At 43.7% G+C, this 121896-nt stretch overlaps 2 protein-coding genes across 2 annotated transcripts; both read left to right on the forward strand.

Annotated features, from left to right (window-relative positions):
• The first annotated feature begins 14094 nt into the window (after positions 1 to 14094).
• On the forward strand, positions 14095 to 59308 carry LOC120931562 (neuronal acetylcholine receptor subunit alpha-3-like). The gene is made up of 6 exons (XM_040343131.1): positions 14095 to 14364; positions 20084 to 20223; positions 27698 to 27742; positions 49580 to 49689; positions 52905 to 53910; positions 59054 to 59308. The coding sequence occupies exons 1-6, from the start codon at positions 14280 to 14282 to the stop codon at positions 59174 to 59176; spliced, it is 1509 nt and encodes a 502-aa protein (XP_040199065.1). The 5' UTR covers positions 14095 to 14279; the 3' UTR covers positions 59177 to 59308.
• A 16998-nt stretch (positions 59309 to 76306) lies between these two features.
• LOC120931563 (cathepsin S-like) lies at positions 76307 to 121636 on the forward strand. The gene is made up of 8 exons (XM_040343132.1): positions 76307 to 76410; positions 80003 to 80097; positions 81258 to 81400; positions 88153 to 88356; positions 93178 to 93360; positions 98855 to 99014; positions 114862 to 114961; positions 120848 to 121636. The coding sequence occupies exons 2-8, from the start codon at positions 80004 to 80006 to the stop codon at positions 120951 to 120953; spliced, it is 990 nt and encodes a 329-aa protein (XP_040199066.1). The 5' UTR covers positions 76307 to 76410; position 80003; the 3' UTR covers positions 120954 to 121636.
• Positions 121637 to 121896: the final 260 nt, after the last annotated feature.

Here is a 121896-nt window from a genome sequence, read left to right on the forward strand (position 1 = left end):
CCCCTTCCTACCACCCCTGCCTGTGTCTAACTCCCATACCCCCTCCCTAACACCCCTACCTGTGTCTAACCCCCTCCTTACCACCCCTGCCTCTGTCTAACACCCCTACCACCCCTGTCTGTCTCCAACCCCCTCCCTACCACCCCTGCCTGTGTCTAAACACCCATACCATCCCTTCCCGAGTCTAAACCCCCCAACCACCCCTGCCGCCTGTGTCTTACCCCCTCCCTACTGCCCCTGCCTTTGTCTAACCCCCATACCACCCCTGCCTGAGTCTAAACCCTTCACCACCCCTGCCTCTGTATAACCCCCTACCACCCCTGCCTGTGTCTAAACCCCCATACCACCCCTGCCTGTGTCTAAACTCCCCCCCCACCACCCCTGCCTGTGTCTAACCCCCCCTTACCACCATCGCTGCCTCTGTCTGAACCCCACCATCACTATTGCATGAAAATCTGATGTACTGATGAATTTAATTTTGGTTTTAATTGTCATGATATAAAATAATTGTGGGGGCCTTTTGGTCGGTAAGATTTTTTTTTTTTTAGAGGGAGGGGCAGCTCTTCATTCCTGGGCCCAGGCAGCACAATGTCTTGGGCCGGCCCTGCTGGCGCATGCATGTGCCTGGAGTCTCCCGCCCGCCTGTCACGAGAGAGTCAGCTCAGCCGCCGACATCTCTCCCGCGGAGGATCAAAGAGACTCAGCTCAGAACCGACTGTGGCCCTGCGACGTGGTGAGACTCAGACTGCAGCGCAGGTGAGGACCGGCATGTGTGGACTGGATTGGAAGTGTCTGGGACTGGGGGGGGGGGAGAGCAGCCTAGTCTGGGGCTGGGGCCGTGCTGGACATGTGGAGGTGGAATATGATATTGTACAGTATTGCATTTGCTGGGCATGTGGAGATGATGATGATGAATCACCTCCACATGCCCAGCAAATGCAATACTGTACAATATCATCATCATCACCTCCACATGCCCAGCAAATGTAATACTGTACAATATCATCATCATCACCTCCACATGCCCAGCAAATGCAATACTGTACAATATCATCATTGATGATATTGTACAGTATTGCATTTGCTGGGCATGTGGAGGTGATGATGATGATATTGTACACACAGTTACTTTGCTGAGTAACTAATTACTTTGCCAATGTAGTAACTGAGGCCCAGATTCACAAAGCAGATGCGCCGACTTAACTTGAGATGCGCGGCGTAATTGAAAAATGCGCCGCGCGTATCTTTGCGCCGTATCCACAAAACGAGATACGCCTGAAATTCTGTTTTTTCCGTCCTACCTAAAAGAATTACACAGGCGCTTCTTCGCGCGCAAAATACGCTAGACACGCCGCTGTTTTGCTAGGCAAAGATGCAAATGAGGAAGATAAGGCGATCCACAAAATTAAGTGTGTGCGGCGTAGATTACGCCCTGTGCGCTTCTGCTAGTTTCATTGTGTAAAATTACACTTTATAAAAGCAGCCCTAACTTTGCACCAGCCGTGTAAAGGTCAGCTAAAGCAACACCATTAAGGAAGAGCTGAGCACACACACTTGCAGGACAACAATCTGTATGCCAACATGCCAGGGGCATCCATGATCATAACTATACTAGTGACTTTAGTAACCGAGGGTACCCCCTCTTCTGAGGGAACAGCAGCCAGGAGACGCCTCGCAGAATGCATCTTTGCACAGTAAACACACACATTAATCATGGCACAATGAGAATGCATGCATGCACACCCACTGTGGTCCCTAGCACAGACACATCACATGCACATCTAATTGGATTAGATCCAAGTACCCCCAATGGTACTTGGGAGCACTAACGCCACGTCACGGCTCCAATTATGTCACTGTGCATTCATACACCATTCACATGGACCTGGGATCACTTCTCCCTGGTCCTGGGGATCCCTACTCCACCAAAACTGAGGGTGACACCCCTTATTTAATCAGGAATGCCACCCCCACATTCATACATCATTCACACACATAAGACAAATCATAAGTACAGTATAATAAAAAAAAAAAAAAAAAAAGTACCCCAAAAGTTAACGGCGGCGGCGAGAGCTACGCCTGGGCCGCCCACGGCCAACCAGGGGAGACTCCTGGGGGGGGGGGTCAGCAGGGGAAGGAGGAGACTCATGGGGGAGTGAGCAGGGGAAGGAGGAGCCTCCCCTGGTGACTGTCCTCCTGCTGGCCTGCCCTCCAAGGCCACTGCTATCCTGTTCAGACTGATTGTGAGGGCAGCCGTATTGGCCTGGACAGCCCGGGTATTGTCCTGGACAGCCTGGGTCAGGGCACTCACCTCCTGGGCCACGCCTGTTGTTGCGGTCTGCAGCTCACAAATGCATGTGATGACCGCCAAGGAGTTTGTGGCCACATCAGTGAGTGACTCCTTAATTGAGCCCAGGCTGTCCTCCATCTGCTGCCAGCCTCAGGGGTAGCCTCAGGGGGAAACACATCCGAGGCCAAAAGGACTTCCCTGGCAATGTCCATATATTCATCCTCAGCCTCCCCCCCTCATCCTCCTCCCCCTCAACCTCCTCATGAGGGGAGGTGTGGCCACTCCCCTCCCCTGGGGACTCCTGCCCTTCTTGGGGCTCTTCTGCAGCCTGTTGTCATGGGGATGGTGCAGCCTGGCCTGATGGCCCAGCAATCTCCTGGCCTGATGGCCCAGCAATCTCCTGGCCATCTGTGGAGGACACAAAACAATCACAGGTTGGAGGATCCACACACTTGGCACATCTTCCCTTCCCCCACCCACACATGCTAATCACCAGATAGAAAAACTACCAAAAATTACCTGTCCTCACAGGATCATCAGATTGAAAGCCAGGCAGGTCCACCACCTGCTGGCTATGGAAACACCGGGTCACTGCCCATTCCTCCTCAGTCAGCCTGACGGAGCAGGGTGGGCCTCCTCCAGTGCCCGTGGCATGGGCATTTATTTTGGCCATCTTTTCCCGGACCAGGCTCCTAAGATCGTTGATCTTCTTCTGAATACCATCAGGGGTCCTCGTCTTCCCCCCCCCCTGCCGCATTGATCTGATCAGTAATTTTTTTAATGATCTCCTTCCTCCTGGCTGGGGTGGTGTTCCGGCTCTCAGGGCCATGCAAATAACGCCCGTAACGGGTGATGGCCCTAGCAAGTATCTGCTTTTCTGTGTTGGTAAAATTAAGCTTCCTGCGCTTCGGTGCCATAACACCCTACACTCAGCACCAACAAAAAACAAACACAACAAACAAACACAAATACTCACACAACAAACAAACACAAAAATCAAACCACACAAGCAGACAGCTAATACAAATTCAAAAACAAACACCAAAAAAACAAACAGAAAATACACTCAGAAAAAAACAATCAGAAAAAACAAACAGAAAATACACTTAGAAAAAAAAACAGAAAAAACAAACAGAAAATACACTTAGAAAAAAAACACAGCTACTACACTCTACTACTCCTCCAAATCTTTTAACTAACACTAAACTCACCAACACACACCAACAGACGACAGAGCAGAAGCAACTTGCTCTAGGAAAGGGGAACACAGGGATGTACTTTTGCAAGGGAAGTGTGTTTGTCTGGGGCTATTTATACACAGGGCGATTCTCAAACTAAGTACTCTTGGCCTTTTACCTATCTCACTGATTGCGCCGAGCCGAGTTCTGCACATGCCCAGTGAGGTGCAGATTCGTGCGTGCATGCGCAGTACGGCCGGCCCTTCATTTGCATGGGGTCACGGCTCATTACAATGGAGCACGCCCACTTCCTTCCCACTTGCAATAACCCCGCCTTACGCCTCGGGATTTAAGTTACGCTTGCGCAATTTTGGGCGCAAATGCGCTGTGGATACGGCACTTACGACACAAAATTAAGGCGCCATAACTTAAATGACATACGTTTGGAGTAACTTAATTTGCGCCGCTCTACGTGAATCTGGGCCTGAGTCACTAACTCAATTACTTTTTCGGACAAGTAATTTGTAACTGTAACTAATTACCTTTTTTAAGGAAAGATGAGCAACACTGGCTAACAGTGTCATTTCCTAATCCCGGACTACATGCTCCATGATGCATTGCTCTGATCATTCTCACTGGAGGAAAATAACACACATAGGGCCAGATTCACGTAGATCAGCGGATCTTTAGATCCGCTCGATCTATCTGATTTAAGATCCGCTGCCGCAAGTTTGAGAGGCAAGTGGGTAATTCACAAACCACTTACCTCCAAACTTGCGGCGGCGGATCGTAAAACCCCCGGCGGAATTCAAATTCCGCGGCTAGGGGGTGTGTACTATTTAAATCAGGCGCGTTCCCGCGTGCATTGCTCCCACTGACGTCACTAGGACGTCAGTGGTTTCGACGTGAGCGTAACTTGCGACGCGCGGGTTTCTGAATCGGCGTACGCAAACGACGTAAAAAAATTCAAACTCGACGCGGGAACGACGGCTATACCTAACATTGGCTGCGCCTCATAGAAGCAGGGGTAAGTATACGCCGGGAAAACCGCTACGGAAACGTCGTAACAACACTGCGTCGGGTCCGCGTACGTTCGTGAATTCGCGTATCTCGCTGATTTACCTATTATTCAACGTAAATCAGCGGGAACGCCCCCCGCGCCATTTTCAAATTGAAAATAAGATCCGACGGTGTAACACAGTGTAACACTGTCGGATCTTAGCCATATCTATGCGTAACTGATTCTATGAATCAGGCGCATAGATACGACCAGTTTAAGTCAGAGATACGACGGCGTATCAGGAGATACACCGTCGTATCTCTTTGTGAATCTGGCCCATAGAGTCCAGCATGCACTAGAGCGAGCCGAACTCATACATAAAACAACAAACTGTTCCTCAATGATAACCACAGTAGCAAACCCTGGCTACAATAGCATTTAGCCAAGTTCTGCAACAGTTTAAGTGTGTTTTATCTGTAAATGTGGAACTATTTGATTTTTCAATGCTCCAAGAAATGCAAAATAAGTCTAGAGATCGTATTCTACTCTGTGAATTTGTTGTTGTTTGTTAATTACCACAGAGTTAATTGGTTATAGACAGGTACTCCCTGTCCTTGTTAGCTGGTTCAGAAACCCCAGTTGGAGGGCTGTGATATTCTACATAAATGGGAGTTTCCAGGAAAAAGACACAGAACTAAGCTACATCGACCTTACAGCTTCTAGGTTTTATTGTCAAAGCCTAATTGAATAAGCTAAAGTTAGAAGCTAATTGGTTACTATGCACAGCTGCACCAGATTTTTAAATCATAATCACAACAGAAACTACCCAAATGACCCTGATCAAGAATCAGGATATCCCCATAATATGAATGTCTCAAACACTAGATTAAGCTCTACTTACTTCTTAATCTCTCATCTCTCTCTGTATCTCCTAAACACAGACTATGCTGGCTGGACACTTACACAGCTATGGCTCCTAGGCTATTGGGGTTCAAGAGGTATCTCAATCTTTATGTTCCAAGGCTGGACAAAATCAACTTTTCTTGTGGGGGACAGTAGCAGCTTATTTCTTCTGTGCCAGAAACTCTTTAGTCTCCAGCACTTAACATCTTCAGGAATACCTCCCAGGAGGGGAGACCCATGCTTCTTTCCAACCCTAGACATTTTGACCTAGGGAGAAAGACAGATCTTTCAGGAGCAGGAAGAGTCCCAAATATTTAACAGATCTCCCAGAATGCATCACCACCCCCCCCCCCCCAAGCTGATTGGCTAGGTAAATAAACCTTCATAACACAGGACTCAAACAGCAATTCACTAGGATTCTTAGAAGCTGTGTGCTGAGGTAGAAAATCCCAGATGCGTTCTGGTACCTGGGGAGCCACGTGGTCTCCAATGAAATTGAAGGACTGTGCACTGATGGCTTCTACAACACTGTTTTACCCATGCATGTGCATACGATGCTTCTTTACGAACGCAAAGGTGTCATGTTCACGAAGAAGTGCCTTCATTGAATGTCCACAGTAAACGCTGATGCAGAAGCCATTGATGTTTACATGACCATGGAAGAATACAGCCATTCATTCTATGCTTAATGAATGATTACATAGGTACCGATTAGCTGAGAGCAGCCCATTGCAAACACAATGAGATAAAGAGCTCCTCCACAACCAACATTTTTTGTTCCCTATATGACATGCATCTTATGTAATTGTTTTGAATTTGGGAGGTTATGATTATAGTCGTTCCTGGGTTGGAGGAACTATGTCATATTTTGCTGTGGATAGCCTTTTTTTTCTTGTTCCTTTTTTAACATGACCAACTTAATTACTGGTTATCGCCTATCAAATAAATACATTTGTAATATATAAACTTAATATAAAAGTGCTTAATAAAAATTCAAAAAATCATGTGTCTTAAATATAAAAACATCCATAAATCAGTTCATTATGATGCAACAAATCATCCACAAATATATCAATTGTGAATGTGACATCCAAGTCCTGGATCTGCAAACAGTGGAAATTGGGCTCTGCGGATACAGGATTTGGATGTCACATTGTTTTTCACTCTTTATATGGTGGATGATTTAATGCACCTTAACAAACTGATTTATGGATGTTTTGGTATTTACTTATTACAATTTATTTATGGCACGTGATTTTTTTAAATTTTAATTAAGCACTTTTATATTAGCTTTATGTATTATACAATGTATTTATTTGGTAGGCGCTGCATATATTTTGTAATTTGTTTGAAATTGACATATGTTGTGTATTATATTGGTTGGTTCTTTGCTAGCTGCTATATATATATATATATATATATATATATATATATATATATATATATATATATATATATATATATATATATATATATATATATATATATATATATTTTTTTTTTATTATTATTATTATTATTATTATTACATATATGTATGTACTGATATCTTTTCCATTAGTGCAGACTGTGTTTTATTTGTTTTCTATGTTTGTGTTTTGATGATTCATTGAGAGATAATACACATCAAAATTCCAACACATTTCCATTGGCGAGGAACATATGTTGTTGTTTAATACTATCAGGATGTGGTGGTAAATTTCTTTTTTTTTTACCCCTGGAATTGAAGTATGCGTCCCTAGACTGTCAAATTAGACAGTTATTTCGGGGGTCAATTTGCTGTTGTTTAGCATGTAAAGCCTATAGCATGCATTACCACACCCAAAATTAGCTCCACCATGCTTCACATCCAGTGTTTTATATCCTCATTGGGACCCTCATTATGTTGATATGCCTCTACTAAGACCACCCAAAGATTTGCCTCTCAACTGAACGTAACAGATTACATTGTATGTAAGGATTTGGGGACTTCAACACTGACTGCAATTCCTAATTTAAACTGATAGATTCTGTAGCTCTATAATACATGCTATACATAAAAGCATAGATTATAAATTCCTGAAAACATGTGCTGCTTTTATAGTTATTCATTTGAGTTAGTGTCTGAGAGCATCCTGTGGGTTAGGCTTTACTTTATGTGTATGTGTTGTGTTTTTTCAAAGCAGTTGAGAATTGAGAAAGCAGCACTGTGTGCATTATGCAGCTATACATTACTAATGCTTTAAGGATTCACTTTTTAACTATCAATTATTGTATGTCTCTAATAGGTTGTAAGAGCAGTATTCTCACCACATACAGTATGTGTAATTATGAAATTATAACAGATTTAAAGTTGTTGTTTTGCTGACTCTGCAGTGTGTGTGTATGAGAGATCTGTAAGTGATTTTAATTGGTTTGTAGGTGATTTTAATTGCTTGAGTATTGCAATCATCAATTTAATGTCTACAGTATATTTACCTATGAGGTACAGGAAAACTATAAGTACGACTTCCTATTTTCCCAGAACATCTGATTAGCTTCATTAGTGAACATAAACTGCAGATGGGCACATGAAAAAAAAAACAGGTTGGACGCCTATTAGGACAATTGGATGGTCTCTTGCCAAAATGCCACCAAATATCGTGGTGTTGTATGGCATAGTTTTTAACATTGCTCGTTCTACCTGTCATGGTACGCATTGCACTTATGCAGTGGATGAACATTCTCTTTCACAGGCAGGGTCCCTTCTTGTACTACAAAATGCTCTTGTTCCACCAGAGCAGTTCACCTCTCTATATGGGGTATGGCATTTAGCCAATTTCTGCAGCAGTTTGAGTGTGTTTTAACTGCAAATGTGGGACTATTTGATTATCAATGCTCCAACAGAAATGCAAAATAAGTGTAGGGATCTTCTGTATTCTACTTTCTAAATTTGTCGTTGTTTGTTATTTACCACAGAGTAAATTGGTTATAGACAGATATTTCCTGTTACTGCTAACTAGGTCAGAAACCCCAATTGGAGGACTGTGATATCTTTTTAAAGGGGAGTTTCCAGGAAGTAGACATAGAACTGAGCCACATCGGCCTTGCACACACAGGAGCTGCAGCTACTGTATTTCACCCAGACCAGAAGCAGAGACAATTAGGCAAGCATTCTTATGTTTCTAATAGTATAACTGCAACTGCCCACAGCCTCTTGAAAGTGTGACAGACATACTTGGGGAGATTTGCTAAAACTGGTGCACATAGAATCTGGTGCAGCTGTACATAGTTACCAATCAGCTTCTATTTTTTTTTTGTCAAAGCCTAATTGAACAAGCTGAAGTTAAAATCAGATTGGTTACTATGCATAGCTGCACTGGATTCTGTGTGCACAAGTGTTAGTAAATATCCCCCACAGTATCTAAGTCCTATTGTTATTAATTCACATGATATGCACAGTGCCACATAGCTAGGTCTGTGCTACTGTATGTGTGTAGTAGAAACCTTTCAGTATATAAGGGGAACCTGTTAATTGCAATAGAGTTTATAGGCAACTCCTGATATTCTAGTTAACCCTGTCCCTTACTGTTGCTTTTGCTCCCTACTATAGCTCCAACTTTACAAGTAGTCCCTCTGCATTGCACTCTGTTTGATGCTTTTAGACGGTGGGTCAGCAAGCCTAGACTGAGATCTACCAGTCACCTGGCTGTGAATTACTAGTAGATCATGATCTACTGGTTGCTGACCCCCAGGTTAGAGGAAAAGTGGAGAGCTTACCCTTAAGCATAACTTCCCTTTCCCGTTAATACAGAAAAAGCCATCCTGCTAGCCTTTTTGATCCAAACTCCTCAAACAGTCTAAAGGAGCCAGCCACATGTTAAGATAAGTAATGGGCACCAACAATTGGCATTTACTGCAGATTTTGGAGCATGGTATAATGCTGATTGTTGGTGCAGTGAAGCATGCATCCATTGCTGTATAAGCTACTCTATCAGGTTGGCATCTCTGTGGGAAGTGTTATACAGCTGTAGCGCTATTTGTACTGATCTTCAATAAATGTTGACTTCCAGATGACGAAGAGCCATATTGGGAATGTCCTAAGAACTCTTACATGGAAACAGGATTCCAAGCACATTTAATATCAGGTGGGGTTCTTTACCTTGTAAATGGATGGTTTCCAGTTACTTTAGTGAGCTCAATACATGAACAGAACAAGTTTATTGCAGATTGCAATATGGGAAGGGTACAGAATCAGGATATCCCCGAAACATGCATAGTCGCAAACACCAGACGAGGCTCTAATTTCTTCTTAATCTCTCATCTCTCTCTGTATCTCCTACACACAGACTATGCTGGCTGGACACTTCCATAGCTATGACTCCTTGGCTATTGGTGTTCAAGAGTTATCTCAATCTTTATGTTCCAAGGCTGGACAAAATGTACTTTTCTTGTGGGGGACAGTAGCAGCTATTTTCTCTAGGCCAGAAACTCTTTAGACTCCAGAACATAGCATCTTCAGGAATCCCTTCCAGGAGGAGAGACTCGTGCTTCCTTTCAAACCCTAGGCGCCTGGACCTAGGGAGAAAGACAGATCTTTCAGGAACAGGAAGAGTCCCAAATATTTAACAGATCTCCCAGCATGCATCACCACTGATTGGCCTACTGATTGGCTAGGTAAATAAACATTCATAACACAGGAAAATAACTCTTTTGCACACCTTGCTTCTGTGTGCTGAGGTGTAAAATCCCAGATGCTTCCTGGTGTCCGGGGAGGCACACCATGAGTCTGCTGTCTACGAGGACCCTACAGAGAATGGGAAACATATGATACCTGAATTTGGGACTCTAGTTACAGCTACTGTGAGCTGTAAATTAGTTTTACCCCGAGGGCGGGGAGAGCTTTCTGGTGAGTGTGGTCAAGCAGGGGGATCGCAAATTGAGACACTGATACATTGCATGTCCTTTTAGAAACTCACAAGATATTGAAGCACTAACAGCACTTTATCATGGACTCATTATATTGTTTATTCATTAATATCAATTGGGTGTAGGGGTTGTCACATGCATATCACATTTTTATGTCATCGTGCACTTTCATATGAATCTATTCATTATATTGTTAGAATTGCGTATATACTAATTGCATGACACAAAATGTTATTGTGCACTTCTATATGAATTAAAAATTTAATTTATTTTCTGCATCGTTAAAACTGTATATGTATATTAATTGTATTAATTTTGCAGTTTATCACTTATGTAAACACTGGGTTGTTATTATAAAAATTGGCTAGTCTATAAGGGCTTCATTACCAGAAACATCTTTTTGGATTGACTACATTTGTTCACTTTTGGTACTACAAGGAGGAGCATTGCACTCTAACTCACTGAAGCAGCGTCACATCCACTCCACATTTCCTTTTCTAATTTAAAATACAAGCAATACCTAATCTATAATACATGCTATACATATAAGCATAGATTAGGAATTCCTGAACACATGTGCTGCTTTCATAGCCATTCATTTGAGTTAGTGCCTGAGAGCATCCGGTGGTTTAGGCTTTACTTTATGTGTATGTGTTGTGTATTTTTTAAAGCGAATTGGGTTAGCAGTGCTGTGTGCATTATGGAGCTTTACATACCTAATGCTTTAAGGATTCACTTTTTAACTATCAATTATTGTATGTCTCTAATAGGTTGTAAGAGCAGTATTCTCACCACATACAGTATGTGTAATTATGAAATTATAACAGATTTAAAGTTATGTTTTGCTGACTCTGCAGTGTGTGTGTGTATGAGAGATCTGTAAGTGATTTTAATTGGTTTGTAGGTGATTTTAATTGCTTGAGTATTGCAATCATCAATTTAATGTCTACAGTATATTTACCTATGAGGTACAGGAAAACTATAAGTACGACTTCCTATTTTCCCAGAACATCTGATTAGCTTCATTAGTGAACATAAACTGAAGATGGCCACATGAAAAAAAAAAAAAAAAACAGGTTGGACTCCTATTAGGACAATTGGATGGTCTCTTGCCAAAATGCCACCAAATATCGTGGTGTTGTATGGCATAGTTTTTTAACATTGCTTGTTCTCCCTGTCATGGTACACATTGCACTTATGCAGTGGATGAACATTCTCTTTCACAGGCTGGGTCCCTTCTTGTTCTAACAGATACAAAATGCTCTTGTTCCACCAGAGCAGTTCACCTCTCTATATGGGGTATGGCATTTAGCCAATTTCTGCAGCAGTTTGAGTGTGTTTTAACTGCAAATGTGGGACTATTTAATTATCAATGCTCCAACAGAAATGCAAAATAAGTGTAGGGATCTTCTGTATTCTACTTTCTAAATTTGTCGTTGTTTGTTATTTACCACAGAGTAAATTGGTTATAGACAGATAATTCCTGTTACTGCTAACTGGGTCAGAAACTCCAATTGCAGTATGTGTAATTATGAAATTATAACAGATTTAAAGTTATGTTTTGCTGACTCTGCAGTGTGTGTATGAGAGATCTGTAAATTAATTTGAATTGATTTGTAAGTGATTTTAATCGCTTGAGTATTGCAATCATCAATTTAAAGGGGTTGTAAAGGTACATTTGTTTTCCCTAAATAGCTTCCCTTACCTTAGTGCAGTCCTCCTTCACTTACCTCATCTTTCGATTTTGCTTTTAAATGTCCTTATTTCTTAGTTCTGAGAAATCCTCACTTCCTGTTCTTCTGTAACTACACACAGTAATGGGAGGCTTTCTCCCTGGTGTGGAGAAAGCCTCTTAAGGGGGAGGGGGCAAGCAGGAGTGTCAGGACGCCCACTAACACACAGCTCCTTTCTCTATCTGCAAAGTAGAGAGCGTCCTGACCCTCCTGCTCGCCCCCTCCCCCCTCAAGAGGCTTTCTCCACACCAGGGAGATAGCCTTGCATTACTGTGTGGAGTTACAGACAGAAGAACAGGAAGTGAGGATTTCTCAGAAGAAAAAAGGACATTTAAAAACAAAATCGAAGCATGAGGTAAGTGAAGGAGGACTGCACTAAGGTAAAGGAAGCTATTTAGGGAAATTTTATTTTACCTTTACAACCCCTTTAATGTCTACAATATACTTACCTATGAGGTATGAAGTACCGCTTCCTATTTTCCCAGAAAATTTGATTAGCTTTAATTGCAGATGATCACATGAAAAAAAAAAGTTTTGGGCCTCTAGTAAGACAATTGGATAGTCTCTTGCCAAAATGCCACCAAATATTGTGGTGTTGCATGGCATAGTTTTAAACATTGCTTGTTCTACCTGTCATGGTACACATTGCACTTATGCAGTGGATGAACATTCTTTTTCACTAGCTGGGTCCCTTCTTGTGCTAACAGATATGCTCTTGATCCACCAGAGCAGTTGACCACTCTACATGGTGTACGATTTTTTACAGTGCACTACAGAACATCATAGAATTAATTATCAGGCTTTTATATGGACAGTAACTACACCATGACATCACTAAAGGAGGGAATTTTCTAACACCTAATTAAAATGTTCCTCTTACCATAATACAATGGGAAAAGAGTCAGTGGTGGCTGGTGTTTTTTTGTTTCACGGGGCGGCAAACAACCACCCCGCTGCACCTCAACCCCCCCCTGCTGTCTGCCGGCCCACTGGCACTAACTTCATTGGCGACGGGATCGTCAGACACATCGTGGATCGGCGGGCACACAGCATCGTGGATCGGCTAGCACACAGCGGTGGGGATCATCAGGCACATCAGGCAGGGGATCAGGCTGCAGTGGGCATCTGGCAGTGTCTCCTGTATCCTCTTCTGAGATCACGGGCGTTTCCGCTGTGCGTCTCCTCCCCTCCTCCTAGAAATCCAATAGGATCACTGGACCTTGCAGCCAATCAGGAAACCAGTATTAGACCTGTGCTTCCTGATTGGCGGAGAGGCGATTCAGTGTTAGAAAAAAATATATTAATTTGCTTTTCTAACACACCTGGATGGGCTCTGAGCGCAATGCTCTGCGCTCCGAATCCACCCTATTTTGAAGCCTCTAGCTCTAATCGGGTTCTTCAAAAAAACACCCCCACCGCTGTAATTCATGCGCCTGGCGTCCTGAAAGGGGCCAGACGCATAAATAGGGGGTGGCCGCGGCGGCCTTGGATAGATTCTTCCAAGCATGAATCTATCCATTAACCATATAGGGCAGTGATATGCAATTAGCGGACCTCCAGCTGTTGCAAAACTACAAGTCCCATCATGCCTCTGGGTGTCATGCTTGTGGCTGTCAGAGTCTTGCTATGCCTCATGGGACTCGTAGTTCTGCAACAGCTGGAGGTCCGCTAATTGCATATCCCTGATATAGGGGGTGGCGTGGATAGAGGGGTCAATGCCCGTGCACCCTTAATGGATGGGCCACCTCTGAACAGCTAACTGCATCTGCCAATATGCTAGTGCTTCTAGCACTTCCATCTGCCCAGACTGGCAATGCTGCTCTCCAAAGGTGTTTGAGTATCTCCTCCAGTGGAGGGGTGACACCCTAAGACAGGAAGCGTGTTACTGGCCAAATCACCAGGTAAAAATAGAGAGAAAAAAAAAAGCTAAAAATAGAAATGCAGAAACCAGAAATCTAAGGAGTGGTAAACTGCAATACATTACATTTTGTTTTTTTTGTTTCATTGCATTCAAATTCTCACAAAAGCGACAATATATTTTTAAAATAATATGACAAAGGCTGTTATAAATATTGTTTTTTAAAAATAATTCAAACCTAATTGCGTTACACATTGCATATTTGAAGCCGTTGTTTGCTGGTAATTTGTGGTTTGTTCATGCTTATACAAGGGAGAGGTTGTGCTGGGGGAGGAGGACAAAGCTGCTTTATTGCTCATAAGTTTATCAGATAGTGTAGTGCAGACCCTTGTTTTACAGCATCTGCTAGTGTCAGTCTGACTACACCCCTATGGATCTGCATGTGTGTGTTTTCCGTATGTTGGAGACAATGAAGTGGCTGTATGTATGCACAATAATTCTGGCATTAAGTAAGGGTGAGTAGTATCCATAATTCTTTATAACAGGTTGTGACACATAGTGACCTGGGAAGGGGATATTTATGCATGTATAAAAATGTGTTGCACTGATTCAAGCATACATTAAAATCACCTTACATACAGTGTGATTTATTCTTTTTATACCTATATGCTAAATGTGATATTGAGAGGTAAAATACAGTCCAAGATGAAGTTAAATATTTGCGATATCTCCTTGTATAAAACTTTGCTTCATTTGTTCTCTCTTTTGTATATTATATTTATTCGTAATCTGATTGATTATTATGTGAATCCCTTTATATCGGCAAATGTTTATCAGTTCCCTTTGACATGTGGCAGTTTCAAATAACTAACCCTGAATTATGTCTATATACTACCATCGACACCTAAGTGATAGCATGCATTTAATCATTTTATATTTAATTACATCAAATTACAAATTTATTAATCAAGCTGCATGGCAGGCACATTTCTAAAAATTTAAAAACTAAAATTTTAGGGTTTATTTTAAATGTCAGAAATATGGCTAGGTGCATGCATACCTGAGAAATGCAGTACTAGATATTAGAGGGCTATTTGAATTGGCAGGTACAGTATAAGCACTTATTCACTGAACAAGAAATTGTTTCAATATACCTAAATAAAGTTGAAATATACCAAGAACTTTTTTTTTTAAATGCACATTTACAATCGTCAGTATATGATATTTGCAAGTTGTGCGTTGTAATATTTATTTAACATTTATTTAACATTAACTTCATGTAATACTACCTACAGCTATCTGGTTTTCATAAACTGGCCTATTCTGTAATGTTCAATAAATGATGAGATGAAACCATAAATGTTATGAACATGTATTCAAGTCAATATCATTATAGGAACAGTGTCCTTCATTTACTGGGTGTTGATCCTACATTTTCTACACGTAAAGACTTTTTCATTAGATAGAATGGAATTCATTAATTTCAACACACTTTACAAAAGGCAGTTCTTGTCTAATATGATTATGGATATTATTGACATCTTTTTTCCAAGCAGTGATGTCTCTTTGCTGTGGTTTCCAAAAAAATGCACCTTCATTAGGGATAGATAGAATAGCATGTAAAATACATCAAAATCTGCACCATACCTAACTTTTACTGCACCTCCCATACCGGGTTAATATATATAAACTTGATAAACCTCAAGGAGATAAAGGTTTTGATAGGTGATCTAAAATAGATGACCACACACCTCAGACAAGACATAGCTCTTGCACTTTTTTTCTATCTATAATTTTTACACATTGAATAGTGCCATCAACCACTCCTGAAGGACCAGGAGGTAAAATATGTATGGAAACAGTCATTATAAAGCACATAATTATTGCTTACCTGGGGCTTAAACCAAAAGAGCCACCCCTTGCCTGTACGGCCCTATAACAATGATTGGTATCCTGTTCAACTCAGTAAGGTTTAATACTTAGATTAAAAAGGGGGCCTTATTCTTATATATTTATATAATATTATATTGTGATGCTACATTATTTCTAAAATGTACTTGGTCCTGCATCTTGCTTTTGTAAAGTTCTATGAAATCTATGTTACTTAAAGGGGTTGTAAAGTCAGAAGGTTTTTTTATCCTAATACATTCTATGCATTAAGATAAAAAGCCTTCTGTGTGCAGCAGCCACCCTCAGATCCCCTAATACGTATCTGAGCCCCCTCTCTATCCAACAATGTCCATGAGTGTCTCAGCCGTCCAGGACTCTCCCTCTTGATTGGCTGGGACACAGCAGAGGCACCATTGGCTCCTGCTGCTGTCAATCAAAGTCAGTTAGCCAATTAGGAGAGAGAGGGGGCGTTGCGAAACCAGGACTCCATGTCTGAATGGCTACACAGAGCAGTAGCTCGGCTCAGGTGCCCCCATAGCAAGCTGCTTGCTGTGGGGGGCACTCAACAGGAGGGAGGGGCTAGGAACACCGAAGAGGGACCTGTTAAGTGGAGGATCTGGGTAGCTCTGTACAAAACCATATCACAGAGCAGGTAAATATGACATGTTTGTTATATTTTTTGGAGAAAAAATGAGGCTTTACAATCATTTTAAAATATAGGTAACAATATTATTATTAATAATATTATTATTATTATTATTATTATTATCAATAGGCACATAATACGTAAAGCAGGCCTTGCATGAAGATCCTGATTACAAGGCCAGTGGACCTGCACTGTATGTGATTATGTTGACAAGACATGGGGTGATAAGACTGGTTGGAGACCAGAAAGAAGAGTGACTTCAGGAATGAGTTTCCTCAATTGGGCTTGGCAGGGAGGAACCAAGTGGCCTTGGATAAAAGTGACATTAAAGTCTTGTTTTTTTCTGTTTAAAAATAACAAACGTGTCATACTTACCTGCTTTGTGCAGTGGTTTTGCACAAAGCAGCCTGGATCCTCCTCTTCTCAGGTCCAACGCCAGCACTCCTGGCCCCTCTGTCCTGCCAAGTGCTCCCACAGCAAGCAGCTCTCTCTCCTTATTGGCTCACTGACTTGACGCCCGCTGCTGTCCCAACCAAGCAGGAGGGAGAGTCCTGGACAGCCAATACTCTTGTGCAACATCACTGGATCAAGATGGGGCTCAGGTAAGTATTGGGGGGGGGGGGCTGGGGGGGCTGCTCCACCCAGAAGGTTTTTTATTTTAATGCATAGAATGCCTTTGGAACCACCTTAGTTATTTCAAAGTCACTTTAATTATTACTCTGTTATCTCATCTCCTTGAAAGAGTATTAGATCCTTTAACATCTGTGGAGGTTGGGGGCAATTTTACCGATTTTGTTACCACCCAAAGTTGGGCTTTAAAATAAGCCCTTACTGACCTCTGTAGCTGCATGTTTTGTGGAACAATTCATCCTCAAATATACAGCAGAAGCAATGGTGAAAGAGACAGTGAAAAAACAGGTTGGAGACTGGCCAGAAAAGTGACTTCCGGGGACCAGTTGCCCCAAATGGACTTGGCAGGGAGGAAGACCATGGGTCTGTGGATTAAGGTAGTCCCTGGAAAGAGCATTAGATTCTTTATCATCTGTGAGGAAGGGGGAGAATTTTAATGATTTTGTAACCACCCGGCGATACTGTAAGCTTTAAAATAATCCCTCATGTGAATCAATACATTTTCTAATTTTACAGGAGAAGCATTGAATTTGGTTTCCAGCAGTGACTTGACAGCCCTCCAGCCTTTACATCTCTAATATAAACAAAGAGCAGGTGCTCTGGGAAGGGGGGCAGGGTGAGCCAAGCTGCTGAGAGTTAAAGTTGTTGTAAACCTTTAAGGCTCAAGGCCTCAAGCCTCAAGGCATTCCATGCATTAAGGTGAAAAACCTTTTGTGCTGCAGCTCCCCCATACCCCCCTCTTTCTTACTTGAGCCCGATCCGATCCAGTGATGTGCATGAGTGCAGCGTCTCCAGCCCTGTCTCTCTCCTCATTGGACAGATTGATAGCAGCAAGAGACATTGGCCCCTGCGTCTGTCAATTAAATCCAGTGTCACAGGAGCAAGGGGGGGCCAAGTCCCACTGTCTGTGTCAATGGACGCAGCAGTGGGACTTGGGAAGGAGCCTGCACAGGTGCTCCCAGGGAAAGTGGCTTTCACCCAATGAAAAGGAGGGGCCTGAAGCACCAGCGGGGCACCCCAAAAGAAAAGGATCAGCTCTGTGCAAAATGAGCATGTAAGTATAGGCAAGGCCGAGGGTTTACAAGCCCTTTAAGGACTTCTGGCACTTCTGTTGTGAGCTCTAAGGATACATTTTAAGCAGCTATGAAGGTCAATGTAGGATATTTGCAAGCTTATTTACTGCTGGTTAAGAATATGTAAATACTTGTATGTCCACAGACAGGCCACAGTTTTACTTTAAGATATGTAGCACCCCCCTAGTGTATGATGTCAGGTAAATGTTGTTTTTGGTTCCTTCAACAATCAAGGGAGCAATGGTCATTTGTCCTGGTCTGTTCATGGCTTCACAGGCTAGGAGTTTGATTACTTTCCCTATCTATGAAAGAAGTTTCTAGAGCTGAAGCAGGAAGGATTCAAATGTCCAACCCCTGGAGAGGAGTGTCTAGAATGGGGCTGGAAAGGGGATAAATAGTCTGAAGCACTGGAGAGATGGGTCTCTTTCTCTCTCAGGAGAGTTCCAATCTACTCTGTGGATTGTGTTGTTGTACGGTGAGGTCTCAATGGTGGCAGAGCTGGGACCTGGAAGCGATCAGGAACTGACTGCAGGACTTCACCAAAGGCATCTGGGACCTGTCTTACTCACTGAATTGTGTCCAGAGGAAGCTGGAAGCTGTCCTGGGAACTTGTGAGTAATGACCTTGAAATGATTTTAGATGACTGCATGCTTTTTGGATATACTGCAAGTGCCAGAGGTAATGTAAGCTGAGACTACTCTGACAGGGTCTCTGGCCATTCCAGGTTCTTAGCAGCCTCCTGGACTGTGAACTTTAAAGGGGTTTTCCACCCATTTTTTAAGTTTATTAAAAGTCAGCAGCTACAAAAAGTGTAGCTGCTGGCTTTTAATAAACAGACACTTACCTGCTCCACGGCTCCAGCGCCGTGCCGGCCGGGGCTCCGCTCCTCCCCCCCCTCGCCGGCCGGCGTCTTCATTTCTAGTGTGGGCCCCCGGCAGTGACAGCTTTCGGCTTCACGGCCGGGCACCCACTGCGCATGCGCAAGCGGCACTGCGCATGTGCGAGCGGCACGGCGTCGTCCGATTGGACAGGCGCTCGCCTACAGGGAGGGGCTGTGAAAAGGCGATTAAGCTAATCGCCTTTCCAGCCCCTCGGCGGAAGGAGGAAGTCCCCTTCTCCTGAAGCCCCCACTCCCCCCCCGAGGAGTGGGTTAAGAGGAAGTTCCATTTTTAGGTGGAACTCCTCTTTAAGAAGAGTGTCTTTCTGTACTGTGCAGTGTTCCTGAGATTGCACTGGTACCAATAGTTGCATGGTGGTGCAGGGTAACCAGATACCAAAGAGACTTGCCTATGAGGCCTCTGACTGACCAATATTCACAGTTGCTCAAGGAGAAGACTGTCCTCTAATTGCTAAGTACTAACGTTTTGGGGTATCACATGCCTTAGCCCCTCTCCTGTTACTTACCAGAAATAAATCACAAAAAGACAGCCCCTTGACTAGAGGTCTCAAACTGGCGGCCCTTTAGCTGTTGCAAAACTACAAGTCCCATCATGCCTTGTCGTTTCGCAACAGCTGGAGGGCTGCCAGTTTGAGACCTCTGGCCTAGACTGTCTATTAGAGCTGGAGTGAATGGACCATTGCTTGGGTGGCTGGTAGCCTCTGTACTGTTTGTGTGAGAACCAGTTAAAACCAGTGGCGGAGATACTAACTAACCTGTGTAAGGAAAATGTCTATACTTACAGTATAACTATACTTATTGTCAGGCCGCCCTGGTCCGGTCAGGGGAGATGACGCTACCAGACCAGGGCAGTCTGAAAATAGGTAGGTATATGCATCTTTTTTTTTTACAGCTTAGTTAGTATAGGTGTTGGGGGGGGGGGGTGAAGCATTTTTTAGACTAGTTAGATAATGCCCAGATTTCTTCTACTTAGTGCTTTTAGCTAGTTGTAGGACAGGGCACATTGAAGTGTTCCTACCTGCTTCCTAGCTTATTTCCTCCTATTTATATTCTCTTACTGAACACTTTATAACTTTAACACTTTGTTTCAATTTCAGTGTGTGCTTGTTCTAATGCTGAGCACAAGTTATATACAACCTTGTTTGAAAACTACAACCCATACATTCGACCAGTGGAAAACGTATCCGATCCTGTAATCGTGCAGTTTGAGGTGTCAATGTCCCAGCTTGTCAAAGTGGTGAGGATTTGATTTGTTATGCTTTTTTTTTGTTATTTTTGTTGCTTTTGATTAAATAAGACTGAAATGTACCACCACACCTGCCTTTTGGATTGGCCACTGGTTGGTCACAAAGCAAATTCCTCACTAGTGTTGACTGAGCATAAATTTGTCGCGAACATCGCCTGTTGAGTGAACACCCGAATTTGTGGGGGCGTTAAGTAGGATGTTCGCCTGTCATGTGCACTGCACAGTGTATTCTAAGCCCAGATTGGCTGAAGCAATGCACCTGACAGCTGGTCAGGTGTAAGGCTTTGCCCTTTGAATAGCTGGTTGTTAAGAAGCGAGCCAAGAAGCCGGCCACCACATTCCTAAATAACAGATGATTCATCAGCTGTCAGCGGGCTTCCCCGCTGACAGCTGAATAAAAAAAAGAACATTGTTGACAATAAAAAAATGTGAAAAAATCGATAGCAGGCCCTTTGGGTCTGGCAAATATTTTAAGGGGAACTACACTTTTTTATTTTATTTTTTTAAACGACATGGGGGCCCCCCAAAATCTATTCCTTAAAAAAAGGGGCCCTACTCATTCACCCAAAAAAGTGCCAAAAATAAATAAATATCCTATTAAAAATAAAAAACAATGTCCCCCAATGTAGATCCATCGTCAATCTCGATGGCCGCCGCACCATCGGACCAAAAAAAAGAAGAAAAGCTATGCCCATGACGAAGGCTAACCATTGACGTCCTGCTCTGCCATTTGACAGTTCTTAAATAGGTAAGGGGCAGGGCCAACTGGTGACATCACCTGCTTGCACTGCCTCATATGACACCACCAACACAGCATGCAACGATTGGTGACATCACATGGGGACATTGCCACCAGGTGACGTCACCAGGTGGCCATGCCCCTTACCCATTTAAGAACTGGCAGATGGCGGTTAGCCTTCGTCGCAGGCAGTTCTTTTTTTGGGGGGGTCGGCATCATGATGTATCTACATCGAGGGACATTTGTTGTTTTTTACCCCATACTCATTCACATGGGGAGGCTAGAATCTGGGGACCCCCTTGTTAAAGGGAGTTTTCCAGATTCTGACAAGTGCCCTGCCTGCAGACCCCCACAACCACAGCCCATGGATGTCAGGAAGAGGCCCTTGATCCCATCAACAAGGAGCTTTGAAGCCTGCCCCAAAGCACAGGCTTCATGCTCAGATAATGGTCTAATATGGATTTTGGGGGGGGGCACGCCACTTTTTTTTTTGAGTGGGGTACCCCTTAAACTCATACCAGACCAAAAGGACCAGCAATGGCTTACAGCCGAAAAAAATCTATTTAAATGTCATATTTTTCTTTATATGTCAGTTTTTCTGCAACAGGTTCTATACATGGTACAGATGCACCACTTTACAGGCAGACTAAGGGACCCCCCCCCCTTATATTTAAAATAATTTTTCATTTTTATTGTTTTTAAGCATCACAGTGGTATAGTGAGTAGCATTCTTGCCTAGCAGTAAAAAGGTTTGCTGGTTCGAATCCTGACCACGACACTACCTGCCTGGAGTTTGCATGTTCTCCCTGTGCCTGCGTGGGTTTCCTCCGGGTACTCCGGTTTCCTCCCACACTCCAAAGACATGCTGCTAGGTTGATTGGCTTCTGTCTACATGGGCCCTAGTATATGAATGTGAGTTAAGGACCTTAGATTTTAAGCTCCTTGAGGGTAGAGACTGATGTGAATGTACATTGTATATGTAAAGCGCTGCGTAAATTGATAGTGCTATATAAGTACCTAAATAATAATAATAATCATTAAAATCACTTCTCCTGTAAAAAGTGTTGCATTCATACGTGTCCCCAGGGCAGTACCCAGGCCCCCATATCCTTTCTTTGGCCAATAACCTGCATATAAGTCTTCGAAATGGGGACCTTTGATTTTTCAAGTTCGGGTCCCATAGACTTTAACCACTTAAGCCCCGGACCAATACGCTGTCTAAAGACCCAAGGTGTTTTTACAATTTGTCACTGCGCTGCTTTAACTGGTAATTGCGCGGTCATGCAATGTTGTACCGAAACGAAATTTGCGTCCTTTTCTTCCCACAAATAGAGCTTTCTTTTGATGGTATTTGATTGCCTATGCGATTTTTATTTTTTGCAATATAAATGGAAAAAGACCGAAAATTTTGAAAAAAAAATAATTTTTCTTATAACAAAAAGTAAAAAATATCGAATAAACTAAATTTTAGTCAAACATTTAGGCCAAAATGTATTCAGCCACATGTCTTTTGTAAAAAAAATCGCAATAAGCGTATATTTATTGGTTTTCGCAAAAATTATAGCGTCTACAAACTAGGGTACATTTTCTGGAATTTACACAACTTTTATTTTATGACTGCCTATCTCATTTCTTGAGGTGCTAAAATGGCAAGGCAGTACAAAACCCCCCCAAATGACCCCATTTTGGAAAGTAGACACCCCAGGGAAACTGCTGAGAGGCATGTTGAGTCCATTGAATATTTTTTTTTTTTGTCCCAAGTGATTGAATAATGACAAAAAAAAGAAAAAAAAATTACAAAAAGTTGTCACTAAATGATATATTGCTCACACATGCCATGGTTATATGTGGAATTGCACCCCAAAATACATTCTGCTGCTTCTTCTGAGTACGGGGATACCACATGTGTGGGACTTTTTGGGAGCCTAGCCGCGTACGGGGCCCCGAAAACCAAGCACCGCCTTCAGCATTTCTAAGGGCACAAATTTTTTATTTCACTCCTCACTACCTACTCCAAAATGCCAAAATAGCACAAAACCCCCCCAAATGACCCCATTTTGGAAAGTAGACACCCCAAGCTATTTGCTGAGAAGCATGTCGAGTCCATGGAATATTTTATATTTTGACACAAGTTGCGGGAATATGACAAACTGATTTTTTTTGCACAAAGTTGTCACTAAATGATATATTTCTCACACATGCCATGGTTATATGTGGAATTGCACCCCAAAATACATTCTGCTGCTTCTCCTGAGTACAGGGATACCACATGTGTGGGACTTTTTGGGAGCCTAGCCGCGTACGGGACCCCAAAAACCAATCACCACCTTCAAGATTTCTAAGGACATAAATTTTTGATTTCACTCACACAAATCTTGAAGGCGGTGATTGGTTTTTGGGGTCCCGTACTTGGCTAGGCTCCCAAAAAGTCCCACACATGTGGTATCTCCGTACTCAGGAGAAGCAGCAGAATGTATTTTGGGGTGCAATTCCACATATAACCATGGCATGTGTGAGAAATATATTATTTAGTGACAACGTTTTGTAATTTTTTTTTTTTGGTCAATATTCAATCACTTGGGGCAAAAAAATTAAATATTCCATGGACTTAACATGCCTCTCAGCAAATAGCTTGGGGTGTCTTCTTTCCAAAATGGGGTCATTTGGGGGGGTTGTGTGCCATCTTGGCATTTTATGGCCTTCAAAACTATGATAGGTAGTGAGGAGTGAAATCAAAAATGTATGCCCTTAGAAATCTTGAAGGTGGTGATTGGTTTTCGGGGCCCGTACGCGGCTAGGCTCCCAAAAAGTCCCACACATGTGGTATCCCCGTACTCAGGAGAAGCAGCAAAATGTATTTTGGGGTGCAATTCCACATATAACCATGGCATGTGTGAGCAATATATCATTTAGTGACAACTTTGTGCAAAAAAAAATCAGTTTATCATATTCCCGCAACTTGTGTCAAAATATAAAATATTCCATGGACTCGACATCCCTCTCAGAAAATAGCTTGGGGTGTCTACTTTCCAAAATGGGGTCATTTGGGGGGTTTTTGTGCTATTTTGGCATTTTATGGCCTTCGAAACTGTGATAGGTAGTGAGGAGTGAAATAAAAAATTTACACCCTTAGAAAGCCTGAAGGCGGTGATTGGTTTTTGGGGTCCCGTACGCGGCTAGGCTCCCAAAAAGTCTCACACATGTGGTAGCCCCGTACTCAGGAGAAGCAGCAGAATGTATTTTGGGGTGTAATTCCACATATGGGGGGAGTATGCTTTGCGCGTGGGTGTAAGCGTTACTGGCACTAACTATTTACCTAGCGGCACCAGCGACACTAATACAGCGATCAGAAAAATGATCGCTTAGTGATGCTGGCAATAGGGGGGTGAAAGGGTTAACTCTAGGGGCAATCAGGGGTTAAAACCTTTATTAGAAAATGTATGGGGGTACCTAACGCTATAAAAACCTATCGGGCGAACCTCAAAAAATAACTAGCTACCTAGCGGCACTAATACAGCGATCAGAAAAACGATTGCTTAGTGACGCTGGTAATAGGGGGTAAAAGGGTTAACTCTAGGGGCAATCAGGGGTTAAAACCTTTATTAGAAAATGTATGGGGGTACCTAACGCTATAAAAACCTGGCGGGCGAACCTCAAAAAATAACTAGCTACCTAGCGGCACCAGCGACACTAATACAGCGATCAGAAAAACGATCGCTTAGTGACGCTGGCAATAGGGGGTGAAAGGGTTAACTCTAGGGGCAATCAGGGGTTAAAACCTTTATTAGAAAATGTATGGGGGTACCTAACGCTATAAAAACCTGGCGGGCGAACCTCAAAAAATAACTAGCTACCTAGCGGCACGAGCGACACTAATACAGCGATCAGAAAAACGATCGCTTAGTGACGCTGGCAAAAGGGGGGTTAAAGGGTTAACTAGGGGGTGATCAAGGGGTTAAAAGTGTTAGGTCCAGTGTAGCCCCCTACCCCCCCCAATAAAGGTTTTAACCCCTTGATCACCCCCTAGTTAACCCTTTCACCCCCCTTTTGCCAGCGTCACTAAGCGATCGTTTTTCTGATCGCTGTATTAGTGTCGCTCGTGCCACTAGGTAGCTAGTTTTTTTTTGAGGTTCGCAGCCATGTTTTTATAGCGTTAGGTACCCCCATAAATTTTCTAACGCTATAAAAACATGGCGACGAACCTCAAAAAAAAACTAGCTACCTAGTGGCACGAGCGACACTAATACAGCGATCAGAAAAACGATCGCTTAGTGACGCTGGCAAAAGGGGGGTGAAAGGGTTAACTAGGGGGTGATCAAGGGGTTAAAAGTGTTAGGTTCAGGGTAGCCCCCTACCCCCCAATAAAGGTTTTAACCCCTTGATCACCCCCTAGTTAACCCTTTCACCCCCCTTTTGCCAGCTTAACTAAGCGATCGTTTTTCTGATCGCTGTATTAGTGTCGCTCGTGCCACTAGGTAGCTAGTTTTTTTTTGAGGTTCGCCGCCATGTTTTTATAGCGTTAGGTACCCCCATAAATTTTCTAACGCTATAAAAACATGGCGGCGAACCTAAAAAAAAAACTAGCTACCTAGTGGCACGAGCGACACTAATACAGCGATCAGAAAAATGATCGCTTAGTGACGCTGGCAAAATGGGGGTGAAAGGGTTAACTAGGGGGTGATCAAGGGGTTAAAACCTTTATTGGGGGGGTAGGGGGCTATCCTGGACCTAACACTAACTGCCTGACACTAACTGCCTGTCACACTGACACTAAATGCAGTGATCAGTAAATGATGACTGTTATTTAGTGACAGTGTGACAGGGGGGGCTGGGGGTGGTGATCGGGGGGTGACCGGGGGGGGGGTGGGAATGTAAGCCTATGTGTCTGTGTGTCAGTGTAGTGCTTGTGTACTCACTGTGTGATGTCTCCGCTCCTCCGCCGGACGAATATACCGGCGGGAGGAGCGGTGTCATCACTTCCTCCTCTGCCTGTGTTTACAATGCAGGCAGAGGAGGGCGGGGTAGGAAGCTGATTGGCTGGGGAGCGATCCGGAGGGGGCGGACAAAAACGAACCGCCGCCCCCGCATCCCGGATCGCTCCTGAAGATTACCGTCCCGCGCCATGTACCGGGGGGGTCCCGATCGGACCCCCGTCAAGCAGGGCACGTACAGGTACGTTGATGTGCCTGTCCGTGCCATTCTGCTGACGTATATGTACATGAGCGGGTCGGGAACTGGTTAAGGATTCATTTCCATGGACGTTTTTACAGCCAGTTTTTTTAGCCTTTTTTACAGCTTAAAAACGCCTGTCCATGTGTTTTTTTATATTTTTTTGAGCTGGAGCTAAAAAACGCCACGGTATCGTTTTTTAGCGTTTTTTAACGTCTGGCGTTTTTTACAGCTCTAACGCTGGAGCTTCAGAATGCACTGGTCCTGGGTTTTTTTTGCAGCTTAAAAACGGCTCAGCCATCTACAGCTCAAAAACGTCATGGTGGGCATGAGGCCATAGACTAACATGGAGAGCCGTTTTTAAGCTGCAAAAAACATTTAGAAAAGTGGCTGTAAAAACGTCCATGGAAATGAAGCCTCATAGGTAGGTTCACGGCTCAGGTCCTGAACTCTTTCCATGTTCGGGAGTTCTGGTACATACCGAACCGGGGCGTGTTGGCTCATCACTTTTCCTCACCATTTGTCAACGTGATGTCTTCTGGAGGGGAGTATCAGAGTTAAATTGGCCATGGCATCTTGGAGCAGCTGTTTCTCTAACACAGATATATTTTTCAGGAATTCTGTAGGAATACTTCTATGGCTAAGGGATAGGAATTCTGGAAATGATTTTTAGAAACGCTCTTGATTATTAAAGAATATTTTTAATGTTGGCCATATTTGTGTGTGTCTTGGGATGGTTGTAACTATAAACTGAAAAATGAAAAACAGGATATTGTTCTTTTCATTGACCTTGTTTCTGTCATTAAGACACAACAGAAAGAGGAATAAAATATCCACATTAAGGGAGGGAAAATTCAAAATTTGACATGTGTCCCCATTGGAAATGTTCCCACCTTCTGTTCCAGTTATAGCTGTACATTTCGATTTCTTCTTACTTTCTGTCCTGTTGATAGTTACAGAAAATGATCCTCCCAATTGGGAACACAGTCAGAGAAAAAAAAACTGAAAAGGGTGCCCATACTTCCCTACTCTACATAAAAACAGAAAAACATTTTGCCTGTAGATCCACTTTAAAAATGAATTCCAGGCATTGTATGTTTTTATAAAGTTACATTGGTCCAGCTTGGTATGCTTGGCACGGGCACCATTCAGAGAATGCTTTGCATTTTCTGAATGAATGTAAAGCATTTTCTGATTGGACGAGGTGGAGAGCATGACGTCACTGCACACCTCTCCACCTGGTCCAATGCTTTACATTAATTCAGAAAATGAAAAGCAATCTGTGAATGGCATCCCACACAGAACAGGACCTGGAAGCAAATGGAGATCACTGGAGTAGTGTTTATTTTTAGTAGTGTTTACTTCAGTGACTTCCACATTTCAGGAGCATTGACGAGGTGTGGTATATACATAGTTACACTAATTAAAGTTGCACCAATATAACTATGTATAATATAGCCATGAATTCTTCTTTAACAATCTGTATTGTACATTAAAACTATTGAAACCCATTGCTGTTGTATAATAGTGTAACTGATTATTTGTGTATGCCCACAGGATGAAGTTAATCAGATCATGGAAACCAACCTTTGGCTGAAACACGTAAGTTCCATGTAAATTTCCTTAATAAAAATATTATTTCTGTCAATACAAATGCAGTGTACACAACCAGTTACAGGTGCAGACTATTATACTTGCTTCTGCCTAAGCTACAAAATTAAGACAAATGGCAGAGAGTAAAATACCTTCCTCTAACCAGAGATTCAGCTCAGTGTTGAGTCCGACTGGTATGAGGGACTTCAACCTATATATCTACAATTTTTCTGCCTAAGCTAGACTACCCCCTTGATTCTTAGTAAATAAATTGCTCACTTAGGTGCAAAGCATTTATATGTTAGGCACATGCTATACATATTGGCCCGGATTCTCGTACCTCGGCGCATAGTTATGCCAGCGTAGCGTATCGAATATACGCTACGCCGACGTCGCGCAGAGCGGCGAGCACAGTATTCACAAAGCACTTGCTCCCAACGTTGCGTCAGCGTAACGTAAATTCTTCGGCGTAAACCGGCCTAATTCAAAGTAGGTGGAAGTGGGCGTGATCCATTTAAATGATTCGTGACCCCATGCAAATGATGGGCCGAATGAACGGCGCATGCGCCGTCCCGTGGACGCATCCCAGTGCGCATGCTCAGAATCACGTAGGAAATACTCCCTAAGATACGTCGAATCACTGCCTACGACGTGAACGTAACCTACGCCCAGCCCTATTCACATACTACTACGTAAACAACGTAAAATACGACGGCTGTTCCCTGGTCCATACCTTAACATGACTTTCACCTGCTTTATGAGGCTTAACTTTACGCCGGACGTACGTCTTACGTAAACCGCGTATATTAATGAGCCGGGTGCAAGTACGTTCGTGAATCGGCGTATCTCACTCATTTGCATATTTAAATCGTAAATCAATGGGAGCGCCCCTTGCGGCCAGCGTAAATCTGCGCCCAGGATACGACGTCGTAGAAAACTTACGTCAGTCGTAGGAAGCCTATTTTCAGGCGTATCTATTTCTATGGGCACAGCGCACAGATACGACGGCGCACATTGACACTTACGCGGCGTATCTCGAGATACGCCGGTGTAAGTTCTACGAGAATCCGGGCCATTGTGTTCTGTTGGGGGGATTTGCTCAAGTTTAATGCTCACCAGGGAGTACAGTCCATAGCAGATATGCTGTTTTAGTGCTTGTTGGCCCACTTGTATTTAATTGGAAAGAAAAGTACAAGAAAACAAACAGTTGCCCTGGCAGGGGTTTCCACCATCACTTCAAAATATTGAAAATAAATAATTAAAATAAATGATTTTAGCCTCCTGGCTTTGTTTTGCAGCACCACTGCACAGGCCCTAACCTCAACCTTGTGTGGATGCAAGGTTAGGGCCTGTGCAGTGGTGCTGCAAAACAAAGCCAGGAGGCTGACAAAGGCACATAAACTGACCACTGTGTCAGGGCTCAGCAGCCATAATACACCGTGGTCATTTTACAAAGAGGAGGGCAGAAACTGGCAGGATCAGCCAGGTATTTCAGGTGTTACAGGGGGCCAAATGATACAGCACAAGCACTGTGCTGTATAATATGCTTTAAAGAAGCAGTATTAATTGTGTTTTTTGTTTTGGGTTAACAAATACTTTAATAAACAGTTGTGCAAATATCATATGAAACAAAAATTTGCAAGTACATTTTGTTGTACAGGGCCTCTGCTTTCATAAAATATATAATGTTCTGGGGGTTTAATTAATTTTATTGCCAAGATTTAAGATTTTTACATGTATGTAAAAAATATAACAAATTGCTCTGGAGCTGAACTGGTTAAGGAGCCACTTCTTTCCCCAAGCCTCCACCACTGTCTTTCTTACAACAGAATAGGAGGAAGTACAGTTCTGGACGGAGGGCAGGAGCTGCCGGAGTTAACTTTTCTTATTGACAGCAGGTGATTGGTTGCTAGGACCACTCTGAATCCTAGAAACCAATCACCTGCTGGTTAACTTAAAATATTAAAATATTAGCTCTCACTACCGCCCTCCATCCAGTTCTGCTGTGCCGCCTGACCCATGTCCTTGATAACTGTGCAAGGTAGAAAAGTGAAGGAGGGCAGAGTATATGGCTAAGGGGCGGGCGGGGAGGGGGTGATGTAAAGGTGAGCAGACGACCTGGCTAAAAGGGAAGGTGGGTGATGTGAAGGTCGGATAGGACACTGCTGTGGAGGGGGGGAGATGATGTGAAGGTGGCAGTGGACATGGCTATGAGGGGGGTGATGTGAAGGGGCAGAAGAAATTACTGTGAGGGGGTGATGTGAAGGGGGGCTAGGACACGGCTTTGGGGTGGATGTAAAGAAGAGCAGAAGATATGACTGTGAGTGGGGTATTGTGAAGGGGGGCAGAAGACATGACTGTGGGGGTGGTGATTTGAGGGAGGGGCAGTGGACATGACTGTATAGAGGGGCTAGGACATGGTTGCAAATGAAGGAGGGTTCAGAACACTACTTTGAAGGGGGTGGGGGTGATGTAAAGGGAAGCTGAGGACACTTGATTTAGATTTGTAATGATTCACTGGTATAATCTGTGGAAATAAGCAAAGACAAACGAACGCACACACACACACACACACACACACACACAGCTTCTTGTGGTCTGGAGCTGAAGTGCACAGCAGGAAGATGAGAGAAGAGCAGAACAGACAGATGCACACACAGAGAATGTAGTAAAAGAATGAAAAAGGAGAGAGGGAGGCGGCCTTCTCCTCTTAGATTTATTGACTTCATGATGTCACAAAATACACACCCATCAATCCCTCCCCATCACCCTTGTGAGTCTTTTATTGGTCAATTCATATAGAAGGGTGGTTTCTCCTCACAAGTCCATTTCATGTTCTTCCAAAAGTCATACAGGCTCCTTCTGGGGTCTGTAAAAGTCAGGATGTGGGGGATGGGCAAAGTCAGTTTCCTATAGAGAATCCACAATTGCTTATCCAAAGTGAAATTTCCAGGAATGCAGGGGGGAGGGAAATGGATTAGCTTCCTTTGAAAAGTCCTCTGCTTCTTAATTTGGAAAACAGTTCTGCTTTTCACAAAACATCAAATCCCTTTAAAACAATCTCTGATAGAACTTATCAAGGAAAATAAGCAATATACTAAATAAATATTAACCGAAATACACTTTAATATTTCTAATCATAACATAAAATTTTCATTTTAGTTTCACGTCTATCACAGCCCCCCCTTGAAATGAATATTTTATCAGTTTATTCTCTTTGTTATTTCTTAACAGACAAGGACGGTAATGGAGGACACGGTCCATATAACAAAACATTATCATAACCAATATAAACAGAATTGCTATACCTATTTGAGTACAAATGTGTTATCACCCAAAATATTGTCCGCAGGTGACATTCTAAATGCCCCCCCTTGTTCACCTAATATCCTGTATAAGGCCATAATTTTATACAAAGTCATTTGTGAAGTGGCCTCTAGGTGTTCAGTAATATACTGGAATGCATCCTTGTTTATAGTTAACAAACCTCTATTGACCATAGCAACCAGAATTTATCCAATCTACATTTACATTACTAAGTTAAATTTCATAAAAGCATCCGTTCCCACCAAATTACTATATTTCCCTTCATTAGCATTTTAATTTTATATTGGGCTCTGTCCTAAATATTTTATTTCCTAAAGAAACTTTATTACATTACACTAGTTTTCAGGACTGATCATGCAGCATGAATATTCTTGTCGCATGTCTGTTTAAACAAACATAGCAGCCTTCAGCATAAACGAACATACAGAAGTTTCATTGTTCCCCTACATGGATCCAAATATAAGAGATCAATTATTCTTCCATTAATACATTTGTCAATCTGAAGCCTAGAAAGTGACATTTTAATCCATAAATCATCATCATCTGCATCATCTATCCATATTGTATTTTTATTTTTAAACTATTTTAACTGACTTTCTTAAGCTATGCAGATTAACACCATTATCATTCTCTTTAAAATGACACCCTCAAAGTAAGGTATTCTTCAAACCAAATGGTGCAAAAAACCCACAGTTTAGTAACATATGAGAGAAAGAAAGAATGAGAGAGAAAGAAAGAAAGAAAGAGCAAAAGAAAGAGAGAGAGAGAAAAAGAAAGAAAGGAAAAGAAAGAGAAAAATAATACTTTATTAATAAGGGCTTTCTTTCAGATCTTCTAATGATTGTGTACAAATTACCTTTTATTATTAAAGAAAGATTTACCCTCATAATACGCTTCCATAGTTTACTTAACATAAACTCTGATATTTATTTATTTTTCCCTTCAAACTAGGCAAAGTTGAGGATGTTTACACTGGGAGTCGGATTTCAAGCTAGCACTCACTCCTGTAAACCACCACAGCCTGTAACCTGATTTGCTGTTAATGACCTCTAAGGGAAAACATCTGTCCCCCCCCATGCTTGGAGCAGATTGTACAAGTTTTAGACCATATACAATCCAATCGAATTGCATCGTTTTTCTCATTTTTAACTCTTTTTCAAAAATTTTAAAACATATTTGGTTTGTACATCTGCCAAAAATCATGTACACCACATTATAACATGACATTCCTTAACTTCCAATAGCGACAAAAGATCGCTTAGAGGACAAATCTCATGAAATCCACTGACCAGTCCCTGCGCATGAACCGACCATTGTTTTCTACTGATAAAGTCACTCATAATTACTCACAATCTATATTTTATCAGAAATGTCATTTTATAATAACTTTTAACACTTGTTTATTTTTTAATTTTATTTTTACAATTTTAATAATATTTTTTATAAAGTTTTTTAGATTGAACATAACTTTCATATTTTAATATTTTTCTCTGGGGAACCTTATAATAAACCAAACCCAAGTTTAGAATCTGTTGTAAACATTGCTCAAACCTCAACTTATTAATTCTTACAACCAGATCTGTAGGATTTCAGTTAAACATAAAATACCATGTTGTTTACCATTTACTGAATTGTATACAATTCTTCACACAATCTCAATCAACAATTTTCCCATTAAACCTTTGTTCTAATCCCATATTTATGCTTTGACATGTCATAATACATTTTCAGTTGTTGGGGTAAACATATTCATAAACATTTACAGGCAGAATTAAACTTATTAAAGAACTTCTTTACACTCTGACATTAATTAACTAATTACCCCATGTAACAAGGACCCCCCTTTGAGATATTCCAACCCACAAACCCCAGTGGTCACAATCCCATGTATTTGAAAAAAGATATATAATTTCATTCAGATTTGGGCGGCACAATCCATAATATCACTCATCTTCCAGAGAATATTTTCGAAGGAACCTCTTAATCATCACCCAGGGGATATTGGTAATTATCGGTACCTACATCAGAAATGTGAGAAAAACTCGTACACGAATATTAGTTACCTATTTTCAAAAGCGGTCACATAATCATAGCTCATAACAATCTAATCTAGAGACTGTCTCAAACAAGATTTCAGAAAGGGATAATGTATTGAATGCTCCCCCCTTGGGGCCACTTACCCACTTAACCCTGAGGATGGCATGGCACAGCATGTGGAATAAAACCATTTAAATGTACTATGTAAAATGTTCTACTGTTCCAATGTGATACCCAGAATCTCCTCATCCCTCATTTGTGACTTGTGAACACAGCTTCTGTAGTCATGAACGCCAGGATTTACACACTCTCTCTACCGCTTTTGGGCACCCCATGAGGTCAAGGCATTGAGGTCTGGGCACACATGACAGCATATGAGCGGATTCTACCTTCAGGTAGGTCTGCCACTCCCATCTACATCATTCTCATCCCAACGCGTCTGTCCAGCGAAGTGGCATTGTAGTTACCCCCCCCTGGACAGACTAAGGAGGGCATGAAGAAGAAGGCCCGTGGGCCGGAGGGCACAGAATCCAGTATGGGCAGCGGGCAGCGGGCAGGAGGCGACACCATATGCGTTCAGAACGAGGCAAAGCCTTCAGCAGGAAAGAGCATCCGGGCAGGCCCATGCTTCCTCCAGCCGGGCATACAGTTGGGCAGAACGTGAGGGGAAGGAAGGGGCACGGCCTCAAGCAGTCGGGCGGGGCCCATGCTTCCAGCAGGCATCGTGGGCAGAACATGAGGGAAACGAAAAGACAATAACAGGCCCTGGGTATCACATTATAAATTTCAAAACTGGCAAAAAGCCCTCTATGTATCAAGTCAAAATACAGTGCATGGCATAGTCAGTGTAAGTGGGCAACCCAGATGGGACAGGTCCCCACAGAACACGCATTCAATCTATCCGATTAAAAGGATAAAAAAAAAAAAAACGGGACGAAATAATTCACCTAAATTAATTCTCTGTAGAAGATTTTAACTGTAAAATAAAGACTTAACAATTGCTTATTATGTGCATCAAATGTCTGTTCCATATTTTTTAAACCTCAGGAGAAATATCCCATTATTTACTGATTACCGTTTATTAATTGCGACAAAGCAACTGAAATCGTAGACTCTAACGGACATAGACAGTGCAATATCCAAAGGCAACCTTTTGTTAAAAAAAACTCTGTGTTACAAAAAAAACTGTCTCCTAGGTTGTCGTCCCTGGGGGGGGGAGAGAGGGGCTATCCTCCAACTTGCAAATGTGGCAGAGCTCAGGGCGGGCAGGATGCAGGGGTCTGGACCTCCCACATTCCTCACACACCCAGTTCTATCCCCCCACCAGGGAGGGGGCAGGAGTATATATTATATCAGGGAGGCATCCCAGAAATATAAAAAAAAACAGCAAAAATAATAATAAGAAGAATTCATTCACCACTTGCCAACAAGGAATTGGGAAAAGGGATCAATGAATTTCAATGGGAAGAAGAAAAAAAGGGTTGAAGAAAGGAGAAAGAAATAAGAAAGAAAGAGTTCGATTCCAGCACAGAGTTGAGAACCCAAACGAAAAGTGCATGCAAAGAAAGACACCATAAGTTATATGTTACAGACACAATGTACCATTAGACGCAATCAAATCACTTCTAGCACAGTCAGTACAATCAGCATGCTACATAGAGGGAGGGGAAGATAGGGGGCTGTGTAGTAGGCAGCAAAGAAAGGGTTGGACGGGAGGATCTAAGAAGAAAATGGTGGAGAGGGGAGGAGCTATGAAAAAAGAGCGGCAAAGATTTGGAGAAGACGGGAGGATCTAAGAAGAAAATGGCGGAGGGGGGAGGAGCTATGAAAAAGAGCGGCAAAGATTTGGAGAAGACGGGAGGATCTAAGAAGAAAATGGCGGAGGGGGGGAATCAGGAGTTTAAGGAAAAAGTAAAAACAAAGCAAGGAGGAGAGAAAAAACTTCAAACTTCAGCCAGATATTAAAAACAGAAGTCAGCGACAACAGCAGTCGATTTATATATATATAAAAAAAAACAGATATTCTATTCAGTCAAACACAGTTATCCAGCATAATAAAAACACATACATACTGAGAAAGACAAAAGGATTATCCCAGCAAAAAAAATTAACTAGGAAAGGCACAGAAATGAAAAAGTTTCCTGTTCAGACTGCAAAGAGTTAAGACTGCTAGGCAGAAAACCCTTAATTGGTATCCAGCTGTGATGAAAGGCATAGGGTTTCAGGTCACAAATCAGCACAGTTAGCAGAGCAAGAAGCCAGAGACGAAGGAGTTAAGAATGCTGGTTAGAAAACCCTTAATTAGTATGCAGCTGTGACAAAAGGCAAAAGGTTTCAGGCACACATTAGCAGAAAGACAGAGAAGAAAGAGTTAAGTATGCTGGTTAGAAAACCCTTAATTAGTATGTAGCTGTTGACAAAAGGCAGAAGTGTAAGGGAAAAAACAATTTAAGACACAAAAATATAGACAGATAGCCAGCTAGCAGAAGCCACACAAAAACGACCTCCTCCAGCTCAGCCCCCACCTTTCCTAGCACAGGGAAGTTCAGTAAACAAAACCCCCGCGTTATTCAAAGCAAGGACAAAATGTGGAAAAGCTGACTCAATATCTCACCACAGACATACTCAAATAAACCCCAGAATCCCAGTTCCCCAATTAACCCAGGTTTGGAATATTTTTCACAAGCATAAAATAAAACAAACCCATATCTTCGCAGCTAACTTCCTTAGAGCTGAATCCCAGGCTCAACCCAGCCAGCATGCCCTCCCCGTGCACACCACCTTTATCACATCGGCTTAATCCGAGACGATGCACGACCAGTACCTAACTCAGGAGGCCGATTTCACACCACAAACAGACAGCAAACAACCCACAAGCTCACCCTTCTACTCACACCCTTACAGCGCACCCTTCTACTCACAGGCAGCAAGACACCAAAAAAAATTAATAGCAGTGAATCAGCACAAGCCGGGTTTGCCTTTGTTTAAAAAAGGTTTTGGACAAGGAGATACCGCCTTTGAAAGGCTGGGGATGTGCAGACAAACTGGATGAGGGAAAAATATGTCTTACATTGAGTACACAAAGTGAGGAGAAAAAAAAACTACACTCACCGTGATTTGGGGTTCATGACGTCCCAGTCAATGCTAGACAAAATCTCATCCCTCAGGCAGCTTCTTGTGGGTCCGCACTCCTGACCTTGAAGTCCAAAAAAACCACGTTGGCGCGTCAATTGATTTAGATTTGTAATGATTCACTGGTATAATCTGTGGAAATAAGCAAAGACAAACGAACGCACACACACACACACACACACACAGCTTCTTGTGGTCTGGAGCTGAAGTGCACAGCAGGAAGATGAGAGAAGAGCAGAACAGACAGATGCACACACAGAGAATGTAGTAAAAGAATGAAAAAGGAGAGAGGGAGGCGGCCTTCTCCTCTTAGATTTATTGACTTCATGATGTCACAAAATACACACCCATCAATCCCTCCCCATCACCCTTGTGAGTCTTTTATTGGTCAATTCATATAGAAGGGTGGTTTCTCCTCACAAGTCCATTTCATGTTCTTCCAAAAGTCATACAGGCTCCTTCTGGGGTCTGTAAAAGTCAGGATGTGGGGGATGGGCAAAGTCAGTTTCCTATAGAGAATCCACAATTGCTTATCCAAAGTGAAATTTCCAGGAATGCAGGGGGGAGGGAAATGGATTAGCTTCCTTTGAAAAGTCCTCTGCTTCTTAATTTGGAAAACAGTTCTGCTTTTCACAAAACATCAAATCCCTTTAAAACAATCTCTGATAGAACTTATCAAGGAAAATAAGCAATATACTAAAGAAATATTAACCGAAATACACTTTAATATTTCTAATCATAACATAAAATTTTCATTTTAGTTTCACGTCTATCACACACTTCTGTGAAGAGGTTGGGGGATGTGAAGGGGGCTGAGGACACGCCTGTGAAGATGTTGGGGGTCTGAAGGGGGCTGGGAACACTCCTGTGAAGAGGTTGGGGGATGTGATGCAGGCTGAGGACACTCCTGTGAAGATGTTGGGGGGTGTGAAGGGGGCTGAGGACACTCCTGTGAAGATGTTGGGGGGTGTGAAAGGGGCTGAGGACACTCGTGTGAAGAGGTTGGGGGGTGTGAAGGGGGCTGAGGACACTCCTGTGAAGAGGTTGGGGGGATGTGAAGGGGGCTGAGGACACTCCTGTGAAGAGGTTGGGGGGGATTTGAAGGGGGCTGAGGACACTCCTGTGAAGAGATTGGGGGGGGGGTTTGAAGGGGGCTAAGGACACTCCTGTGAAGAGGTTGGGGGGGATTTGAAGGGGGCTGAGGACGCTCCTGTGAAGAGGTTGGGGGGAGGGGGGTTTGAAGGGGACTGAGGACACTCCTGTGAAGAGGTTGGGGGGTTTGAAGGGGGCTGAGGACACTCCTGTGAAGAGGTTGGGGGGGATTTGAAGGGGGCTGAGGACACTCCTGTGAAGAGGTTGGAGGGGATTTGAAGGGGGGCTGAGGACACTCCTGTGAAGAGGTTGGGGGGGGGTTTGAAGGGGGCTGAGGACACTCCTGTGAAGAGGTTGGGGGGGATTTGAAGGGGGCTGAGGACACTCCTGTGAAGGGGAACCTGTTATGTGAAGTGAGGGACTATGATGTAAATGGGGGATTGTGATATGCAAGGGGTGACTGAAGACACTTATGTATAAACAGTATTGTGATATAAGAGAAGAGGGAGGCTGTGATTTGAAGGACCTCTCCTGGAAGAAAATTGTACTGATCGAACCTCTGTGAATTTTAATTCAGTATCCCTGCTATAGACAGTGGTCATAGCAGGGATCAGAACAGGGGGAAGTCAGCAGACGTTAACTGAAGTTTATTCACATCACCATTTGATGTAAGTATGCATTCATCGCAGGGTGTTTTTATGGGCAGTATTCTGCAAATCACTTGTTGTAAGGTGTGATCTATGCCATTCAGTTCAGTACACACTTTAGGCCCAGTGCTTGTAGGGTTCTCTGACAAACGGGGCTGAAAGGAGTTAGAACTACATACCAATGCCAATGAAATGACAGAACAAACGTAATGTGAATGAGCCCAATGTAAAAAAGGGGAAACATTTAAAGTATAATTAAGGGCAAACCTTTTTTAACTTTTTTTTTTTGATACCGTGGAGAGGAATTAGAACATCTGTCTGGTTTTTATTGCTACCTCTGCCCCCATTGGGGAGATTCACCCTCTCAATATGTTCTGTTTACCATTACTATCAAAAGTGAAAGTAAAAGAAAATCCCAAATTTTGTGTTGTCCCTTCAATAGTAATGGGGGGGGGGGGGGGGGTTTCCAATGGTGACATTAGTTCTGGTGACCTAGGTGGCCCCAATCAGCTAGATTCAGAGAGAGTTACGGCGGCGTATCAGTAGATACGCCGTCGTAACTCTGAATCTACGCCGTCGTAAATTTAAGCGTATTTTGGAAAACAGATATGCTTAAATTAGGCTAAGATACGAGCGGCGTAAGTCTCCTACGCCATCGTATCTTAGGGTGCATATTTACGCTGGCCGCTAGGTGGCGCTTCCGTTGTTTTCCCGCGTTGAATATGCAAATGAGCAAGATACGCCGATTCACGAACGTACGTGCGCCCGTCGCAATTAGTTATGCCGTTTACGTAAGAGATACGCCGGCGTAAAGGTAAAGCTGCTCCCTAGGTGGCGCAGCCCATGCAAGGTACGGACGTCGGAACAAGCCTATCTTTTTACGTTGTTTGCGAAAGTCGTACGCGAATTGGGCTGTGCGTAAGTTAAGTTCACGTCGTAGGCAGTGTTCGACGTATCTTAGGAATTCTATCCGACGCATGCGCACTGGGATACGTCCACGGACGGCGCATGCACCGTTCGTTGATAACGTCATTTACGTGGGGTCTTGCTTACGCCGGCACATTTACGCTACGCCGCCGTAACTTAGGACGCAAGTGCTTTGTGAATACAGCACTTGCTTCTCTAATGCCGGGTACAGACGAGAGGATTGATCCGCGGATACGGTCCGCCGGACCGTATCCGCGGATAAATCCTCTCGAGGATTTCCGTGGATTTGGATCCGATGGAGTGTACTCACCATCGGATCAAAATCCGCGCCGAAATCCCATCGCGATGACGTGTCGCGCTGTCGCCGCGATGATGACGTGGCGTCGTGCGCGATGCTGTCATATAAGGAATTCCACGCATGCGTCGAATCATTACGACGGATTGATCCGGTGAGTCTGTACAGACCAGCGGATCAATCCGTTGGGATGGATTCAAGCGGATAGATTTTAAAGCATGTCTTAAAATTTTTATCCGCTGGAAATCCATCCCAGGGGATAAAAATCGTCGGAAACAGATCCGCTGGATTGTACACACCAGGGGATCTATCCGCTGGAGCCGGTCCGCGGTTCAATTCCAGCGGATGGATCCTCTCGTGTGTACGGGGCCTAACTTGCGGCGGCGTAGCGTAAATACCATACGCTACGCCCGCACAAAGTTACGCTGCCCTACCTGAATCTGGCCAAATGAATTCCCTTAATTAGCAGGGATTTCCTCTCCCTTTCTACTTTGGCTATGGCTATGGGAGAGAAAGTAAAAAAAAAAAAAAACCTGACAGGGGTTATAATCCTCCCTTATTCTATCCAAAAATAAATGCCTATAGTTCCACTTTATTTTACAAAATAATACAGTGCATCTCCCGGAAATGAAGGGAAATTTCTCCAGCTATTCATGCGTTTTAAATATTTGCTTTCAAAATTGTTAAATGTTCTTATAGCTGCTTCCATTTATGTTATTATGTTATTATGACATTGTCAGCTTAATTTTTGGGAAAGCTGATATTTTAGAAAGATATACAATGGTTATTCGGTTCTAGAGCTCCCTCTACAGGAAGACAGCTGTCCAAAGAAATTTCCTTTCTGATGCTACAATCTTTTCGTGACAGCCAATCACAGTGTACTTGTATATTTTAGCAAAAGTAACAGTAGCTGTCTTATCTCCTCAGTTCCCTAACAGACAGCGATTTGTGAGATGAGATTGCTGTAGTTAACACATATAAGGGTTTATTGTGTGCACAGGGAATTTTAACACTTAATTAGCCTATACATGCTCTTGTTTAACCTTCATTTTACCATTTAACCTATTAATTTCAGTAAATCACTCTGTATAAGCCGTGTTTACCAGTTTTAAAAGAAACCTTGTTTTTTTTTTTTGTTTTTTTTCTTATATAACTTTAACATGCTTTGTACCAAAAAAATTTATTTTTGTGTTGCAGTAAATAGAACAAGCAGCTAAGTAAAATCGATACATTTTCTCCACAGTGGTACTTGTACTCAAAATATAGCCGATCAAACTTGAAAATGTTTTATCTTACTTTTTTTTACTAGTACTTCACTTTAAAATGCAAATAAATTCATAAAATTCACAAAATGATGTATGTATCAATTCTGTATCATAAGTAATTACAAAGTTATAGCCTCATGAATAGACACATAGCTGAAATGTAAAAATATGGCCTGGTCCATAGGGGATAAACAGGTGTGAGAGATGAAATGGTTAACAATTAACCACACGTCTGCTAAAGAACACCACATTTTGCTTGCAGGTTGGAAACAAGTGCAATTTTGTGAGCTTTCCTGGCTTGCAAAAGTGTGAACCTAACCTCATTCAGTGAGGGAAAAAGTATTTGATTTCCTGCTGATTTTGTACATCTGCCCACTGACCAAAAAATTATCAGTCTATAATTTTAATGGTAGGTTTTATTTAAACAGTGAGACACAGAATAACAACAAAAATATCCAGAAAAACATGATAAAGTACTTGGTGGCAAAACCCTTGTTGGCAATCAGAGGTCAGACGTTTTTTGTAGTTGGCCACCAGGTTTGCACACATCTCAGGAGGGATTTTGTCCGACTTCTCTTTGCAGATCCTCTCCAAGTCATTAGGATTTATGAGACTGACGCTTGGTAACATGAACCTTCAGCTCCCTCCCAGGGCCGTTTGAAGGAATTTGGGGGCCCCAAGCAAAATGGACATGGAGGCCCCCCAACCCCTGCCCCCCCGCACGCACACACACAAAGCCCCCCATGTTCTTTTTAATCTCCCCGGGCCCCCCCTCCATCCCTACCGGGTCCGTACTGCACGGAAGGAGATTCAGTTTCCTGTTCTCGGCCGGACTGAAAGGAAGTGAGCACTCAGTGTGCACTTCCTGTCAGTCTAGACGGGAATCGGAAACTGAATCTCCTGTACCGTGCGATACCTGGCCGGAGTCCGGACCACTCTACAGAGAAGGAGAAGTGATGACTCGAGGCAGCAGTGCTGCAGGCTCTCTATAGAGCGCTCAGGTGGCTGCAGCATATAGGAAGCGCGGCAAGGGCCCTGCTTGGGGCCCCAAGCCAGATCGGGGGCCCCAAGCAATTGCTTGGTTTGCCTGCCTTGTAGCAACGGGCCAGCTCCCTCCACATATTTTTTATAGGATTAAGGTCTGGAGCCTGGCTAGGCCACTCCAGGACCTTAATGTGCTTTTTTTTGAGCCACTCCTTTGTTGCCTTTGGCAGTGTGTTTTGAGTCATTGTCATGCTGGAATAATATAGAACCCACCCATCTACGACCCATTTTCAATGCCCTGGTTGGGGAAAGGAGGTTCTCACCCAAGATTTGATCCCTTTGATGCAGTGAAGTTGTTCTGTCCCCTTAGGAGAAAAACACCCCCAAAGCATAATGTTTCCCCCTCCATGTTTGATGGTGGGGATGGTGTTCTTGAGGACATAGGCAGCATTCCTTCTCCTCCAAACACAGCGAGTTGAGTTGTTGCCAAATAGCTAAATGTTGGTCTCATCTGACCACAACAATTTCAGCTAGTTCTCCTCTGAATCATTCAGATGTTCATTAGCAATCTTCAGATGGGCCTGCACATGTGTTTTCTTGAGCAGGCGGACCTTGCAGGCGCTGCAAGATTTTAGTCCTTTGCAGCATAGTGTGTTACCAATTGTTTTCTGGGTGACTATGGTCCCAGCTGCCTTGAGATCATTGACATGATTCTCCTGTGTCATTCTGGGCTGATTCCTCACCGTTCTCATGATCATTGAAACTCTATGAGGTGAGATCTTGCATGGAGCCCCAGACTGAGGGAGATTGACAGTTATTTTATGATTCTTCCATTTGTGAATAATTGCACCAACTGTTGTCACCCTCTCACCAAGCTGCTTAGCGATAGTCTTATAGCCCATTCCAGCCATGTGTAGGTCTACAATCTTGTCCCTGACATCCCTGTACAGCTCTTTGGTCTTGGCCGTGGTGGAGAGATTGAAATCTGATTGATTGATTGCTTCTGTGGACCGGTGTCTTTTATACAGGTAACAAGCTGAGATTAGGAACACTCCCTTTAACAACTTGACAACTGGGCACTTAAACACCCTTAATAACCAGACCAATTTTCAGCTTTCGGTGCTCTCACATTTTGAATGACAATAACTCAGTCATACAACACTGTAACCAAATGACATTTTTGTCCTTTTTTTCCCACAAATAGAGCTTTCTTTTGGTGGTATTTGATCACCTCTGCGGTTTTTATTTTTTTCGCTATAAATGAAAAAAGAACGAAAATTTTGTAAAAAAAAATGAATTTTTCTTCATTTCTATTATAAAATTTTGCAAAAAATGAATTTTTCTTCATAAATTTGGCCTAAAATGTATACTGCTACATATCTTTGGTTAAAAAATAAAAATAAAAATGTGGATATTCTTTAGTCTGGGTGAAAGTTATAAGGTCTACAAGCTATGGTACCAATTACTGAAAATGTATCAATTTGATCACATCTGATGTACTAACAGCCTCTCTCGTTTCTTGAGACCCTAATATGCCAGAAAAGTACAAATACCCCCCAAATGACCCTTTTTTGGAAAGAAGACATTCCAAGGTATTTAGAAAGAGGCATTGTGAGTTTTTTGAAGTTGTAATTTTTTCACACAATTCTTTGCAAAAAGGTTTTTTTATTTTTATTTTTTTTTCCACAAAAGTTTCATATTAGCAGGTTATTTCTCACACACAGCATATGCATACCACAAATTACACCCCAAAACACATTCTGCTATTCCTCCCGAGTATGGCGATACCACATGTGTGAGACTTTTACACAGTGTGGCCACAAACAGAGGCCCAACATGCAGGGAGCACCTTCAAGCGTTCTGGAGCACCCAGACCAATTCTAACATTTCTCTCCTACATGGAAAAATCATCATTTATTTGCTAGAAAATTACATCGAACCCCAAAACATTATATATGCTTTTTTAGAAAAGACCCTAGAGAATACAATGGCGGTCGTTGCAACTTTTTATCAAGCATGGTATTTGCACAGCAATTTTTCTAACGCATTTTTTTGGGAAATAAAACAGTTTTGTGCTTTTAAAAAAAAAAACATTAAAGTTAGCCCAATGTTTTTGCATAATATGAAAGATGAAGTTACGCCGAGTAAATAGATACCCAACATGTCACCCTTCAATATTGCACACGCTTGTGGAATGGCGCCAAACTTCGCTACTTAAAAATCCCCATAGGTGACGCTTTAAATGTTTTTACTGGTTACATCTGTTTAGTTGGAGAAGAGGTCTAGGGCCAAAATGATTGCTATCGCTCTAACGTTCGCAGCGGTACCTCACATGTGTGGTTTGAACACCGTTTTCATATGTGGGCGGGACTTACGTGCACGTTCGCTTCTGTATACGAGCACGCGGGAACAGGGGCGCTTTAAATGTTATTTTTTTATTTTTATTTTTCATTTTACTTTATTTATTTTAGTTTGACACGTTTTTCCCCAAAAATAAATGTTTTGATTACTTTTATTCCTATTACAAGGAATGTAAACATCCCTTGTAATAGGAATATAGCATGACAGGTCATCTTTACAGTGAGATATGGGGTCAATAAGACCCCACATCTCACCTCTAGGCTAGGAAGCCTGGGAGAAAAAAAAAACAATCCTGGCTTCGATTGCAGCGGTAAGTCGGAAGAAGCACCAGAGGGCGAAGGGAGTGGGGACGTCCCGTTTTGCCTCCCGTAAGAACGATCAAGAGTCGGAACAGCCGCCATGATCATTCTTATGGTGTAGAGAATCGCCGGCTGAAAAAAATGATATCTGAATGATGCCTGTAGCTGCAGGCATCATTTAGATATCCCTGCACAAATTCAAGGACCTCATATGACGTGGGCGGGAAGTGGTTAAAACGCATTTTTTCCCCCAGAGTATTTTCTGGGTATTGCAGAGTATTGGCCAGGGTATTGCAAAGTATTGGCTGGGGTATTGCAAAGTATTGGTCGGGTATTGCAGAGTATTGTGCGTAGGGTATTGCAGAGTATTGTGCGGGGGGTATTGCAGAGTATTCTGCGGGGGGTATTGCAGAGTATTGCGCGGGGGTATTGCAGAGTATTGCGCGGGGGTATTGCAGAGTATTGCGCGGGGGTATTGCAGAGTATTGTGCGGGGGGTATTGCAGAGTATTGTGCGGGGGGTATTGCAGAGTATTGTGCGGGGGTATTGCAGAGTATTGCGCGGGGGTATTGCAGAGTATTGTGCGGGGGTATTGCAGAGTATTGTGCGGGGGGTATTGCAGAGTATTGTGCGGGGGTATTGCAGAGTATTGCGCGGGGGTATTGCAGAGTATTGCGCAAGGGGTACTGCAGAGTATTGCGCAAGGGGTACTGCAGAGTATTGCGCAAGGGGTACTGCAGAGTATTGCGCAAGGGGTACTGCAGAGTACTGGCAGGGGGTATTGCAGAGTATTGCGCGGGGGTATTGCAGAGTATTGCGCGGGGGTATTGCAAAGTATTGCGCGGGGGTATTGCAGAGTATTGCGCAGAGTATTGCGCAGGGGGTACTGCAGAGTATTGGGCAGGGGGTACTGCAGAGTATTGCGCAGGGGTATTGCAGAGTATTGCGCGGGGGTATTGCAGAGTATTGCGTGGGGGTATTGCAGAGTATTGCGTGGGGGTATTGCAGAGTATTGCGCAGGGGGTATTGCAGAGTATTGCGCAGGGGGTATTGCAGAGTATTGCGCGGGGGTATTGCAGAGTATTGTGCAGGGGGTATTGCAGAGTATTGCGCAGGGGGGATTGCAGAGTATTGTGCGGGGGTATTGCAGAGTATTGCGCAGGGGGTATTGCAGAGTATTGCGCAGGGGGTATTGCAGAGTATTGCGCAGGGGGTATTGCAGAGTATTGCGCAGGGAAGGAAGAGTATTGCAGGGGTTAATGCAGGGATGGCTGAGCAGGGATGGATGGATCTGTGACTGCAATAGTCACAGATCCATCCCACAGTGCTGCTGCCATCCGCGCTCTCCTCTCACACTGTACCGATCGGTACAGAGAGAGGAGGGAGGAACCGGCGTCATCAAATGACGCCGGTTTGTTTACATGTGATCGCTCCGTCATTGGACGGAGCGATCACGTGGTGAACGGCCGCTATCAGCGGCAATTCACCGTGATCCGTGATGCGCCGGGTCCTCCAGACCCGGCGGTCACGGAAATTCCCGTGTGCGCGCCCCAGGGGGCGCGCTGGAGCGTGATTCTGGGAGGACGTTATATAACATCCTCCCAGAGTTAAGCAACCACTTTGTCGCCGTTATTTGACGGCGGCTGGTGGTTAAGTGGTTAAGAGAGTGCTCCTAATCTCAGCTTGTTACCTGTATAGAAGACACCTGGGAGCCAAAAATCTTGCTGAATGATAGGGGATCAAATACTTATTTCACGCATTAAAATGCAAATCAATTTATAACTTTTTTGAAATGTGTTTTTCTGGATATATTTGTTGTTATTCTTTCTCTCACTGTTAAAATAAACCTACCTTTAAAATGATAATTTCTTTGTCAGTGGGCAAACGTAAATCAAATACTTTTTTCCCTCAATGTAAGCGGTGGCTGCATGTTAAAAATAAGAGAAATGGTTAAAGCAAACAGAGCAACAAGAGCATTACCTACAAATGAAATCACAGTTTTAGCATGGAAACATAGCAAGCATAATCAAAAGATTCACTTTACATCTTCTAGCTAAACTACCTGTAAGGCCTCGTACACACCACAGGACATGTCCGATGAAAATGGTCCGCGGACCGTTTTCATCGGACATGTCCGCTCGGAGATTTCGGTCTGATGGCTGTACACACCATCAAACCGAAATCCCCGCGGACAGAGAACGCGGTGACGTAGACGACACCGACATTCTCCATCGAGCGAGTTCAATGCTTCCACGCATGCGTCGAATCAATTCGACGCATGCGCAGGATTTCGGTCCGCTGGTTAGACGTACTAACCAGCGGACATGTCCGACGGACAGCTTTCCAGCGGACATGTTTCTTAGCACGCTAAGAAACATTTGTCCGCTGGAAATCTGTCCGCTAGCCTGTACACACGATCGGATCTGTCCGCTGAAACTGGTCCGCGGACCAGTTTCAGCAGACATGTCCGGTCGTGTGTACGAGGCCTAACATAAATCCCAGACTTGTCTGTTGGTGAGTTCACAAGTCTGAGTTGAGGCTGCACAATATATAATAACAATATTCTTTCCAAAGTAATAAAATAGTAACCAATGTACTGCACCCTGAAATAGCAAGTGTCTTTTCTCATAATATTCACTTACTCAAGGAACTACAGTAATACCTTGGATTACGAGCATAATTTGTTCCAGAAGAATGCTTGTAATCCAAAGCACTAGTATATCCAAGCGATTTTCCCCATAGGAAATAATGGAAACTCAGATAATCCGTTCCACAGCCACTGCTTGTCTATGCAGTATCACATGTGGCCAGCGGTGCGGTGCCCCCACACCTCTGGCCAAATGTGGTACTGCACACCCCAGCGGCTTGAATCCTGCTCGTCTTGCGAGTCAAGATTTAAAAAAAAAAAAAATAGCTTGAATCGCGAAGCCCTCGTAAACCGCGTTACTAGCAATCCGAGGTTCCTCTGTACTGCAAAGCAATTGTCTTTCTTTATCCTCTATATGTAACTAACTCTCCATGATTATGCAATGCAGTACAATCTCTCACACTAGCTCTTGATGGGGTGAACAGATTGAGGAAGATGTGTTAGCGCTGTGTTGCAGGAGAGCGATGCAATGCTAGAAATCTACAGTCACTGTAGCACAAGGAACTTGCTTGTGAGAATCATGTGGCACATACAATTCAGCAGTCAGCACTCCTCAGTTCTCTTAGGCAGACAAAAAATATTGGATCTGCCCCAATTTTTCTGTGCTGACCTCTAGGCATTGAACAACAGGAATCTGACAAGGAAGGATTCTGCTGGGAGTCTCTCTGAAGTCTTTCTCAACTGCCTTCTTCCAGGATATTCTCTCACTGACCTTTTTTCCCCCCAAACTGTGTTGCAGAACATTAATGTAACATACCGTATTTATCGAGGTATAACGCGCTCCCGCGTATACCGCGCACCCCTAAAGTTGCCCCCGAAATTCCTGTAATAAAAAAAGTTATACGCTTTTAATACTTACAGTTTTGGTCTTCCCAGCGTCCATCGTCCGGTCCGGCGTCCGTCTGCGGCCTCGATGGTGTCCTCCCGGCTTCTCCAGCGCGCGCCTCAAGTCGAGTCCCCGCTTTCCGCGCTCAGTTCGTACGCCTCCACCGACATATACCGAGTGCAGTACACTCGGGTACATTCGGCAAGGCTCGGCTTCGCTCGCGCTCACGCTCTGTGACGTTTATGCGTGAGCACGAGCGAAGCCGAGGCTAGCCGAATGTACCCGAGTGTACTGCACTCGGTATATGTCGGCGCAGGATTTCAAACTGAGCGCGGGAAGCGGCTATTGGCGTATATCGCACAGCCACGATTTTCCCCTTATTTTAAGGGGAAAATAGTGCGCGATATACGCCGATAAATACGGTACTCTCCAGGCTGGTACCTCAATTCTGTAGCTATCTGATAGATTTCATTTATGGTGGCTATGGCTTCTAGTGGCACAAAATAGTCTACCTGGAATGATAAACATTGATAAACATTTGCTACACAAAATGAGAATATGTGTGCATTGTAAAACAAACAGACCTGCAATACATATACACAAAAATTAACATAACAATTGTCTGTGGGGTAACTACACTATCCTGCTGATGTTTGTTGTATTTGGTGCAGTGGCAGCCCGTCCATGCATGGGCGCCACCCCCCCCCCCCCATCCATGTGTCCGGCCCCTTGATCTATATGCAGGTCACTGGACCATGGATTCCAATGGGGGGGGGGGGTTCTTGAAGCACATAATTAGAGTCAGAGGCTATAATAGTCTTCAAAAAAGGGTGGGCTCTGGCGCAGGGCACTGCGTTTCAAGCCCACCCAGTTGTGTGACAATAGCAAATGAATATATACTATTGTAACACTGATTCTCCTCCCGGCCAATCAGGAAGCAGGTCCTGAGACCCAATACCCAATTGGCCGAGTGGAGAGCCAGTCAGATTGGCTGCTAGGAGAAGGAGGGAGGTGACGCAGTGAAACAAGCCCAGAGAGGAGCTGCTGCCGGCCGGAGGGCTGCCTGCGAGATGGGCTAAGTGAGGGGCCTGGACCTGCTGGGGAAGATGGCCAGGAGTGTTGGTGTCAGCAAACTCTGGAATTTAACTGCCCAGTGCTGGGACAGTGTAAAAGACTCGCCAGGCTGAGCAGCCGCAGACCGGGGTCGGAACCCGCAGTGTATGGGCACACCAGATTAAGCAACTGCTCACAGAGGCCGGAACACACCAGATGGAGCAACCGCTCACTGGGGCCAGGACCCGGCGTAAGTATGGACGAAAGGGCGGCGGTGTCCCAGGCACACACGCACCTGTCAGGCTATGGCAAGTTTTTACATACATTTTTTTTATATAATGCTTACGGAACTTGCCGTGACCAATAGCATTAAAAGCCTATGGCTTCCACTGCCCTCATTGTCTGCTGTGAGACCAGAAACCGAGGATAGCGGCGCTGTAGCCCAGACATAGCTGCAGTGTTATCTTGGAGCCAGGTAAGTGTTTAAGGCTAGAGGGGTCTAGTAAATCTAGTGGAATGTTTTCACCGTACTGCAGACAATGCATTAAAAGAGTTTCACCTTAATGCTTTAGGGTGAAAAAAAATAATTCCTTTGCTGCAGCTGACCAAAACCCCCCTTTTTCTTATCTGAGCCTGATCTTTCCAGCAACGGGGACGAGCACAGATGCTCCAGAGTCCAGCCGCTGTCTTGGGTCCTCATTGGATAGATTGATAGCAGCAGGAGCCATTGGCTCCCACTGCTGTCAATCAAATCCAATGATGCAGGAGCCAGGGGGCGGGGCTGAATCCTGCTGTCTGTGTCTATTGAGTATGTATTGAAAACAGAAAGTTTTTTTTTAAAAACCTCATTGGCATATTAACAGGGAACTGCTGGTCAAAATATAAGCTGAATAAAATTCAGATTTTGGAGGTCTTTATAAAACACATAGCTTTACATTTGTTTTTATGTTGCAGATATGGAATGACTACAAGCTGAAATGGGAGCCAAGTCGGTATGGAGGAATTGAGTTCATACGAATACCATCTTCAAAAATATGGAGGCCAGATATCGTTTTGTATAACAAGTAACGACTCTCTGTATTCAAGATGTATATGTGCAAATTATTAACTCACATAATTATGTAAATATTTCATATATATGGTGAATATCACATGATCCTTATATTTTTGCAGTGATCTTTTAAAGTAAACCAATGGCTAGACCAGTGATGGCGAACCTTGGCACCCCAGATGTTTTGCAACTACATTTCCCATGATACTACACTGCAGAGTGCATGAGCATAATGGGAAATGTAGTTCCAAAACATCTGGGGTGCCAAGGTTCGGCATCACTGGCCTAGACTATGCACATTAAAGTCCAACTCCGGGCAAATAAAGAAATTATCCCTTGCAGTTGGGCTGTTTTTACAGCTGGTGTGTTTTTGGAAAGGGTCAGGGACTTTGGGCCAGATTCACGTAGCCCGGGCGCAGCGTAACGTAACCGATTTAGGTTACACCGCCGCAAATTTTCTGTCTAAGTGCCCGATCCACAAAGCACTTACCTGGAAATTTGCGGCGGTGTATCCTAAATCCGTCCGGCGCAAGGCGGGCCAATTCAAATGGGGCGGGTACCATTTAAATTAGGCGCGCTCCCGCGCCGGACGTACTGCGCATGCTCCCGACACAAATTTCCCCGACGTGCTTTGCGCGAAAATTACGACGCGCCGACGTTTTGTGATCGCGACGTGAAAAAAAGACTTGCGCCGGGAAAAATATTTTTTTTTTAAAAAATTCAAAAGCGACGCGGGAAAGACGGGTATACTTTTACATGGTGGAGTAATTTTCCACTTTGTAAAAGGTGCCCTATCTTTGCGACGGCAAACTAACACTTGCGGCGACGTAACGACGGGTAAAAGTTTCGTAGATCGCCGTAACTGCTAATTTGCATACCCGACGCTGATTTACGAAGCGAACTCCCCCCAGCGGCGGCCGCGGTACTGCATCCTAAGATCCGACAGTGTAAAACTATTATACCTGTCGGATCTTAGGGATATCTATGCGTAACTGTTTCTATGAATCAGTCGCATAGATAGAAACAGGGATACGACGGCGTATCCCTTTTGTGAATCTGGCCCTTTATTTCTCACAGCAGATTGCGTTTTGCGTGTATCAGACTTTAATCGAGCCATACCAAAAATGGAAGTGTTGTGTTTTTGTTGCCTTTTTTTTATTTGTTTTCATGTTTTGCGTTTTTTTCCCACTTTAATACACTGTGTATAGCTTGTTGTTAAGAAATGGGCCAGGAAACCGGCCGCCACATTCTTAACAATTGATGAGTCAATAGCTGAATATATAAAAAAAATTGAAGGCAAAAAAAAATCTTTGGGTCTGATATTAATTGGGAGGGGAACCCCACACCACATTTTTTTCAAATGGCGTGCCTCCCTCCCTAAAATCCATACCTGACCCTTATCTGAGCATGTAGCCCGGCAAGGCCAGGGAAGGGAGAGGATGAGCGAGCGCCCCTCCTGAACCATACCAGGCTGCATGCTCTCAACATGGGGAGGAAGGGGTGCTTTGTGGCCCACCTCAAAACACCTTGTCCCCATGTTGATGGGAACAAGGGCCTCTTCCCCACAACCCTGGGATGTGATTGTGGGGGTCTGCGGGTGGGGCTTAACACTGGGAAATCTGATGTAAAGAATTTTGTGGATTCTGGTGTAAAGGGGGATTCTGATGTAAGGGGTCTCTGGTCACCCAGATTTACCAGCATTCCCTCTTATATCAGGGTTCTCAGAGTCCCCACTTACATCAGAGTTCCCCTTTATATACACTGTAAGGGGGCACTCTGACACAAAAGGCAACTCTGGTGTGAGGAATCTATGTTTACCACAGACTCCACAGAGATCCCACTTACATCAGGGTCCTCCTTTACCCCAGAGTCTGCAGAGTTCCCCTTTAAACCAGTGTGCCAGACAGTAAGTATTTCTAGAAGGGGGGGGGGGGTCAGGCCAGCCATAGCAGCCCCTCACAGCACAGAGCCTTTTACTTTAAATGATACCCCAGTATGTGTGAGCATTGTCCTCCCCTTCATGAGACTACAAATTCCAGCATAGCAGGCTGGGCTCCTATTTCTCAGCTGCTCCCCAGTGCCCCACACACAGTGTGACTGAGAATGACTGCACTACACACTCTCTCCCTGCCTGCTGCAGTTCTGCACAGACACTGCCAGAGTCTGTGCCCTGACTCCCCCCCCCTTACCAGTGACATCTCCTGAGTCCAAAGTCCTGGCCCCTCACCTTAGTTGGTTCTATTGTCTGCAGGGCGGAAGTCGGGAGCACTCAGAGACGGGGCAAGGAGGAGAAAGTTACATTCTCCTCCTCTGCCAGGAGCGGTCCTGGCAACCAATCATTTTCTCTGCGGTGGACACAGGGCAGTTGTGGGCTGCAGCGTCCCCACGGTGGCAGGGGGCAGGACTTGTTCAGATGATAAAAACAGTGGGGTAATCCAGCCTTGATGCCTGAGCATTAGGGTGTGCCCAGGCACACCCAGCACACCCTGTGCACACGGCTATGCATGGCAGAAATGGCTCTGCACGCTGGCATGGTTTGTGTGGTTCTCCACAGTACCTAGCTGTAACTGTTAACTTAAAGTGGAGGTTCACCCAAATTTACAAGTTCTCCTTAAACAATAGTGCTCTGCATGTATATAGCGTCTCGTTATGCTGACTAGGATATTCTGATAACGAGCAAGAGATGAACTCTCGTGAGATTTGACACGTCACATGACTCTGTAGTCGGTCATGTGACGAGGGAGGATACAATTCGGCCATTTTAACTCCTGGAAAACAGGCAACAGTGTTGACGGCGCGGCTCGCTGTCCACACTGCGCATGCGTGGGATAGAGCGGTGAATGCTGGGACATCAGCATTCACCGCATCACGGAACTAAATACAGGAGGGCTTCAGAGTGCCCACAATTTTTCGGAGAAATGAACATCCTGGCGGCTGCAAGAACGGGACTGGTGAGTAAATTATTTGCTAACTAAACTGCAGGAGATTAATCTTTAAAAAAAACGTTTTCCCGTGGAACCCCCGCTTTAAGTTCGGGGAAATAGCTACTAAATCTTGCGAGAAATAAGTAGAGGGTAACTGAAAACACCAGCATCAACCAAAACTGAATTATTGGTTGAGTCATTTTAAGACAAATAAATAAAATCTAATAATAATTAATAATGTGGGCAGTTTAAATGAACTTTCACTTGTAAGCATACCTATTTCCATTAATGTTTGTGTTTATAGTGCGATTGGAGTCTTTCAAGTCGATGACAAAGCCAAGGCCATATTAAAGTATACAGGAGATATAACCTGGATCCCTCCATCTATATTCAAGAGTTCTTGCTGGATAGATGTGACATACTTCCCCTTTGACTACCAGAACTGCACCATGAAGTTTGGTTCCTGGACATATGATAAAGCCAAAATTGATCTCGTTATGATTGGCTCTGAAATGAACCTGGAAGACACTTGGGAGAGTGGAGAATGGGTAATTATCAGTGCCCCAGGATACAAGCATGAAATCAAATACAACTGTTGTGTAGAAATTTACCAGGATATTACATACTACTTATATATCAGACGTCTCCCATTGTTCTACACTATTTACATTATTATCCCTTGCCTTCTCATCTCTTGTTTGACCATCCTAGTTTTCTACTTACCCTCAGACTGCGGAGAGAAAGTCACACTGTGTATGTCTGTTCTTTTATCACTGACTGTATTTCTCTTGGTAATTACTGAAATCATCCCTTCAACATCCCTGGTGATCCCTCTGATTGGAGAATACCTACTTTTCACAATGATATTTGTAACCCTCTCTATTGTTATAACTGTGTTTGTGTTAAATGTTCACTACAGAACTCCCAAAACACATACAATGCCTAGCTGGGTCAAGAAAATATTCTTGGAACACCTCCCCAAAATAATGTTCATGTCAAGACCATCTAAAGAAGAAAGAAGTGCGCTAAAGTCACTCATGAATTCGGACATCTTCAACGTGACCAGCATCTGTAGCTCTGAGAATAGAAGCTGCAATGACCAAGTGTTTTGTCAGGACAGTTCGTGTCCATGTGGACAGATGAAGCGATTGTATACCTCAGACACTGGATGTAACCTTACTCGAGAATCCAGCCTAGAGTCTATCGACAATCTGTTGACAAAATCCTTGTTATCCCTAGAAATGAGAGAAGCTTTAGAAAATGTACATTTTATTGCGGAGAACATGAGGATGCAAAACGAAGCTAAAGAGGTAAGGTCATTTCTGTATGTGGCCATATGTTATATGTTTAAATTCAGATACAGAATGTCTGCCAGTTATTGTTCTCACTCTCCTGGAAAGGTTTCCCTTCTATCCCTGTCAATCTGACACTAGGACTAGAAATGAGGGAAACCGGTAACTCAACAACAGAAAGTCACAGTTCAATCCTTCCCATTTCACGAATGAACCATTTTGGTTGTTCTGTCAATATTGGAGAACATTTCCTAGGACAGGAATTAAGGGTCAACTCCTTTCCAATTCTATCTAAAACCAAAAACATTTTAGTCTGGAGCTTGGCTTATATTTGATAAAAACCGAATCATGTTTCCTAACTCTAGCTACCATGGCATATGGCAAACATAAATAAGATGCAATACAACCCTTTACAAGTGTGATATTATAGAACAGGGGTGTCAAACTCAATTTTATCGTGGGCCGTATCAGCATTATGATTGCCCTCAAAAGGGCCGTTTGTATCTGTAAGATTAGATGTCCAGCGCATGTCCCTCCCCTTTTACATTAGATGTCAAGAGCCACCCCACCATCAGAAGTTGAGTCCCCCACTCTCCCTTACATCACAGTTCACCCCCCTTTCCTTATTCTACTGCTGGGAAGAAGCTGAATGCATTGCTTGAAAGCAGAAAGTAAGGGTCTAGAGTAGGACCAGAGGAGGGTTGGAGCTCTCCTGCAGCTGCAGGAGAGGTGCAAGGGCCACATGAAATTCGGATTCAGCCCACGGGCCTTGTGTTTGACACCTGTGTTATAGAGTGTATCTTCATGTCTGTCTTGACTAGAGTTTGCCGCTGCTATAATCTGACTCCATTCCATGACTTCTTTTACTGTGTCCCCAACTGATTAAAAAGTTTTGAATAGGCACCAATAATGCCAATCTGTTATAATAAGCCTTAAAGCTGAGCTCCATAAATTCAGCCACTTTCCAAAATGCACGAGATTACTATGGATTAAGTCCAATGAAGTCTATACCACCTCAAGAACTTAGCGGGTAATCCACAAAAGGGATACGCCGGCGTATCTACTGATACGCCGTCGTATCTACTGATACGCCGTCGTATCTACTGATACGCCGTCGTATCCCTGTTTCTATCTATGGAACTGATCCACAGAATCAGTTTCACATAGATAGGGAGAAGATCCGACATGTGTAAGGGACTTACACTGTCGGATCTTAGGATGCAGTACCGCAGCCGCCGCTGGGGGCATTTCTCGTCGGAATGCCGCTTCGGGTATGCAAATTAGCACTTACGGAGATCCACGAAGCTTTTACGCTTCGTTTTTTCTCCGTAAGTATTAGTTTGCCGTTGCAATATTAGGGCTGCTTTTACAAGGCCTAACGCTATATTTTTGGCACTTTGAAGCTGAACCTTCTTGTCTCAACTCCAGCAGCTGCAGAGTTGCCTGCAGCCGCTCTGCCTAGCCCTCACCTCCTCCTGCTCAATCACAGAGTGCTCTTTATTGCATCAACCTATTTACAAAATACGAAGAGCTATATTAACACATAAACAGTAAGATACAACTGTGCTATACAGCTCCGCATCCTAGGATTGTGACAAAAAAAAAAATACAAGAAGGTGTGGGATTTTAATTGAGCTGAAACCTCCCCACAGATGGGACTTTAGACAAGCATATTTATAAAAACATACATTTTACAGAAAACTCATTAAGAAATAACACTGGGGAATCATAGCCCTAAAAATGCATATAGCATAAGCATAATAGATATACAGCTCAGTCACCCTTAACATTTACCTCCCTCGTATGTTGATCAAGAAAAGTGTATACAAAGTACTGTACATGAAATATACAAACTAGGAGTGAAGGTGATAATATAATCCCAACAAGTTTTAAAGTTATAGCTTGCTCAGGGGTGGAGAGTGTTGTTGCATACAGTAACTGAGAAGAGAGAGAAAATAATAAGATATGCATATAACTCTCATTAATACAAAAGTGTACATGGATCACTTAAAATAAATGGTATAAAATATGTATTCTGAGCTGCTAAAGACCTCAAGATCCTGGTTGTGGGGTGGATGGCAAACCACAAGAGTAGCTGGTATCAAATATGTCAAGCATGGAAGCCCAACAAGCTATGCATATAGGGTAAGGATCATAGCTTAAACCAACAACGGCCTAAAAGGAAAAATTATAATATGCTAATACCTGTCAGGATAATAAAATAAAATCCATATATGGTATGTACTTTAACCACTCCAGTTGGTAAAAAAGTAAGACAGCGATCACTACATTTCAAAGGAAGATATCCATTTCAGAAAGGGGGTGAACCGTGACAACATTCCAGCTTCATCCACAGCGGGGGGGGGGGGGGGGGGGGGGAGGAAATGATGAGAGGACACACAAAGTCCACCTTCTAAAACAAAAGTATGGTATAATTAAAATGCTGGAAGGGAGGGAGGAAGGACACTCACACAGATCCTTGGACATAGACCAAAAACTAGTAACAGCTATCGATTGGCTGCTACATACCTTTGAACCCTCCAGTATGGTTGTATGCAGGCCAGCATCAGCCAGGCTTGACATCTTTGATACCAACTTCTCCTCTTGAAGTACATCATCCACCCCACAGACAGGATCTTGAGGTCTTTACCAGCTCAGAAAGCATATTTCATTCATTGTAAGGGATCCATGTACACTTTTGTATTATGATAATGATAGTTACGTGCATTTTTGTACATATATTATGTGGAAGATTTTTGTTATATCTTATTATTTTCTATCTCAGTTACTATATGCAACACCCTCCACCCCTGAGGAAGCTATAACTGTGAAACGCGTCAGCATTATGTCATCACCTTCCCTTCTTGTTTGTGTATTTAATGTACAGTACTTTGTATACACTTTTCTTGATCAACACGTGAGGGAGATAGATGTTGAGGGTGACTATGCTGTATATCTATTATGTTTATGCTAGATTAATTTTTAGGGCTCTGATTCCCCAGTGTTTTTTTTTAATGAATTTGCTGTAATAAAATGAAAGTTTTTATAAATATGCTTATCTAAACTTTTATCTGTGGGGAGGACTCAGCGCCATTAAAATCCCACACATGCTTCTTCTTGTATTTTTTTTACAAAGAGCACCAGGAGTATAGTATTAGCTGTGCTTCTGGTACTCAGTAACACTGTCAGTGGTAAATAACAACTGACAGTTTTTTTTCTTGTTTTGTTTTAACATTCTGTCAAAAAAATTGTCAATCAGTACTGCTTGGATCTTGAAGAAGGGGACATACCCCGAAAGCTTGTCCTGAAAAATTGTATGTTAGTGCAAATAAAAAAAGTATCACGGACAGTAGTCAATTTTCTCAGTGGTAAATAAAAGAGATAAGTACATGACATGGCATGCAACTCGTTGAACCTAACCCATAGTAAGCCAGAACCTTTTAGAAACTGGCTGAAACTGAAAAAGATCCCAGAGTTCAGCTCTAAGCACGTGTGTCTTGATAGCAAAACTATTATGTACTTTAACTACTTGCCGACCTGCCGCCGTCATTCTACGGCGGCAGGTTGGCTCTCCTGCGCGAGAGCCCGTAGCTCGCCCCTGACTCCCGTGCGCGTGCCCGGCGGGCGCGATCGCCACCGTGCACACGCGATCACTCGTTACAGAGCGGGGACCGGGAGCTGTGTGTGTAAACACACAGCTCCCGGTCTGTCAGGGGGGGAAATGCTGATCCTCTGTTCATACAATGTATGAACAGAAGATCAGTGATTTCCCCTAGTGAGGCCACCCCCCCCACAGTAAGAACACACCCAGGGACATACTTAACCCCTTCCTCGCCCCTAGTGTTAACCCCTTCACTGCCAGTGGCATTTTTATAGAAATCCAATGCATTTTTATAGCACTGATCGCTATAAAAATGCCAATGGTCCCAAAAATGTGTCAAAAGTGTCCGAAGTGTCCGCCATAATGTCGCAGTACCGAAAAAAATCGCTGATCGCCGCCATTACTAGTAAAAAAAAATATTAATAAAAATGCCATAAAAATACCCCCTATTTTGTAAACGCTATAACTTTTGCGCAAATCAATCAATAAACGCTTATTGCGATTTTTTTTAACGAAAAATATGTAGAAGAATACGTATCGGCCTAAACTGAGGAAAAAAAAAGTTTTTTTATATATTTTTGGGGGATATTTATTATAGCAAAAAGTAAAAAATATAATTTTTTTTCAAAATTATCGCTCTATTTTTGTTTATAGCGCAAAAACTAAAAACCGCAGAGAGGATCAAATACCACCAAAAGAAAGCTCTATTTGTAGGGAAAAAAGGACGCCAATTCTGTTTGGGAGCCACGTCGCACGACCGCGCAATTGTCAGTTAAAGCGACGCAGTGCCGAATCGCAAAAAGTACTCTGGTCTTTGACCAGCAAAATGGTAGGGGGTTAAGTGGTTAAATGACTTACGTTAGCCTTTTTAATCTGAAAACATTTTGACATGATTGCCAGGTTTTCCATGCTTTGTCGTTGCCTTATTATATTTTTAATTCAATATACATGTTTGGAAATTCTTTCTCTAGTTTCTATTTGTGTGCCATACACTGTAGTCAGAATCATGGAAGATCAACTGCGATTAATTTAGGATAAGCCACAAAGAGACCTATGGTACCTAATCAGTATAAGTAGAGAAGTAAATTTGCATTTAATTAAAGGAACAGTAAAGTACAAGCACTGTTTAGCACCCCAACAGATTGAGAAAGCTTGGGCATGGGATGTTTTCCATGATTAAGCATGGCCTATAAACATATGAACATTCCTTGGTCTGTCCTAATAAGTTAGACCAGGCAAATGTCCTATGTATTGTATGTTGGCATCTCCTAGCATATGAGAACTCTGAGGTCATAAACTGAGGTCCTAAACCTTTTGAAAGCCTATATATGGCTAAAGCCAACATTCCTAATATAATATATACTATCATTTGTTAAATGTATAACTTGTTAAATTTATGAGCAGGAGCCCTCAGAATGCTTATCTGCTAGTGTTGAGAGTCTGTGGCAGACATTTGACAGAATACAGAGCTGTTGTGCTGTAAGTGTATTTTTTCTTCAGTGCTTCCATATAATGTATAAAATATAATATTCATGCATATATTTATTCTCATCTCTCCAGATTCAGAATGACTGGAAATATGTCGCTATGGTCATTGATCGTATCTTCCTCTGGGTTTTTGTACTGGTCTGCATCCTGGGCACAGCTGGACTTTTCTTGCAGCCCCTGATATTTGGAGAATAAAGAAGAGCTGTTATTCCATGTATATATTGAAAAGGATGTTCATGTTTCTATATGTAAAGGAAAGGGAGTTTAATAAGACACGTGGCCACTCACTAAAATTAGAAGAAAAGAGGTTTAACCTTAAACTACATAGAGGGTTTTTAACTGTAAGAGCGGCAAGGATGTGGGATTCCCTTCCACTGGCGGTGGTCTCAGCGGGGAGCATCGATAGTTTCAAAAAAATATTAGATAAGCACCTGAACGACCACAACATTCAGGGATATACAATGTAATACCGACATAAAATCACACACATAGGTTGGACTTGATTGACTTGTGTCTTTTTTCAACCTCACCTACTATGTAACTATGTGTGAGAAAGAATGAGTGTAAACTAAAAATGTATTCATACATTTTTACATACACTGTGCATGGCACACATACACGCACGCACGCACACCTGCAATTAGCAACGTTACATTAGAAATCACTTACTTTAATGTCTACATGGCATGCTTTGGGTGATAAAATTTATATTTTAACAGATATAGTTTTACAGGGTGGGTAGATAATAGAATTCTGGCATAAAATAAATCAATAAAAGTCCAACTCTGGGCAAGGACAAAAGTGATACATTTAAAAAAAAAATTGTTCAACCAGTGGCTGAATTTCAATCCAGGCTGGCTTAACGCAGCATTGATCTTTTTTTTGTTCAACCAGTGGGAATACAAAACCACAGTGGGAAAAATTCATCTATCCAATCAAAACATTGCATGTGTTGATGGGGGGAATCTTTCCCGCATCCAAAGACAAAAATTATACTTTGTCAATTTTTCGTTCAACCAGAGGGTTGAATGAAAAAAGAAAATCGAATTTCCCACATCAACACATTTGATGGGGGAATCTTTCTTGGTGTGGTATTGTATTCTGACAGCGAGGAACCTTCCCTGGCATCAGAATACAATGATCAGTGTTGCTGGCTATAGCCGGAGACACACTGATAGTTTGGGAAAAACCCAACAAACTGGTTGTACACCAGTCAAATAATAGGACAACTTGCCAATACATGGATCGAAATTTGGATGGTTACTGTTGAACCAGCTGATTTGTGATCCATATATGGTGGGCTTAAGGATATCCTGTGAGTGCAGGGTGCCAAAGACCTGCCACCGAAGTCACCACATCACACTATACATTTTATATGTTACAATTCAGGATATTCTCAATTATCTTTAATTATGTACAAACAAAAATGTAAGATTTCAAAATTTCCCTTACACATGGCTGGCAATTCAAGGTGAACATAGCTTCACTTTTTCTTCTAATCCTACTCCATTAAATCAATTCAAATGTTTTCAACACACCAAGTAAAAATAAAGCAACCTTACATTGACTAGTAAATATGCCAGCACACATTTATAAAATAAATAATTTCTGTTCTTCAACTATTCTGTTGCTAGTTTCATTATCAAACAGTTTCATCTTTGGAAACTCACACTGCATTTTGAAACGTCTCTGAAATGTCCATGAACTCTGGCTAAACTAAGAGCTGGCCATCCCAACATAATTCTTTGTGATTGAAACATGAAATTAATATAAAAGTAAGCACAATCCTGCATCATGACCAGGGACTGGCCAATCTGTTTGGGTTCAACTCAGATTCGTTGAACTTTCTGCCTTTTACCGTTCAGAAGAAATAACTGTTTGTTTGACCATACCCTGTGCAGACTGATTTTGAATAGGAGTGACTGATTAATTATGATCACCTAGTTCACTTTCAGTATTCTGATGGGAAATGTTGCATGAGATGCATCCCTTTCTAAGTAATTAACACTTACAGAGTATCTCACCAAAAACTAAATTTCAGTTGGTGGATGCCTAAAATCTGACCTGTATCTTAGAGCAGACTTCTGGGAAAATCAGTAAGCCAATCATACAAGCTGAAAATTACAGTTTTGGAGGTGTTTTGCACACCAGCAGGGTACAGAATGCCTACAGGATGCCATATTGGATTGAATATTACAGAAAATTACAGTGTTGCAGACTAAGATGGAAAGGTCTATTAAATAACATTACATTTCAAATTTGCTTGTGTAGCAATTGTATATGTTATATATTTTTTTAATTTGCTATATGTTTTCCATGAAAGTAGCGATACCTTTTAAGCTGTATATAGTGTTTTAGAACAGTTCAATTTTCATGAACTTATTGTAATAATTTTTTTTGACGTTTAGCTTGGCCTAATTATAGCAGCAGCACACCGAACTGATCCAATTTAACTTGAAAAAAAAGCTTTTATAGGTAGTTTTGGTGGAAACACCTACATTTATTTAGCAAGCAGTACAAGACATGAATTGACCAGCAGGTACAGAAGCCATAACAGATCTAAATGCTTTTTTAGAAAGTGTACTCTTAAAAAAATAAAGATAGTGGGCCAGATTCAGCGTATTTGTGAGCGGACGTAACGTATCCTATTTACGCTACGCCTCCGCAACTTTGACAGGCAAGTGCAGTATTCACAAAGCAAAGTTGCGGCAGCGTAGCGTAAATAGGCTGGCGTAAGCCCGCCTAATTCAAATATGGAACATGTGGGCGTGTTTTATGTTAATGTATTGTGACCCCACGTAAATGATGCTTTTTTCAAACGGCGCATGCGCCCTCCGTGAAAGTATCCCAGTGTGCATGCTCCAAATTAACCCGCAAAAAGCCAATGCTTTCGACGTGAACGTAAATGACGCACAGCCCTATTCGCGAACGACTTACGCAAACAACGTAATCGACGGAAAATTCGACGCTGGCCCGATGTCCATACTTAACATTGGCTGCGCCTCATATAGCAGGGGTAACTTTACGCCGGAAAAAGCCTAACGTAAACGGCGTATCTGTACTGCAACGGCCGGGCGTACGTTCGTGAATAGGTGTATCTAGCTGATTTACATATTCTAGGCATAAATCGGCGTACACGCCCCTAGCGGCCAGCGTAAATATTCAGTTAAGATACAACGGCGTAGGAGACTTACGCTGGTCGTATCTTAGAGAAATTCTGGCGTATCTGATTCTTTGAATCAGGCGCCAAGATACGACGCCTCACACTCAGAGATACGCCATCGTATCTCCTACGTGAATCTGGGCCAGAGTCCTCAACTTTGTACAAACTGGCTAATAGCACAACAGCAATAGTATAGTTTGTGAGCTTCTGCTACATTGCATTGCCTTAATATTGTCAAAACAGAGTGTACAAAACTATTTCAAAATTAAAACTTCACATTTTCTAAAACCTCTCCAATCTCTGTATCCCCAATTTCTCCCAAAAATTCTAAATGAAGACTTCAGGGTAGTGCCTGGACAGCATAAAAATCCTTGAAGTGGCAGCAAATAGAAAAAGCCAAGGCAGGTTTTAGCTTGTGATATAAAATAGAGTGTAATATCTGAGAAAAAATAGCCACAAGTATTGTTGTTCAGTAGCTGTACATTATGTAAGCAGCTTGGTTAGGCTGCAAACTAATAGGGAGAGATAGACAGGTTTAATTTTGAAACAATAGCCATAGCCATAAAAAGAAACAATAGGCACAAATATTGCACAGTAGCTGGATCGTATGCAAGCAGCTTAGTAAATCTGCAGTATAAGAGGGAGAGCTAAGGCAGTTTTTTTTAAAGCAATACAAATTAGAGTGTATTATCTGAGAGACAGTAGCCATACATTTTGTTCAATTGCTGTACAGTATATAAGCAATTTGGTTAGGTTTCAATATAACATGGAAAGAAAAGCAGATTTTAATCTAAAATAGAAATTACAGTGCCAGATTCAGGAACGTTTTACGCCGGCGTATCTATTGATACGCCACGTAAGTTAAAAGATGCGCTGTCGTATCTATGCACGGTATTCTTAAAACAAGTTACACCTGAATTTTGGCTTAATACGACCGACGTAAGTCTCCTACGCCGTCGTATCTTAGGTGCATATTTACGCTGGCCGCTAGGGGGGCTTCCGCTGATTTACGCGTCGAATATGCAAATGAGCAAGATACGCTGATTCAGAAACTTACTTGCGCCCGTCGGATTTAGCTACGCCGTTTACGTAAGTCGTATGTCCAGCGTAAGTTTACCACTCATAAAGCAGGGGTAAATCATGTTAAGGTATGGACGTTGGAACAGCGTCGTATATTACGTCGTTTGCGTAAGTCGTACGTGAATGGGGATGGGCGTAGGTTACGTTCACGTCGACAAAGCATTGAGCCGACGTATCTTAGGGAGTATTTGCGACGTGATTCTGAGCATGCGCCGTTCGGTCGGCCCCTCATTTACATGGGGTCACGGCTCATTTTAATACAACACGCCCACTGCCTTGATAATTTGAATTAGGCGCGCTTACGCCGGCCCATTTACGCCGTAACTTAGGATGCAAGTTCTTTCTGAATACGGTACTCGCCTCTCTAAGTTACGGCGGCGTAGCGTATATGAGATGCGCTACACCCGCCTAAATATACGCCAGTCTTTCTGAATCTGGCCCACAGTGTTTAACTAGCTGAAAACTCTGAGGCGCAATGCAGGATTTACTCCACAGCAAACAGAAGACTGCTGTCTAACTTAAAGGAGTTCTCTGACCTAAAACTTTTAACCCCCGCTGTGCCCGGGCTGTAAAAAAATAGAAAATAAACTTTCACTTACCTGCCTACGATCCCCCGTTGTTCCGATATCGCCGTCCCGTTCTCCGGTCCCGGTCTCTTCCGCTTCCTGTGTGTCGGTGACTCATAGTGCGCTCAGCCTATCAGTGGCCGCGACGGGACATTGCTGCGGCCGCTGATAGGCTGAGCGCACTATGAGTCACCGACACACAGGAAGCGGAAGGGGCCCGGGACCGGAGAACGGGACGGCGATATCGGAACAACGGGGGATCGTAGGCAGGTAAGTGAAAGTTTATTTTCTATTTTTTTACAGCCCGGGCACAGCGGGGGTTAAAAGTTTTAGGTCAGAGAACTCCTTTAAGAAAATAGGCTGTAAACTTTGAGGCACAATTTAGGATTTGTCTTGAAGCAAATGTTAGAAATATAGCAGCTCAGGTCCAGCTGTGGAAACATTGTATGGCATTACATTGGTGGAGCACCAGAATTGGCCAGGAGAGGTTGCAGAAGCCAACTGTTGCTGACACACACGAGAGATAGTCCTAAAAAGACTGTTGGGTTTCTCTTCACTCTGCCAAATTTTCACATTCATTTTCCAGGACTGCAAACCTTAAACACAGGATTTGCCTCAAACCTATGGAAGTGTTGAAACTGAACCTCAACCCTAATCATGACATAGGTGACTTAGTATAATAGTTGTTTGCAGGCAGTTTTTTTTATGCAAATACTAATGCATTTTGTTTCTGTATGCCTATGAATGTAAGAAACATATACATGTTTTATTGTTTAGCAAAAATTCAAATCTTCTGAACTGTGTTTATATAAATTAAATGAATTACAATTACTTGTTCATAATGCTACTGAATTATCTGCCTACCACATCACCCAGAATTATCCACATCTGCTGTTTATAAATGTGACATTATCAGATTACTGCAAATGATCAGATATTATGTCAACGGTTACCAGTTTAAATAACGAACACAAACCACAAGACATTTCTTGAATTATTCCCTTATCCTGTTGACTCAGGAACAGCTGTTACTTTATACATGAGTGAAAAAGGCTTGTGGAGAAAATATTTATGCTGAATGCTTGAAGACACAAGACTATATAATATAATGCATAGGTCAGCAGTCAGCAGACCATATAATGCATAGATATTTACCCTAGGTCCCCTAGGTCTCCAAGGTTGACCTGCAGCCCATGGCCACATTTTTATCCCCCTAAAACAGCAATTCTGTTTCCAAAAGCCCGCCTCAGCAGAGGAGAGGGAGGAAGTAAAGCTATCCATACACTAGTAGCAATTTGTTTGAAAATTTTCATTTTAAAAACATTGGCCCAGATTCAGTAAGCAATTGCGCCTGCGTAACCATAGTTACGCAGCGTAATTGCTGACTTGCTCCGGTGTAACGAGTTCTCCTGATTCAGCGAACTCGTTACGCCGACTGCAGCCTAAAATCTGCATGGCATAAGGCTCTTATGCCACGCAGATTTTAGGCTGCATTCTTGCGATGACCGCTAGGGGGCGTTCCCATTGTGGTCAGCGTATAGTATGCAAATTGCATACTTACGCCGATTCATAATGTTGCGCGCCCCCTGCGTACACAAGTTACGTCGTTTCAGTACGGCGTGTTTAGCGTAAGGCTGCCCCTTCTAATAGCAGGGGCAGCCAATGCTAAACTATACCCGGTGTTCCCGCGTCGCGACGTTCGAATTTTACGTTGTTTGCGTAAGTGAATCGTGAATGGCGCTGGACGCCATTCACGTTCACTTTGAAGCAAATGACGTCCTTGCGATGTCATTTGCCGCAATGCTCGTCAGGAAAGTTTCCCGACGGAGCATGCGCTCTACGCTAGGCGCGGGAGCGCGCCTAATTTAAATGATTCCCGCCCCCGGCAGGATCATTTACATTGTGCGCGCTTACGCCGGGCAATTTTGCCGGCGCGCCCTCGCAATTTACGGAGCTACTGCTCCGTGAATCGAGGGCAGCGCAAAATATTTGCGGGGGCGCAGGGCAAAATCGTTGCCCTGTGCCTCCGCAAATAGAGCGCAATTCTTTCAGAATCCGGGCCATTGGCCCAAATTCGGTAAGCAATTGCGCCTGCGTAACCATAGTTACGCAGCGCAATTGCTGACTTGTGCCGGCGTAACGAGTTCTCCTGATTCAGAGAACTCGTTACGCCGACTGCAGCCTAAAATCTGCGTGGCATAAGGCTCTTATGCCACGCAGATTTTAGGCTGCATTCTTGCGATGACCGCTAGGGGGCGTTCCCATTGTGGTCAGCGTATAGTATGCAAATTGCATACTTACGCCGATTCACAATGTTGTGCGCCCCCTGCGTACGCAAGTTACGTCGTTTCCGTACGGCGTGTTTAGCGTAAGGCTGCCCCTTCTAATAGCAGGGGCAGCCAATGCTAAACTATACCCGGCGTTCCCGCGTTTGCGTAAGTGAATCGTGAATGGCGCTGGACGCCATTCACGTTCACTTTGAAGCAAATGACGTCCTTGCGACGTCATTTGCCGCAATGCACGTCGGGAAAGTTTCCTGACGGAGCTTGCGCTCTACGCTCGGCGCGGGAGCGCGCCTAATTTAAATGATTCCCGCCCCCGGCGGGATCAATTACATTGCGCGCGCTTACGCCGGGCAATTTTGCCGGACCGCCCTCGCAATTTACGGAGCTACTGCTCCGTGAATCGAGGGCAGCGCAAAATATTTGCAGGGGCGCAGGGCAAAATCGTTGCCCTGCGCCTCCACAAATAGAGAGCAATTCTTTCTGAATCCGGGCCATTAATTCTATTTTCTAATTCTTAGCTGGGTTAAATCACCATGCGTTTTTGACCACAGGGACAAGAACATTCAAAAGAGTGAAATGGAAAATGAGGTTGCCATTCAGGAAAGTACATTCACTCATAAATCAAAAGCAAACATTTATTGAAGTACAACATTCCTTATGTCATCAATTGTACTGATGAGAATTTTCATACCAATGTATGCGAATATTTGTCTGAACTTTTTTCAAAAATCTACTATTGTATGGCCAGATTAAGAAGCAATGTCCCAAACCCATTTATGAACTGAAAACTGCAACCGAAAATGTGAGACACCCTCTCCCAGTGCTTCATACATTTATTTAATGCAGCAATATGCGGCCATTCTGATATCACTGACCCATGTAAAATGCTATGACACAGATTTACTCTACTACAATCTTACATACAGGGCCAGATTTAGCCTGTCTGATGAGGTGGTGCAGTAAGAAATGTTAGGGGGGCAAAGGAGGCAAGGTCAGCAGGGCAGTGTTCACGGGTTCAGCAGGGAAGAGAATGGAAGGTCTGCAGGGGAGTGTACAAGAGTCACTAGGGCAGTGTACAGGGGGTCTGTAGGGTAGAGAATATAGGTCTGTAAGGCAGAGAACAGGGGTCAACAGAGCAGATGACAGGGGTCAGTAGGGTAGAGGACGGGGGGCAAATTGCACTACATTTTATTGTCATTAAAATACACACCCTCAGCGGTTCACATGAATGGTGTGCGATTTGGATGCAGTGCGGAATCCACACAGTCAGTCAGTCAGGTAGCTGTAATTTTTACATTTCATTGGATTCAGCTGAAAACAACTTTTATGATGTTTATGCTGGTTTATTAGCTGTATGAATTGAGCCAATGGGCTAAAGTCTTTTCCCAGTATTCTCTGGATTTTCTCAGTTCTGATTAGATCCTCCATACCATCACTAGCAGTCAGACTCTGTCTTAATCAAAACTGAACACTGACTTAATCTATTTGATATCAAATCTTATAATTTAAGATCTCTGACAGGAAGAAACAAGTTAAGCAGTAATTATTATAACAGGCCATCAATGTTCTAACCTTTATTATTATTATTATTATTATTATTATACAGGATTTATATAGCGCCAACAGTTTACGCAGCGCTTTACAACATCAGGGAAGACATTATAGTTACAGTACAATTTAATACAGGAATGATCAGAGGGCCCTGCTCGTTAGAGCTTACAATCTAGAAGGGAGGGTGAAGTGGAACAGAGGGTAGTAGATGTGGGGGGTGATCAGGTGGGCAAAGTTAAAATACAGTTGTTAGATGTGGGTAGGATAGGCTTCTCTGAAGAGGAGGGTTTTCAGGGATCCTCGAAAAGCTGAAAGAGAAGGAGATAGACGGATATTAGACGGACAATAGAGTTTATTGTAAATACACCGTGGTGTATTTATGCACATTATACACTAAATGCACTGTACAATGCAAAGGCTCTCTTCAACTAATTTTCAATATAAATAGTCCTCCATTTGGGGGGGGGGGGGTATGAGAAAAGCCCCTTCCCCAAACACGATAGTGTGCTAAACCTGTAGGTAAATAAGAGGATCAGAACCTTCACTAAGTGGAAGAGTGGGTTTGTTAATAAAGTTGGCAGTGCCTCCACCCAAGACAGGTCTCTGTAAACAGAGGGGATTCCCTTCCGGGGGAATTGCAGTGATCTAAACAAAGTAATTGGGAACAGAAGAATTACTCCAACCAGCATATAACATTAACCATATGTATATAACACACCAGAATGGAATTAATATTAGCTTTATATAAGCAAAGATTAATAATAGTACATACATCCAATGTACAAACAGGGATTATCAGGAAAGGGCCCAATGGGGAGTCCTTGTGGAATTATGCACATATACCTGGGTATGTAAAGATATTAACAGAGATGCCTCCAGATGAATGTTGCAGCAAAGTCCAGTTGAAGGGGCCCCTGAGGATGATGCAGCGTCTGTCTTTGTGTCGGAGACCTGAAGGCAAGATCAGTGGTATCCTCCAACCATTGTCCAACGATCCTGGAATGCAGATTCTCACTGACAGGAATCATGGTGTGGCACTGGAAATCAGAGTCAGCTTATCTACTCTACACCTTAGTCGCTAGCAGTTTTTAATCTGCCATGAAACCTAACCTCTAGCTACCAGAAGTGATCAGAAGTGATCAGATGCCTAACCTGGCTCCAGTCTATGCTGGTTTTTGAGCACCAAACTAAAACTAGATGCAGATTCCCAGATCAAAGTGGACAGGGTTGACTAAAATAACAGGAGATGTATATAAACCATATTGCAATAAACAAGTTCACTTACTAATATACTGGAAGGTGACCACTACACACATTCAGTAACACAGACCTAGCAACCTGGCACTATGCATGTGAGATAACAATAGGACAGAGATAAGCATGTCACAAGGATTTAGATACACATGAAGGAAGCTATGGGCAGAACATAGAAATACTTACCTAATAGTCTCTTTATCTGGCCTGGGTGAAATATAGCAGCTCCTGTGTGTATAAGGCCATGTGTATTAGTTCTCTGTGTCTACTTCCTGGAAACTCCTCTTTATATAACATCACAGTCCTCCAATTGGGGTTTCTTACCCAGCTTGCAGGGACAGAAAGTACCTGTCTATAACCACCTAACTGTGGCAATTAATAAGCAAAAACTATTTACCAATCCAAACAGTACAGGGCTGCCACCCTCTACAACAGCATGCAAATCAAACTGTTCTTATAAATCAGCTTTATTCAGATGCTGCAAGGGAATGGTTTCCAGTCTTCAGTCTTAAAAGAAACCTAACCTGGGAGAAACAGGGCAACTGCCATTGCTAACCTTCTTCTAAAAAATCATAGTTGCCTGCCTGTACTTGACTTCAACAATTTCTGAGTCACTGACCTGGAACAAGCATTTAGATTAGAAAGTAAGAATTAAGTAAGAACTGCTAATAGGCAAAAATGTTACAGATCAGCAGTAAGTACTGAAGCCATTGGATCAGAATGTTAGGCAGACTGAGCATTCTTCAGTACCAGTTTCTGTTAATGATGTAAACGGCAATTAATAAGTGTAAGGAACTGCTGAATACATTTTTCCTCTTACTTTTCATATTTCCCTTGGCTTTATTTCCTGTAACCCCGCAGCTCTATTAAGACACACTGTTCCTAGGTGTGCAAAAAATAATTTGTTTGAAATAATATTTCAGGATATTCAGCTCATGAACATTCTGTTCAGGGCACTGGGAGAACATTTAACCCCTCTGGCGGTATTCCCTCGGGGCTACATTTTTGTGCTGCGATCAGTAACCCCGAGTCAGATTCGGGCTCGCCTCGCTGAATCCACAGGCATTGTTTACTTACCTTGTCCCTGGATCCAGCGATGCCACCGCGCTGTGTGAGCGAGCGGGACCTCGCTCGATTCACACAGTGCCTCTGTGTGCCGCCGATCTCCGTTCCCTGCGACGTTACGACGCACGGGGGCGGAGAACGGCGCCAAATTCAAAAACGTAAACAAACACCTTACATACAGTATACTGTAATCTTATAGATTACAGTACTGTATGTAAAAAATACACACCCCTTGTCCCTAGTGGTCTGCCCAGTGCCCTACATGTTCTTTTATATAATAAAAACTGTTCTTTCTCCCTGCAAACTGTAGATTGTTAATAGCAACCAAAAGTGTCCCTTTATGTCAAAAATGGTTTTAGAGCAGCTAGAAAACAGCGATAATAAATTATAATCACTTGCAGAATTGTGCGATAGTGATTTGTGGGGAAATTCATCATAAAAAAATAAAAGTAATGACAGCGACAATTCTGCAACTGAGCAAATTTTAGTGATTTTGAGTTGATTACATTATTGAATAATTTTTATTATAATTCTATTATTATTTGTTATAATTATTTATAGTTATTTATTATATTATAATTTATCATTTTGTTTTTAAAAAAATGTCATACCCGGGATGCCTACTAGACTCTTGTTTGGACAGATTTAAGTGAGTTATTCCTAAAAATTACAGACCTACAGTATAAAACGCCAAATTTCCTTGCAAATAATGGTACCACTTTCAGCACCTAAAATCTGAAATAATCATACCGCTAGGGAGGTTAAAGGGGTTGTAAAGGTTCGTCTTATATTTTCTAATTAGGTTCCTTTAAGCTAGTGCATTGTTGGTTCACTTACCTTTTCCTTCGATTTTCCTTCTAAATGTTGTTTTTCTTTGTTTGAATTTCTCACTTCCTGTTTCTCCTCAGTAAGCTTTCCACCATCATCTGAGAGGTGAAAAGTCATTTAGAACACCTTACTGAACACCTTACTGAGGAGGAACAGGAAGTGAGAAATTCAGACAAAGAAAACAAAGAAAAAAAAACATTTAGAAGGGAAATGGAAGGAAAAGGTAAGTGAACCAACAATGCACTAGCTTAAAGTAACCTATTTTGAAAATAAAAAACAACCCTTTACAACCCCTTTAAGGTTCTTCTTTGTTCTTTGTTGTGACTTTGTGGTTTATCTGTTATTTCTGCTCTCATTCTGGTAATGATTGTGGTCTGTCCCCTGGATTTGCTTGCCTGATCCAACTTTAGCAAATGTTTTGACTAAATGCCATTGTGTTAGAACACCATGTGCTGGTATCTGCATGTAAGCAGGGCCCAGATTTGCCTCCAGCAAATGCTGGCCAAGAGCTCCTCCTACTGCCCTCCTGGAACAGGAACGTGATGGGGTACCAAACACCAGATTTGTGGAGGAACTTCGTCATCTTGGCTACTCACATACTTCCAGCCTGAGGCCCACCACCTGAAATAGACGATTGTCAGCACAACCAGCTTTTTAACCACTTCCATACAGGGCACGTATACACCTTCCCGCCCAAGCCAATTTTCAGCTTTCAGCACTGTCGCACTTTGAATGGCAATTGCGCGGTCATGCTACACTGTACCCAAACAAAACTGGCGTCCTTTTTTCCCCACAAATAGAGCTTTCTTTTGGTGGTATTTGATCACCTCTGCGATTTTTTTTTTTGTGCGCAACAACTAAAAAAAGACTGAAAATTTTGAAAAAAAAGATGTTTTTATTTTTTTCTGTAATTTTTTTTGTAAATAAGTACGTTTTCTTTCAATTACGGGCACTGATATGGCGGCACTGATGGGCACCGATGAGATGGCACTGATGGACATCGATGAGGTAGTACTGATGGGCACAGATGAGGTGGCACTGATTGGCGGCGCTTGTATGCGGCACTGATGGGCACACATAGGCGGCACTGATGGGCACACATAGGCGGCACTGATGGGCACACATAGGCGGCACTGATGGGCACACATAGGCGGCACTGATGGGCACTCATGGGCGGCACTGATGGGCACTGATGGGCGGCGATGGGCACTGATGGGCGGCACAGATGGGCACTCATGGGCGGCACTTATGGGTGGCACTGATGGCTACTTATGGGTGGCACAGATGGGCACTGATAGGTGGGCACTGGGCATGGATGGTCACTGTGGGGTGGCACTGATGGACACTGTAGGGTGGCACTGATGGACAATGTGGGGTGGCACTGATGGACACTGGGGCGGCACTGATTTAGCTATGTTGCCAGTCAGTGCCCATTTGTGGGCACTGATTGGCATCTTTTTTTTTTGTAATGCTTTTTTTTTTTTTTTTTTTACAGACTTTTTTTTTTTTTTTTACAGACTTTTTTTTTTTTAACAGACTTTTTTTTTGCCCACCCTGGTGGTCCAGGGTGGGCTTCCCTGGTGGTCCATGTGGCGATCCGAGGGGGGGGCTGCGCTGATAAACAATCAGCGCGAGCCCCCCCTGTCAGGAGAGCCGCAGATCGGCTCTCCTCTACTCGCGTCTGTCAGACGCGAGTGAGGAAGAGCCGACACCGGCTTTTCCTGTTTACATCGTGAACAGCCGTGATTCGACACGGCTGATCACGTGGTAAAGAGTCTCCGTGAGAGACTCTTTACCGAGATCGGTGTTGTGGGGTGTCAGACTGACACCCCGCAACAACGATCGCCGCGATGCGCGCCCCCGGACGTATGACGTCCGGTCAGGATCAGACAACCACTTTGCCGCCGTCAATATGTCATTGGCGGGCGGCAAGTGGTTAAATAGTGAACATGAGTGCAAGGTTCTTCCCAGCAAAAAAGTACAGTACACCACCTCCTTCTTCCCATTAAATAACTGCAACACTTTTTCTTACAAATTCAGGTTTAACCAGAGGGTGCCAACCAGCTCCTCCACTCTGCCTCTTCTGTAGGTTCCATGAAATTGGCTCTTGCCTTGCCCCTGTTCTGAGTCTATCCAGCACTAGTCTGCAACCTGCCTTCCTCTGGATCAACTGTGGGTATGGAGTTGGGTGTATAGGATTGTACTGTGTTTTTTATTTATTTTTTTATTTTTTGTGGTTGAACTGGATGGACTTGTGTCTTTTTTCGACCTGACTAACTATGTAACTATGTAACTATGTAACCTACATAATCACTCGCTGCAGACTTCCACTTCCCATCAACCTTCTCCCTCTAAACCAACCCCTGATTTATAAGAGAAAAAAGCCCAACCTACATGACACACCCAGGGGCAGGGCTTCCCTTAAAAGGATACTAACTCCTACTTACACTCAGAGCTGGCGTGACCAGATAAGTGTAGCTACACAGAGAAAACCAGACTCAAAACTAAAGCTGGTTTTACAAGGCTTTTTTTTCTTCTTTCAGCCAGTGGGCAAAAAAATAAAAATAAATTACCCACCGGAACTTTGTATTGTAACAACAGCTTCTGCTGCTGTTATAATACACTGATCAGCAACTGCAGCCCATTGGCTGCAGCAAATGATCAACACAAGTTTTCTAAATGTAATCCACTGGGGGGGGGGGGGGTACAAGGAAAGAGCAGGATTGGTCAGGAATGTGTCCAGGAAAGGGGCCAGGAACATGTGAAGCAGAAGCAGGTACAGGTAACAGGATCAGCAACTGGCTGCAGCAACTGATCAACAAAAGTTTTCTAAATGTAATCCACTGGGGGGGGGGGGTGCAAGGAAAGAGCAAGATTGGCCAGGAATGTGTCCAGGAAAAGGGGCCAGGAACATGTGAAGCAGAAGCAGGTACAGTTAACAGGATCAGGAGAAGTGGAGTAAAGAGTATAGACAAATAGGTAGAATGCTAACACCAACTTCTGAGGTGGGGCTAAATAGCCTCCTAACAGCTAGCATAATAGCATAGAGACTCATTTTTAATTGTTGCTGGCTGCTGGGAGACACACACACACTGGGGAATACTGGAACTACACTCTCCAGGTCTGAGGACCACAGTACAATGAGCAGGTGCTCTAGTTTCCAAAACAGTGACTCTGACTACAGTTTGTGTTTCAGTCATATGAACTCACATTGGCTCCTTCAGGGGGCAAATCTGTGGGGCTATGACTGTGCAGCATTACGCATTGAAACCTGAACCTCGTTACAGGGGTTACTGCAAAGAATGGACACACTACCCTGTGCTTGTAAGACTAATAATTAGAGTTGGGTAAACTTTTTGGGCAGAGCACCCAAATTTGCGGGGCATCTGTTGAGGGCCCTGCATTGCCCTGCACGCTGCACAGTGCTTTCTAAGCCCTGATTGGGCCAATCAGGGCATTGTGAATAGCTGGTTGTTAAGAAGCAGGCCAGGAAGAAACGGATTGGTCATCGGCTGACAATGGGCTTCCCTGCTGAATGAAAAAAAAACATTGCCGAAAAGAGACAAAATGTAAAAAAAATGGCATGGGGTTACCCCCCCCCCCCCAACCCATACAAGGCCCTTTGGGTCTGGTATTGATTTTAAGGGGAACCTTTTGGCCACCCAAAATCTATACCAGACCCTTATCCAAGCATGCAGCCCCAGCAGGCCAAGAAGGGGGATGATGAGCGAGCGCCCCCCTCTTTGACCATACCATGCCACATGCCCTGAACATGGGGCATGCTTTGGGGTGGGGGGCTCTGCCCCATGTTGAGGGCATGTGGCCTGGTAAGGTTCAGAAGGGCGCTCACTCATCCCCCTTTCCTGACCTGCCAGGCTGCATGCTCGAATAAGGGTCTGGTATGGATTGGGACCCCACGCTATTCCCCTTAACCCCTAGCTTACTGGGCACTTATACCCCCTTATACCACCTTCTTGCCCAGGCCAATTTTTCTCCTTCACTGATGTGCGCTTATGAGGCTGCACTGATGGGCACTGATGTGTGGCACCGATGGGCACTGATAGGTGGCACGGGTAGGTGGCACTGATAGGCGACACTGATGGGAACTGATGAGGTGGTGCTGATGGGCACTGATAGGTGGCACTAATGGGAACTGATAGGTGGCACTGATGGGCACTGATGAGGTTGCACTTCTGGGCACTGATCAGGAGGCACTGATGGGTGCCTCTGATGGGCACTGATAGGTTGCACTGATGGGCACTGATAGGCAGCATGGAGAGTTGGCACTGATAGGTGTCACTGATACTCAGTGGGCACTGATTCATGGCACTGATGGGCACTCAAAGGCACTGGTAGGAGGCACTGATAGGTAGCACTGATAAGTGTCACTGATGATGAGGCACTGATGGGCACTGATTGGAAGCACTGATAGGTGGCACTGGTGGGCACTGATTAGCAGTACTGAAGGGCACTGATAGATAGCACTGGTGGGCACCTATTAGCAGCACTGGAGGGCACTGGTTAGCAGCACTGGTGGGCCCTAAGGGGACTGATGTCCCTCTAACAGAAGTCGGTTAACAGTGACAGTATGAGGGGTAAAAAGCTGACTTCTGTTTACTTCCATGAGCGGTCATTGGCTGATAGCTGATCACGTGATAAAAGGCCTGCTGTGATTGGCCCTTTACCCCAATCTGTGATCAGCCGAGTCCCAAGGATCACAAAGCATGCCACATGTGTACCCCGACGCCCTCCCGGCATTTTAATCCCACACTGTAACCGTCTTTAGGCTATAGCGCAGGCGCCAAGTGATCCATACCAGACCCAAAGGACCTGGTGTGAATTAGGTGGGGCCCCAAGCCGTTTTTTGTTTTTTTTTACATTTTTGTATTGCCCGCAATGGTATTGTATTGCCCGCAATTTAAATGTCATTATTTTTCTTTATAGATGTCAGTTTTGCTGCAGCAGGTTCTATACATAGTACAGATGCACCACTTTACAGGCAGACTAAGGGGACTTTTCATTTTTATTGTTTAACTTTAAGGATCATTAACCACTGGACACTTTTACCTCATACCTGACCAGGGCAATTTTCAGCTTTCGGCTAAATGAAAATTGTGCGGTCATGCAACACTGTAAAAACTTAAAAAAAAAATTGTATTGATACATGTCCTTTGGGGCAGTAACTGGGCCCCTATACCTGTTCTATGGCCAAAAACGTACATATAAAATGGGGAATTGTGATTTCTCACATTTGGATCCCAAAGAATTCAATGGGGTTTAGCGCCGAACGTTTGCGATGTTTGATAGTTCTGTGCACACCAAACCGCGGAGGGTGGAGGGGTTCGTTTCACCCCTCCAACTCTACTAATATTACTGTAACTACACTGCATTGAATTTACAAGTACATTTAATAAATCTACAAATACACTTATACATTTTTAGCTATTAGTCTTACATTACAGTTAGATCTAACTCTCGATAAGCTATTTCCTTTTCATGGGGTGGTGATAAAAAAAAAACCCTTACAACAATCTGATTTGATTTGAATCTTATCAGCATGTATTATAGGCATAAGGGTTGCCTTTAAATAACGCAATTGCAATTGTAACTTGTGCCATACAGGACTGAAGACGGCAGGTAAAACATAGACTTTACTCTGTTTATTATAAACTTCTGTATATACATGTCATTGATTCTCTGAATGTATCTATCATCTGTATTGTGCTGGAGATACTTCAGTATTTTTACTAATGAAATATTCAAATGTGCCACCCAGTCCTTATTTTTGTTTCATTACTTTCATTAGAGTTTATTTTTATCCGTGAATGTTCCTTGGACGGATAATTCAGATATTTGCTATTAAATGACTTTGTATTTAAATTTGCCTTTGTGTTTAGACCTGCATAGATTTGAGCTTAGTAACTATGGCAAAGTCCAAGGTAACTGACCATACAAATATAATTGTGCAATCCACTAAATTTAGGTAGATTTGTGCAAAAACTAAAAGAGGTATGGTCTCATGTCAAATGCAATGGGGTTGATTTACTAAAACTAGAGTGCAAAACCTGTACAGTTCTGCATAGAAACCAATCTGCTTTGTCAAAGCTTAAAGCGGGAGTTCACGCAATTTTTTTTTTTTTAACATTAGATTCATGCTCATTTTGTCAAGGGGAATCGGGTATTTTTTTTAAAAACAAAGCAGTACTCACCGTTTTAGAGAGCGATCTTCTCCGCCGCTTCCGGGTATGGTCTTCGGGACTGGGCGTTCCTATTTGATTGACTGTCTTCCGACAAGCTTCCGATGGTCGCATACATCGCGTCACGAGTAGCCAAAAAGAAGCCGAACGTCGGTGTGGCTCTATACGGCGCCTGCGCACAGACGTTCGGCTACTTTTGGAAAATCGTGACGCGATAGATGCGACCGTCGGAAGCCTGTCGGAAGACTGTCAATCAAATAGGAACGCCCAGTCCCGCAGCCCATACCCGGAAGCGGCGGAGAAGATCGCTCTCTAAAACGGTAAGTACTGCTTCGTTTTAAAAAAAAATACCCGATTTCCCTAGACAAAATGAGCATCAATCTAATGTTAAAAATTAACATTTCCGGGTGAACCTCCACTTTAACTGAACAAGGTGATGTTAGAAGCTGATTGGCTACCATGCACAGCTGCACCACATTTTGCATTCTTCTGTTTTAGCAACTCAAGCACAATGTATTCATACTATTTGGATGAGGTTGTATGAAACATTGGGACTGATTTACTAAATTGTTCACTTTGCAAGTTAATGTTTACTTACTTCAGTAAATGCAGCGAAAATTTGCTTTGCAAAGCATACCCATTTATATGCAAGAAAATGTCAAAAACATGATTTTTGATTGCTTATGTTTGGCTGATAGTGGTTAACAAAAGCGTCCTCTCAATCATTGAGATAAGTGAACATTTCCTAGCCATGTGAATATGCTTTAAAGTGGACATGCTTTATTCCTTAGGCACAACAGCCACATTAAAGTGTATGTGAAACACAGATATTGAAATTGTGTAACTAGCTCCCATTTTGACTTTAAAATTAAGTTGTTTTTTAGATTGTATAAGTAAAGGCTTGTTCACACTTGACTAAATTTCTGATGCTCAACAAACGCTCCTATAGTTTTTGTATAGCGTTAGTATGGGCGTCAGACAGGCGTCAATGATCTTTAGAATGGGGCGTTTTACAATCATTCAAAACGCTCCAGAAATGCCCTATGCGCGGTTTTCGTAACGCTTCGTAGCGTTTGATGAGCGTTAAAACTGCCCCACAATGGAAAGTGCCAGAAATACATTTTTTTTTTCACCTCAGACTCAACCACAGCAAGAGACTTGCTCATGATTTTATTCATAATTACGTCTCCACTTTTGGTTTTGCATCATTTGTGGTATTTCAAATGTTATTTTATATATTTTTACTTTTTTTCATTATTATTAGTTATTTTACATAATCTCTTTTAATTCAGTTAATATAAACCTTACCCACCCTCTTCCACCCCCACCCCTGATGGTTTGTCCCTTACTTTTTTACTTTTTTTTTTTAATCTTCTTCTTTAGCTGCTGTCTACTGTGATTTTCTCCAGATATTGCTCCGTTAATTTAAAATCTTTCCACGGCTTCCATCTCTTTTTATATGTATTAAATTGGCCCTCATCACAGCTACATAAATGTTCCAGATTATTATAGTTTTCCACCCTTTCGAACCATTCTTTTATGTCTGGTTTTCTAATACTTAACCAGTTTTTTGGTATCAGTCCCTTTGCGGCATTTACCAATGGTGGAATTAATGTTTTCTTATAGCTACTATTTGACTCTTTTGATTCATGGAACAGGCAAGCTTGTATGGTATTAGGTACCTTTTTCCCAGTTATCACTTCAATATACTCCAGAATTTTCTTGCCAATATTCCTTTATCCTTGTACAGTCCCACCATATGTGTGTAGTTGTTCCTATCTGTCCACATTCTCTCCAACACAATGGCGTTTTATCTTTACTGAATTTATGAATAATTTCAGGTCAGAAATACATTTTAATGAACTGTAAAAGCGTTTCTATCGGTTAGGTATTCATCGGTTAATTTTAAAACAAGTTTCAAATTTTTTAACGGATGGATAAATAACCGATGGGGCCTACACACGATCGGTTTGGTCTGATGAAAACGGTCCATCAGACCGTTGTCATCGGTTTGACCGATCGTGCGTACGCGGCATTAGAGTTTACTCTAGTGGCTAATCTTCAAGTTTTAATATTTAAAGTGAAACTTTAACTGAAAAACTGAAAATATGTGAGCATGCAGGCTTTTGAATGCAGAAGAGACAGTGGGGGCGAGTTAATAAAAGCAAATAGACTGTGCAATTTGTAAGTGCAATTGAATTCATTTTCCCCAGAGCTTATTGAATGTGGCAAAGCTTCATTTTGTAAAGAATACCCAACCAGGTGTAAGGGGGGGGGGGAATGAATTTTTGCTTACATAATATTGGATGATGGAAATCAGCAGAGCTTCACCATATTCACAAAACTCTGGGGAAAATTAATACAACTGTATTTTCAAAGTATACGGTCTATTTACTTTTATTAAATCAACCCCACTAAGTCTCTTCTGCAACAAAGGATCCTTTCCTGATTAGCCACAATCTTCTGTACACTAAGTTGGGCATGAGTAGTTTAGTGTAAACTTTTGGCACTGCTAGGAGTAATGAACTCTTGTGCATGCATGCGGGTTATATCAACCTGGCGTGGCTGAAGATGCCATACCCAGAAGAAGATCAGTTGAAAATGTCAGCGGCTGGGGAGGAAGGTTGCAAATGTTGTGGTTGGAAGGTTGCAAATGTTGTGTTACTAGCGGGAAGGGTAGTATACTTCTGCTTTATAACAATGCCAATAAAATATGAAAGAGTATGCACACTGTACTGTAATAAAAAGTCGAATATGTGTCCATAGATGATGCACTCTACTTTACCTTTAAGGTATTTCTCAAACATCGATCAAGCATTGCCTTTGATCCACTCAGTTTTTTTTTCCTTGGTGGAATTCAATCTGCACCTCAAAAGGACCAACAATTTTATTGACATACATATGTGTATCAAAAAATGTACCCAAAAATGTAAAGTTTGATTGAGGGTTTGTTTCGGGGTGAATGGAAATGAGAGGTCATGATGACTTTAAAGGAGAAAATATATGAGATCTAAACTTTTCACTTCCTGCAGGATGAAGACTTTACTGGTTTTAGCAACAGTTATTCTTGCAGCTTCAGCTGCACATTTTCTTGATGGAGAATGGAAAGTCTGGAAATCCAATTATGGTAGGTGAAAGTAATTCCAGTTTTACTACAATGTTCATTATTAGGAAAAAATAAACATTTCATTTCAACTACAGCTTTCATAGAATATGTGCTGTTATCCAATATACCTAAAGTTGTATAGCAAGGGAGGGGACACAAAATGGGGACACAGCATTTCATCACACTGTATTGACATTAAAGGGGTTGTAAAGGTTTGTTTTTTATTTTCTAAATAGGTTCCTTTAAGCTAGTGCATTGTTGGTTCACTTACCCTTTCCTTCGACTTCTCTTCTAAATGTTTTTTTTCTTTGTTTTCTTTGTCTGAATTTCTCACTTCCTGTTCCTCCTCAGTAAGCTGTTCTGTCTGACTAACCCCCCAGCCAGAACGGCTCGGATGATGGGGGCAAGCTTACTGAGGAGTAGGGATGAGCTTCGTATTCGAGTCAAACTCATGTTCGACTCGAACATCGTATGTTCTATCGGTCGTCGAATTACGAACGTTTTGGGCCGTTCGCGCCAAATTCGAGTGGCGTGTCACGGCCCATAATTCACTGCGGCATCGCAGTGCATTGCTGGCTGATGATTGGCCAAGCATGCACTATGACCCGCATGCTTGGCCAATCACAGCGTGCAAAAAATGGAGAGCCATAATTGCCCTTCCATTGCTCCTTGCTCTGAAGACCGGTTATAGGTGGGGGCAGTGACCTTTTTTTGTAATGTGAATTAAGTAAACAGGAATTTTGTTTTTCACATAATGAAAACACAAATTGGATAATGGAAGTGAATCAACTTTTTTATCTATATTTGTAAAATATCCCCAATTATAATAATGCTGTATATATTAAACACATTATCATATTTAATTTAATTTGTGGCAACAAACACTGGTGTGACTAAAAGCTACAGAAACCTAGGAAAAAAAAGAGACCCCCACCCATGTATCATGTATACAAGGAAAAAACATGATTTGGTAATATTCTAGAACTTTTGGGTACAATTTTACTTTTTAAGTCCAATGACCACTTGGTAGCTCCTGTCCTCAGCATATAAATATGTCATTGCTAATGCATTCTACAACAGGGAATTACAGGTGATCTACAGTATAATACAAGAGTGAACCTGAATGCTGTAGACATCCTGTTTCTTGGATTGTACCATGTATGTGTTCATTTTTTCTGCAGAAAAGAAATATGTGAATGATAAGGAAGAAGCTATTCGAAGACAAATTTGGGAGGAAACTTGGCAGAAAGTACAGAAGCACAATAGTTTGGCTGAGAAAGGATTGAAGAATTATACTTTGGCAGTGAATATGTTTGCTGATATGGTGAGTCAAAAAGTTCAAGGGACTATTTGCATTGGTAAGATAGTTTAAATGCAAAGTGAATGCTTGCTTTTGTTGGAAATAATAAGGCTCCATTCACACCTGAGCGATCTGCAGAGACAGCTGCAGCCGTTTGCTTTTTTTTTTTTTTTTTACTTAAGCGTTTTTGGAGCGGCACCATTCATATAAATAAGCATCCCTGCGCTAACAAAAACACTCAAAAAAGAAGCTCCTGTACCAAATCTTGGTAAACAGCCCGAAGCGTTTGTGGTTGTGATTCTTTGCCACGATTGTACTAAGATTTGTCGCTCGATAATCGCGTCAAATGAGTACCACGTGTAGAGTGCCTAAACATGTTCCACGTTTTGCCGCGATCTAGAATGCCAAGGTGTGAATGGAAGATAAATGAAGATAAACACATATAAAATAAAGCAAAACAAAAACACATCTGAGTTGATACACTAAGGGCCGGATTCAGGTAGGGGCACACATTGTTACGGCGGCGCAGCGTATCGTATTTACGCTACGCCGCCGTAAGTCAGAGAGGCAAGTGCTGTATTCACAAAGCACTTGCCTCCTAAGTTACCGCGGCGTATCGTAAATGGGGCCGGCGTAAGCGCGCGTAATTCAAATGAGGATGAGGGGGCGTGTTTTATGTTAATTTTTGGTGACCCGACGTGATTGACGTTTTTCCCGAACGGCGCATGCGCCGTCCGTGGAATTTCCCAGTGTGCATTGCTCTAAAGTACGCCGCAAGGACGTCATTGGTTTCGACGTGAACGTAAATTACGTCCAGCCCCATTCACGGACGAGTTACGCAAACAACGTAAAATTTTCAAATTTCAAAGCGGGAACGACGGCCATACTTAACATTGGCTAGGCCACCTAGGGGGCATGTTTATCTTTACGCGGCGTAGCTCTTACGTAAATGGCGTATCTTTAATGCGACGGGCAAGCGTACGTTTGTGAATCGGCGTATCTAGTCATTTACATATTCTACGCCAAAATCAACGGAAGCGCCATCTAGCGGCCGGTGGAAAAATTGCACCCTAAGATACGACGGCGCAGGCCGTCGTATCTTAGCTAGGTTTAAGTGTATCTCAGTTTGAGAATACACTTAAACTTACGACGGGCTTAGATTTCGAGTTACGTCGGCATATCTACTGATACGCCGGCGTAACTCTTTGTGAATCCGGCCCTAAGAGAATAGAGGGTGTCCACTTAGGAAAGTGAATACTCATTTTGAAAAGTGTATGTTTATTTTACAGAATGAATCATAGTAAATAGGTTGGACTTGTGTTGATTGAATACCTAATCATGTGCAAGGGGAAAAAAATGTATTTATGCTAGCACAGGGGCGCCCAACCATGTGGTCCGCAGAGCCCTCTGATATGGCCCACGACCTCCTGCTCTGGGGTGGCTGATATGGGCATATCTGTTCTGCAGGGGTTACTGGGCTGCTTTCAAACTGATCCGCAGGTGCACCGCCTACCTCAAATCCGCCTGGGTGGACCGAATCGAAGGGCCCATAGAGTGGAGTTGGCTATGTCTGTGTCTGCTCTCGATATGCAGAGTGGACACAGACCTGTCATCCGCCTGCTCCACTCCTCCACTCATTGTGGCCCGCGACCGGTTACCAAGTCACTTAAGTGGCCCTCGCTCTTCAAAAGTTTGGGCACTCCTGTGCTAGCATATGATTGTGGTTCCTCATATTTACTAAGTTCAGTGCACATCCATTTTGGAATGTGAACAGTCCCTATTTCTGTTGCAGTTGTCTTTATTTAAGATTTCAGTAAGCCTTTGTTCACACTGAACGCGGGTTTGAAATCGATGAAGTTGGCAAAAGTAGTGCAGGAACTACTTTTGAAAATGAGTGTGGTGCCGAAAAGTTGGTGTCTCACCGATTGGGACAGTGCCGTTGCTGGCAATAGGCTGCAATTTGGTATGCGATTTGAAATGTCAAATCGCATGTGAAATTGCACAGATGTGAACGTGGGCTAAACAAAGAGGCATTCATCAGGGTTTCACATGAGAATTTTACACAAGAGGAAACAATGTATGCACTTCCTGATCTAGTCAGTTTTTGAAGTTGACCTGATTGGAAGCTCCATGCAGGTCTATGGGCAGGTGAGTGTAAATAGTCTTGTGTCTGTTTACATCTGCCTTTCTCAAAGTCCGTCTAGGTCCAGACTCAAAGGTGGCCTGATGTAAACAGACACAAGTCAGTTCACATCCGGTTGCCCTTGGATCCATCACGGGTCCAGCACAGTCCAGTGTCAAAACCTGTATCTGTCCTGTTCTGCTCTGATCCAACAGTGGCTCTGTTCATGGATGCCCTGCTGAACAGAGTGAGCCTATGCCGATTCGGACGGTGCCATTGCCGGCAATAGCCGCTGATTTGGCTCGCGATTTGACATGTCAAATCGCATGCCAAATCACTGCAATGTGAACCAGGGCTTAAAAAGGTATGTGTGAAAGAACCCTTAAGTTCTAGTTCTTTCGTAAAACAACCCCATAGTAATACATTGTCTGGTGGTTGGCTCTTTAGTATGTAAGAAATATAATGGAAGGGATAACTGATACACTAACAAACAGAGGTTGTTTGCTTTTTTTGCATCATGTATTACTGAATGGCATTACCATTTTAGGAATAGTTGTATGTTCTTGCATGTATTATTGCATTTTTTTTTTATATTAACCCTCCTGGCGGTAACCCCGAGCGTGACTCGGGGTGGATTTTTTCTGCTGCGATCGGTATCCCCGAGTCACGCTCGAGGTAAGCTATGCAGAGCCTGCAGCGTGCGCTGGCTTACCTTGTCCTGGATCCAGCGATGTCACCGCGCTGTGTGAGCGAGCGGGACCTCGCTCGATTCACACAGCGTCCTCCTGTGCCGCCGATCTCCGTTCCCTGCGACGTTACGACGCACGGGAGCGGAGATCGGCGCCAAATTCAAAAACGTAAACAAACACCTTACATACAGTATACTGTAATTTTATAGATTACAGTACTGTATGTAAAAAAAACACAGCCCCCTTGTCCCTAGTGGTCTGCCCAGTGTCATGCATGTTCTTTTATAAAATAAAAACCTTTTTTTCTGCCTGCAAACTGTAGATTGTCCATAGCAACCAAAAGTGTCCCTTTATGTCAAAAATGGTTTTAGATCAGCTAGAAAACAGCGATAATAAATTATAATCACTTGCAGAATTGTGCGATAGCGATTTGTGGGGAAATTCGTCATAAAAAAAAAAAATAATAATGACAGCGACAATTCTGCAACTGAGAAAATTTCAGTGATTTTGAGTTGATTACATTATTGAATAATTTTTATTAGAATTATATTATTATTTGTTATAATTATTTATAATTATTTATTATATTATAATTTATCATTTTGTTTTTAAAAAAATGTCATACCCGGGATGCCTATTAGATTCTTGTTTGGTCATTTAAAGCGGGGGTTCACCCTATCGACGAAAATTTTTTATTTTTTTTTTATTTTACCATAAAATCAGGCATTGTAGCGCGAGCTACAGTATGCCTGTCCCGAATTTTTTACCCCCGTACTCACCTTGTTCTCGTAGATTGAAGATACCGGGGAATGGGCGTGCCTATGGAGACGGAGGATGATTGACGGCCGGCTCTGGCGCGTCACGCTTCTCCGGAAATAGCCGAAATAGGCTTGGTCTTCACGACGCGTGCGCATAGCCTGTGCGCAGGCGCCGTGAAGAGCCGAGACCTACTCCGGCTGTCTTCGGGGAGAGTGACGTGCCAGGGCCGGCCGTCAATCATCCTCCCTCTCCATAGGCACGCCCATTCCCCGCGGGAGCCGAAAAATACGATCTCCGATTACAAGGTGAGTCCGGGGTTAAAAAAATCGGGACAGGCATACTGTAGCTCGCGCTACAATGCCTGTCTCGATGGTAAAATGTGTCGGGGGGGGGTGAACTACCGCTTTAAGTGAGTTATTCCTAAAAATTAGAGGCCTACAGTATAAAACACCAAATTTCCTTGCAAATAATTGTACCGCTTTTGGTACGTAATTCCAGACAGAATCATACCGCCAGGGAGGTTAATAAATTCAGCGAATTTGACTTACCTCTGAGTCACTCAGACTTATGCACTATGGCCCAGATTTAAGAAGCAATTGCGCCCGTGTAACCATAAGTTACATGGCGCAATTGCTTACTTGCTCCGGTGTAACGAGTGCTCCTGATTCAGGAACCTCGTTACACCGACTGCAGCCTAAAATCTGCGCGGCATAAGGCTCTTATGCCTCGCAGATTTTAGGCTGCATTCTTGCGTGTGCCGCTAGGGGGCGCTCCCATTGTGATCAGCGTGTAGTATGCAAATTGCATACTACCAACTGATTCACAAACTTGCGCGGGCCCCGCGCAAGCCAGGTACGGAGTTTCCGTATGGCAACTTTAGCGCAAGGCTGCCCCTTCTAATAGTAGGGGCAGCCAATGCTAAAGTATAGCCGCCGCTCCCGCGACGTGAAATTTGAATTTCACTTCGTTTGCGTAAGTGATTCGTGAATGGCGCTGGACACCATTCACGTTCACTTTGAAGCAAATGACGTCCTTGCGACGTCATTTGCCGCAATGCACGTCGGGAAAGTTTCCCCACGGAGCATGCGCTGTACACTCGGCGTGGGAGCGCGCCTAATTTAAATGATTCCCGCCCCCGGCGGGATTATTTACATTGCGCGCGCTTACGCTGGGCAATTTTGCCGGCGCGCCCTCGCAATTTACGGAGCTACTGCTCCGTGAATCGAGGGCAGCGCAAAATATTTGCGGGGGCGCAGGGCAAAATCGTTGCCCTGCTCCCCCGCAAATATCGCGCAAATGTACCTGAATCTGGGCCTATATTTATACAATGTAATATGTACCCATCTTCATTAATGAAATATAATAAAGTAAAAAAAAATAGCTTTATTATCTGCCCATATTTTGGCTGCTTCTCCCCTATCTAACTGTATTCATGATATAAAATCTTGAATGGCCCATAAATTCCTTTAATTAAAAGGGTTGTAAAGGTACAATTTTTTTCCCCTAAAAAGCTTCCTTTACCTTAGTGCAGTCCTCCTTCACTTTCCTCATCCTTACATTTTGCTTTTAAATGTCCTTATTTCTTTTGAGAAATCCTCACTTCCTGTTCTTCTGTCTGTAACTCCAAACAGTAATGCAAGGCTTTCTCCCTGGTGTGGGGTGTCGTGCTCGCCCCCTCCCTTGGACTACAGGAGAGTCAGGACGATCTCTACGTTGCAGATAGAGAAAGGAGCTGTGTGTTAGTATGCGTCCTGACTCTCCTGTAGTCCAAGGGAGGGGGCGAGCACGATACTCCACACCAGGGAGAAAGCCTCGCATTACAGTGTGGAGTTACAGACAGAAGAACAGGAAGTGAGGATTTCTCAGAAGAAATAAGGACATTTAAAAGCAAAATCGAAGGATGAGGTAAGTGAAGGAGGACTGCACTAAGGTAAAGGAAGCTATTTAGGGGGAAAAAATTGTACCTTTACAACCCCTTTAAACCATGACAAGACTTGGTCATGCTTATTGGCACCCCCCCCCCCATCAATTATGTAAGGGCAGTCTTGATAGCTTATCTATGGATGGTACTGTACTTGAGCTTCAGTCTAAACTTAAAAATCTAGGGGTGATATTTGATATTTTAAAAAGACCTATAACGTAGTCACAGTCTAATCTCTCCAGGTGCTGCGATTACCGTGTAAACAATAAATACAAGAAATAGACATAAGAAAAATATAAATCGCGCTACCTCAACCACCCTTATTGACAAACGCAAACGTATGCAAGTGGGAAATATCCAGTGATATATATGGAAGGCTGGCTGCTATATCGAAGGAAATTACCTATTATGGCCAATAGAGTGCAACATGCAACCACCTCAAAATCCCTCAGCAATCATAGTGATAGTGATTACAAAGAAAACAAACAGAAAACAAAAACAAATGACACTTGGATCAAAAACCATCAACTGAATATGAATTTTGGCCTTGAATGGGTTAATAAACAGTCCAAAACATTGACAATAGAAAGTCCATAAACAGCAGATAAAATGTCAAACACCCGTGCATCTGTGCCACATTAAAGATTGATTGTAAATGTGTCCAAAAGAAAAAAGTGACATGTCCTCCACCAGGCTTATAGATTGGCTTTTTACCGAATTCCCATGATCCCTTATGATAGGGGATCAAAATCAGCATATAATAGGTCCCAATCTCGCAGTTTCAGATATGCAATCCTGATGGATCTCGTTTCCCAAGAAATTCCAGCAGCATCAATGCCCACCATGTAAAAAACAGTGACAGCTCCACATAGTGTATTAAATGTGTAGAAATGTATTTAAAAAGTTAAATTGCACTTACAATTATGCAGATTAAAATTCACCTTGAATTCAATGTGCCAGTCGGTACAACAGAACTCTCAGGCACCCGTCCACTGGGGGAACGATAGGAACCCCCTTGGGTGACGACAGCGCGCCGCTCGCCCTACGTCCGTTTCGTAAGATATTACTTCTTCCAGTTCCCCTTTTCCTTTGTTTTATCCTGTGTATTCCTTGTGGGGTTTTTTTGTAAAGCGTTTTGAGAAGCTATATAAAATAAAGTTTATTATTATTATACTCTTATTCTCATATCATTTAGTGCTAAATTTGTATGTGTTAATCACAGCTTCTTTACAGTATGCTATAATCATATCTAACTGTATAATGATTTACAAAATTCTTGTTACAGACTGTTCAAGAACTGATACCAAAGAAAACATGTAATGCAAAACAGGTTCAGTCAAAAACAGATAAAAAACCAACATCCACTTCAAATTATACTTGTGATAGCAAGAAAAATAAAGAGGATTTGGTGGATTGGAGGACTTCAGGATGCGTCTCCCCTGTAAAAAATTCAGGACTGTTTTGTCAAGCATGGTGGGCTTTTGGCATGGTAAGGAAAGTTTATATGCTTAGAACCACGTGGAATATTTTGTCATTTTAGTTACATTTCATATTTACCATGTTGACAGTGGGGAGAATATAGCGTCCCATCACTGAGATCAATGAAAGAAACATAAAAGCTTTAGCATTGATGTCAGTCAGAGGAATAACCCCAGCATTGGTGTGAGTGGGAAGAATATAGACCCCCAGCATTGGTGTGAGTGGGAAGAATATAGAGCCCCAGCATTGGTGTCAGTGGGAAGAATATAGAGCCCCAGCATTGGTGTCAGTGGGAAGAATATAGAGCCCCAGTATTGGTGTCAGTGAGTGGAATATAGAGCCCCAACAATGGTTTCAGTGGGAAGAAAATAGAGCCCCAGCATTGGTGTTGGTGGAGGAATATAGAGCCCCAGTGTTGGTGTCAGTGGGAGGAATTAGGAGCCCCGGTATTGGTGTCAGTGGAGAAATATAGAGCCCCATTATTGGTGTCAGTGGGATGAATATAGAGCCCCGGCATTGGTGTGAGCGGGAAGGATATAGAGCCCCAGCATTGGTGTCAGTGGAGGAATATTGAGCCCCAGTATTGATGTCAGTGAGTGGAATATAGAGCCCCAACAATGGTTTCAGTGGGAAGAAAATAGAGCACCAGTATTGGTATCAGTGGGAAGAATATAGAGCCTAAACATTAGTATCAGTGAGAGAAATACAGTGCCCCAGAATTGGTGTCAATAGGATAAATACAGTGCCCCAGAATTGGTGTCAATAGGATAAATACAGTCCCCCAGAATTGGTGTCAATAGGATAAATACAGTGCCTAAGAATTGGTGTCAATAGGATAAATACAGTGCCTAAGAATTGGTGTCAATAGGATAAATACAGTGCCCCATAATTGGTGTCAATAGGATAAATACAGTGCCCCATAATTGGTGTCAGTAAGATAAATACAGTTCCCCAGCTATGGTGTCAGTAGGATAAATACAGTGCCCCAGCTATGGTGTCAGTAGGATAAATACAGTGCCCCAGAATTGGTGTCAGTAGAATGTACTGTGGCTGGCTGTGGACTGTATGCAGGCTCCATGCCCCACACCATTCCTTATGATGGCATCATGGCTGGGACTAAACAGGCACCATCAGACAAATACTTTAAAGACTATCATTTTTTTAACCATTTCTCTTCCAATGTTCACATTTTCAATCCAACCTGGCCCAGTCTGTTATTGTATTTTTTTACATTAGCATAGATATACATTTTTACTAAACTATACATTTTGTAAGTGGACATCCTGCATAACAGATGTACAGAGTTCAGGGTATGCAATGCATGATACTACTAAAAATATTCACTAAGTAAACTTTTGCAAGGCTGCCATTAGACACAAGAAAAATATAACCTAAAAAATTTAACGATATATATAAGGAAAATATGTAGAGGGCTTAAAGTGGTTATAAAGGCACAAGGTTTATTACCTTCATGTATTCTTGCCCCCCTCAGCCCCCCCCCTAATACTTTCCTGAGTCCCCTCTCGATCCAGAGATGTCTATGAGAGCCTTTCCTCTCCTGGGACTCACATCCTGATTGGCTTTTGGCAGCAGCGGGAGGGGTCGGGTCCGAACCACGGCTCCATGTGTGAATGGACACACAGAGCCGTGGGTCGGGAGCATACCTGCTTAGGTGCCCCCAGAGCAAGCTGTTTCCTGTAGAGGCATGTGGCAGGTGTAAGGAGCCAGGAGCACCGGTGGGGAACCCAAAAAGAGGAGGATCAGCCCTGCTCTGTGTAAAAACCACTACACAGAGCAGGTAAGTATAACGGGCCAGATTCACAAAAGAGATACAACGGCGTATCTCCTGATACGCCGTCGTATCTCTGAGACACGGTTGTCGTATCTATGCGCCTGATTCATAGAATCAGTTACGCATAGATAGCCCTAAGATCCGACAGGTGTAACTGTGTTACACCGTCAGATCTTAGGCTGCAATTCTAGGCCGGCCGCTAGGTGGCGATTCCATTGCGGTCGGCGTAGAATATGCAAATGACTAGTTACGCCGATTCACGAACGTCCGCTTTGCCCGTCGATCTAAATTTACGTTTTTTTCCGTAGAGATGCGTCGCGTAAAACTAAGCATGCCCTCTAGGTGGTGTAACTAATGTTAAGTATGGCCGTCGTTCCCGCGCCAAATTCTAAATTTCACGTCGTTTGCGTAAGTCGTCCGTGAATGGCGCTGGACGCCATTTACGTAAACGTCGAAACCAATGACGTCCTTGCGACGTCATTTAGCGCAATGCACGTCGGGTAATTTTACGGACGGAGCTTGCGCAGTACGTTCGGCGCGAGAACGCGCTTAATTTAAATGGTGCCCGCCCCATTTGAATTAGGCGGGCTTGCGCCGAGTGGATTTACGCTACGCCGCCGCAAGTTTACAGGTAAGTGCTTTGTGAATCAGGCACTTACGCTGTAAACTTGCGGCGGTGTAACGTAAATGGGATACGTTACGCCGCGGCTAAGTTAGGCGGAAATACGTGAATCTGGCCCTACATGTTTAGTATTTAAAAATAAAATAAAAAACAAGACTTTAATATCGCTTTAATAACAAACATAACTCTAATTAAATCATGTGTTCCTGTATACTTAGGTTGGCTATAGGTAATACAATGTTCTTTCATTTAGCCTAGGCTCACACTGACAGTGGGACTGAAATTGTGCGAGTTCAGCTGAACTTGCATGATTTCATACCCGCATGTCAGTCCAACTTCGAGGGCGATTTCAGAGACATCTGTGCGGGTTGCTGCATAGATGTCTATACAAACAGCACCCCAAAGTCACCAAAAGTAATACAGAAACTACTTTTAGGAATGTCTTCATTCTTGTGGGCAGCCTTGTATAACTGACTAAGGCTAGGTTTCCACAAAGTCGTGTGTTTTACAATGCGACTTTGCAATGCGATTTTTGATGCGATGTCATGCGACCTGTGAAAACCATGCGAGAACAATACAAAATAGATTACAGCGCACACATACAAAAATTACATTTAAATCCTGTAAGACTATTTAAAAACACCTGAACATATTCAAAACATATGGGGATTTGGTCACACTATATGGTCATATAGTGCTAAGCCCACTACTGCGTTAAAGTACCCCATTATCAGTGGGTTCTACACTAGCAATGGAATGAAAGATCCTGTGTCAACCATGGGAGATACACTCCTCTTTATGGGAGAACTGAAGGGACATGGATGAGCGAGTTTGGGGTGGAGGAACTTGACTGGCCTGCACAGAGTCCTGACCTCAACCCGATAGAACACCTTTGGGATGAATTAGAGCAGAGACTGCGAGCCAGGCCTTATCAGCCAATATCAGTGCCTGACCTTACAAATGCGAAAAAATGGTCAAACATTCCCATAGACACACTCCTAAACCTTGTAGACAGCCTTCCCAGAGGAGTTGAAGCTGTTATAGCTCCAAATGGTGGGCCAACTCAATATTGAACCCTACGGACCAAGACTGGGATGCCATTAAAGTTCATGTGTGTAAAGGCATGCGTCCCAATACTTTTGGTAATATAGTGTATATAAAATGGAAGAGGAACTGCATAGTGTAGTAAGCAATTATTTTTATTTATTGTGCAAAAGAAAACTACTCACATTGTGCAATCACAAGGCATGCAGGTGTTTCGTCACAACATACGTCGTCCAGGGGCATATTTATTGTGGTGAAACGCGTTGGACGGAGAATAGCGGTAACGTCATCATGCTCACTTATCTGAGCGATGCTGCTGTTTCATGACGATTGCACAATGTGAGTACATTTCTAATTGCTTTCTAGTTCTGTTTTGAATATTTATGTTTTGATAGTTGTTTTCCAATATCTGGTTGTCATGGATATGCACTAAAGTCTGGCAGCTTACCTGTTTCCATCTGCTCATTAGAGGCCTGACTCTGTTCTGGTTGCCTTTTTATCACTTCCCCTTCCTGTATGGCCCCACCCAGGCCATCCCAGAAAGTCTATATTAACTGTTGCTCTACAGGTCTGCAGTGCTGTTCAACCTTGTTGTTAGCTTAAGTTCCTGACTGCAGTGTGCTACGATTACCTTCCTGTGTACCGTTTTTGGCTCGTCCCTGACTTCTCCTGTTTGCCTGTGATCCTGACCTTTTGCCTGACTCTCGGTTACCCTTGTCTGCCTGTTGCCCTGACCTCGGCTTACCTCATTACTATCACTTGTCCTGCCTGCTGCTTCCCCTCTCTCCCTGCGGAGCGTGACCTAGGGGATCCCAGGGGTCGCGACCTGGATCCAGCTGCGGCGAAGGCCATCCTCACCACTAGAGGCTCTGGTGAACACAAAGCTGGGTCTTAGACTCCGCGCCCTGGGGAATCTTGGGTTCATGCTTCCTCTCTGATAGCAGCAGTCGGCTATAGGGTTCACTACCCTGTGGTGCATCCCTGACCCCAACGGGGTGCACTTGTCACCTGGCCACAGGTGACCTGACACTGGTGAGTGCTGCTGCTCTGTTTTTACATAATTGATTGCACTGCACTAAATGCCATTTTTACATTTATATTTGCTTTATTTTGAATAATGGAGTTACTGATCAAGTGGAAGGAGAGATTTACACATTCACACATATTTACTCGAATGCATGCAAAATACTGAAAAGTAATGCCGATTTCTGGTGTTTCTTGTTTTTTTTTTCTACTGATCTGAATGTGTACAGATCCATTGAAAGCAATGGGCTGCATTCAAATCAGTAAAACGTGGTGTTTTTGTTGCCCATGTGCAAGAGCCCTGACAACATGATCCATTTTATTTATTGTATTTGGATTTGACTCCATAGGTGGGCGTCCTAGAATCCCGTTACTGCATTAAAGAAAAGCGACTATTTAAATTCAGTGAGCAGCAATTGATCGACTGTAATGAAGGAAATGATGGCTGTTGTGCTGGAACATTTGAATCCAATTTTAAGTATGTTAGCGAAAATGGGATCATGGTGAGCAAGAAATATGGATACATCCAAGGGGTAAAGTATTTTTCTCCTTATGTACTTTATTTTCATATTAAGAATAGTTGGATGTTTAATACAATGTGTTCAAAAACAATTGCCTCAAACAACAAAACTATTGGGGCTCATTCACACTTTTTTGAGTTGTGGTAAAACATACATGTTACTGCACCTGCTTTATGTGCCATGTGTGAATTTTCATTGGAATGCCACCCCAATGCACTGTACAGTAGAATGCAATGCGCAATACACCACAGTACAGCACAATACCTAGTGGCAGCCCATCCATATGGGGCGAAGGTTCACCACCCCCCCATCAATGCGCCCGGCATTCTAATCTACACGCGGGGCGCCGGACGCATGGGTTCCAATGTTTTTTGTTTTTTTATGCATGTGATTAGAGCCAGAGGCTCTAATAGGCTTCAAAAAAGGGTGGGCTCCAGACGCAAAGCACTGCCCCCCGAGCACACCCACTTGTGTGACAATAGCAAATGAATATTCACACTGGGGGCTCTGCTGTAGGGTGGAACTCTGGAGGCTCTGCCGTAGGGTGCCACTTTGGGGGCTCTTCTGTAGGGTGCTACTCTGGGGGCTCTGTCGTAAGGTGCCACACAGAGGGCTCTGCCATAGGGTGCTACTCTGGAGGCTCTGCCGTAGGGGGCTACTCTGGGGGCTCTGCTGTAAGGCGCCACACTGGAAGCTCTTCCGTAGGGTGCCACTCTAGGGGCTCTGCCATAGTGTGCCACTCTGGGGGCTCTGCTGTAGGTTGCTACTCTGGGGGCTCTGCCATAAGGTGCCACACTGGGGGCTCTGCCATAGGGAGCTACTCTGGTGGCTCTGCCGTAGAGTGCTACTCTGAGGATTCTGCTCTATCACTCACTATCTTTAAAGCAGGAGTTCACCTGAAAAAAAAAATTTAACATTAGATTGATGCTCATTTTGTCAAGGGGAATCGGGTAGTTTTTTTTAAATCGAAGCAGTACTTACCGTTTTAGAGAGCGATCTTCTCCGCCGCTTCCGGGTATGGTCTTCGGGACTGGGCTTCTGACAGGCTTCCGACGGTCGCATACATCGCGTCACGAGTAGCCGAAAGAAGCCGAACGTCGGTGCGGCTCTATACGGCGCCTGCGCACCGACGTTCGGCTACTTTCGGAAAATCGTGACGCGATGTATGCGATCGTCGGAAGCCTGTCAATCAACTAGGAACGCCCAGTCCCGCAGCCCATACCCGGAAGCGGCGGAGAAGATCGCTCTCTAAAACGGTAAGTACTGCTTCGATTGTAAAAAAAACACCTGATTCCCCTTGACAAAACGAGCATCAATCTAATGTTAAAAAAAAAGGTTTTTGGGTGAACCTCCACTTTAAGTCTCCTGCCAATCTGCATGTCGACAAGCTTGGTGCCCCTCCACATGGGTATGCCCACATTAATATTGCGTCAAAAAGATGGCTGCCACGTGGCGGCCATCTGTAAACCTGGGAGCCCCGTAATCTCCTATTGCACGGGGGCCTCATGGGTTGTCAGTCCGCCCCTGGTCTTGTGCCTTTTTTGCCCATTACAGTGCATTGGTAGCCCACTCATAATGAATGTGCTATCTTACCATAAGACTGGTTTAACATGTGATGTAACGCACATTAGCAAACATACACTCATTCACAGCAATGAATTACTAAAATGTGAACAGATCCTTGGAGGTGTAAACAGTTCACTGAACAAATGCCACACATATCCTCAGCTACAACGACAATTGCTATAATCTATGGTATATAACTCTCTCGTATGATCAAACCACCATCTAGTGGCCAAAATGTGGTATTTATTTTTGAGAACCTCAATCCAATTTTTATTTTATTTTGGCCACTAGATGGAGCTTTGATAATAGGAGACAGTTATATAACATGCAATATGGCAGGTTTCCTTGTAGCTGACTTGTGTGTCACATTTGTTCAGCGCACTATACATAGACCCCCCCCAATCATTTTAATATGTGTCATTAGTAATTACCAAAAAAAAAATACATTTTGTAATGTCTATAATGATAACCATTAACAGAATCATTTTTTACTTTAATATATTAACTTTTTTTTCAAAAGAAAGTTCAAGTTAAAAACGTCAATAAAGGTTAACCGGTTAAAGACCTGCTCACGCTGATAGCGTTGACAGAAGGGCACGGCTGGGCAAAGTGACGTATATATACGTCACTTTAAATTTCCCGCCGTGCGGGCACCCTTGCCACAAGCTCCATTACCGTGCTCGCGGGACCCGCAGACTTGATGTCCGCCAGTGTCCCATGATTGGGTCACAAAGCTGCAGAACGGGGTGAGGCCAGTGTAAACAAGCATCTCCCCGTTCTGCCTAGTGACACTGACACTGATTGTCTGCTCCCTCTCATCGGGAGCAGCAATCAGTGTTGTGTCACTCGTAGCCACACCCCCTAACAGTTAGAGTCACTCCCTAGGACACACTTAACCTCTTCCTAGCCCCCTAGTGGTTAACCCCTTCACTGCCAGTCACATTTATACAGTAATCAGTGCATTTTTATAGCACTGAACGCTGTATAAATGTGAATGGTCCCAAAATAGCATGAAAAGTGTCCGATATGTCCGCCATAATGTCGCAGTCACGATAGAAATCGCCATTACCAGGGCTGTATCCGGGCCTAGGCCAACAAGGCCTAGGGCAGCACGTTGCAGGGGGGCAGCACGGAAAGAGTCCCTGCCGGCTTGCGCTATTGGTGTAGCACTGTTAGTATAGCACCAGTCTTATGGGGCGGACTGGGCAGAGAGGCAAGCATCCTGCAACTGTAGGGGGGCAGAGCTTCTAATTTTGACTGTCCTATCATCCTGGACGACAAACCTTCCTCACTGTGCTACATATTTTCTGCTGTACCATTGGCATGGTTATATCTTTTTAGTCCTCTCCATAAAATTATCAGAATTTTGGGCCAGATCCACGTACAGCGGGCGCAACTTAATTTTTGGGATTTAAGTTACACCGCCGCAAAATTTCTACCTACGTGCCCGATCCACAAAGCACTTACCTAGAAATTTTCAGCGGTGTAACTTAAATCCGTCCGGCGCAAGGCGTTCCTAATCTAATGGGGCGAGTCCCATTTAAATTAGGCGCGCTCCCGCGCCGGACGTACTGCGCATGCTCCCGACGCGATTTTCCCGACGTGCTTTGCGCGAAGTTACGTTGCGCCGAGTTTTGTGAATCGCGCCGGGTAAAAAAAGTTGCGTCGGGAAAAAAAAGAGATGCGGCGGGAAAAAAAAAAAATTCAAAAAAAATGTTACAGCGTCGCGGGAAAGAAGGGTCTACTTTTACATGGTGTACTAACTTTACACTTTGTAAAAGCAGCCCTAATTTTGCATTTGCAAACTAACAACTTACGGAGACTTCACGAAGGGAAACCGCTTTGTGGATCTCCGTAAGTGCTAATTTGCATACCTGACGCGGAATTTCGACGAGAAATGCCCCCAGCGGCGGCCGAGGTACTGCATCCTAAGATCCGACAGTGTAAAACTATTACACCTGCTGGATCTTAGGAAAATCTATGCGTAACTGATTCTCTGAATCAGCCGCATAGTTAGAAACAGGGATACGACGGCGTATCAGCAGATACGCCTGCGTATCCCTTTTGAGGATCTGGCCCTTTGTGCCTAAAGTAGAACTATAGGAACACTTTTTTTTTTTTTGGATAGAGTAAGGGTAAGGGAAGGGCAGGTCTTTAACAGCAAGGGGTGTGGTCTTGACAGGAAGGGGTGGGTCATATTTAAATTAGGGGTGCACAAGTTTAGTCAGGCCTAGGGCAGCACAAAACCTAAATACATCCCTGGCCATTACTAGTATAAAAAAATATATATTAATAAAAATGCCATAAAACTATCCCTTATTTTGTAGATGCTATAACTTTTGCGCAAACCAATCAATATTATTGCGGTTTTTTTTACCAAAAATATGTAGAAGATTACATATCGGTCTTAACTGTGGAAAAATGTAGTTTTTTTTATAGATTTTGTGGTGATTTTTATTATAGCAAAATGTAAAAAATATTGATTTTTTTTCAAAATTGTCGCTCTATTTTTGTTTATAGCAAAATTTTATTATAATTAAAAACCGCAGAGGTGATCAAATACCACCAAAAGAAAGCTCTATTTGTGGAAAAAAAAGGACGTCAATTTTGTTCGGGAGCCACGTCGCACGACCGCACAATTGTCAGTTAAAGCGATGCAGTGCCGAATCGCAAAAAGTGCTCTGGTCTTTGGCCAGCCAAATCTGCCAGGGCTTAAGTGTTTAAAGCGACAGTGCAAAGTAATTTATGTTTACCTTTATATACCAATACTGGGCAGCACCATTCATACCTCTCCTTTTTTTTTAATCTTAACCCATTCCCTCCTTTACCCTGTGATTAGACAATGGGGGTTATTTAGGAAAGGCAAATCCACTTTGCACTGTAGATCTGAGGGGTAGATCTAAAATGAGGGGAAGCTCTGCTGATTTTATCATCCAATCCTGTGCAAGCTAAATAACCCCCAGTGAAAGAAAATCACCAGACTGATGAACTAATCACTCTTTCACTTTGCTTTCTCCTCCTATCATCATACTCATTTTTATTTTTTTTACCTTTTATATTTAAAGCGGAGCTCCACCCTAAAGTGGAACTTCCGCTCATCGGACCCTCCCCCCTCCGGTGTCACATTTGGCACCTTTCAGGGGGGAGGGGGTGCAGATACCTGTCTAACACAGGTATTTGCACTCACTTCCGGCCATACAGACTGCGGGCAGAAAGTCAGATCCCGTCCCCCTGTTGTGTTCTGGGAAACACACGGCTCCCAGAACACATCGGAGACTAGTGAGCACGGCGCAGCGCGACTCGCGCATGCGCCGTAGGGAGCCAGGCAGTAAAGCCGCAATGCTCCACTTCCTGGTTCCCTCACCGAGGATGGCGGGGGGGGGCAGCAGAGTGACAAGCGATTGCAAACGTATTGCTATCTAAAGTATGGCCGTCGTTCCCGTGTCGAAATTAAAAATTTCACGTCGTTTGCGTAACACGTCCGGGAATACGGAAGTACGCTACGCACGTCGCCGATCGCAAAAATGACGTCAGTTCGCGCAAAGCACGGCGGGAATTTCTAAATGGAGCATGCGCAGTAGGGCTGGCGCGGGAGCGTGCCTAATTTAAATGGTACCCGCCCATTCGATTTGGACCGCCTTGTGCCGGACGTATTTACGATACACCGCCGCAAGTTTCCAGGTAAGTGCTTTGTGGATCGGGCACTAAAACTGAAAACTTGCGGCGGTGTAACGTAAACGGCTTACGTTACACGGGCGCAATTGTACCTGAATCTGGCCCGTAATACCTGGAGATGCCATTCTAATTTCGGTGATCACATTTTTATTAAAACACTTCCTGGATGTGTTTTCTGAACTTCAATACAGAATAGAAACTATGGAACAAGTATTATTATCAGACATTTTACTTACAATGTTTTCACTCTTGTTTTTCCATTCAGCAATCTGAGTGTCAATACGATCCCAAGAAAGCAGTAAAAGTAAAGGTCTCCAAATATTACACCCTCTTAGGAGAAGACAGTATTGCTAATGCAGTGACAGAAGATGGGCCAGTTGCAGTATCTATGCGTGTATCTCCAGAATTCCTCTTGTACAACGGAGGTAATTTGACATATATTTGCTTTATATAGTTAGTTATTATGTATATGTAAAATATATATATATATATATATATATATATATATATATATATATATATATATATAGTGGCAGTGGGACCCCAAGCTACCTGGCAGATTGCTGGTTTACACCATATTTTGGAGAGACAGCTGAAATATTCTGATTGTGCAAGATACAATGATGGTGGAACCCCCTGCGTGGGCTACTGGTGTACCTGTATGTTGCTTTGCGCAGCCTTGCCTTTCTGCCGATGTATATGTACTATTGGCGGTTAATGTCTAAACCACTGGCAGAAAAAGTGAGTACACCCCTAAGTGAAAATGTCCATATTGGACCCAAAGTGTCAATATTTTGTGTGGCCACCATACTTTTCCAGCACTGCCTTAACCCTCTTGGGCATGGAGTTCCCAGAGCTTCACAGGTTGCCACTGGAGTCCTCTTCCACTCCTCCATGACGACATCACAGAGCTGGTGGATGGTAGAGACCTTGCGCTTCTCCACCTTCCGTTTGAGGATGCTCAATATGGTTTAGGTCTGGAGACATGCTTAGTAGTGATGGACGAACATCTGACGGGGCGGTTCGCAAACGCTAACCGCAAACTTTCTCAAATGTTCGCGAACCGCACATTAATGGCAGGTGAACATTAAAAAACACAAAATACTTACTAGCTGTGCACAAATAGTTCCACAACATGGACACTGACCTACCAGTATTAGTATAAGTATTAAGCGAAAAAACGGATACAAAAGTAAGTGCCGCCCATTACAGGCCCCAATAATTAGCCCACAAGCATTCACCTGACAGCAAACAACTTTGTATTCTGTGGCTGGAGGTCCATTAGGCATTCACAGGATAAATAAGTGCAGGCCCCAAAAATTAGGCATTCAACGGACATAAAAGGCCTTTTATGCCGCTGTATTTACCTAAGACAGGGACCATGAATTGTTATGGGTGGTGGTGGATATTTGTGGCCTGCCATGAGGAATTTGAATCAAACATGGTCTACTGGTCACATGTGTTGAATTCCTCCGAGATCCATGCCTCATTCATTTTTAGAAATGTGAGGTAGTCAACACTGTCGTGAGCTAGGCGAGTGCGCTTATCGGTCACGACCCCCCCTGCTGCGCTGAACGTTCTTTCGGACAGGACACTGGACAAGGGGCAAGCCAACAGTTCCATTGCAAATTGTGCAAGCTCTGGCCAGAGGTCAAGCCTGCCCACCCAGTAGTCCAGGGGTTCATCACTTCTCAGTGCGTTCACATCGGCCGTTAACCCGATGTAGTCAGATACCTGTCAGTCTAGGCGTTCCCTGATGCTGGATCCGGAGGACAGCTGTCGATGGGTCGGCTGAAAGAATGATCTCATATCATTAGTGACCAACACATCTTCAAACCGCCCTCTTCTTGCAGGCGCTGTTGGATTGGTACCCGCAACTGTTTCTCTGTGAGTAGAAATTCCTCTGCCAGCGCACGCAAAAGCAGAATGCAACATTTCTCGAAGCAAGGCCTGGAAGTGCTGCATTCTGATAGACCTCTGTGATGGTGGTAACATTTCCGCCATGTTATGTTTGTACCGGGGGTCTAAGCACGTTGCCACCCAGTACTGGTCCTTGCCCTTTATGCTTTTTATATGGGGGTCCCTCTTAAAACACTAGAGCATGAAGGCCCCATTTGCACTAAACTGGAAGCGGTGTAGTGGCCTGGCTCCTGCTCATCATCCAGGATAATGTCGTCCTCGTTCTCCTCCCCCCATCCACGGACAACACCAGGGATCCCAGAAAGGTTTAAAGCATGCTCTTCTTGCTCCTTCTCATCCGCCCCGGCACCATCCTCCTCTGACTCCTCTTCAGACTCCCGTTATTGACTTGTCTCAGGTGGAGTAGCCCCCCTGAGAATTCATCCAGCATTGCGACTTCCTCGTCTTACTGCTCCTGCTCCTCGACGGCTTGATCAATGACATAACGCAATGCACGCTCCAGAAAGAAGGCGTAAGGTACGATGTCACTGATGGCGCCGTGGCTTCGACTGACCAGTTTGGTGATCTCATCAAATGGCCACAGAAGTCTGCATGAGTCACGCATGAGCAGCCACTGGTGGGGTGAAAAAAAAAAACAAGCTTCCCAGAACCTGTCCTGCCGCAGAGTTCGTACAAGTAGCCGTTAACTGCACGTTTCTGCTGGAGCAGCCTATCAAGTTCCATCGCGTCGGGCAGTCACAAATAAGACGTCTGACGGGCAGGTTGTGTCACCGCTGAATGTCAGCAAGGCGAGCCATGGCCGTGTAAGATCTTCTGAAATGGATGGCCCGAGATTTTCCTGGCCTGCCGCAAGACGTCCTTGACCCCAGGGTATTTGGCAATGAATCGCTGCACGACTAAGTTCAGGACATATGCCATGCATGGCAGGTGTGTAATTTTGCACCTGATTCAGCCTGCTCAGCAGATTGCCACAGTTGTCGTACACCACTTTACCAACTGTCGAATTGAGCGGTGTTAGCCACTGATCTGCCTGTGAACGCAAAGCTGAAAGGAGTGCAGGACCAGTGTGGCTCTTGTCTTCCAGGCACAACAGACGCAGCACAGCATGGCAACGTCTCACCTGGCATGTTGGATAGGTTCTGGGGACCTTGGGCGACGCAGCGGAAGAGACAGTAGCATCGGAAAAGGAGGAGTCAGCCGAGGAGGAGAGGGAGGATGGAGTAGGAGGAGAAGGAGAAGAAGAGGCAGGCATGCATGCAATCCGTGGTGGTAAAACCAAATCTACATGGGTGCCACGGGTTACATGCTTGACGGCCATCAGAAGGTTCACCCAGTGGGCAGTAAAAGTTATATACCTTCCATGCCCGTGTTTGCTAGACCACGTGTCTGTGGTCAGATGTATCTTGGCACCAACACTGTGTGCCAGAGATACATTCACTTGCCGCTCACTATAGCTCTGGGATGCCCTTCTGTGAGAAATATTTCCTTCCTGGGACCTTCCATTGTGGTGTTCCAATGGCCACAAATTTTCGAAAGGCCTCCGAGTCCAACAGTTTATATGGCAGTAGTTGGTGGGCTATCAGTTCCGACAAACCATCGGTCAACTGTTGGGCAAGAGGGTTATCCGGCGTCATCGTTTTTTTACGATCGAATATTTGGGCCACGGAAGCCTGCTTTTTTGCAGAAAAACGTGAGGACGGCATGATGGAAGGTGGGGTGGAGGACAATTGTGAGTATAGAGGAGAAGGAGAAGGAAAAGGAGAAGAGGCTGGACGGTGAGAGCCTGGAGTGTGGCTTTGTGGGTTCTAATGGTGTTGCTCCCACTGGGCTCGGTGATGGGAGGCCAGGTACCTTCTTAAGGTGGTCGTCCCTAGGTAAATGGTGGGCTTACTGCGACTTATGCGTTGACTGCAAAGGCTGCAGATGACAACACTATTGTCAGCAGCGGACACGTTAAAAAAAAACACACTGCGGAGCCATGGGCCGGCATCCTGGGAGCACCAGATGTGACTGTACATGGTTGATGGCTCGCTCCTGATACATTAGCAGTCTAGTTTGACCCACCTGTGCAATGTAAGTTCGACCTGCTTCTCCTCCCTATCTGCTGGTCCATCTCTCCCTCTGAACTCCCCTCCTCTCTTGTGGGCACTCACTTGACATCTGTAGACACATCATCATCGACGTCACCTTCCCCACCACTAACATTAGATATCTCGGAGTAGGCAGCAACAGCGGGGACCAACCTCCTTGGGCTGATCTGGGTACTGTCGTCAGACTGCTGAGTGGCGGCTGTTGCTACCTCCTCTTCTTGATCCATTGCCTAGAATGGCTGCCCCCTTCGAAAATGTCTTCTGATGGATCGGAAAATAATTCCTGTGACTGAAGCGGAGGGTATATGGTGGTGGGGAGCCACTCAACCAAGTCTGGTGCGTCCTTAGACGTAATCGAACGCACCTTGTGCCACTTCCCACTTTGGCTCCGGCCTGGTGCTCCTGCCCTACCCCTACCAGCCCTGCGGAAGGGCCTGCCTCTTCCTCTGCCTGTCATTTTTTAAATGACCCTGTGACAAAAGTCTCTAGAGAAGCGCAGTATATGTGGAAGAAGATATATAACACCCCGCTTCAATCTGTCATTTTAAGGGGTCACTGGTTTATCGCACCAGTTATAAAACTTTTTTTTTCAGTAACTTTTGTCTCTATGTGTAGCTGAGGTAAAGCAGCAAAACAGAAAAAATAATTCTGCAGTACCCAAATACACTATTATGAAAGTATATTTTTATATAACACCTCGCTTCAATCTGTCGTTTTGGGGGGCCACTGGTTTATCGCACCAGTTATAAAACGTTTTTTTCCAGTAACGTTTGTCACTGGGGGAGATTCAGATAGAGATACGACGGCGCATCTCCTGATACGCCGTCGTATCTCTGAGATCCGACGGTCGGATCTATGCGACTGATTCATAAGAATCAGTTACGCATAGATCTCCCTTAGATCCGACTGGTGTAAGTGACTTACACCGTCGGATCTTAGGCTGCAATCTCCCGCCGGCAGATAGGTGGCGCTTCCATTTGTATACGTGATGAATATGCAAATGAGGAGATCCGCCGATTCAGAAACGAAAGCTTGCCCGTCGCTTTTTTTTTACGTCGTTTGCGTTCGGCTTTTTCCGGCGGATAGTTACCCCTGCTATATGCGGCGTATCCTTTGTTAAGTATGGCCGTTGTTCCCGCGCCGACTTTTGAAATTTTATGTCGTTTGCGTAAGTCGGTTGCGAATACGTATGGACGTAATTTACGTTACCGTCGAAACCAATGACGTCCTAGCGACGTCATTTGGAGCAATGCACGCTGGGAAATTTAGCCGGCAGCGCATGCGCAGTTAAATCGGCGTGGGGACGCGCCTGATTTAAAAAATACTACACTCCCCCTAGCCGCGGAATTTAAATTCCGCCTGTGGATTTACGATCCGCTGACGCAAGTTTCGAGGTATGTGCTTTCTGAATACAGCACTAGCCTCTCAAACTTGCGCTGGCGGATCGTAAATCAGATAGATTACGCAGATCTAAAGATCCGCTAATCTATCTGAATCTACCCCACTGTGTTTAGCTAAGTTAAAGCAGCAAAACAGAAAAAAGAATTCTGCAGTACCCAAATACACCACCAGTCACAATGCTGCACAATACAAATCCACTATAATATGCTTTCTATATTAGAAAGTATATTATAAGTGTATTTCACCCCTATATACTGCACACCAAACAATAGTACACCTATACCAGTCCTTAAAATAACTTTTGTGGACCTTTTAGCTAGTGATTTGTTTCAATACAGCCTCTCCCTGCTCCACACAACAACCTCTCCCTACACTGACAAAAAGCAGAATGTAAAATGGCCACCAGATCAGGTCTATTTATAAGGTAGGGGGTATGTCCATGTGCTGAAATGTCTCAATTGGCTGTCCTGTACCACCTGATGGATGTGTCATGGGTCAAAGTTCTTCTCAATGTAAAATTGCAGACGGCCGTGAATATCACCAGTTGACGGCCTATTCCGCGAACCGCGAACAAGCAAAGTTTGCCGCAAACCAACCGCTGGGCGAACTGCCAGGCCATCTCTAATGCTTAGCCAGTCCATCACCTTTACCCTCAGCTTCTTTAGCAAGGCAGTGGTCATCGTGGAGTGTGTTTGGGATCATTATCATGTTGGAATACTGCCCTACGGCCCAGTCTCCGGAGGGAGGGGATCATGCTCTGCTTCAGTATGTCACAGTATATGTTGGCATTCATGGTTCCCTCAATGAACTGTAGCTCCCCAGCGCCGGCAGCACTCATGCAGCCCCAGACCATGACACTCCCACCATCATGCTTGACTGTAGGCAAGACAAACTTGTCTTTGTACTTCTCACCTGGTTGCCGCCACACACGCTTGACACTATCTGAACCAAATACGTTTCTCTTGGTCTCATCAGACCACAGGACATGTTTCCAGTAATCCATGTCCTTAGTCTGCCTGTCTTCAGCAAACTTTTGCAGGCTTTCTTTTGCTTCATCTTTAGAAGAGGATTTAGAAGAGAATTATAGCACAACGTTTTTGAGGCAGGAAAAAAACCCTTCTGGTTTGCGTTTCTGATTGTAGCTTTCTGGCAAAAAAAAACGCAAAACTCTCCTAAACTCATCTAAACTCTGTACAAAAAACTCCTAGTATGTTTTTTTTCTGCCGAGGAAATTGGCATTTTTTAAGCCCAGTGTGCATGGAGCTTTTGTGTTGTGTGTGCTGTCTGTGTGCTGCCATCTCTTTCCACAACTTAATAACATTGTTTATAAGGCTGTAAAAAAGACACCGGTCTATCCAGTTCAACCTGTGTGTGTGTATAATTTTTATGTAGAGTTCAACATTTTACTGCTCTAACAAAACAAATCTTTCTCCTTTTAAACCTCTTTTCTTCCAACCTCAAATCGTGGTGCCTGTCATATTTTAGAGTAAACAGTTTATTACAGTTACTGGAGTCACCTTTGATATATTTGTATGTTGTAATCATATCCCCTCTTAAGCGCCTCTTTTTGAGAACGAATAACTGTGATTTATTTAAAATAATCCTCATAGATGAGGTCCTCCAACCCCTTTATTATTCACTTGCCGGCCAGCGGCCTACCCGTACGTCTCTAGATTTCAAGTGGTTATACCAGTACTTTTTTTTTAGAGCCGGTGGTTGGCTTTCTTGTAAAAGCAATCCTAGCGGTTAACTAGCCGCTGGATTGCTTTTACAAGCAGCGGGAGGGGGCGACCCTGTCGTTTTATGGAATACATCCTGATCCTTTTTGTAAATAGGTACCACATTTGCTCTATCCCAATCAGTTGGTACAATTCCAGTCAGTGAGGTGTCTTTAAAATTAGAAGTGGTGGATTGGCTTTAACTGAGCTAAGTTTCCTAATGACTCGTGAGTGTAAACCATCTGGGCCTGGTGATTTGTTCACATTAAAGGGGTTGTAAAGGAAAAAAAAATTTCCCCTAAATAGCTTCCTTTACCTTAGTGCAGTCCTCCTTCACTTACCTCATCCTTCCATTTTGCTTTTAAATGTCCTTATTTCTTCTGAGAAATACTCACTTCCTGTTCTTCTGTCTGTAACTCAACACCGTAATGCAAGGCTTTCTCCCTGGTGTGGAGAAAGCCTCTTGAGGGGGGAGGGAGGGGGTGAGCAGGCAAGTCAGGACACTCTCTACTTTGCAGATAGAGAAATGAGCTGTGTGTTAGTGGGTGACCTGACACTCCTGCTCGCCCCCTCAAGAGGCTTTCTCCACACCAGGAAGAAAGCCTCGCATTTCGGTGTTGAGTTAAAGACAGAAGAACAGTAAGTGAGGACTTCTCAGAAGAAATGAGGACATTTAAAAGCAAAATCGAAGGATGAGGTAAGTGAAGGAGGACTGCACTAAGGTAAAGGAAGCTATTTAGGGGGGAAAATGTTTCCTTTACAACCCCTTTAAGGAGTTAATTTGCTAAAACTGGAGAGTGCATAATCTGGTGCAGTTCTGCATAGAAACCAATTTTTGTTTTAGTCAAAACTGAATTGTACAAGGTGAAGTTAGAAGCTGATTGGTTACCATGCAGCAGTTTTAGTAAATCAACACCTAGCCTCCTTTTGACCTGGTTTTTAGTCCACCACAGAGGTACCTTCATTTTGAAACATCATTATTATGACTATTAAGACTATCAAACTCCATAGAAAGTCAAACTTACTATTGCTGGAGCATGGAGGAAACCTTCGGTTTCTATAGCACGGATGAGAAGAAAGATCTCATGGATTATGGTGCAAGAGAAATTGCAGGAATCATAAATGATACTTCTAAAAAAAAATTAAAAACATGGTACCCATGGGCCCAATACATTTGCAAAAGACTGTGGCCTCCCGCTGAAGTTGTTTGAGCAACAAGTAATATTATCCAGATCTAATCTCATCCACTTGGCATTATTCTGTTCTTTTTTCTTCTTTTATTTCAGGTGATCTTTTTTTATTTATTATAGGTACTAATATAGCGCTTAAAACAGAGTATCAAATAGTAAAAGAACCAAAGTTCAGATGATAAAACAGCGCTAAAAGAGTGGTAAAGGGAAGCTCATAAAAAAGCTTAAAAAGGGAAATGTGAAAAATGATGTGTTGAGTGATCATGTAAGAGGTGTTAGTGCACCCTACACCATTCAAATGAATGCACCCAAAAGCTGTGGAATACTCCCCCTTCTGGGGTGCAGGCTTACCACAGACAGGAACAACGAACAGCTATTGATCCTTTAAACACATCACTCACAATCCTCAATCACTGTCACGGTTGGTCTCAGGGAGGACACATGAAATCAAAGAAAATAGACACAAACACAAATGATAGTGCAGTAGTCTAAATAAATGACCCCAAAATGTGCCAGAGAGTAATCCCCAATAATAATGCCCGTACAGGAATGTACACTTGTGAATGAGCCAAATATAGTAAGCAGAAAATATCACAGCAGTCACCGCCGTCCTTTGAACACCAGAGGCCGCAAGAGATACTGTGTAGCGTGGTATCGATGGTCAGATCCGGCTGGTCGGCTGTGGAACGCACTTCTGCTTCCTTGTTGCGCTGCTTTAGCCACGCCCTGACGCGTTTCGTCACTTCCGACTTCGACAGAGGGCGCTAATATATTTCCCATCAGTTCTTGCCCTCAAGGAGCTTACAACCGAAAATCCCAAACTCACATCCATACACATACCGGAGAGAATTTAGAAAGGAGCCAATTAACCTAACAGCATGTTGTGACGAGATCCTTTCTCGCCCGGTTCTGCTCTCCCGACACTCCTCTGCTACCAGTGAGTCAGCTTGCAGATTGCAGCGTCTGATGGTCCAGTCATCCAAGGTTCCGGGGTCCGAACTACAGCTATGTGCCATTCAGACCCATTAAGAACAAACACCAGGCAGGCTGTATGTAAGTTCAAGCAGGACTCTCTATTTTCAAGTACACAGCACACTTTTATACAGAATTTGGTACATCCCACCCCCAACAACCGCTTTCCTATTGGTCAATTGTAAAGTATGCAGTCTTCACTCAGGTTCTCCTTGACCATGCAAATGAGGACTTGAAATAGTCAACAGGGATTGGTCCAATAGCTTGGATAGAAAGACTTGTGTATTGAGACAGAAGCCCCAGGGGGTAATCAATGTACACAATAACCCGGTCTACTTAATTACTACCTCTGAGAGGTTACATTGCTTTAGACAATAGAATGCTAATTCAATGCTCCTGACAGGAGGCTTCTGACCTTTAGAACAGTACAAAGGCACTTAGCATAAACACATACATCTTCAGACGGGCTGTCTCCGACAGAAGACACCCACACCTGATAATCACAAAGGCTTTAAACAGGCTTATCACATAATGGAAATGTCTCAATATAGCTCAGTAACCACTCCATTACTCCAAGGTCCATGACATTACTTCCCCTGGGAAACAGTCCAACAGCCGCAGTGGGACCCAAACGGGTCAACTCGAGGATGATGGAAAAGTAGCCTTAAGGTTCCAGGACTGTCTGCCGGGATAAACCATCCACATTCCCATTTTGAGGCCCTGGCCGATATTGTATGGTGAAATTGTACGGTTGCAAAGCCAGGCTCCACCGTAGTAATCGCCCGTTCTCTCCCGCCACCCGGTTAAGCCATATTAAAGGATTGTGGTCCGTCATGACGGTAAAAGAGCGTCCATACACGTAGGGCTGCAATTTCTTTAACGCCCAGACTAAGGCCAAACACTCCTTTTCCACAGCAGCATATCCAACTTCCCGGGGTAACAACTTGCGACTGAGATACGCCACCGGGTGCTCTTTTCCGTCATCACCAACTTGGCTTAGTACAGCTCCCAGTCCGAACATGGAGGCATCTGTATGGACGACAAAGCGTTTGTTAGGATCAGGTGCCGCCAGTATGGGAGCTTGCGTTAGGGCGGTTTTTAACTGACGAAATGCTGTCTCGCACTCCGGGGACCACAGGACCTGTTTAGGGAGAGTCTTTTTGGTCAGGTCCGTTAGGGGTTTGGCTATGTCACTATAGTGGGGTACAAACTTCCTGTAGTACCCTGCTGTCCCTAAAAATGCAAGTACCTGGGTCTTGGTTCTGGGAACCGGCCAATTTAGGACGGCCTCTATTTTTGCAGGTTCTGGCCTCTGCTTCCCACATCCCACTCTATGTCCCAGATATTGCACTTCAGACATCCCGATGTTACAATTGTCTGGCTTGAGGGTCAGGTTTGCGGCTCGGATCCTATCCAGCACTATTCCCAGGTGTCTAAGATGTTCCTCCCAGGTCTGGCTATAGATTGCGATGTCGTCAAGATAGGCACATGCAAAATCTTGCAGACCATCGAGGAGTTCATCTATCATCTGCTGGAAGGTACCCGGAGCATTCTTCATCCCAAATGGCATCACCAGAAACTGGTAAAGGCCAAACGGGGTGATGAAGGCCGACTTCGGAATTGCTTCCGCGTCCAAGGGAATCTGCCAGTAGCCCTTACACAAGTCAATAGTCGTCAGATACTGTCCCTGAGCTATTTTGTCCAGCAATTCGTCCACTCGGGGCATAGGGTAGGCATCTGTCACAGTACAGTCATTCAGTCGCCTATAGTCCACACAAAATCGGGTCGTGCCATCCCGTTTTGGGACTAATACTACAGGGGACGCCCAGGGGCTTGCTGAGGGTTCGATCACCCCTAACTCAAGCATTTCCCTAATCTCCGCTCTCATCCCTTCTTGCACTGCTCCGGGAATCCTATAGGCTGGCTGTCTCAGGGGCTTCTGCCCAGGAGTCTCTACCTTGTGCACAGCTATGTGAGTGTACCCAGGGAGTGCCGAGAACATCTCCTGTCGGTCCTGGAGTAATTCTCTGGCCTGTTCTCGTTTTTGGGATCCTAATCCGTCTCCTAGCCGTATATCCTCCACCCCCCCCGGAACAGTTACTGATTTCGGGAAGCTCCAGCATCGGTAGATATTCAGAGTCCCCGGTGGCCGGAGCGCATATGGCGGCTACTGCCTCCGCCCTTTCATTAAAGGCCTTCATCATATTAATGTGGAACGTCCTCTTGATTTTTGTGTCGGCACAGCTGGCAACCACGTAGGTGGTATCACACAGCTGTTTTACCACCTGATAGGGACCCTGCCAGGAGGCCTGTAATTTATTTTGCTTCAGGGGTTTTAGTACCAGGACTTTCTGTCCGATATAAAAGGTGCGATTTCGTGCAGCCCGATCATACCAAACCTTCTGCTGATTCTGGGCCGATTGCATATTCTCATGGACTAGATCAGTAAGGTCCTGCAGTCGCTCCCTGAGTTCCAAGACATAACTAAGGATGGGGAGGCCTTCCGGATCCTCTACCCCCTCCCACTGGGCCCTCACTAAGTCTAAGGGCCCCCTAACCCTTCGCCCATATAACAGCTAAAATGGGGAAAACCCTGTGGACTCTTGGGGTACCTCTCTGTATGCAAACAGTAGATGGGGAATGTATTTCTCCCAATCCTTCCTACTCTCCACGAAAGACCGAAGCAGCTGCTTCAGGGTCCCGTTAAATCTCTCACACAGCCCATTAGTCTGAGGGTGGTAGGGGGAGCTTTGGAGGGGTTTAATCCCACAGAGACGCCAAACCTGTTGCGTCAGCTCAGCTGTGAACTGGGTACCCTGATCGGATAATATCTCCTGGGGAAACCCTACCCTAGTGAATACCCGCAGTAAGGCATCTGCTACTGTATCTGCCTGGATATTGGATAAGGGAATGGCCTCCGGGTAGCGGGTGGCGTAATCCACCACCATAAGAATATACTTCTTCCCGGTGGCACTGGGGCGGGCCAGTGGGCCTATAATATCTACGGCTATGCGGCTAAAGGGCTCTCTAATAATCGGCAGGGGTTGCAGCGAGGCTTTTGGGTGATCCCCTGTCTTCCCTACTTTCTGACAAGTCTCACAGGTCCGGCAGTATTCTCGCACCTCAGCATGTAGTCTGGGCCAGAAGAAAGCATGAGACAACCGACTCCGGGTCTTGGCTATCCCTAAATGTCCGGCCAAGGGGATGTCATGAGCCAGTCGTAATAGCTCCCGTTTGTATTTCTGGGGTACAACTAGCTGTTTGTGGGGGCCCTGTCGCTTCCCAGTGCCCATTCCCTCAGTGTAACGATAAAGGAACCCCCCCTCCCACTCTATTCTGTCTTCCCCCAACCCACCTGGATCCTTGCCCGCCCTGTCCCGATAACCAGCTAAAGTTGGGTCACTCTGAGTCTCCTGCCTAACGTCAGAGGGCGAATCCCAGGACACAGTGTTGTCAAGTCGGGGTAACGTAGGAGGATTTGGTCTTACCTGGGTCCCCATAGAAGTGGAGTCGGCTCTGACGTCTGGTGGTCACGGCCATGGCGGCCTCTGGGGCATATGAGGAAGTTAAATGGCCCAAATCGTTCCCCAAAAGTACTTCTGCAGGTAACTCGCGTAGTAATCCCACTCGCACATGTCGCTCTAGTTCTTTCTCTTGTCGCTCATCCTGCAGCTTGATGTCTCTAATGGCATTCTGTATGGCGGTCTCTGATGGGTTAGCATCATATAATGCCAACCGCTCTCGAACTCGTTGCTGAAACAAGTCTTCAACTGACCGGGGTCCTGCATCACCATCCCTCTGGTCCATCTCGGCTAGCTCACTGATCAGGGTGGCCTTGTTCTTTGTCCCACCGGTCCCTCCACGGATCTCAAGTAAGTCTTTCAGCGTAGCTCTCTTGCATGCTGCATAGCTGGTCATTTACTGTGGTGGTTTGGAGTTGTCCCAGTAACTGGAGAGCAAATCCCACCGCTGCCAACCAATGTGACGAGATCCTTTCTCGCCCGGTTCTGCTCTCCCGACACTCCTCTGCTACCAGTGAGTCAGCTTGCAGATTGCAGCATCTGATGGTCCAGTCATCCAAGGTTCCGGGGTCCGAACTACAGCTATGTGCCATTCAGACCCATTAAGAACAAACACCAGGCAGGCTGTATGTAAGTTTAAGCAGGACTCTCTATTTTCAAGTACACAGCACACTTTTATACAGAATTTGGTACATCCCACCCCCAACAACCGCTTTCCCATTGGTCAATTGTAAAGTATGCAGTCTTCACTCAGGTTCTCCTTGACCATGCAAATGAGGACTTGAAATAGTCAACAGGGATTGGTCCAATAGCTTGGATAGAAAGACTTGTGTATTGAGACAGAAGCCCCAGGGGGTAATCAATGTACACAATAACCCGGTCTACTTAATTACTACCTCTGAGAGGTTACATTGCTTTAGACAATAGAATGCTAATTCAATGCTCCTGACAGGAGGCTTCTGACCTTTAGAACAGTACAAAGGCACTTAGCATAAACACATACATATTCAGACGGGCTGTCTCCGACAGAAGACACCCACACCTGATAATCACAAAGGCTTTAAACAGGCTTATCACATAATGGAAATGTCTCAATATAGCTCAGTAACCACTCCATTACTCCAAGGTCCATGACACATGTCTTTGGCATGTGGGAGGAAAATCACACAGGCACAGGGAAAACATGCAAACTCAGTTGAGAATTTAACCAATGACCCTAGTGATAGCTAGGCGGAAGCGCTAACCACTTAGCCACAGTACTCATAAGACTTTGACAGAAATAATGCATTTACATGCTTTCTTGAAGCAAGGTTCTCATTTTATGTTGTATACATAGAACATTCCTGAGATGAGCATGTGTTGCTCATATACAGGTGCATCTCCAAAAATTTGAATATCATCAAAAATGTATTTCAGTAATTCAATTCAAAAAGTGAAACGTATATATTTTATATAGATGTGCTGCACACAGAATTAGATATTTTAAGCTTTTCTCTTTAAACTTTGATGATTATGGTTACAGCTAATGAAAAACCCAACACGCTGTGTCTTAGAAAATTAGAATATTACATAAGACCAATAAAAAAAAGGATTTTTAATACAGAAATGTTGGCTTACGGAAATGCATGTCATGTACAGTATAGTATGCGCTCAATACTTGGTCGGGGCTTCTTTTGCATGAATTGCTGCATCAATGTGGCGTAGCTTGGAGGTGATCAGCCTGTGGCACTGCTGAGATGTTATGGAAGCCCAAGTTGCTTTGATAGCCACCTCATCTGTATCGTTGGATCTGGTGTCTCTCGCCTTCCTCTTGACAATACCCCACAGATTCTCTATGGGGTTTAGGTCAGGCCAGTTTTCTGGACAATCAAGCACAGTGATACCATGATCATTAAACCAGGTAATGGTACTTTTGGCAATGTGGGCAGGTGCTCAAAGCCTGCTGGAAAATAAAGTCAGCATCTCCATAAAGCTGGTCAGGAAAGGGAAGCATGAAGTGCTCTAGAATTTCCTGCTAGAGGGCTGCGCTGACTTTGGACTTGATAAAACAGAGTGTACCAACACCAGCAGATGACATGGCTCCCCAAATCATCACTGACTGTGGAAACATCACACTGGACCTCATGCAACTTGGATTCTGTGCCTCACCACTTTTCCTCCAGACTCTGGACCCTTGATTTTCAAATGAAATGCAAAATTCACTTTCATCCGAAGAGAGGAATTTGGACCACTGTACAACAATTCAGCCCTTTTTGTCCTTAACCCAGGTAAGACACTTCTGATGGTGTCTCTGGTTCAGAGAGTTTTTTTGGCGGGGTTTACAATCACTTTAGGTGATAGAAAAGCCAAGACAGTACAGTTGGTATCAGGTATGGAATGTGTGGAAAAATCTATCAAAAAGGGAATTAGTTTGTAGAGATTGGCCCGGATTCACATACAGCGGCGCACAGAGGCAAGCACTGAATTTGCAAAGCCAGTGCTGCCAAATACGCCTGAAGTTGGTATCAGGTATGGAATGTGTGGAAAAATCTATCAAAAAGGGAATTAGTTTGTAGAGATTGGCCCGGATTCACATACAGCGGCGCACATTTATGCCGCCGTAGCGTATCTCCTTTACGCTACGCCGACGCAGCGCAGAGAGGCAAGCACTGAATTTGCAAAGCCAGTGCTGCCAAAACTGCGCTGGGTTTCCTAGGCGTAAGCCGGCGTAGGTGGAAGTGGGCGTGAGCCATGCAAATGAGCCGTGACCCCATGCAAATTATGGGCCGAGCGCCAGACAGATACGTATAACAAAGGCGCATGCGCCGTCCCGTGGACGCATCCCAGTGCGCATGCTTAGAATCACGTCGGAACAAATCCCTAAGATACGTCAGATCACTGCCTACGGCGTGAACGTAACCTACGCCTAGTCATATTCATGTCCTACGTAAAATACGTCGGCTTGTGTTCCCTGGTGCAGCCATTTGCATGGATACTGCTGAGTTACACCTCCTTTATGGGGCATAACTTTACGCCGGACGTATGACTTTATGCGCACTGCGTCGTTCGTGAATCGGCGTATTTCCCTCATTTGCATATGTAAATTGAAAATTAATGGGTGCGCCAAATACGTCCAGCGTAAATATGCGCCCACTCTACGCCGGCGTAGGCAAGTTACGTCGGTCGGATGAAGCCTATTTTCAGGCGTATCTTAGTTTCTGAGTCCAGCGCATAGATACGACGGCGCATATTTGCACTCACGCGGCGTATCTTGAGATACGTCGGCGCAAGTGCTTTGTGGATCCGGACCAGTATCTCTCAGGTCTTTTGTCTCCGGGACAGAATAGAAAAAGGTTTGGGTATACTGTACATATACGTTAGCTTGTATTATATCATTGTAAAAAAATGTCATAAAATTAATGTGATGTTTATGTTTTTTTTTTATCAATATTTTTTATGTAAGTCTTTTAATCCTTTTCAGGAGTTTTTGATGGGGAATGTTCCCAAGTACTCACACTGGGGATGACAATTGTGGGTTTGGGGTCCGCTTGCGGAACAGATTATTGGTTGCTCAAAAACAAGTAAGCTTCCTTCTACTATGATTATCAGCACAAATATTTTTAAAATGTGTAGATGTAAATGTGCCTAATGTCAATATGTCAGTAATTATGTTTATTATTTTATTATTATTAATATTAATATTATTCATTTGATCATTTTGATCAAAATAGTTTTTGCTTTGTTTTAATTTTTTTTACTAAAGGTAAAATATCTGCTGAATTTACGATGTGTGTCATTATTGCACAGATTTTTGCTTCTAAAAAAAGAGTCATTCCAGGCTGAGATTAGATAAAAGCCTAGGAAATACAATGCAGATTAAGGAAAATAGAACTTTTGATAGTTACATGTTCATTTCCTGTGTAAAAAATAATATTTCCACCACAGTTTGATATGTATTTTTAAAACATGAACATTATCCTGGAAAAATATAATGTGATGAAAAAACAAATTCATGTAACCTGAATAATTTAGGGACAGAAGTGCATGTATATTATGTAGAGCACGGTGTAAAGTGTCAGCATTATATAAATACGGGTAAAAAAAACCGAAACTTAAGCTTTAAGTACAACAAAAAGGAGGATACCTTAGTTGGTAGAGATCCATCCTAGAAGTCATTTCTAGACCTTTGGTAGCACCATGTGATGTCACTTGTGTGGGCTATATTGATAGCTGTAATGCCTCGTACACACGATCGGTTTTACCAACGGGAAAACTGCCATGTTTGCTTATCGCCGGGAAAACCAGCCATGTGTATGCTCTATAGAACTTTTCGCGACAGGAAAACTGCAAGCAAAAAAATTAGAACTTGTTCTCCTTTTTCCCGCCTCGATTCTCTGCAGTTTTTTGCTTGGCAGTTTTCCTATGGGAAACACTGCAGTGGAGCATACACATGGCCAGTTTTCCCAACCAAAACTGTGATGGAAGTTTTCCTGTCGGGAAAAACGGTCGTGTGTACACAGGAAAAGCAACCGAGCAGGTTCTCCGTTTTCCCGGTGAACTTTTGACCGCCGGGAAAACTGGTCGTGTGTACGTGGCATGAGAGTTGTAATCCCTCCAGCTAGATAAAGTTGGCCAGGCCAGAAGCTAGGGTACAAGACTATGGGGCATCCACAAAGATCTGCCCCGGCGCATCGTATCTGAGATACGCTACGCCGCCGTACCTTACCTGGCTTTGGTTCGAATCCATAAAGATTTTGCACCATAAGTTACGGCGGCGTAGTGTATCTCAAGCAGCGTAACGGTGCGGAATTCAAGTTGGGCGGGTAGGGGGCGTGTTTCATTTAAATGAAGCGCGTCCCCGCGCCGAACGAACTGCGCATGCGCCGTCCCTAAATTTCCCGCCGTGCATTGCGCGAAATGACGTCGCAACAACGTCATTGTTTAGACTTGGACGTAAATTACGTCCATCCCGCGATTCACGGACGACTTACGCAAACAAAAAAAAATTCAAATTAAACGCGGGAACGACGGCCATACTTAACATAGCAAGTCTAACTATACGCCACGAAACAGCAGCTTTAACTATACGCCGGAAAAAGCCGACTAGAGACGACGTAAAAGAATGCGACGGCCGCTCGTACGTTCGTGGATCGTCGGAAATAGCTAATTTGCATACTCGACGCGGAAAACGACAGGAACGTCACCAGGCAGGACGCCGAAGAATTGCATCTTAGATCCGAAGGCGTACGAAGCCGTACACCTGTCGAATCTAACCCAGATGCCGTCATATCTTGTTTTGAGGATTCAAAACCAAGATACGACGCGGGAAATTTTAAAGTACGCCGGCGTATAAGTAGATACGCCGGCGTACTCGCTCTGTGGATCTGCCCCTATATTGTGAGTCACAATTACACTGTGGGGGTGATTTACCTATGTTCACCCAAACCCTCCAATCATATGAAGACAATGTACTTGGTTTTTATATTCCTCTTTACATCTTTGGGTATATAAAGTGACCACATATTTCCTTCACATGACTGTAATTTCCTTCCCTTTGTGTAATTTTAGTAAACAAGTCCTAGTATGTATATGCACCTGCCACCTGGAGTAATATTAAAATAGTAAGAGACTGGTTGGTGAGTTCATTACTACCATCAGGGCTTTTTTTTCACAAATAATAGGTGCTGGAACTCAACCACGATGCCCCAAAACCCCTAGACCCACACACCCTCCAATCAAATAGTGGGTGTGGTCAGTCAAATTTCAGGAACAGTAGAAGGGTCTTAAAGATCATTAAATACCAGGATTGCATTTAGAGGTCGACCGATATATCGGTTGGCCGATATATCGGCCGATATTTGGCGTTTTTAAATTAATCGGCATCGGCCGATTTGTGCTTTAAAAAAGCCGATTGATAAGTTCAGCACCGCGACTTGCAAAAAGCTTCTGCAATACAAGTCAATGCAAGTGCTTCCCGTAGAAGATCTCTCTCTCTCTCTCTCTCTCTCTCTCTCTCTCTCTCTCTCTCTCTCTCTCTCTCTCTCTCTCTCTCTCTCTCTCTCTCTCTCTCTCTCTCTCTCTCTCTCTCTCTCTCTCTCTCTCTCTCTCTCTCTCTCTCTCTCTCTCTCTCTCTCTCTCTCTCTCTCTCTCTCGTTTTAGAAAAGATATACAATGTTGCTACTTATCAATTAACTGAACTCCGTGTAGGAGAATTCTCAGTTTAACCATTTAAAGGCTAAATCTTTTTTTACATTTGTTGCTTACAAGTAAAAATCCTGTATTTTCTGCTAGAAAATTACTTGGAACCCCCAAACATTATATATTTTTTTTTAGCAGAGACCCTAGGAAATAAAATAGCGATTGCTGCAATATTTAATGTTACACGGTATTTGCGCAGCGGTCTTTCAAACACATTTTTTGGGGAAAAAAATATACTTTAACAAATAAAAAAAAAAAAACTAAACAGTAAAGTTAGCCCATATTTATTTATTTTTTAGTTTTCATTACCTGTTTTTGTGTATTACATTTTATATATATATATATATATATATATATATATATATATATATATATATATATATATATATATATATTACACAAAAACAGGTAATGAAAACTTTTGGTCGAAAAAAAAAAAAATATGGGCTAACTTTACTGTTTAGCCCAAAAGCGCCTGAAAAATCGGCTTAACATATCGGCCCAAAAAAATCGGCATCATAAATCGGCTATCGGCCGCCGTGATTTCTAAATATCGGCATCGGTATCGGCCAGAGAAAAACCCATATCGGTCTACCTCTAATTGCATTACATACAGAGTGCAGAGTTCAGGGGGGTTACACACAGAGTGCAGAGCTGTCACTTGTAAACACAGAAACCAGACTTCTGTGCTTACAAGTGATTGTGGTGAGCAGGCACCAAAGGGTCTAAGCCAAAGGTGGTGGAACTGGGTTTACACCAAGTTCCCCCTGAAAAAAAGCCCTGACTACCATACATCTTTGGCGACCTAGTTACTTCATGTGGCTATAGACATTAAAGCAAACCTGATCTGAGAGAAAAAAGGAAGCTGCAATTGCTAAGCGCCATCTGAAAATGCTAATAACCTGGCTGTGGCTTCAGTTGTTTCTAGTTTTGGATCCGCATAAGAGCAGGGGAACTAGTGTGTTTAGGAGAAGTCAGCAACAGCAGCTCCCATACTTCCTTAGTGCAGATTTTCTTTAAAGGTAGAACTCTACCTTCATGCTCCGCCTTGTACAGCTGTACAGACTCCTCTCCTGTATTGACAATAAAGTCTGACTTCACTGCACACTCTGAGATTTTAACAATGTGCAGTAGAAGCTGCAGCAAGTAAGACAGGGCTTGCTTAATTTCCTGTCTGGAAGATATATATAGCATCTTGCAATTACCTCCCCAGTCTGACTGCTGTCTCTGGCCCACCCCTTTCATTTACTGGAATCAAGGGGGATCCAGAGTCTAGTCTCGGGAGGGGCACTGACAGAAAATACATTTTTTGGGGTAAATTTATTGGGGCAATGGCTGGTGTTGGCGCTTCAATCATCCTGGCACCATGGCTGTTATGGTGTCAGGATGATTGAAGCGCATTAATACTATTATTACATTGTTATAAAAAATTAAATAGTTCAACTCACCATAATGCAGCATCCGTGGGAGCCCTGAGTGTGTCACTTGCCACGTCCCATGCCACATGTTGCGGATTGTCACTTGCCACGTCACTTGCCACTGGATGTAGATTGTCAATTGCCATGTCACCTGCCGCAAGTTGCGGATTGTCACTTGCCATATCACCTGCCACCAGATGTAGTTTGTCACTTTCCACGTCCAATGCCACACGTTGCAGATTGTCACTTGCCAGCAGATGTAGATTGTCACTTGCCACGTCACCCTCTACACATTGTGGATTGTCACTTCTCTGCTGCTGCGGCTGCCTGAACAGTGAGGGCGGAAATGCAGGGATGCAGGGTGGGCGCCGGGCGGTGAGAGATGTCATCTCTCTGCTCCCTCCGCCCACCGACTCCCTGATTGGCCAGCAGCCCGCTCACAGAACATCACCAGTCTGAGCAGCACAGCTGCTCACCAACGAAGTTGCCCGCCGGCTCTCACCCGCGGAGCCGCCTGCCGTCTCTCTCACCCTCAGAGCCGCTCACTGGCTCTCTCATCCACGGAGCCGTCCGGTGGTTATCTCACCCGTGGAGCCGCCTGCCGGCTCTCTCACCCGTGAAGCCGCCCGCCAGCTCTCTCACCCTCAGAGCCTCTCACTGGCTCTGTCACCCGCGGAGCCGCCTGCCGGCTCTCTCACCCGCAGAGCCGCCCACCGGCTCTTTCACCCGCAGACCCGCCCGCCGGCTCTCTCACCTGTGGAGCCGCCCGCCAGCTCTCTCACCCTTGAAGCCGCCCGCCGGCTCTCTCACCCGCATTCTCGGAGGGGGCAATTGCCCCGTTGCCCCCTGGATCCGCCCCTGACTGGAATTTATATGTTTAAGTCACTGACTCTCAGTAACACAGTGTTTGCATGTCAAATACAGTCTGCCTAGGAACACCCACTCCTCCAGATTAATACCAATCCATTAGGGCTTGTTAATATTTGCAGAACTCCTCCCAAGAGCTTGCCCATTGCTGTACATACCATAACATAAGTGTGACTAAACCCACAACAGTGAAACCAGTCTGTAAATGCAGTAAAGCATGCTTGTTATACTCACTGTGGAGTCTAAGGGTAATCCTCTGCATTGTGTAAAAAGGCTGTTTAATCCTGTCTTCTCTAATCCTCCCCATCTTTCCTGATAGTACAGAGCCTTTACAGCCGCTCTGCACACACTTAGTTTGGTGTGTATTGCTAGAGGTTTTTTTTAGGGAGAGTGCATGTGATCAGTACAGGGCCAATCAGCACTGTCCACACAGAGGTACAGGGGTTCTGCAGTCTCATAGTCAGAGAAGTTTGGAAACTTCTCATACAAGCTTTAACTAGACACTGATAGAAGTCACAAGACTGCTATATATTGCATTTCCATGTTCTGTGTACTGTGGGAGACCAGATATAGTGAATGCAGGGTCCTGGGTTTAATAACACTAAGTTTATTAAGAGGTGCTCTGATGCAAGGCAATGTGCGGTTTTCAGCCAAGTGACTTCTCCCACCAACCAGATATGCCTACATGACATAAAGAACAGTGATGATATGATGATGTCATGGGGTCTAAAGAAGCCATATAATTATCTCTCATTATCATGCTGATGAAGGGTGAGTGAGAAACCAGGAAAGGCAACATGTAGGAAAATTAATCTTCAGCTTTAAGTGGAACGGTTTCCTTGGTGTCCATACTGGCAAGAGCAGCCTAGATTACAAGTAATCAGAATGTATGTGGTGTCTGGTTATAGGATCCTAATATTTTCTACTACTGCATTTTTATGTCTATCTCTATTAATTTAAGTATTTTTTATATGTGCTTTACAGTTGGGGGAAGGCATGGGGTGAAAGCGGCTATGTAAGAGTGAAACGCAACGTCAATCAGTGCGGGATCGCCAACAATGCAGTGGCTGGAGATGTTGCTTCAAAATAAAGAAGGAAAGAAAAAACAGCTTAATATTGTCATTTTTCTGTATTATTATATCTGAGTATATTATGACTTTGTTTTGTGCCTTCATTTCAGATGAGGATGGAAAACAAACATTCTATTTTATTCTTATTTGTTGAGGTTCGCTGTAAAATAAAACACCTATGGCATCTTTAGTTCAAAAGTATTCCATCATTTTGTGTAGCATACAACAGCCTGAAAATGCCATTTGGTAGCAATGTCACCTTACTGATCATGTAAATTCATTGACTATTTAAATGTATTAAACTACTAAGTATAATGTAAGTATTTTAGTGAACTTTATTTGAAAGTCCTACCTGCCACTGTTCTGGGCATACCAAACCTAGTTTATACTGACTGCTAAAATGTAATAAAATAAGTAGTTCTGGAGGTAGGTTGTGATCAGTGCAGAGCTTGTCACATAAGCCAAACACCTACCTGTCTATTTTCCTCAGTGATAAATAGAGGCAGGGAGGGGAGAGGAGAGCAGACAAATTCAATGCAATGATATAAATATTTAAAGATGCTTTTTAGTTGGCAGAAAATTTAACTAAGATTAGCATGAAAAAATATACTTGGTGAATTACTATTTTAATTCTGTATGTGTAAGCTATTTTTTTCCGTGGCTTGTTCTTTACAATCATGTCATTAAATAAAACTTTGCATGATTTGCATTTTAAGCATGCTTGTTTATTTCTGTTTGTTGCCTTAAAATTTACTTGGAGTGGCGCTGGGCCAAAACTGAGACATTTCGGTCTTGAGTAAAAAGAGAGGGTAAACCCGCGCTTAGGATAAGTTGGAAAGGAAGGAATAAAAGTAATGTCGGACTGCAGCCCCCCCCCTAATTATTATTCTCCGAAAAAAATATAATGAAAAAATAAAGGTGGATGGTGGGGGTAGTGGCGCTGTCTCTACACTCCCTGTAAGT

Source organism: Rana temporaria, chromosome 3, assembly GCF_905171775.1.
Source record: "Rana temporaria chromosome 3, aRanTem1.1, whole genome shotgun sequence".
NCBI classification, from domain to species: domain Eukaryota; kingdom Metazoa; phylum Chordata; class Amphibia; order Anura; family Ranidae; genus Rana; species Rana temporaria.

What these genes read in the sequence shown, in the direction of transcription:
- LOC120931562 (XM_040343131.1), top strand. Translation starts at nt 14,280, where the DNA reads ATGGATCTGCATGTGTGTGTTTTCCGTATGTTGGAGACAATGAAGTGG. An exon ending in AATTCTGGCATTAAGTAAGG is followed by an intron (nt 14,365 to 20,083) that starts GTGAGTAGTATC and finishes TTTCAATTTCAG; the next exon opens with TGTGTGCTTGTTCTAATGCT. An exon ending in TGCAAAACGAAGCTAAAGAG is followed by an intron (nt 53,911 to 59,053) that starts GTAAGGTCATTT and finishes TCATCTCTCCAG; the next exon opens with ATTCAGAATGACTGGAAATA.
- LOC120931563 (XM_040343132.1), top strand. Translation starts at nt 80,004, where the DNA reads ATGAAGACTTTACTGGTTTTAGCAACAGTTATTCTTGCAGCTTCAGCT. An exon ending in AGTCTGGAAATCCAATTATG is followed by an intron (nt 80,098 to 81,257) that starts GTAGGTGAAAGT and finishes TTTTTTCTGCAG; the next exon opens with AAAAGAAATATGTGAATGAT. An exon ending in TATTGGTTGCTCAAAAACAA is followed by an intron (nt 114,962 to 120,847) that starts GTAAGCTTCCTT and finishes TGTGCTTTACAG; the next exon opens with TTGGGGGAAGGCATGGGGTG.